General features: G+C 40.6%; 1 protein-coding gene across 4 annotated transcripts; it reads left to right on the top strand.

Annotated features, from left to right (window-relative positions):
• Positions 1-47,213: 47,213 nt before the first annotated feature.
• PTPDC1 (protein tyrosine phosphatase domain containing 1) lies at positions 47,214-117,891 on the top strand. Of its 4 annotated transcripts, XM_005901845.3 has the most exons (10): positions 47,214-47,571; positions 73,915-74,002; positions 102,112-102,283; positions 104,334-104,414; positions 104,643-104,761; positions 105,935-106,072; positions 107,784-109,039; positions 111,860-112,045; positions 114,156-114,266; positions 116,568-117,891. In XM_005901845.3, the coding sequence occupies exons 2-10, from the start codon at positions 73,921-73,923 to the stop codon at positions 116,682-116,684; spliced, it is 2,262 nt and encodes a 753-aa protein (XP_005901907.2). In that variant the 5' UTR covers positions 47,214-47,571; positions 73,915-73,920; the 3' UTR covers positions 116,685-117,891. The 4 variants fall into 4 exon arrangements, with proteins under 4 accessions (XP_005901907.2, XP_070231349.1, XP_070231350.1 ...); XM_070375248.1 differs by lacking the exon at positions 105,935-106,072; XM_070375249.1 differs by lacking the exon at positions 111,860-112,045.
• Positions 117,892-144,179: the final 26,288 nt, after the last annotated feature.

Below are 144,179 nucleotides of genomic sequence, written 5' to 3'. Positions count from 1 at the left end.
CAAGGCACACCTGCCAAGGGACTATCATGTGCCCCTAGTCCCCACATGCATACTGACACCCAAGGAAGCCTCTTTGGCAGGCAGCTGGCCACAGTGTGGGCAGGATCTACATTGTGCTTCCTCACCTAGGGTGGAGAACAAGAGAGGTGATTCTGATCACCAACGTCCTGGTATCCTGGAACCACCCACTCACTATGATTAAGAGTGAATCCAAGGAAGACTCCACGCAGAGAGGGAAAGCTGTTCTAAGCCTCTCTGAGGCTGCAGAGCTGGCCAGTGTTGCATGCAGACCCAGGGAAAACCAGGAGTGAGGTGGGGGAAGATGTGTATCCAGTTCCTCTTTCTCTCATCCTCTGGGATCTGGGAGCCAGGATGAAGTAGCACATGGTCTTTGACTCCATTCTCAGACATTTGGCCTGGTGCAACTGGGCCAGTCTGCTCAGTCCCCATCCACCTATTTAAAGTTTGTTCTGTGGCTATGTCTCAATCCCCCTCGTCCAGCCCTACTCTCACAGCAAATGTATGGCCCACAGGACGCCTCCCCACCCTCCTGGTGACAGTCACCAGGTCCTACCCTCTGCCTGCTGCACCTGGACTTGAGCTCCTGGTAGGAGCCAGTTGTGGCCCATGAGACCAGAACTTTCTGTTGGCCAGACCCTGGTCAACGTGGTTTTGATGCACCGCAGAATCCTGCTCTAGTTCTCGGTGTCCTCTTCTCACGCCCCCTCAGTTCAGTTCAGTTCAGTCGCTCAGTCGTGTCTGACTCTTTGCAACCCCATGAACGATAGCACACCAGGCCTCCCTGTCCATCACCAACTCCCAGAGTTCATCCAAACTCATGTCCATTGAGTCAGTGATGCCATCCAACCATCTCATCCTGTCGTCCTCTTCTCCTCTCGCCCTCAATCTTTCCCAGCATCAAGGTCTTTTCAAATGAGTCAGCTCTTCACATCAGGTGACCAAAGTATTGGAGTTTCAGCTTCAACATCAGTCCTATCAATGAACACCCAGGACTGATTTCCTTTAGGATGGACTGGCTGGATCTCCTTGCTGTCCAAGGGACTCTCAAGAGTCTTCTCCAACACCACAGTTCAAAAGCATCAATTCTTTGGTGCTTAGCTTTCTTTATAGTCCAACTCTCGCATCCATACACGACCACTGGAAAAACCATAGCCTTGACTAGACAGACCTTTTGACAAAGTAATGTCTCTGCTTTCAATATGCTGTCTAAGTTGGTCATAACTTTCCTTCCAAGGAATAAGTGTCTTTTAATTTCATGGCTGCAATCACCATCTGCAGTGATTTTGGAGCCCAGAAAAATAAAGTCAGCCACTGTTTCCACTCTTTCCCCATCTATTTCCCATGAAGTGATGGGACCGGATGCCATGATCTTAGTTTTCTGAATGTTGAGCTATAAGCCAGCTTTTTCACTCTCCTCTTTCACTTTCATCAAGGCTCTTTAGTTCCTCTTCACTTTCTGCCATAAGGGTGGTGTCATCTGCATATCTGAGGTTATTGATATTTCTCCTAGCAATCTTGATTCCAGCTTGTGCTTCCTCCAGCCCAGCATTTCTCATGGTGTACTCTGCATAGAAGTTAAACAAGCAGGGTGACAATATACAGCCTTGACGTACTCCTTTTCCTATTTGGAACCAGTCTGTTGTTCCATGTCCAGTTCTAACTGTTGTTTCCTGACGTGCATACAGGTTTTTCAAGAGGCAGGTCAGGTGGTCTGGTATTCCCATCTCTTTCAGAATTTTCCACAGTTTATTAAGTTAGAGGATATCAGGGCTGTATGTGAGAGAGTGGAGAGCTGGCTAATCTCTAGTAGGGAACTTACACAGACTGTGTGCTGATTACACTGTATCACATACTGGGGAAGTTCCTCCCTTTTCAGTTTTTTCTTCATCTTCCTGATTTTGTTAAGTCCTACACCTCACCTTGCTGCTGGTATGGGTGCACTGTGCTCGCAGACTGGCCACTCTTCTTTCAGCAGACGAGTCCAGCTTTAGCTGTACAGCACCAGGCAGGTAGCAGCGCTGGGGCATGCAGGGACAGAAGGGTGTTGAAATTGGATTTATCATTATAGTTAACTGCTTTTGATTTTTCCTAAGTGATGCTGACTGGTTGTTTTTGTTTAGGATCTGTGAAAGTGTCGCTTAGTCGTATCCGACTCTTTGCAACCCTATGGACTGTAGCCCACCAGGCTCCTCTGTCCATAGGATTTTCCAAGCAAGAATACTGGAGTAGGTTGCCATTTCCTACTCCAGGAGATCTTCCCAACCCAGGGATCGAACTGGTGTCTCCTGCATTGCAGGCATATATTTTACCATCTGAGCCACATCTGGGTAAATTTTAAATACATTGAGTTAGTTAGAGCAAAGCCATTTAAAGGGGGAAAAAATCAGATAAACAGTAGCACGGGTGATTCATGTGGAAATGACATGATCGTGGAGGTGGTATGAGCAGGGCAGCATAGATTTGGATTCGAATTTCACTCAGTAACCTGGGGCACCAGCCTTCTTTGTGCTTCAGTTTCTTTCACCAAGAAAGGACAATAACACTGTGAAGACCCACTATGTGTACATTCACAAAGCTCTCAACCATGCAGCATGTGCTAGGTGAGTGTTTGTTAAGTAGAACTGACAAATGGGGTTAAGGAAGCCTGCATAGTGAGCCCTCTTAGACACTGCTGATGGCCATTCCTGTAGGGACTTTCTGACCCCAGTCTGAGAGGTGCTGCCCCCACACTGACACCTGTAGCTCCAGATTTTCTCTGCCACTTGCTTCTCTTGTCCCCTAGACGGGGCCCTTACCAGTCCTGGCAGGAGGAAGTGACGGTCAACTGCAGTACCCAGCAGGGGGCCTTGCCCATTCAGTGAATGTGAATGAATGAACGAAGTATCAGGAAGGTTCTGACTGCTCCACAGCCGTGCAGTTGTCTGGATGCTGGGTGAGCTTGCTGCAGAAAGAGCCCTGAGCCTTCGAGCAGGAAGCACCAGCCTCCCGCAGAGGTTCACCCACATCTATTCTGGCTGAGCATGACCCCTTGGCATGTGCATAGCAACAAGTGGAGACAGTGGTTCCTGAGCTATGTGTCAAACAGACGAGTCTTACAGTCAGGGCTCAACTCAACATCTGCATGTTCCCCTACATGCAACAAAGTGAACTGCAGCTAGATGGGCAGTGGCCACAGAAGCCCTGAGGCTGGTGCTGGTCATGGTGGGGTGGTGGTGGTGGTGAGGGATGTGCGGCTGGGCTGGGGTGAAAAGTGGGTGAGGCTGGGCTGCGGTGAAGAGTGGTTGTTCTTGGAAGTTTACTGTGCTGGTAGCCAAGTGAGCCATCTCCAGGGCTTGGAGACAATAAGCCTAATCTGATTTCCAGGCCCTTCTGCCCTCTCAGCAAGACCCTGGAGCTCCTGATGCCAGAACCCCCTTGAGTTGGGCAGAGGCTTTGTTCCAGTTAGACATTCCATCAAATCAGAGTCATGCTGGACTGTCCTTCCTAAGGCCTTTGTCATTGGGGTAGACCTCCAACATCCGGTAAAGTGGGAGAGTTGGGAGGGCCTCCAACCCCAAGGACTGCTCACCCCCATCCCAGTGTCCATTGCCCTCCTTGAAGTCCTTGCCCAGCCCTGGGTCTGTCTCAGGGAGTCTGTTCACTCACCCCATCTGGGGAAGGATACGGCGACAGGGCCAGAACCTCTCCAGGCTGCTGCTTGTCCCCAGCCCGGCCACTCCATTTCCTCTGGGGCCCCTTTAATCTCACAGGCCAGAATCCCTTATAAATGTTGTGCAGATCAGTGAACTGTGCCCTGTGTCACCGGTGAGGAGGCTTGCATGCTAAGTTGTTTCAGTCGTGTCCGACTCTTTGCAACCCTGTGGACTCGCCAGGGTCCTCTGTCCTTGGGCTTCTCCAGGCAAGAATACTGGAGTGGGTTGCCATGCCCTCCTCCAGGGGATCTTCCTGATCCAGGAATCGAACCCACATCTCTTCTGTCCCCTGCATTGGCAGGCATGTTCTTTACCACTAGCGCCACCTGGGAAGCCCAGTGAGAAGGCTATGTCAATACATCACTTCACCCCTGAGAGATTCAGTTTCCCATCATAAAATAAAAATCAGACCAACTTCCTCATCACAGGATTTCTCAGCACCTGGTCCATGGCAGGTGCTTAATGAACAGAAGCTCCCACTTGCTGCATGCAAAGCTGAGGAGAGGAAGGGCTCACTTCAAGCCACATGGCTGGTGGCGGGATTGGAAGGACATGTATGGTTGCAACAGGCTGTAATGAAAGCCTCCTCTCCTGGGAGGCTGGCAAGGCCAAGGTCTGTGTCCGCTCCTGCTGTGAGTCCATCACTCATCCGTCCACAGAGTGGCTCTGTCTGGGGACTGCTTGTGAGGAGCAGAGGGGAAGAGGGAATTCTGGAGAGTCTCAAATTGGTGATTAAGTGGTCCAGCTTGGAGGTGATTCTAGTCGCTTTCCTTGACAACCCGACCAGAGCTAGGACAATCCTACCACACACACAGCAGGGCTGAGATGATCACGCCAGGCAGCTAAAGCTCAGAGTGGGGGTCCTGCCTCCAGGCTGCCCCCCTGCTCTGTGGCATCCCCAGTCTGTCTCTCCCTTAGTGAGGTAGGGTCACAGGGGTGAAAGAGGTCTCCAAGCACCCTCCTGCCCAACGCTGTGACAACCAATTCATGTGTGTCTCGACCAGTCATGTCTCCCTGACCATTCTGGCTGCACCGTTCACCAGTTTGGGAGACAAACATTAAAACCTCTCTGAGCTTTATCTTTCTCATCTCTCCATGGGGGGTGGTAGCAATCCCATGTTCCGGGATTAGTGTGAGAGTGAAATGAGATAATACTTTCAAGGTGCTTAGCAGAAGGCCAGGAACAGAATAAATGCTCAAAAATTGGAACAATAAGATACTTCTAAGTGCTCAGAAAATCCTTACTAGTGATTACCGTTTGAATGAGTATCTTCTACCATACACCTAAGCCCTTTGGCATAAGGCAGTGTTGTCCCCATCTTTCTGACCAGAAAACTGAGTCTAGAGGCATTACAGAAAATGCCCAAGGAAGCTAGTAAAAGCACAGTCAAATTTGAATCCTATGCTAGGGAGTCTACGGTTGCCCAGTCCTGGGTGCAGGAAACTAGTGGCCAGGTGGTAGGGATGAAACTCATATGTATCAATACCCAGAATAAGAGATGGAGAGTGAAGCACTGAGAGGAACAGTGCAGAGGTTACGACAGAAGGTGCTGGCACTGCATGTGTGCATTTCAGGGAAGTCTTGGAGGCCTGAGTGCAAAGACGCAGCTGGGTGGTTCTAGGTAAAGATGCTGGCTGCAATGGGAATTTGCCGTATGACTCAGGGAACTCAAACCAGCATTTGGTAACAACCTAGAGGGGCAGGATAGGGAGGGAGGTGGGAGGGATGTTCAAGTGGGAGGGGACATGGGTAAACCTATGACTAATTCATGTTAATGTTTGGTAGAAACCAATGCAATTATATAAAGCAACTGTCCTTCCATTAAAAATAAATAAATTTTAAAAAAGAAAAAAAAAGAATTTCCCAGATTAATAAAGAATAAAATAAAAATAAACTGTAAATTCTTGAAAAAAAAAAGTGCTGGCATGATGTTCTCCCATCCCCAACACTCCGGTCCTCCTAGGCATCTTCTTGCAGAAGCTCAAGTCGGGGTCCAGAGCTGAGAGCAGGGACGGAAGCCCAGGCTGCGGGACTCCTCTTTTGCTTCCTGGAGTCCCTGGCTGCCAAGGGACTGTCAAGTGCTGGTCAAGTGCCTGTCAAGTGTCCCCCAGCCCCCGACTCCCTTGCACAGGTCCAGCCTTAGGTTTTGGAACTTGGTATGAAGCCGGGCACCTTCTCAGGACGGGTGAGGAGAGAGAAGATGTAGATACCCCAACAGGACTGATGACTCAGGTGAGTCTTCGCTCCTTCCCTCCAGTCTCAGTTTTCTCTGCTGGGGACTTTGGACAGTTCCCCATCCCTGAGACAGTGAGGGTGAGTGGATTCCCAGAGGGTGTGAGAGACCAGGGGTGGCCCCAGGAGAGCCAAGTTGGCATGTGGAAGTTCCGAGGAAAAGAAGAGAGAGCTGTAGAAGGTGCTCCAGGGCTTCGCTCTGTGAGGCGCCAGGCCCCTGCTGAGCGCAGGTGTGATCAACCTGCCTGCGTGCAGTCCGCACGCCCTCTGCTGGCTTCTCCAGAAGCAACAACTTAGCTCCGATCTGTCTCTCCCACCTGCCCTTCTGGTGGCAGGAGAAAACAGGTGTTCCCCCCCCTCACCCCCGCCCAAAGAAACAAGTATTTGTTTATTTATGTATCATGTGTTTTGTTGTTGTTTTTAATCTCTGCCAAAGGCCTTTAATGTCCTTGACAACAACATTCACCAACCCCACCTTCACCACGGTGGGGAGAACTTTGTTTTCTAGGGAGAAGGGGATAAGTTCTGATACTTTAAAATAGTTAAAAGAGGATTCTAGAACAAAGCCATCACTGCATGTATGAGTTTCCTTTGGCTGTCATAAGAAAGCATCACAAACTTGCTGACTTAAACAGCAGAAATCTGTTTTTTGAGTGCTGGAGGTTGGAAGTCTGAAATCAAAATGTCAGCAGGGCCCTACTTCCTCTGAAGGCTCCAGGGAGGGTCCTTCCTCTTCTCTTCCAACTTCTTGTGGCTGCCGATGACCCCTGACTTCTGGCTGCATCACTCCAGTCTCAGCCTCTGTAGTTGAATAGCCTTTTCCTCTGTACATCTGTGTCTTCATCTCCTTCCTTAGAAGCCTTCCTGTCATTGCTTTAGGGTTACCTTCATTCATCATAACTGACTACATCTACAGAGACCCTATTTCCAAATAAAGTGACATTCACAGGTCCTGGGAGTTAGGACTACAGCATATCTCTTTGGGGAGCAGAGTTCACCCCACAACACTGTCCATATAGCACCTTTGTACAAATTCCTTAGGGAAGGCATGGCTGCAGCAGTCAAGCACAGGCTGGGTTTGAACTTCTCGCTTACCCTTGAGTTGGGTACCTGTGTGCAGAGAACAAGCTGCACAGCTGTAAGCAACAGCCCTCTTCTGGAACCTCTCATTTAAATGCTTAACATCCATCCCAAGTAAAAGGTCCAGACTGAAATTTCAACTTCAGCTTGGGTCAAAGGTGCTACAAAACCCAAAGAAAGAGCCTGAATGGCTGCATCCCAAGGGTGGGGCCAAAGCAGGGTCTGCAGCAGACAAGGCCGTAAGTGATACATTATCTACAGAGAATTTAAGAGCAATAACAAAGCTGTCTAAAAGTTAGTCTCCTTTTTTTTTTATTATCACCATGTTATCTGCTATTTTAAACAATGTCAATCATGAAACTCTCCTCCCTTACCCACATCTTATGCTGGTTTAAGTTCTAAACAACTGCTGCTGTTATCATTGTTTTTATAATATATGCTAGCTTTAGGCTAGCACACACTATTATTTACCTTTTCATGAAAACTGTGGTCTGAATGGAAGTTATTTAGATAACTGGAAGTTAAGCAGTAGAGCCTGACATACATCTTGAGTTTGTGAGGTTTGGGGACCATTGGTGAGCCCCAGTAGGACCACACACTCCTGAGACCAATGGTAAAGTCCGTGTCCATCCTGAAAGCAGGGCGACTGCGAAGACAAAGACAGACCTCAGGCTCCAAATCTACTGTTCTGCCAGAGCACTGGCGGTTTATTTTTCACTAGTGTTTAAACCTTACAACAGGGACTTCCCTGGTGGTTCAGTGGCTAAGACTCTGAGCTCACAACGCAGGGGTTCTGGCTTCGATCCCTGGTCAGGGAGTTTAGATCCCACATGCCACGGCTAAGAGTTTGCTTGCTGCGACTAAGACCTGGCCCAGCCTAATAAATAAATAATAATAATAATTTTTTAAAAACTTACAACAATGAAACAGAGAGCCAAGGGTAAAGTGTGACAGTTCCGTATCCTGAATGGGGTGATGATTACTAGACAGGTGGTAAAATGACAAAGAACAGCACACATGTACCAATACCAATGCTTTTAATTTTAATTAACTACAGTTAGTTAACCTAAGGTGTCACTGAGGAGAACAAGCTGGAGGGTACGCCAGACCTTTCTCTGTTACCTGTGCAACTTACTTTGAATCTAAAATATAGTTTAAAATAAAAAGTTAAAAAGGTAACTGTGGGCAAGAATAATCTCAAAAGCCAAACAGAACAATGAAATAGTGCAAAATGCAAAGTGTACTAGTTTTGTGAATGCAGATTTATTTTGCACATGAAATATTTAACTTAAATTTATTATCCTTTTAAAATTACGCTATGTATTTTAATTTGTTATTAAACCATAGCAGATCAATGTTTTTGTTGAATGTGATCCCCTAAAATATGTTAGTGTAAAACTTTTTAATCCATGTTAATTTGTCTTCCTATTTTATACCATAATAATTTTTTTGGAATGAAGTTAAATTAAAAATTTGCTGAGGGACTTTCCTGGCAGTCCAGTGGTTAAGAATCTGCATGCCAATATAGGGGACATTGATTCAATCCCTGGCTGGGGAATATCCCCCAAATCGCACAACTCAGGTATTATGGCAAGCACCCCTTTGTGGGTAACTCTTGGTCACCTGGGACCACAAGCATGTGGAGACCTGGAGAGAAGCTGCAGCAGGTCCAGAAACACCTCCTGGCCTGGGTCTTCCTGGGTCAGGCTGGTGAATGGGGTCTCAGGAGCAGCCCTGGACCTAGCTGGCTGGTGCCTGACATGTGGTGTTCCCTTCATGGCCCTCATGTGTAAAGGGATCCATGGACACCTGCCCCTGTGCTGCTGTAAACAGCTGGCACCTCATGCATAGGCATGCCTGCATCCATGCATCCTTACCACACACATTTCTTCTTTCTGCTGCCTTCTACACAACTTTATGGCACTAGCCTCACAGACATGATCCATTTCATTTTTGGACCTCCATCTCCCTGTCTATGAGAGGAAGGATGGATTGGATCGTTCTCAAGGCTCCTACCACTTCTGACATCATCTTTGTCCTGGCTCTCTTTGTTTAGGATCTATTTCTTCACGTGTTTACTCAAGCCATGAGCCACTTAGCCACAACAATCCTAGGGTTTTGACACAATTATCTCTCTTTATGGATGAGGGAACTGAGGTTCAGCAAGGGTGGTATCTTGCCTGGTTTACCCTATAATAAGTGGCAGGGCTGAAACTGGAATCTGAGCACACTCTCAAAGCCCTCTAATCACTAGGCTACTCCGCTGGAGGCAGGAGGGAGCCTCTGGGCCAACTGCCCACTGGTAAAAGTGAATGCCTGGTGTGGAGTGAATTACTGGAGGTAATTCAAGCAGAGGCAGGTTGATTGGTCAGGAAAGGTGTAGAAGGTCAGTAGAGGATTGGGTAAGACCTGCATGCTTCAGCGGCAGCATCACATTAATATAATGTTTCCAGTTTTGAGAGGCGTCCCAAATAGTTTGTTCTTATTGATTTGTGAATAATTTACATTTATATAAACTTAAAATGCATCTTTTAATATGAAAATTCAAGGTTACACCTGTAACAACACCAACCTCAATCTCTTGCCTTTCAATATGCTTTCCTGAGCAGGAACAGGAATGAATGGAGTCACAGCCCTTGGGTCCACAGAGGAGTAGGTCCACCTTGAATCTTATCTGCGCCATGTACACAACAATCACTACTCTAAGGTGCGATTCATGGGGTCGCAAAGAGTCGGACACGACTGAGTGACTGAACTGAACTGAACTGAAGGTGCCTTAGGTATCCCTCCAATCTAGAGATACCAGCGCCAATGATTCCACCCTGAACTTTTCAACAGCACCACAGCCTGGGGTAGCAGTTTCCAGGAGCACCAGCCATGTGCCCAGTAAATTCTGAGCCCTGGAAAGTGCCCAGCAGAGGGTCCCTCAGTCTCTTTTGACTGGGATGTTTCATCATCCTGGCACTGATGTTCTCTGGCAAAGATCTTAACCCGGTCCACCACACCCTCCTTTCCTCAGTCCGTTCTCATATTTCTTGGCCAGTGTCTTTTCCCTCCTAGTTCTGATCCTACACCCCATGTTTTAGCCATAGTTCTGAATATACATTCTATTTCTAGTAGTTACCATATCACTATTTGCTTTGAAAAGTAAACCTCAAGAGCTCTGTGGCTTAACCCACTTAAAATTTCTTTTTCATTCACATGTTTGTCTACTGTGGACGTTCCTGGTCTATGGATGGTGTTCCTTTCTCCATACAATGACTTAGGGATCCAGGCTCCTTCCGGGAACAAGTTATGGGTTAGTTGTGTACCTTGTGATATTTGATTTTTCTGCCCGGCATTTAGCCCATGTTGATGAATGTTGTATATGCACTTGAACACAGTGTGTGTGATACTGTTGTTGGCTGGGTATCCGATAAGTGTCAATGAAGTCAAGCTGGTCCATATCCTTACTGATTTGGGGCATCAAGTTTTAAGAGACAAATGTTTAAATCTCCCACCATGAGTAAGGATTTGTCTATTTCCCCTTTTCGTTCTATCGGTTTTGCTTCATGTATTTTGAAGTTCTGTTGTTAGATGCACGATCTTAAAGATTAAGTCCTTTTGAAGAAATCAACTCCCTTATCATTATGACTTGCTCTTCATTATCTGTGTCAATATTCCTTGTTCTGAAACATACTTTGTCTAATATCAATATAGCCACACTAGGTTTCATTTGGTTTGATAGTTTGCATTGTACACCTTTTTCAATTTTTAAATATGCACCCTGTAGGCATTTCAAAATTTGAGATATAATTGATGTATTAATTTCAGGTATGCAATACAACGATTTTATATTGGTATATATTATGAAGTGATTACCACAAAAAGTCTAGTGAACATTCATCACCACACATAGTTATAAAAAGCTTTTTCCTGAGGGTTTTTAAGACCTACTCTCTTACAAAATTTCAAATATATAATAGTGTATTAACTACAGTCACCATTCTGTACATTATATCCCCAGGACTTATTAATTTTATAATGGACGTTTGTACCATTTGACAGCCATTGCCCATTTTTCCCACTCAGTACTCCCTACTTTTGGCACCTGCCAATCTGTTCTCTGTATCCATGAGTTGGATTTTGTTTCTTGGTTTTTTAGATTCCACATATAAGTGAGATCCTAAAGTATTTGTTTTTCTTTTTGGTGCCAAATGCAAAAAATCATCACCAAGACCAATATCAAGGAACATACCATCTGTTTTCTTCAAACGGTTATATGATCTCAGATCTTATATTCAAGTATTTAATCCATTGAGTTAATTTTGTGTATAGTGTGAGATTTAGTGGTCCAGTTTCATCATTTTGCATGTGGTTGTACAGTTATCCCAACACCATTGAAGAGACTGTCCTTTCCCCATAGTATATTCTTGGATATTTTGTCATAAGTTGATTGACCGTATTTATAGCATAAGTTGACTCCTGTAATCACTTTTCTTTTCTGTGTATCTATGTGTGTTTTTATGCTGATACCATACTATTTTAATTACTGTAGCTTTGTAATTCAGTTTGAAATCAGGAAGCATTATGACATCAGCTTTATCTTCTTGGTCTTTTGTAGTTCCTTATAAATTTTAGGATTGATAGTTCTATTTCTCTGAAAATTGCCATTGAAATTTTGTTAGGGATTGCATTGAATCTGTAGGTTACCTTGGGTAGCATAGCCATGTAAGAACTGTTAATTCTTTCAATCCTGGAGCACATCATATCTTTCCATTTATCTGTGTCTTCTTCAATTTTTTTCATTAATGCGTTTTGGTTTTTAGTATACAGGTTTTTCACCTCTTTGGTTATGACCAACCTAGACAGCATATTAAAAAGCAGAGACATTACTTTGTCAACAAAGGTCCGTCTAGTCAAGGCTATGGTTTTTCCTGTGGTCATGTATGGATGTGAGAGTTGGACTATAAAGAAAGCTGAGCGCTGAAAAATTAATGCTTTTGAACTGTGGTGTTGGAGAAGACTCTTGAGAGTCCCTTGGACTGCAAGGAGATCCAACCAGTCCATCCTAAAGGAAATCAGTCCTGGGTGTTCATTGGAAGGACTGATGTTGAAGCTGAAACTCCAATATTTGGCCACCTGATGCGAAGAGCTGACTCATTGGAAAAGACCCTGATGCTGGGAAAGATTGAGGGCAGGAGGAGTAGGGGACAACAGAGGATGAGATGGTTGGATGGCATCACTGACTCAATGGACATTGGTTTGGGTGGACCCCGGAAGTTGGTGATGGACAGAGAGGCCTGGCGTGCTGCAGTTCATGGGGTTGCAAAGAGTCGGACACGAGTGAGTGACTGAACTGAACTGATCTGATTCCTATGTATTTTATAATTTTTCATGCAAATTATAAATGGTTTTTTTCCCTTCATTTCTCTTTCTGTTAGTTCATTATTAGTGTATAAAAAGCAACAGATTTCTGCATGTTGATTTTGTATCCTGAAATCTTACTGCATTTATTAGTTCTAATCATTTTGGGGTGGAGTCTTTGGGGTTTACTGTATATGTTATTTGCAAATGGTGACAGTTTTATTTCTTCATTTCCAAGTAGATGTCATCAATTTTCTTACCTAGTTACTGTGGCTAGGAGCCTATCTATGTTTTTATATTTAAGTGAATTGATTATATACAATGCATAATTGAGTCTTGTTTTTATATATATCTCTGCCTTTTGGCATGAGTGTTTAAACCATTCACATTTAATGTAATTATCCATATGGCTGCATTTGCATCTACCATACTGATTTTTTAATTTGCTCTTTGTTGCTTTTTTGCTTCTTTCCATACCTTCATTTAGGACGAATAATTTTTATGATTTCGTCTCCATACTTGTCTTATTAGATAAATCACATTTATTTATTGATTTACTCTAGGGTTTACACTGATCACAGTCTATATTCAAATAACAATATTTTTCATATATAATATATAAACCTTACAATAGTAAACTTGTATTTCTTTCCTCCCACCCAATATTCTGTGCTATTGTTATCAGACATTTTAATTCTACATGTTATAAACTCCAAAATACATTGTCGCTTTTTGCTTTAAATAGCACTCGTTTTAAAAACTTTTTAAATTGGAAAATTAGTTCCAAATTTATTCACATATTTGCCATTTTGGATACTCTTCATTTCTCTTGTGGAGAAACACAGTTTTGGCCTGGCATCTGTTTCTTTATTCTTGAAACAATTCCTTTAACTTTTCTTGTAGTAAAAATCTGCTAGCAATAAATTATCTCAACTTTTGTTTCTTTTTTGAAAGATATTTTCACTGAGTATGGAATTCTGGGTTAACGTTTTCTTTCAGTACTTAAAAATACTGTTTTATTATCTTCTGAACTACACAGTTTCTGAATAAAAATTTATTGTCATTCTTACTTTGCTCTTGTAATAAGCCTTTTTTCTCTAGCCACTTTATAAGATTCTCTCTTTATCACTAGTTTTCAACAATTTGATAATGTGTGACTTTCTTTATGTTTCTTCTGTTTGGAGTTTGTTAAGCTTTATGGATATTTGGGTTTCCTGTTTTTCTCAAATTTGAAAGTGTTCAAGTATCATTTCTCTAAATATTTTTCTTCCTTTTCTCTCCTTTAAGTACTCCAATTACAAATCTGTTAGACTACTCAGTATTGCAACACAACTCAGTAAAGTTCTGTTCTTTTCCTTCAGTCTTGTTTTTTCTCTATGTACTTTATTTTGAATGGTTTCTATTGCTAAGGCTACAAGTTCACTGATTTATTCTTCTGCAGAATCTAGTTTGCTTTTAATTCCATCTAGTTTATTTTTCTTTTCAGTATCGTATTTTTAATCTCTGTAACTTTCACTTGAATCTTTTTTTCCTCTTCTAGTTTTACTGATATACATTTAAGGTATACAGAATAATGAGTTGGCTTACATACATCTTGAAATGTACTTGGGGCTGTTTTATATCTTTTATTTTTTCCTCATTATGTTCACATTTTTCTTTATTGCCTTGAACATAGTTATAAGATTTATAGTTGTTTTCCTATCTTTATCTATTAACTCCATTATCTCTGTCATTTCTCAGTCTGTTTCTTTTTCTTTTTTTGAGTTTTATTTTTTATGGGAATATAATTGCTTTTTAGTGTTGTGTTAGTTTCTGCTGTACCGTGAAGTAAATCAGCCATATGCATACATATAGCCTCTCCCTTTTGGACCTCTCTTCCACCTCCCCCATCCCAACCATCTAGGTCATCACAGAACACCAAGCTGAGCTTCCTGTGCTTTATAGTGGGTTCCCATTAGCTATTTATTTTACACATGATAGTGTATATATGTCAGTTTTAACCTCCCAATCTGTCCCACCCTCCCCTTTCCCTGCTGTGTCCACATGCCCATTGTCTATGGCTGCATCTCTATTCTTGCCTTGGAGACAGGTTCATCGGTACCATTTTTCTACATCCGACATTTATTTGTTGATGTACAATGTTTGTTTTTCTCTTTCTGACTTCCTTCAGTCTGTATGACAGATTCTAGGTCCCTTCACGTCTCTACAAATGACTCTATTTCATTCCTGTAGTGGCTGAGTAGTATTCCACTGTATGTATGCACCGCATCTTCTATATCCATTCATCTGTCATTGGACATTTAGGTTGTTTCCATGTCCTGGCTACTGCAAAAGTGCTGCAACGAACACTGGGGTACATGTGTCCTTTTGAGGTATATGTCCAGTAGTGGGATTGCTGGGTCATATGGTAGTTACATGTTTAGTTATTTAAGGAACTTCCATACTGCTTTCTATAGTGGCTGTATCAGTTCACATTCCCACCAACAGTGTCTTTATCACATTGAGGTAGTTTACCTCTATGCCTACTTTCTGGATCATTTTTATCATAAATGAAGTGTTGAATTTTGTCAAAAACTTTTTCTGCATCTATTGAGATGATCATACAGTTTTCATTCTTTAATTTGTTAATATGGTGTATGACATTGATTGATTTGCGTATACTAAAGAATCCTTGCATTCCTGTGATAAATCCCACTTGATCATGGTGTATGATCCTTTTAATGTGTTGTTGAGTTCTGTTTGCTAGTATTTTGTTGAGGATTTTTACCTCTGTATTCATCATGATACTGGTGTGTCCTTTTCTTTTTTGTGTGATGTATTTGTCTAGTTTTGGTATTAGGGTGATTATGGCCTCGTAGAACAAATTTGGGAGTATTCCTCCTTCTTCCATTTTTGGGAAGAGTTTAAGAGGGAAAGGTGTTAGCTAAAGACCATATACAATAAACTCAGAGCAAACATCATTCTCAGTGGTGAAAAACTGAAAGCATTTCACCTAAGATCAGGAACAAGACTAGGATGTCTAATCTGGCCACTCTTATTCAACATAGTTTTAGAAGTCCTGCTGCTGCTGCTAAGTCACTTCAGTCGTGTCCGACTCTTAGCGACCCCATGGACTGCAGCCTACCAGGCTCCTCCGTCCATGGGATTTTCCAGGCAAAAGTACTGGAGTGGGTTGCCATTTCCTTCTCCTGTGCATGAAAGTGAAAAGTCAAAGTGAAGTTGCTCAGTCGTGTCTGACCCTCAGCAACCCCATGGACTGCAGCCTTCCAGGCTCCTCCATCCATGGGATTTTCCAGGCAAGAGTACTGGAGTGGGGTGCCATTGCCTTCTCCTTTAGAAATCCTAGCCACAGCAATCAGAGAAGAAAAAGAAATAAAAGAATATAAATTGGAAAAGAAGAAATAAAACTCATTATTTGCAGACGACATGATACTATATATAGAAAATGCTAGAGATACCACAAGAAAACTACTGTAGCTAATCAATGAATTCAGCAAAGTTGCAAGATACAAAATTAATGCACAGAAATTTCTTGCATTCCTATACACTAACAATGAAAGAGCAGAAAGAAAAATTAAGGAAACAATTCCATTCACCATCACAACAAAAAGAATAAAATACTTAGGAATAAACTATCTAAGGAGCCAAAAACCCTTGTACTCAGTATGTTTCTGTGGAGTAATTTTTCTCCTGGCCATGGGTCATGTTTTCTTGCTTCTCTGCCTGCCTGGTAACTTGTGATTGAATATTCCATATTGTAAATTTTACAGTGTTCTTTCATGGTGGATACTGTTTGTTGTGGTTGTTGTCATCTAGTTGCTAAGTCGTGTCTGACTCTTTGCCACCCCATGGACTGTAGCCTGCCAGGCTCCTCTGTCCATGATATTTCCCAGACAAGAATACTGGGGTGGGTTGTCATTTCCTTCTCCAGGGAATCTTCCTGATCCAGGGATTGAATCTGTGTTTCCTGCATTGGCAGGTGGATTCTTTGCCACTGAGCCATGTGGGAAGCCCTGCTGGGAGTGTTGTTCTGGTAGCAGTTACTTTCAGATCAATTTGATAATTTTGAGGTTTAATTTTAAAACTTATAGGGGTTTCAGAGTAGCTCTTATTCTGGGGGAAACTCAGTGCTACTACTAGGCCTGGCCCTTGTGCATATGCTACTCAATCCCCCAGGTATTATTAGGAGGCCTGTGGGAAGACTATTCTCACCCTTACCTAAACACCAGGAATTGTTCTGTCTCTTGCTTTGGGGGATTCCTTTCCTGGTGCAAACATGCACAAGTACTCTAATAAAGCTTCAACAGGATCCTTCTGCAGATGTCTGGAACTCTATAACACAATCCTTTTCTAAATTCTGTCTGCAAATCTCTAACCTTTCAACTTTCCTAGAACCCAATATCTGTTTCTTGAACTCGGCAATACTTCCGAATGTTGTTGGGTTTTCCTGTCCTCTCTTGCATTGCTCTTTGGAAGCTGACTCCAGGCAGCAAGCTGGGACAATTATAGGGCTCGTGTCATTCGCTTCCTCTCAGTTTCTCAGTCCTATGCTACCCGATTTCCAATGTCTGAAACTATTGTTTCAGATATTTTATCTGGTTTTCTAATTCTTATGGCCAGAGGGCAATTACCATAGCATTTAATCTTTCATGGACAGAAGTACAAGTCATCCATTGAGTTCTTAATTTCAGTTATCATAGTTTTCAATTCTAGAATTTCCATTTGATTGTTTTTAATAGCTTCCAGTTCTCTGAAAAAAAAAAAAACCCTCTATATTCTCATTGGATGTATTGAAGACATGAAATATGAAACAATTATTTTAAAGTCCATGATTGATAATCCTAGTATCTGGGACATCTGTGGGACCGTCTTCAGTCTTATTTTGCTTCTTTTAATTTTTAGTTAATTATTGTCCTTTTAAACGCGTGCCTATATTTGGTTGATTGCCAGTTATCTGTGGTTTAAAAATAACAGAGATAATTCGAGACTTTGGATTCCTTCTCATGCAGAGAGGATTTACTCTTACTTTGGCAGGCAGTTCGTAAGGGACGGGGTGTAAGCCTTCAGGAAACAAGCTGAGATTCTGGATGCTAGATAGGTCCCCTCTCCTTGACCAACTTTGAATGACAGTTGTTGCTCCCCAGGCCTGTGGAACCACCAACAGTCTCATTGAGCTTCTCAGCCTCTGCAGCAGCAGCATTTATTTCTGGCAAATATCTTGGGGAGACAATGTACCAAATGTTGGGTTCCCTTAACTGCACTTCCTTTCTCTCTACAATGATATCAAAAGATGTGACTTTGGATTTTGTCCAGATTTTCTAGTTGTTCTTGATTGTGAGGGTTGGTTTGAAACAAACTGGTTCACCATTACAGAAAATTAAACTCAGCCTTGATTTCTTTTTAATAACATTTTTGAGGCTAAGAGGGCAGAAATTATGCCCAATGATGACATCTACTCAACTAAAATCTTTCTGGTAGTCAGAGCTAACTCTAATTCCCTGAACAGTGAGATCATAAAGATGACTCTACCCAAATAGCTAGGGTGGATAGCCCCGTTGATGAAGCCAGACAGTAGCATTCTTAAACCAAAACATTTCAAGCAGAAGAGATTTACCACCATGACATGTGCAAGTAAGTTACTGAAAAAGGAAATGTTCACCCATGGTACCATGGGTGCTTGGGGAAAAAGTGCTTATAATATTAATATCCAGGAAAAATCATTATAGTGGTAGTTTCTAGCATATCCAGAAAATGAATTTTCTAAGGCTGTATTATAAGTCTTTTCTGTCCATACCTGTCGATTAAACTCTGGACCCCTTTTCTCCATTGCCTCCAGTATCCTCTCCCTGGATGTCCAACAGCACCTCAGACTCAAGAGTCCAGGCTAACCTTCCTCTCTTCTCTGCCCCTCCAAATCTTTGTTTTTCAGAGAAAAATTTCTGAGGTGAAACTATTTTAATAGAAGCTACATCTGGAAAGTTTAACTGTGGAACATGAGAGAGACGGAAGGCAAGGACTTTAGCTTTTTGTCTTTTACTCCTCTATAACCTTGAACAAAAATTAACTAGGAATATCATCCTTAAAATAAAAAGAACATGTTCTCTAGCATTCACTGTCATGACCATTAAGGCAAGAACATTAGCATCCTTCCAGATGACTGTTCCCACCCCTCCCTGTCCACTTGACACCAGGCTCTCTTTCCAACCCCACCATCACACGTGTATGCAGAATGTAGCCACCGCCAGGGCCTTCCAGCCTTCCCATCCCACTCCAGTCTACTCCATTCTGATTTGAATTCTCTTTTTATTTGTCTCAGATGCATAGCTGAGAATCTCATGAGGGTGTCTGGAGGATGAAAGAGAAGGGGGCATAAGGCCCCAAGCATAGCTCCTGACATAGCATTCTACAACAAATACTTTGAGGAGGACCCTGGACAGGTCCTCCAGGGTCCCTGTTCTTACAATGCCCTCTTAAAGCAGTCCTTACTCAGCCTTCAGGCTTCTCAGGTGCCTTAAGGGTAAAGAATCTGCCTGCCTCTGCAGGAGATGCGGGTTCGATCCCTGGGTCATGAAGATCCCCTGGAGAAGGACATGGCAACCCACTCCAGTATTCTTGCCTGGAGAATTCCATGGAAAGAAGAGCCTGGCAGGCTACAGTCCATGGGGTCACAAAGGAGTTGGACACGATTTAGTGACTAAAACAACAACTCAGCCTTCAGCAGTCAGCTAGGGGCTGCTTGCTCTGTGGTCTGGCAGCACAACTGGGGCAGCATTCTTCCAATGCATGGTATGCATAATAATTGCCTCCAAAAATACCCTTGTCCTAATCTCCAGAACCTGTGATTATGTTAGCTTACGTGGCAAAAGAGACTTTCCAGATATGGTGGAATTGAGGCTCTTGAGGTGAAATTTTCCTGGATTATCCAAGTGGGCTCAGTGTAATTCCAAAGGCCCTTACAATATGGAGGCAAGAGAGTCAAAGAAGCAACATGATGACAGAGGCAGAGATTGGAGTGATTCTTTCCTCTAGAAGCTGGAAAAGGCAAGGAAATAGATTTCCCCCCAGAATGAACCAGTCCTGCTGACCCCTTGATGTTTAGCCCTGAGAAAGTAATTTCACACTTTTGAACTTCAGAGCCATAAGACAGTAAATGTGAGTCATTTAAGTCACTGAAAAAAAGTGAAAGTGTTAGTCGCTCAGTTGTGTCTGACTCTCGGCAACCCCACGGATGGTAATCCGACAGTCCCCTCTGTCCGTGGAATTCTCCAGGCAAGAATACTGTGGGATTGAGCCCACATCTGCAATGGCAGGTGGATTCTTCACTGCTGAGCTACCAGGGAAGTCCCATTAAGTCAGTAAGTTTGTGTTGTTAGGTTGGTGTAAACGTAACTGCAGTTTCAGACTGTGAATTTTTAATCATTATAACTAGTCTCAAACACTCATTAAATAGGAACCATTACAATCAACACATGTTTTGCCAATGAAAAATAAGTTTGTTTATTCCTGCAGCATAAAAATCTGTGCTTCACGATTCAACGAACTTTTGGAAAGCATTTTCTGCCTCCTGCTGGTTGTGGAAGCCTTTTCCTTGCAAAAAGTTGTCGAAATGTTTGAAGAAGTAGTAGTCGGTTGGCAGGAGGTCAGGTGAATATGGTAAAAATGCGTAGCCCGATTCACTCCACTTTTGAAGTGCTGGTTGTGCAATGTGTGGTGAGTGTTGTGATGCAGAAGCATTGGGTCCCTTGTGTTGACCAATACTGGCTGCAGGCATTATAGTTTTCAGTGTGACTCATTGATTTGCTGAGCATACTTCTCAGATGTAATGGTTTCACTGGGATTCAGAAAGCTTTAGTGGATCAGATGGGCAGCAGACCACCAAACAGTGACCATGACCTTTTTTTGGTGCAAATTTGGCTTTGGGAAGTGCTTTGGAGCTTCTTTTCAGTCCAGTCATTGAGAGGGTCATCATCAGTTGTTGTATAAAGTGCACTTTTCGTTGTACATCACAATCCAATCAAGAAATGGTTCTTTGTTGTTGCATAGAATAAGAGAAGTCACTTCAAAATGACAATGTTTTTGATTTTCAGTCAGCTCATGAGGCACCCACTTACTGAGATTTTTTTCACCTTTCCAGTTTGCTTCAGATGCTGAATGACCATAAGATGGTTGACATTGAGTTCTTTGGCAACTTCTTTGTAAGAGGATCAGCTTTGATGATGTCAACTTCCCATGGCCAGCCACTGTGCTCCTCATTGTCAAGGCTCTTGTTTCCTTTGCAAAGCTTCTTGAACCACCTCTGCGCTATACATTCATTAGCGGTCCCTGGGCCAGAGGCACTGTTGATGTTGTGTTATCTCCACTCCTTTACAATCCATTTTGAACTCAAAGAAGAAAATTGCTCAAACTTGCTTTTTGTCTGACATCATTTCCCTAATTTAAAATAAATACAAAAGAGACAGCAAGTAATGTCATTAGCAAAAATATATAAAGCCAGAAATGGGCATTAAAAATGATGTATAACACAACCACATTTATTTAAGAATGCATTCTAATATCAAATGGCAATGTTCAACAGTGCAAAGCCACAATTACTTTTGCACGAACCTATTAATTTCGTTACCAGCAACAGGAGACAGTACAGGGTCACAGCTAGAGCTGAACTGTGCACCACACCATCTTCCCAGTGGTTCGCTGAAGGGACAGTGGCCCATTTTTCTTAGGTCATAGCTCCATATTTGATTTATTTGAAAAGATCAATGCAAAGCCTGCTGAATTCAGTCAACAGCTAATATCTAAAAGGTCAAAATCTGTCCCACTCCACAGTTTCATGATTGTCATGATATCATTTTTAATCCAGAAATACCTTTGAAAGTTGCTTTCATACCTATGATTGATCATGAGTCAGGCCTGGGACCTGAGACCCTTTGATGCATGCTACAATGCTTGCACCTGGACACACCTATCCTTGAGCTAGAAAATACAAAGAAATTATATGAGAGTAAAAATGACAGTGCATGTGCAGTTGGGGCAAATCCTGGACCAAAAGACAAAAATCCCAACTGCCATTTCTGAAGATCCGGGAGCAAAAACTGGGTGTCGGGAGCAAAACAGGGTGCTGGGCATGCCCCCAGCACTCAACACCACAGAGGGGTGAGTAAATCACCTAAGCCACCTTTCCAGCCTGACCCCTGGACACATCCCTACCCTCACCCCATATAAGGAATGAGCTTGCCCACCCTGCCCTGCCCCTGTTCTAGGGAGCAAGTGAGAGAACCTGTTTCTTGTTTTTGCTCCCTCCTGTAGCTGGCACAGGAACCCCAGTAAAGCCTTGCCTGAATTTCTTGCCACTTCTCTAAGAAGGCATAATTTCCCTGATCCAGGGTGCGAGGAAGCTCTACTACAAGTTACCCCACAGGAACTAGTGACTCTTCCTTGGGGTAAAGAGTATTGAGGGACATAGGGAAGTAGAGGTTGGGATTGGTCCGAGAGACGGGGAACAGTACGTGACTGCAGAGAAGTGAGTGGCTCTGGAGAAGTAGAAATACTGTCAGGAGTTGGGGAAGCCTGATGATCCCCTCTGAGAGATGGGAGATCATAGAAGGGAATCATATGAAATGTCAGGAAAGCTTCTGGTTCCCCACGTTTTGGATTACAAGAGCTATATAGGGCAGGGTTTTGGTAAAGAACCTTGAAAGCCTGAATATAGGAAACTTCAGTCCACTTTCTCATCCTGCAGCAATAAAGATCCAATTGCAGAATGGTATTATAATTTAGAGACCTTTTTTCAGGCCATTTTTCTCCATTTCCCAACATACAACTTAAGTTTTTCCTTTCTAAGCCCTTCTATTAAAAAAAATTTCCAGTTCTTAAAGATACATTTCAGAGGTGTTTCTTCCGGCTTGGAGAAGGATCCTCCCATGTCGGGTAACTTGCAACTGAGAACAAGAAAGTTCTACAAATGGAATCTGGTGTCCCAGAAACATTTACCAGGAGGTTTTAACCTGAAGGGGTTCAGGGTGTCCCCCAAGTTCCTTTCAAACCTGATGGGGTTTCAAGCATCCTCTACTCTGCTATCAAGATGCCTCTGGTCTTCCTTAGTGCCTTGACCAAGGTGTCCCCCAATGTGGCCGGCTGTGGGGCAGGGGAGACATTTGAATCATTGCAGACTGGATGCCAGGATTTTCCTTTGGAGGGATCCATTGTCTACACAGCTTGTGTCCTACGATAAGCCTTCCTACACTGGGGTGTATTGCTCATGACTGAGCATCTACAAAGTTTATAATTTGGGCTTCTGGGTAGTGGCCAGCCAGATAGGCTATTCATAACAATACATAGGCTGTCAAAGCCTGGAGTGAAGGAGTCCAATAGATACAAAGAGGGACCTTTGGAGAAACTGAAGTTGGATGTTATGGAAGATGGCACAGGGTTCAAGGGTGGAGGCTGGGACACAAAGAAATTCTCATAGTAAATTCTGGGCATTGAGTAAAGTAAGAAACTAAACAGCAGAAGAACCCAAAATGTGTTGCCCTGTATGTCTGGCAGCTAAGACAGAATTGGAAATTGTCTGACAATTTTGTCTGATATAGACAGCACTGAGTTTGGCAAGCAGGGACACAGTTTAGGAATGATGTCCAAGAAATCCTCCCCTAAAAGGGCATGGAGATATAAAGTGAGAAAGATACCTTGTTGTGAAAGCAAAGTGCGGAAGAAAAGTATAGTGGAGGGTTCCACACTGGACAGTGAGAGAGTGAGAGAAACCTCATGGGCTCCTTCACGATGGGAAATCACATTTTCACCAGGTCCCAAAGAACAGCATCAGCTGTCACTCAAGTGATTATTATTTGAATCTTTGTGACCTGGGGAATACCCTTGCCACGCCTAACTTTGGGGGGAAGACTTAGCGCAGTGGGAGAACAGAATTTATGCCCTGTGGGTATTGAAAATAGAGCAAAGCAGAGAGTGAGAGAAAGAGGGCAAGAGCGACAGTCAGGGATCTCAAGCTGCAGTTGGGCAAGGCCTGCAGTTTACCTTGACTTCCTGAGTTTCGGCACCAAATATGATCTTGGGGTTTCCCTGGTAGCTCAGACAGTAAAGAATCTGTTTGCAATGTGGGAGACCTGAGTTCAATCCCTGTGTTGGGAAGATTCCCTGGAGGAGAGCATGGCAACCCACTCCAGTATTCTTGCCTGGAGAATCCCCATGGACAAAAGAGCCTGGCGGGCTACAGTGCATGGAATCACAAAAACTCAAACACGTCTGACCAACTCAGCACAGCACTGTGTGATCTTGGGTGGCCTCAGCTGTAATGGCTTGAAGCATGGTTTCGGTTCCCCACCAGAGACTGAGGTTGGGCTGCAGCAGTGAGAGTGCGGAATCCTAACTCCTAGACGAGCGGCAGTGACAAGGCTCTGGCCCTTAAGCTTTGCAGAAATGAATTCCCACAAAGACAGAAAATAGTGAAACAAGTAAAGTGTTTATTAAGAGGGAAAAGAGTACATGTAGATGACACACAGGCAGCCTCAGAGAGAGTTGAACCCTCATGGTGGTTTGAATTACTTTTATGGGGGCATTTCTTCTGAGTTTCCTTTGATGAATCATCTTGCTTTGCCTGGTTCTGAGTCTGTATTTGGTATATCTCAGGATCCTCCCATGAGTGCATGCACATCTCTTAGCAAAGATGGATTCCAGCAAAGAGGACTATGGGTATGTTGATATCACCTGCTACGGGGTGGTGCCCACTCCCTTTTTGACTTTCAAGGAGCTGTATAGTCAGAAAGGTCTCCTTGCGTTCAAGAATGAGAAATACATAGTCCCTTATCTTTTATTCTGGGCAGGGCTCGCCTCTCCTACCTTCATCTTAGAGTGCAAATTCTAGCTGCTCAGCCTGGGTCCCATCTATTTCCTGCCTCAATATCATGTTACAGATGAGGAAACTGAGGCACAGAGAAGGGCCATGTGCTGTCCTGTGCTTAGTTGCTCAGGCATGTCCAACTCTTTGTGACTCCCATGGACTGCAGCACACCAGGCTTCCCTGTCCTTCACCATCTCCTGGAGCTTATTCAGACTCATGTCCATTGAGTCGGTGATGCCATCCAACCATCTCATCCTCTGTCGTCCCCTCCTCCTTCTGCCTTCAATCTTTCCCAGCATTGGGGTTTTTTCTAATGAGTCGGCTTTTTGCAATAGGTGGACAAAGTATTGGAGCTTCAGCTTCAGCTTCAGTCCTTCCAAAGAATATTCAGGACTGATATCCTTTAGGATTGACTAGTTTGATCTCCTTGCTGTTCAAGGGATTCTCAAGAGTCTTCTCCAACACCACAGTTCAAACGCATCAATTCTTTGGCGCTCAGCCTTCTTTATGGTCCAACTCTCACATCCGTACATGACTACTGGGAAAACTATAGCTTTGACTATACGGACCTTTGTTGGCAAAGTGATGCCTCTGCTTTTTAATACATTGTCTAGGTTTGTCATGGAGAAGGAAATGGCAACCCACTCCCGTATTCTTGCCTGGAGAGCCCCAGGGACAGAGGAGCCCAGGGGGCTGCCGTCTATGGGGTCGCACAGAGTTGGACACGCCTGAAGCCACGCAGCAGCAGCAGCAGGTTTGTCATACCTTTTCTTCCCAGGAGAAGTGTCATGCTTGCAGTCACCATCTGCAGTGATTTTTGAGCCCAAGAAAATAAAGTCTGTCATTGTTTCCATTGTTTTCCCAACTATATGCCATGAAGTAATGGGCCCAGATGCCACGATCTTAGTTTTTTAAACGTTGAGTTTCAAGCCAGCTTTTTCATTCTCCTCTTTCACCTTCATCAAAAGGCTCTTTAATTCCTCTTTGTTTTCTATCATAAAAGTGGTGTCATCTGCATAGCTGAGGTTATGGATATAAAGAATCAAGAAGCTGGCAACTTGCAAATGCCAATGAGTACAGACAACAGAAGCCCCACACACCCGTACCCAGAGCCAATTCTGTCTAGCCAAAAGAATTGAAAAAGGACAACCTAGCAAGACAGAAAACTTTTAAACCATAACTTTAAGACCTTAAAGAACCAAATAGAAATCTTAAAACTAGAAAATGCAAATTAAAAACTCTAATCAAATATCACATAAAATACTGCAGCTCTATTGCCATCCGCATCCTCAGAGTTACTGGGGAAACTAGATGCCCACCCTCACCCACCTGACTGTAACGAAACAGCCCCTCCCACTCACCAGCATGGTGTTAGAGAAGGCTGAATGAGGAGCTAGGGCTTTTATCCCTATCTGATATTAATGAATCCCTCCTCCACTATGTCAGTGGAAACTAAGTAGGGAATCTGAATTTCCACCCCAACTGGGCAGTACCAAGGTGGTATCCTCCTTTTCTTACCAGTGCAGTGACAGAGAAGCCTGTTAAACAAAGAATTTAACTATGAAACAGTCTCATAGCATAATAATTATTATGTCCAGAATATAATAGAAAATCATCAGATAAACCAAGAAGCAGGAAAGTTTCAACTTGATTGAGAAAAGACAGCAGAAGCCAACATCAATAGGATACATGTTGGAATTATACAGCAAGGGTTTTAAAACACCCATAATGAAAATGCTTCAATGAGCAAATATGAGCATGTTTGAAACAAATGGGAAAAAAAAAGAAAGTCTCAGAAAAGAAATAGAAAATATAAAGAAAGTTCAGCCCTGGGATTTCTTTGGAAGGTATGATGCTAAAGCTGAAACTCCAGTACTTTGGCCACCTCATGCAAAGAGTTGACTCATTGGAAAAGACTCTGATGCTGGGAGGGATTGGGGGCAGGAGGAGAAGGGGACAACAGAGGATGAGATGGCTGGATGGCATCACTGACTCGATGGATGTGAGTCTGAGTGAACTCCGGGAGTTGGTGATGGACAGGGAGGCCTCGCGTGCTGCGATTCATGGGGTCACAAAGAGTCAGACACGACTGAGCGACTGAACTGAACTGAACTGAAAATTAATATTTTAGAACTAAAAAATACAAATGAAAAACTCAATGAATGGGCACAACGGAAAACAGAGAGGAAAGTACAGAGTGAAGAATCAATAAAGTTGAAGGTAGAATGATGGAAATTATCCAACTGAACAAGAGAAAGAAAACAGATTTTCTAAAAGTGAGCCCCCAGTTCCTGTGTGTTAAGATTGTCCTGTAATACAAATCTTACATGTGTTATCTGAGCCTCAGAAAGAGAGGAGAAAGAAGGTGGGACTGAAAAGTTTTCAAAGAAATAATGGCTGAGCATATCCACACTTAGCAGATGATATAAACCTATAGATTCTAGAAGCTGAACAAACTCCAAATAGGATAAACCCAATGAAATCCATGCAAAACGTCACAAAGTTCTGAAAATGAAATACCAAGAAACTTTTTTAATTTAAGAAAAAATTTTAAGCTTTTTATTTTGTATTGAGGTATTACTGATTCACAATGTTGTGATAGTTCAGATAGTGAACAGCAAAGGGACTCAGCCATACATATACATGTATACTTTCTCCCCCAGACTCCCTTCCCATCTGGGGTGCCACATAACATTGAGCAGAGCTCCATGTGCTATACAGTTGGCTATCCATTTTAAATATAGCAGTGTGTGCAAATCCATCCCAAACTCCCTAACTATCCCTTCCCCCCATTCTTCCCCTGGCAACCATAGGTTCTTTCTCAAAGTCTGTGAGTCTCTTTCTATTTTGTAAGCAAGTTCATTTGTATCATTTCTTTTTGGATTCCACATATAAGGGATGTCATACAATATTTCTCCTTCTCTATTTGACTTACTTCACTCAGTATGACAATTTCTAGGTTTATCCCTATTGCTGCAAATGGCATTGTGTCATTCCTTTAAATGACTAAGTGATATTCCATTGTAGATGTGTATCACATCATCTTTATCCATTCCTCTGTCGATGGACATTTAGGTTGCTTCCATGTCTTTGCTATTGTAAACAGTGCTACAATGAACATTGGGGTGCATGTAGCTTTTTGGATCATGTTTTTCTCTGGATATATGCCCAGGAGTGGGATTATAGGGTTATATGGTAGCTCTATTTTTAGTTTCTTAAGAAACTTCCATACTGTTCTCTATAGTGGCTGTACCAATTTACATTCCCAACAACAGTGTAGGAGGGTTTCCCTCTCTCCACACTCTCGCCAGCACTTATTGTTCATGTGTTTTTTGATGATAGTCATTCTGGCTGTAGTTTTGATTTCCACTTCTCTAATAATTAGTGATGTTAAACACATTTTAATGTGCCTCTTGGCCACTGTATGTTTTCTTAGGAGAAATGTCTATTTCGGTCTTCTGATCATTTGTTGATTGGATTGTTTGTTTTGATGCTGTTAAGCAACATGAGCTGTTTGTAAATTCTGAAAACTAATCCCTTGTTGGTCACATCATTTGCAAATATCTTATTCCAATTTATGGGTTGTCTTATCACTTTGTTTATTGTTTCCTTTGCTGTACAAGTTTTTGAGTTTAAGTAAGTCCCATGTGTTCAATTTTTTTAAATTTTCATTATTCTAGGAGATGGATTGAAATGTTAGTGTTTTGCCTATATTTTCTTCTAGGTATTTTAAAGCATCTGGTCTCATATTTAGGAAGAACCAAGAAATAACATTTTACCTATGGAGAAAGCCATTCAATGCCCATAATTCTCATTAGAAATCATCCAGCCAGAAATAAGTGGCACAACATACTTCAAATACAGAAACAAAAGAACTATGAATGCAGAATTCTATATCTAGTAAAAAATATCCCTCAGGAATAAGGGGGAAATCAAGACACTCTTAGAGGAAGAAAAACTAAAATTTGTCATCAGCAGACATACTGCAAAAGATGTTCTTGAGACCAAAATGATAAAAGAAGGAATTCTGGAATGTCAGTGAGGAAGACAGAAAAACCATAGGGGTAAAAGTATGAATAAACCCAATAGACTTTTCTTCTCTTCTTGAATACTGTAAATCACATTGACAGGGTTGGGGGTGGGTGGCAAGCAAGAAGGAAGATTTCTCTTATGGCCCTCACTTTCTTGATGGCAGTCTGTCACAGTTCGGATGGCACACCCTCTGCTTTCTCCTCTGATTTTATTCCACAGGGTACAGGAGAAAGAGCCCTGCACTATATGACCTGGTTATAGTCCCATTTCTGTTACTGACTAGCTGTGTGATCTTGAACAAGCTAATTCCCCGAGTCTTGTCTATAAAATGGGTATAAATCGAACTGTGGTGTTGGAGAAGACTCTTGAGAGTCCCTTGGACTGCAAGGAGATCCAACCAGTCCATTCTAAAGAAGATCAGCCCTGGGATTTCTTTAGAAGGAATTATGCTAAAGCTGAAACTCCAGTACTTTGGGCACCTCATGCAAAGAGTTGACTCATTGGAAAAGACTCTGATGCTGGGAGGGATTGGGGGCAAGAGAAGGGGACGACAGAGGATGAGATGGCTGGATGGCATCACTGACTCGATGGATGTGAGTCCGAGTGAAGTCCGGGAGTTGGTGATGGACAGGGAGGCCTGGCGTGCTGCGATTCATGGGGTCGCAAAGAGTCAGAAATGACTGAGCGACTGATCTGATCTGATCTGATCTAGTTTTTGAAAAGAATTAAATAATTTTGTATTTAAAAGTACTTTGTAAACTGAAATGTACTGCATTAATACATTCCTTTTCAGAGGATAGGCCCTTAACTTGGTCTAGGGTGTAGAGAGAAGAAATAATAACTGAGATGAATCATGAAGGAGGAGAAAAGAAGAGAGGTGATAGGACAAGAGAGGAGCATGAACAAGGAAAGGAGGGCTAGACAGACCTGGAAAAAACCAATCATCGTATGCACAGTCAGATTAAAGAATTGCGGGGAAATGGGTGGAGAAGACATGATGCTAACAGTCTAGGCAGGCAAGATCGTAAAGCATTTTGCATATCACCCTAAGGAGTGTGGACTTTTTAACGATGTGGTAAGTGAAGTGTTTAAAGAGGGAGTGGAATGATCAGATTTGTGGCATGGAAATCTCCTTGGTGGGGGGAGTGTAGAAGGAGGTGTAGAAGCAGTCAGGCTAGCCTGAGAGATCACTCAGGAAGCAGGAGCAGTAACCCAGGCAGGAATGTAAAGAACCCAGGTTAGGGTAGCCATACCACAGGTGGAGAAGAGCATCAGTTCAGTTCAGTTGCTCAGTCATGTCCGACTCTTTGCGATCCCATGGACCATAGCACGCCAGGCCTCCCTGTCCATCACCAACTCCCGGAGTTCAACCAAACTCATGTCCGTTGAGTCAGTGATGCCATCTAACCATCTCATCCTCTGTCATCCCCTTCTCCTCCTGCCTTCAATCTTTCCCAGCATCAGGGTCTTTTCCAATGAGTCAGTTCTTCGCATCAGGTGGCCAAAGTATTGGAGTTTCAGCTTCAACATCAGTCCTACCAATGAACACCCAGGACTGATCTCCTCTAGGATGGACTGGTTGGATCTCCTTGCAGTCCAAGGGACTCTCAAGAGTCTTCTCCAACACCACAGTTCAAAAGCATCAATTCCTCGGCGCTCAGCCTTCTTCACAGTCCAACTCTCACATCCATATATGACCACTAGAAAAACCATAGCCTTGACTAGATGGACCTTTGTGGACAAAGTAATGTCTCTGCTTTTTAATATGCTGTCTAGGTTGGTCATAACTTTCCTTCCAAGGAGTAAGCATCTTTTAATTTCATGGCTGCAGTCACCATCTGCAGTGATTTTGGAGCCCCCCAAAATAAAGTCTGACACTGTTTCCACTGTTTCCCCATCTATTTCCCATAAAGTGGTGGGACCGGATGCCATGATCTTCGTTTTCTGAATGTTGAGCTTTAAGCCAACTTTTTCACTCTCCACTTTCACTTTCATCAAGAGGCTCTTTAGTTCTTCACTTTCTGCCATAAGGGTGGTGTCATCTGCATATCTGAGGTTATTGATATTTCTCCTGGCCATCTTGATTCCAGCTTGTGGTTCCTGCAGCCCAGCGTTTCTCATGATGTACTCTGCATATAAGTTAAATAAGCAGGATGACAATATACAGCCTTGAGGTACTCCTTTTCCTATTTGGAAAGTCTGTTGTTTCATGTCCAGTTCTAACTGTTGCTTCCTGACTTGCATACAGGTTTCTCAGGAGGCAGGTCAGGTGGTCTGGTATTCTCATCTTTTTCAGAATTTTCCACAGTTTATTGTGATCCACACAGTCAAAGGCTTTGGCATAGTCAATAAAGCAGAAGTAGATGTTTTTCTGGAACTCTCTTGCTTTTTCGATGATCCAGTGAATGTCAGCAATTTGATCTCTGGTTCCTTTGCCTTTTCTAAAACCAGCTTGAACATCTGGAATTTCGTGGTTCACGTACTGCTGAAGCCTGGCTTGGAGAATTTTGAGCATTACTTTACTAGCATGTGAGATGAGCGCAATTGTGCAGTAGCTTGACCATTCTTTGGCATTGCCTTTCTTTGGGATTGGAATGAAAACTGACCTTTTCCAGTCCTGTGGCCACTGCTGAGTTTTCCAAATTTGGTGGCATATTGAGTGCAGCACTTTCACAGCATTATCCTTTAGGATTTGAAATAGATCAGCTGGAATTCCATCACCTCCAGTAGTAATCCAAGTAGTTCTAAGGAGGTGGAGTCCATAGGACAGAACGCCAGTGAGCAGGGAGGTAAAGGAAGGATGGAGGATGACTCCTGGCTTCTGATTTGAACTGACAGATCAAAAGAGATTCTTTCACTCAGTTAGGAGGAAAAGCAATTTGAGGGAAAGAGAAAATCCAGTTTTAGAATGTTGAGTTAGAGGTACCTGTGGGACAAGAAAGTAGAAGGGGCTAATAAACTGTTGGAACATAGGAGGGAGATGTGGGATGTATGTAAACAGAAGACACTCTTAGAGTGTTATTAAGATCACAGTCTCATAGCTTGTATGTGGATGTGATATATCCAGAGGCTTTCAAACTCTCCACCTTCATTCCTCAGAATTTGTTAAAAGGAAACCAAACAGGGAACCCCTTTAAAAACACACATCTTAAAGGCTCTTTACATAGATTAAATCTTTATCGTTCATGGTTAAGCTTGGAAACACTCAGATTCATAATGGTCTTTTCTAAGAATATTGCTGCCTGGGTTCTTTTCCAGGATGGAAGATCTGTAGCACATGTAGTGTTGCAGTCAAGAATTTCCATCCACATTCAACCTACATCTCTTTTGTCTGGTTAAGTCCATTGCTTTCGGTTCTTATTCTCACTGGAAATAATTTCTTACTGTCAGCTTACACAGTAAAGTTTATAACTTTAAACCTGTGATTGAACATTTCCAAACATATGGATGAAATTTTTTAAACGCATCTGTCAATATGTTTCCAAATCTCAACTACAATTAACATTCTACGTTAATTTCTCATGCCCCTCCTTCCCATTGCCCACTCCTTGCCTGCCATAATGGACTTGTTTGCATTTCTGGAAGGCCCAAGGCCTTATTTTTACTAACTGTTTCTTTATAATGACTGGAAGTAAATTGACATGCGATTTAACATCAAGAGCAGAAATAGATCACTTCCTTTCTCTTGTGTCATAGTTTATTCATCTGTAAAACAAGAAGGTTGAATTTGATTGGAATTAGATGACAAGAATGGAACCCCTGGATTCCCAGGGGGCTCTCAGTGATGTAAACAAGAATAAGTAAGCTAATAAAATGGAACTTTTGCCCACAAAAAGGCTACAGAAGGATAAACATTCACTAAGTACACATGTACTTCGGTTTATGTTTCCTTGAAGTTGCATAATGAAGTAGGTATTTCCATTTTCAAATGAAGAACTAGCACACAGAGAGGGAGATAACTTTCCTAAGGCGGAACTGGCATTTTACAAAACTAAATGAAACAAAAACTCAGGTTCCTTTGCTTTTAAATGGAATTATATCAACTTAATAATTTAGCCAGGATTATCCAGTTAACTGGAGAAGGAAATGGCAACCCAATCCAGTATTCCCAGGGCTGGAAATCCTATGGACAGAAGAGCCTGGCAGACTCCTGGCATTCCGTGGGGTGGCAAAGAGTCGGACACGACTCAGTGACCAAACAACAACAACCAGTTACAGAGGGAAAAAAGGAAAAAGAAGTGGACTTTTGTTTTATAGATACCGTTCAAAATATGACTCATAGGGAGAGGCATACAATTATGTGTATCCTTCTCAATAAGGTTAGAAATCTATGGAATAGTTGTTTTCTCTTTTTTAAATTTAAATTTATTTATTTTAATTTGAGGTTAATTACTTTACAATATTGTATTGGTTTTGCCATACATCAACATGAATCCACCACGAGTGTACACATGTTCCCCATCCTGAACCCCCCTCCCACCTCCCTCCCCGTACCATCCCTCTGGGTCATCCCAGTGCACCAGCCCCAAGCATCCTGTATCCTGCATCAAACCTGGACTGGCGATTAGTTTCTTATATGATATTATACATGTTTCAATGCCATTCTCCCAGATCATCCCATCCTCTCCCTCTCCCTCTCCCACAGAGTCCAAAAGACTGTTTTATACATCTGTGTCTCTTTTGCTGTCTCGCATACAGGGTTATCGTTACCATCTTTCTAAATTCCATATATATGCTTTAGTATACTGTATTGGTGTTTTTCTTTCTGGCTTACTTCACTCTGTATAATAAATAAGTTGTTTTCTAAAGCAAGGACCTTCCTTCTCAAAAAAAATCCTAGGATTCCAAGAAAACCTTTTGATACACAGTATGTGCATTGATAACTAGCTGCCACAAGGTGGCACAATTTCTCAGTAAATGCAATGAGGTTGCGCGCATGCGTGCAAAGTCGGTTCAGTTGTGTCCAACTCTGCGAACTCGTGGACTGTATAGCCCGTCAGGCTCCTCTGTCCACGGCATTCTCCAGGCAAGAATAGTGTAGTGGGCCGCCTTTTCCTACTCCAGCAATGAGGTTGGTCTAAGTCTAAAATCTCAAATTTTTCTTCTCCACTCAGAGCATCCTTTCTCTTTTAGAAATTCAGTCTGATTTTTCTATTTAATAAGGGCAAGCTTACATAAATTTGGTTATTCCTTTAATCTGGAATCCCTCCCACTGTCTCTTATCTCCCTCATTTCACTAACTCACATTCATCTTTAGCTTACACCTAAAATATCATTTCCTTAGAGACTCTCACCTCCCTGAACAAGGTTAGTTTCCTGAGAACATGCTCCTGGAGCATCTTTGCCCTTGGTCATACTTCACACTCTTGAAATTTCTAACTTCTAGGTTTGAAGCTTCATATAAGGACAAACAACCACACTGATCTCATTCGCAGCTCAAATCTAGAGGCCAGCCCAGTGTCTGAGTCATAGTAGGCATTCAGTAATTAGCATTGCTCAATGAATAAAGTAGTGGTAGACTAAACATTAGAGAAATAAATAACCTCTAAGATTTCTTCCTCCAGATTTCAGGGGAAACATTTTTTCCCACCAAAAAGAAATAAAAGATTGACCAAGCTTCCATCATTTCTGGTCTTTAACTCCATATAGTGGTGGGAGACGATTAGCAACACTTAGGAACTACGTTATATTTCCTCAGTTAATGTCACACTATTATCCATAATTGTGTAATTTAACTATCCACTTCTGAAGCTGTCATCTAGAGTAGTAATAAATGAGTCTCCTGTGACTGAGGAGAAAAACTTGGATCTAGTGTGGAGAGGGGATTTCTTCCAAGCTTGCCTCTGGCAGCTGAACAACTTTCTCCCAGGAACAGGGTCTGAAATATATTTTCCAAGAGATATGTGCTCTAACCAATTGGCTCTGTGCTTTGAGGCTGCTCTGGTTGGTATGTGCAAAAAGCTTGAGCACTATCCATTGGGGAGATTTTTATATGATCTTTGCTCCTTTTTTCTTTGCAGGCTAATAAAACTTAACTCAAATTAAATTTAATTCAACAGTGAACATTTGCTGTGTGTAAGAAACTGTGCTGAGTCCTATAGAGATGTGAAAAGCAAGACTCCTGTCCTCGAGAAGTTTACAGTCCAGTATTTCTTACTGCTGTTGTTGTTCATTCGCTAAGTCACACCTGACTGTGACCACACGAACTGCATCACTTCAGGCTTCCCTGTCCTTCACTGTCTCCCGGGATTTGCTCAAATTCACGTCCATTGAGTTGGCGATGCTATCTAACCATCTCACCCTTTGCTGCTCCCTTCTTCTTTTGCCTTCAATCTTACCTAGCATCAGGGTCTTTTCCAATGAGTCAGTTCTTTGCATCAGGTGGCCAAAATGTTAGATTCCCGGCATTTCTTATTTCAGCACTGTTAGTCATAGTTCACATTAAGTTCATATTTTGGACAAATGATTCCTACTCTTTAGGAGAGCCTAATGGAATCTTGAATTGGGTAACAGGAAGGGGTGATGGTGAGGTCATTGGAAAGGATAGATTCAATATGTGCATATTAATTTGATTATTCTAACTACAGAAAGTTTGTGTGTGCTAAGTTGCTTCAGTCATGTCTGATTCTGTGCAACCCTGTGAACTGCAACCCACCAGGCTCCTCTGTCCATGGGATTTTCTAGGCAAGAATACTGAAGTGGGTTGCCGTGCCCTCTTCCACGGGACCTTCCCGACCCAGGGATCAAACCCACGTCTTTTACATCTACCTGCATTAAGTGGGTTATTTTACCACTAGCACCACCTGGAAAGCCCAACTACAGAAAGTAAAGCACAACAAAACTATCCTTCTGAGGGTATATGCATGAGATTGAAGGATCAATAAGTATCAATTATGTGGAGTTAATATTAGAGAGGTGATAACAGACTCAAATATTAGCACAGAGGTACTCTAATCTCCCTCCGGCATGTTCACTCCAAGGCTCCAGCAATAATCAACTAACAGTTCCCACTGACTGAATACCCACCTGGGCTTTAGGATCAGCAGCTATTATCCACATCTTCACATGTGCTGTTGCCTCTGTTTGTGCTGCTCCAACCTAGTGTGGCTGGGAAACCCCTTCCCTTCAAAACCCAATCCGAGCTCACGGATGCCTCTGACAAAGCCTCTCTTCCTCCTCTGGAGCTTCCGATCACTTTGTTGTCTCGGCTTATTCATATGGACACCATCCTCTCACATTGCAAGGCTGGAGCTGTGCCTCATTCCTACCATACCTCCAACCCTATAGCTTGGGTTCTTCAAGATACTAGAGGGTGTCCTTCCCTCTATGTGCTCCCTGAAGTCTGCCACAGTGGAGAGGAGTCCCTGGGGAGTCAGAAAGTCTCTTTTCCCTATATGACCACAGCTGTAGCCCTAAAATTACTTTTAGGGCTTTTCATGAGATTACTTTTCATGGGAAACTGTCCTAGAAAATCTCAAGAGGGCATCAGATGACTAGAAACATCATTAGATTGATTACTATTCTCAATTCACATGTTTCCTCAAGATTAAAGTGCTTTCATATGTACTATTTTCTTTCCATCTTTATAAAAACACAGTTTTAAGAACCTTAGAATCATCTGAGTTGTAAATACCTTGAAGAACATACCAATTCTCTTTCAAATGAAAATGAAGACCAGAAAAATTTAAAAACTTGCTCTGAGTCCTAAGATTTAGCAAGAAAATCAAGCTGCAAAACAAATTACCACAAATTTAATGGCTTAAGACAACACCCATTTACTAACTCACAGTCTATGGGTCAGAGGCCCTGCCTGGCTCAGCATGACTGGCTCCTTGCTCAGGGTCTCATGAAGCTGTAATTAAGGCATCGGTGGGCTGAGTTCCCATCTGGAGGCTCTGGGGAAGAACCTACTCCCAAGTTCATCCTTACTGGCAGGACTCAGTTGCAGGATTGAAGGCCCAGTTTCCTTGTTGGCCATTGGCTCTCAAATCCTTTCTACCTGGCCCCTCCATCATCAAGCCAACAACAGGGCATCAAATCCTTCTAATACTTCCAATCTCTGATTTGTGCCATGGCTACCAGCTACAGAAAATCCTGTGATTTCAAAGGCCCCATGTGGTTAGGTTAGGCCCACCAGGATCCTCTCTCTTTTTCTTATGATCAACTGTGCCAGATAACATAACCTAATCACAGCGGGAAAACCCATCAGATTCAATCCCAAGGATGATTCAGGATGTATATGTGGAAGGTAGGCAGGAACTCTTGGAAAACAAGTTAGAATCCTGCCTACACACAGGGAATGGAAATCAAAGACATGGTTTTGATATGAGCTTCACTACTCACCATCTCTGCGGTTGGACACATCATTACATTTGATTGAGCTCATGTTTCTTCATTGGTAGACTGAAATTAATAAATACCCCACAAAGTTTTTGTAAGTGTTAATGAGAAGATGGATATGAGAATGGCTTTAAGGTATAAGGCATAACCTGGCAAGGTCTACCTCAAGTTAATATGTACAAGTATGTAGCATCAGTAGACTCAAAATTGCTAAAAGTTAGAGGAAAGTTCGGAGAAGGCAATGGCACCCCACTCTAGTACTCTTGCCTGGAAAATCCCATGGATGGAGGAGCCTGGTAGGCTGCAGTCCATGGGGTCGCTAAGAGTCAGGCACGACTGAGCGACTTCACTTTCACTTTTCACTTTCATACATTGGAGAAGGAAGTGGCAACCCACTCCAGTGTTCTTGCCTGGAGAATCCCAGGGACAGGGGAGCCTGGTGGGCTGCCGTCTACGGGACTGCACAGAGTCGGACACGACTGAAGCGACTTAGCAGCAGCAGCAGCAGAGGAAAGTTTGTCTCTTCAGACCTGCCAAAAGTAGGGGCTTTCTCCTCTGCAGTGTCAGCCTTGCAGTCATAATGACACGGAAGTTGAGGGCACCAAGAAAAGAAGAGGAGCTACAGGATTTCAAAAGGCAGTGTCTTCCTACCCAGGACTAAACTGTATTTAGATGTATCTGGACTGCTCTAGCCCTTGGCTAAAGCTGGGGTTTTTTCAAGTGACCAAACAGTCCTGGACCCCCAAGCTGACATGTTCATCTGATAAGTTGATGAACTGATAAAGTTGGGGTCTAACTCAGAAGGGGAAGGCACAGCAGAGATGACTGGGCACATGTTTCAGCAAGGAATACAGCTTGTCTATCCCTCCCCACTCTCCAGTGTTCTTTAGGGCAAAAATTGTGAGTTATGGTAACATCTAATCATAGCTCTCTTTATTTAGAACACCACCAAAGGGGCAAGGTTCTAAAGGCACAAGTAAGGGGGCACACACATGTGTAGGAGACTCATTTTCTCTTCCTTCAGAGTAGCTTACTTACTGAGAAAGGAGCACATAAACCTGTATGTAAATTGCTTAACAATGATGGCTTACATATACTAACTGTGTTTGCCCCTTCAGCAGAAGAAACCATTATGTGATGGTTTCCCTCAACCCTTTTTTGCTAAATACATAGAATAGAGCAGAGTCTGGCATAAAACAGATATTTCAAAAAGCATTTGCCAAATGAACAAATTTATAATAAAAGTAATGATAATAAAACAGTGAGCTGGACCCATATTTCCTATTTCCCACCCATCACTCTTTCTAGTAAACCGTTTCCCACTGTATTGGGCTAGTGGCTGCCTTTTGAACAGATTTAATAAGTAGGTATTAAAGCTCAGGCTAAACTTGAATGTGTCAGCTCCTATAGCCGCTAGAAATTCCAACCAGTCTGTCAAGTTAAATGTCTCTATAAATAGTCATGCAGCTGAGGAAGTGAATAGCATGTTGACCATCTGTTGTCTTTCTTCCCTGGGGAGCTGAGCTGAAGGAATTTGAAAGGTTAATGAGCTCTCTCTGGCTCCTGTGATCTTGCATAATCTTTGGATGTGGGTCTTGTCCATTTTGGAAGATCAACACCCATGAAATACCTTGGAAGTGTACATGCCCATGCAATGATTAGAGGTGTCTCTCCAGTGATCTGTGATGTTTTTAGAGGCTCTAAAGGAATGCTGGGAAATTACTTGGGCTTTGTAGTCAGCTCAGTGTTTTAAACCTTGATTCCTCCACTTAGTCGGATAAATTTGGTTCTTCTCTGATCTTCTGTTTCTTCACATGCAAAATTGGAACCATAGTATTAATAATATTTATATCATGGGGTTATTATGAAGGTTAAATGATCTAAGTACACAAAGCACGTAGTACAGAAATAGGCTCTTCATAAATTGGCTATGATTGTTTGTATGTAACTAAATTTCCTCTTGAATACACATACATTTATTTCTTCAAACCATGCAAACATTTATTCCATAAGCATTCACTAAGTGCTTAATAATATTCCAGTCCCTGTGCTAAGTGATAGATGTTGAGTTAAGTGAGAGGATGGCTCAGGGGAAAGGGAGAGAAAGTTAACATTGAGAACCCACACTGAGCCAGACTCTGTGCTAAGTGTCGGGAATCGCAGGCGAACAAGTCACAGAATTTGAATTTCCTATCTGCTTTTGTTTCTTAATTTCACACATTAATTCATTTAAGAGACATCAAAGCTCAACAAGTCACTTTGGCGTACTGGTCACCAAAATTTCTTTTTGACTCAGTCTTCTTTGAATTCCACTGGGGCAGGAGAGCATACCTAAGAGACTTGCTTTTCATTCCAGCCAAGCCTGAGCTCAGTCTTGGCCTCCCACTGCTCCCCAACTATCTTTGATTTCCCACTTGTAGTGAAGAATAACTCCACTTTCTCAACAGAAGCGTCAGTGCCCTAGGCCTCAATGTGATTGCTTTAGAGAGTAATTGTGTTTTGGCAAGAACATCCTGCTCTCTTAATTAAGGGCTTCTGTGGTTTGGTCCTTGTCCTAGATCCTTCTAATTTATTCCCTGTTGTCAAGTTCATCACTAAGTATGTCCTCTTATATAATGTTATTATAGCACAAGTGACATAGTTCCATAACATTTCAGGAAAAAGTGGATTTTACTGGAAATAAAAGTACTCAGAGAACCGCATTATGACGAAACATTCCACAGTGCTGATTTGTTCTCTATTTCCCACAAATCTACAGCAACAAGTGACTCATTTTAAAACTAGCTCTAGAGTTGCCCATCTAAAATAACTCAAGTAAAACACACACACACACTTGTCATGTTTGTCACAATTAATCAATCTGACAACACAATTCCAGAACAATTAAAAGTTAAATAAGATATAAAACTATAAGAATTTTAGAACAACAAATGTGTGGAAATGTTTATACTTCTCCAGTGGGAAAGGTATTACTAAGCATTGTATCAAAGGCAGAAAGCATTAAGAAAATGACCAATAGAATTGATTTCTGAAAAAAATTTAAAACTTTTACAAGGCCAAGAATTCTGCCAAATATTGAAAAGCATAAATTAGGGAAAATATTTGCAATCTATAAAGAGCAGTTAACATATAGTTTTTCACAGTTGCATGCTAGGCAAAAGTCATGAGAAGACAATTCACAAAACAAATGTCCAGTAAGCATATAAACATGTTTGACTTTACCAATAAAGCAATACAGATTAAAACTATGAAACATAGTTTTTCACCATTAGAATGGTAAAGCTTAAATTTAGGGATAAGGCAAGTATGTGCATGAACCAGCACTCTCATACATTCTTACTGGATGGGATCAATTTTTTGGATGCCCATTTTGTAATACGCAAATTGTTTTTAAAAGCATATACCATTCGACTCAGCAACTTTACTATTAGGCATTATCCTAAGGAAAGAATTGGAGAAGTCGCAAAAACGTATTGTAGCACTGTTTATAATAAAGAAGAATTTGAAACAACCTTCTATCTACAGAGGGTAGTTAAATTATAGGACATTCGTACAGTGGAATATTAGGCTACTGTTATGGGCTTCCCAGGTGGCTCAGTGGCAAAGACTCTGCCTGCCATGCAGGAGACCTGGGTTTGATCCCTGGGTTGGGAAGATCCCCTGGAGAAGGGCATGGCAACCCATTCCTGTTCCATGAATTTCATGAACAGAGAAGCCTGGTGGGCTACAGTCCATGGGGTCACAATTCTCACTCCTTTATTGGCTTCAAAGAAGCTGCCAGGTTGTAAAAGGGTCAATGGAGAGAACCACGTGGCAAGGAATTGAGGACAGCTTCTAGAATCTGAGAGCAGCCCACTGCTGACAGTCAGCAAAAAAAATGGAACCACAGTCTAGAGCTGTAGGGAGATCAATCTTGCCAATAACAGCTTGGAAGCAGATATTTCCATGGTCAAACCTCTGATGGGACTGCTGTCCTGGCCAACAGCTGATGCAGCCTGGCAACAAAAACTGTGAGATAATAAATAAGTATTGTTTTAAGTCACTAAGTTTGTGGTAATTTGTTATTCAAAGCTGTCTAGGTTATGTTAAGTAAAAAATAAATTATGAAATAGTATGTCATATGATCTTATTTAAATTAAGCTTATGTTTGAATAAATTTGTAGAAAAATGTCTTGGACAGTATAAGCCACTTTTATATTTTAAATTTATGTATTTTTATACATAAAATTTATATATTTTAAAGGTAGTCCTCATATTTTTCTACTTTCTTGCAATTTATTTTTTTCAATGAGTATTTTTTATAATTAAAGATAGATATATTCTCATTTTCAAAATTATATTCAAAACCTTGGGAGGAGGTTTATCATTTTTGTGTCATAATGATGCAGCATTTGGGGGGGAACCTTGGAACATATTGAAATTCATTGATTTAAAGATAATGAAACATATTTCTGTTCACTAAGGTAATCTGTGAATATGACTAAACATGAATGCCCATCTTTTATTAATACTAAGGATAAAAAGAAAATATGCAATCAGAGCTTTTGCACCGCTAAAAACAGCTCACATTAACTTGAGACAATTACATATGGCTTATTTCAAACACAATTGCAAATAATTATCAGTTCTGTTCAGTCGCTCAGTCATGTCCAACTCTTCGCGACTCCATGGACCGCAGCATGCCAGGCCTCCCTGTCCAGCACTAACTCCTGGAGTTTACCCAAACTCATGTCCATTGAGTCGATGATGCCATTCATCTCATCCTCTGTTGTCCCCTTCTCCTTTTGCCTTCAATTTTTCCCAGCGTCAGGGTCTTTTCAAATGAGTCAGCTCTTCGCATCAGGTGGCCAAAGTACTGGAATTTCACCTTCAACATCAGTCCTTCCAATGAACAGTCAGGGCTAATCTCCTTTAGATGGACTGGTTGGATCTCCTTGCAGTCCAAGGATTCTTAAGAGTCTTCTCCAACACCACAGTTCAAATCATCAATTCTTCAGTGCTCAGCTTTCTTTATAGTTCAACTCTCACATCGATATATAACTACTGGAAAAACTATAGCCTTGGCTAGACAGACCTTTGTTGGCAAAGTAATGTCTCTGCTTTTCAATATGCTGTCTAGGTTGGTCATAACTTTCCTTCCAAGGAGTAAGCATCTTTTAATTTCATGGCTGCAATCACCATCTGCAGTGATTTTGGAGCCCCCAAAAATAAAGTCTGACACTGTTTCCACTGTTTCCCCATCTGTTTGACATGAAGTGATGGGACCAGATGCCATGATCTTTGTTTGCTGAATGTTGAGCTTTAAGCCGACTTTTTCACTCTCCTCTTTCACTTTCATCAAGAGGCTTTTTAGTTCCTCTTCACTTTCTGCCATAAGGGTGGTGTCATCTGCATATCTGAGGTTATTGATATTTCTCCCGGCAATCTTGATTCCAGCTTGTGCTTCTTCCAACCCAGCATTTCTCATGATGTACTCTGCATATAAGTTAAATAAGCAGGGTGACCATATACAGCCTTGACGTACTCCTTTTCCTATTTGGAACCAGTCTGTTGTTCCATGTCCAGTTCTAACTGTTGCTTCCTGACCTGCATATAGGTTTCTCAAGAGGCAGGTCAGGTGGTCTGGTATTCCCATCTCTTTCAGAATTTTCCATAGTTTATTGTGATCCATATAGTCAAAGTCTTTGGCATAGTCAATAAAGCAGAAGTAGATGTTTTTCTGGAACACTCTTGCTTTTTTGATGATCCATCAGATGTTGGCAATTTGATCTCTGGTTCCTTTGCCTTTTCTAAAACCAGCTTGAACATCTGGACGTTCATGGTTCACATATTGCTGAAGTCTGGCTTGGAGAATTTTAGGCATTACTTTACTAGCATGTGAGATGAGTGCAATTGTGCGGTAGTTTGAGCATTCTTTGGCATTGCCTTTCTTTGGAATTGGAATAACAACTGACCTTTTCCAGTCCTGTGGCTACTGCTGAGTTTTCCAAATTTGCTGGCATATTGAGTGCAGCACTTTCACAGCATCATCTTTCAGGATTTGGAATAGCTCAACTGGAATTCCATCACCTCTACTAGCTTTGTTTGTAGTGATGCTTTCTAAGGCCCACTTGACTTCACATTCCAGGATGTCTGGCTCTAGGTCAGTGATCACACCATCGTGATTATCTGGGTCACGGAGATCTTTTTTGTATAGTTCTTCTGTGTATTCTTGCCACCTCTTCTTAATATCTTCTGCTTCTGTTAGGTCCCTACCATTTCTGTCCTTTATTGAGCCCATTTTTGCATGAAATGTTCCCTTGGTATCTCTAATTTTCTTGAAGAGATCTCTAGTCTTTCACATTCTACTGTTTTCCTCTATTTCTTAGTATTGATCACTTAGGAAGGCTTTCTTATCTCTCCTTGCTATTCTCTGGAACTCTGCATTCAAATGGGTATATCTTTTCTTTTCTTCTTTACTTTTCCCCTTCCTTCTTTTCACAGCTATCATAAGGCCTCCTCACACAGCCATTTTTCTTTTTTGCATTTCTCTTTCTTGGGGCCCCCAAAAATAAAGTGCCACTCTTTCCCCATCTATTTGCCATGAAGGGATGGGACTGGATGCCATGATCTTAGTTTTCTGAATGTTGAGCTTTAAGCCAACTTTTTCACTCTCCTCTTTCACTTTCATCAAGAGGCTCTTTAGCTCTTCTTCACTTTCTTCCACAGGCTGGTGTCATCTGCATATCTGAGGTTACCGATATTTCTCCCGGCAATCTTGATTCCAGCTTGTGCTTCATAAGGAAACAAAATTACAACTTGAAAAACTGCCAAGCCAGAACATTCATTCAACTCAATAATGGAATATTTGAGATAAACTAACAGGGCAAGTCTTCAATAAGTGCAACAACTTACCATTCAAGAATGACTGTCCACTTATCTCCCTTACTAACAGGAGAAAGATTCAGAGCAGTGGCACAGGAGATAGATTCAGAGCAGTGGCTAAGGTGTATTACTGAGGATATCATAATTGGAGATGGTGCCTGGAATAAACTGTTTTAATGTTAACTAAAAAATGATTTCTATATAGTACAGATTTTCTGTAACAGGGATGATTAAATACAATTTAATTTTTGGCTAGATAGTACAATCAAAATAACTATAGAGTACATCTTTTCAGCAGCTAAAATACAGTATTTATAGCTAGTCGTGAGATGTGAAAATGAAGTAACTAAACTCTAGGTTATTGGGTTTGCTAAGGAAAATATTGTCAGTTGTGAGTACCATCCAACCTTGGAATCTTTTCATGGATCCAAGAGCCTCACCAGCTCTATAGTGCAGATGTTTAAACACTCAACTCCCTATCCCGCATCTTTTCCTCTCATCTGATTGGCTTTGCTTGTGTCAAGTGCCCATCCATTGGCTGGGGAAGCAGAAGATGTCTAAAGTAAGAATGCCACCAAGAAAACTGTATACAAGGTAAAGTAACTCCACCCACCCCCACCCACCGCCCAAAGCAAGGAGACAATTGATGCTACTGGCCATAGCAATCAAACTCCTTAGCATGAATATGCGACCCATCATGATAAGGCACTGCCTAACTGTTCCACGTTCTCTCCTATCCCCTATCTCTTCATACCCAGTAGTCAATATGCCTCACCCTCTTTGCCATCTATATACTTTTGTACTACCATTCCTTACACTTAGCTGGTGGTCTCCAGTTCCATTTTCAAGACCCCATTAGTCATCAGCTCTTTAAAAAAAATATTAGTTAGAGCCATCAGTTCTTTAGAAATTCTTCTGTGACAACTCCCTTCCTTCCCTTCCAGGTTTGATGCCTTCTCACCTCTTCCATATCCCCCATAGTATCATGATGTGTTCAAATTGTCTGTACTCTTGTCTTTCTTCCCCTTGACTGTGGACTCCCTAAAGGCAGGGATTATCTGACTAATGCTTAATGGAGCAGCACGTATTCAATAAGCATTAAAGTTTATTGAATGCAAAAAATCAGTCTCATTCCTTACTGCTGCTGCCGCTGCCAAATTGCTTCAGTCGTGTCCAACTCTGTGCAACCCCATAGATGGCAGCCCATCAGGCTCCCTCATCCCTGGGATTTTCCAGGCAAGAACACTGGAGTGGGTTGCTATTTCCTTCTCCAAGGCATGAAAGTGAAAAGTGAAAAGTGAAAGTGAAGTCGCTCAGTCATGTCCAACTCTTAGCGACCCCATGGACTGCAGCCTACCAGGCTCCTCCGTCCATGGGATTTTCCAGGCAAGAGTACTGGAGTGGGTTGCTAATAAACTCTAATATGGGCACTCTTCTCCTCTGGACAGTGTTGAGAAGTACCAAGTTGAACTTTTTCAGTTCTCTTTTAGCTTCGTCTGTTTATCAAAAGCATTTGTTTTTACAACATTACTATATTGGTGTTTTGACAAACTATAGTTTTACACTGGGTATATTACCTGAGGCCTGCTTCCTGCGCTTATAGGGGAGTGGCCTTATTCTCATTTTGTTTGATTCTAGTCAGTTTTAGACAGAGTGGTCCTTCTTGACTTAGTACATGAAATTATATTCCTTAGGCCCATGTGCTTGTAAAATACTGTGTAGCAGCTCAGTAGTATATCTATATCATTTGGTATATCTATGGTTTCTCACTATTATCTTTCAGTGTTCATGCACATGAGAGGGCTAGTAATGCCCGCCCACCTTGCAGGATTGTTGAGCATTTAAGAGGAAAATATATGTAAAGCATTTAGCACAGAGTCAGCCATAGAGTTTATATTTGCCTAGTAAGTTGTTCAGCACACCCAGGGGAAGGAATTATTTCTACTGAGTTGTGTGGTACAGGACCACTTGCAAGTGTTTATAAAAAGAGGTTGTAGTTGTTCATCCAAAGGCATTCTTCCTTCCTTTTTTGGAAGGGAATTTTATTGAGGACAGAAATGTGCTTAGAGTACCAGGCAAGGCTATGTTACTAAGTTCAAATCTGTAAGATGTAGATAGAAGTTCTTGGGTGGGGCTTCTGGAAAGATCCTTTCTAAAAGAGATTTTCTAAAAATCTAACAAATACTCTTCTGAATACTAGTTTCTTAGTGAGAAAGTCATTTCCTAGGCAGGTTGATAGGGAGCCTAGGGGTCCCCAAGGAGAGAGGGGTCTGGAATTCTCAAGGAGGAAGAAAGGACAAATTTTTTTTCTTTCTCCACATTCCTTAGGATTATATAACAATAATGTATCCTAAAAAAAAAAAAAAAGAAAGAAAAAAAAAATAATGTATCCTGCCTAAGGACAGTCTTTGGATTCAACCTTCTGTTATCTTAAAATGTTAATTATGGGAGTAGATCTGGTCTTTACAAGGATGTATCTTGCCTGAGGACAGTGTTATCTTAAAATGTAAATTATGGGAGTAGGTCTGATGAGGTCTTTATAACCTCCAGACATTCTTTGGATTATATAACCTCATTGTTAACACTAGCAAGCGGGTACTCTTTCTGCCCCCTTCTGATGCCTATGTCAGAAGCTTTCTCTATCTCCTTTATACTTCAATAAAACTTTATTACACAAAAGCTCTAAGCGATCAAGCCTCGTCTCTGGCCCTGATTTGAATTCTTCTCCTCCCGGGGCCAAGAATCCCGGTGTATTCGCGTGATTCAACAACAACCTTTCATCTGTCAAGTAAAATTGGTGTTTCATTTTGCAAAACAGTGACCAGTTAAGCTCACAACTCAAACTGTATTTGTTTAGAACAAATGGCAATGCTGTATCATATCATTCAGCCTAATAGTCCAACTGCCTTTCCAGACAACAAAATTCCAGATAGAATTTTAAAGATACGTATATCTCAAGGGTCAACTTTTGATAGAGTTAATAATTGTTACTGTGAAACTGTTTTTTGTTTTTTTTTTTCTTTTTCTGCAAAGAGTAGTGGTGAAGAATACAATGACTACTAGATCAAACTAAAATAAACTAAGGTGATGTCTGAAGCTACAACAACCATTTTGGCCCAAACTTGAGGATAGAAGCCAACAGTAAGGATAGAGCGGAGTTTGCATTCCTGGGGTACCAACCTAACAACACCTTCTGAGAGAGGGAAAAGAGCGTAAGGGCTTAGGATGTTGAAAGTTAGGCATGCAGGCGAACCCATCCTTCGATCTGTTAAAGGAGCTAATGTGAGGCTGACTGCTGGGCCTTGATCTAATCCCAGTATTCCCGTCCTTGGGAACTTCTGGGACTAGCTGAAGGCTAGGTAGCAAGACTGGGGCTGGACTAGGACGACAACGGAGGAAGAAAAGGTGGAAAACAGGCTCTCTGTGCAGGACTGAGAGGCTGGCCAAACCCCATACTGTGTCAGCCCTCGCCCCAAGTACTCCTTTCCCTTTTTTCTCCTACTGGTGTAGTCCGGGGAGAGCAGCGGGAGTCAAAACTGGACTTCGGCCACCCGCAGTCCCGCAGAACTGACCCCGAATCCACCCAACAGCGTCAGCTGAGCAGGTAGTTAGCACCCCGCAACCCCTCAGCCCACTTTGAAAGCTCCCAGAGCCACCAGCCGCGACACGTCTCAAGCTGCCGTTGGCCAGCGCGCGTCACGTGCAGCAGCGCGCGGCGGCGATTGGTGCAGTGCGAGACGGCGGCGACGCGCCGGGGACCGCAGAGGGAGCGTTACCTCAGCCCCTAGTGCCCAGCGGCGGTGAATGGACCGCTAGGCGGGCGGCCTGGTCAGGCAGGCAGGACTGTGAGTGGCGGTAGTATTGCTTGCCCTGGTGGGCAGCGGCGGGGCCTCTGGGACACCTCGGTGAAGCACGGCCTGTGGGGTTCAGTTGGGGCTGGGCGGAGGTCAGCCGGCGGACGCGGGGCAAGTAGGGTGGGGAAGGCGGGGAAGCGACCCGCCTGCCGCTACGAGGACTACGGATGAGAAGCCGCGGGAGAGGCGCGCGATCTGCTGTTAACTTAGCTGCCCCGGCGATTCCAGCTGCGTGTTAAACGTCTGAATCCTCACGTGGTGAGTGCTGGCGGGCACCTCAGTGAGGGGGATTGGCCTGAGTTTCGGGGCTGCAGGACCCGGTTGCGAGGGGCCTCTCTCAACCCCGCCCAGGACCCGACATCTTTTTGTAGGAGCTCCTGATTTTTAAATATCAGTAACTAATTAAAAGTAAATGAGTAAACTGAGGGGGAGGGCGGATGGGCCGGTTCCAGACCATCGGTTTGTGGCCAATGTAGACTAGATCCTGCTCCTAATTTGTTGTGTGTCCTTGACCAAGTCACCTCTCTCGGGGATGGACATTCTCAACGTGGATGATAGTGCTCATATTTTTGAGGGGAAAAAGATCTCAGACAATACAATGGCTTGTGGCTTACCAAAGGGCCACAAAACTTAAGTACTGTCTGTCTCGGACTGGGAGATTAGAAGAGAAAATGCTTAGCAAGGCTCCTGGGAGGAGAGGGGGTAAATGAGAAAAAGATGAGAAACCCTGCTTTAAGGGAAGAGATAAAGAGACGTTCTTGTGATAGTTACATACATTAGAGGATTAAAGCAAATGAGTTGGAAGAACTTGAAAGGTCGTCTATTAGAAAAGTTTTGTGACGCCTCACACGTACACACACATAATTTTACTTAGTCTCCAAAACAGACTGTCATTCCACCTTCTGTAATGAGAAAATTGAGGATCCAAGGGTTTGGGTGACATGCTGCAGTCAGAGCTATTTAATGAGGAACTGGGATTTAAACCCAAGCCTCTGTGGCTCCAAAACCCATTCATCATGTTGCCTCTCAGCCTCTGTTCCAGTTATGTCCCAACCAAGAATTCTACTTTGTGACTTAAAATATGAATATTCCCAGCCCCCCACACCTAAGAAATGTGAATTCAGTATTTGGGACCTAGCCTGGTAATCTGCATTTTAACTGTTATTAGGTGATTCCATTTTGGTGATCTAGGAACCATTTGGAGAACAACTACTCCATAAATTTCCCACCCAGCCCCCACGTCCTCATGGCGTGTACCCTAGGGATTCGAAAGAGCAGAGATTACATCTTCTCTTCCAAAGAGGTGGCCAACCAAGCTTTGAGAGAAGCCAAGGTTTATGAGCTAGCACCTTGCACACCTCTCAGTTTGAGAAAGTGCTGGCAATTTTGGTTTTCTTTCTTCCTCCCCCCCTCTTCCTTCCTTCCTTTCTCCTCCCCCCTTTTCTCCCCTCTTTTTTTATACAGCTTCCGTTGTTGCTACTCTGTTACTCCTGAGAAAATGGCTCAAGGCATTTATTTTAAAGTCCATATTAAAATTTAAAACACCATGAAAAAAGTTTAAAAACCACAATTCATTCATAATGCTTCCAGTCTGTAAGTTTTCATGTTCTGTTGTATTGTTCTACTATTAATTAATAATCTCCCTCTTGTTAATCATATAGATTATTCAAGTTCACACAATTTAGAAAATTCTTCTAGGAGATGAGCTTGAACCTCACAATTCCAATTGGAAATCAGAAAATTATGCTGAAGATAAACCTTAAATCACAGTTCTCTTTAGAACATATCTCATTCTTCCAAATGCCTCAAAATCTGAAGATTTTTCCTTAGTTCTAAAAATAAATGGTATCATTGGTATGCATATGTATACACTGAAATGTTTCTTTTCCAGTGACTTCATCTGTTCTTTCCCATATCACTTCATTCTCACCAAAAGATATATTTAATTATTAATACTTAATTTGCTTATATATTTCATGTTCTAAAAAATGTAAGTTGAATAATCAAAACATTTCTTTGCAATTATTAACTGTCATTTAATGCACTTTGCTGCTAAAAAGGTTTTATTTGTCTAGTTCTTATGGAGGCAATATGGGATAGAGGAAATAAAGTGAGTTTTAGTTTGAGGAAGACCTGGTGCTCCAACCCCAATTCCAACACTTTCAAACAGTGATCAATCTGATCACAGTAAATTGAGCAAATTAGATTTTTAAAGAAGCTGTGAATTTTGTATTGTAACTAGTTACAGTGATGAAAAATTGAAACTCTCTACTTACGCTTGCATAAGAAACTATTAATAGGGATTCTGCTTTAACATTTTCTCAGTTTGTTAATGATCATGTTTTCTTCTTCTTTTTTTTTTTGGTCTTATTTAAAACCTAACATTTGTTCTGTTGGGTAGTAAACCTTTATGATTTTAATCCATAACTTTTTGAGTGGCAGATTCTACTGCAAAACCACTAACTAGCCTTATTCTAGCTGCTATGAAAGAATACTTCCTTTCTTTGTTCTTTCTCTTGGATGTGAAGATATTAGTCTTTGGCTCATACTTTGCTGTCTGGATGCTGTGTAGTGCTGCTGGATGTGTTTATAGTGCAAGGAGTTGGCCATTGCAGGTAGAGAATGGTTTAGAGAAGGCCTACAAATTGTACTTGAGGGAAACAAAGGCATGTGTTTTTTGATCTTGGAGTTTTTATTCACTACAGTTCAAGCAGCACCATTTCTTTTGCACACTCGATCTAATAATTTGTGGCACTCTTCCCTTCAAAAGGAAGGTTGTCTGGCCCTATAAATGAACTCAGGACTTGATTTCATCAAAAATGTTTGAATACTTGTGCTAGACATTATAATAGTTTAAATGGATCAATTATTATAGATTCTTAGATTCCTGTATGTTTAAGAAGGGCCATATGGTCTTAGCTACTCATGGAAACATTTTCTCATTTAGAATCATACTGTTTTCAAAGTCAATCCTAATATGTTACTTTTATAGCTTTATAAAGACTAATTTAATTTAGCTCTAGGTGGAAAATGTTCTAGAGGATTTATATTTTCTCCATTTAAAAAAACCTTCTGATTTAGGGTTTAAATTGCCCAGTAGTTTAATTAGTGTTGTTTCTATGTTTTTATTTTATTCTAGACACAATACTGTTTCCCAGGAAGTTTGCATATAATATGTATTGACTTTTAAAAATAATGTTTTCTAGAAATAAATAAAGGTAGGTAAATATATAGTCAATATCAAACTTAGAAAATACTGATAATCAGAAAATAAAATACACTCTGTTAATATTTTGACATGTTCTTCTGGTCTTTGTTTATGTACCTGTTCTATTTATGTATTTCTTAATAAAAATGAGATCATACTCTGCATTCTATTTTATACCTTATATTTTTTAATCTAGTAGCATATGACGGAGGAGCCTGGTAGGCTACAGTCCATGGGGTCGTGAAGAGTCAGACACGACTGAGCGACTTCACTTTCACTTTTCACTTTCATGCATTGGAGAAGGAAATGGCAACCCACTCCAGTGTTCTTGCCTAGAGAATCCCAGGGACGGGGGAGGCTGATAGGCTGCCGTCTATGGGGTTGCACAGAGTCGGACACGACTGAAGCGACTTAGCAGCAGCAGCAGCATATGACAAATAAATGTGCTTTTTACGTGCATAATTTAAGTTCTTTGTGAGCAGATGTTTTGTTGCTAAAATAGGGACCACACGAATCTATTTATTAAATTAGTCTACAGAAACCCAGTCTACCAACCCAGGAACAGAATTACTTCTCTGCTCCTTTTTGACCCCAATTCTGTACCTGTTACTCCCCACTGCCCATTTCCCCACCCCCAGGAGGGTTCTGTTGGGGGAGTCTCTGAAGGAAGTTTTATCTAGTCAGTTATACATTGTTAACACTTAAGTTCTCTTCTTTTCCAGTCTTTTCAGTAAATCCTTCAGAATTTTTATATTTTATTTTATTTGCTGGAGACAAACATCACGAGTGGAGTTGGGAGGATTTAGAGTAATACAGGAAAATAAAATCATATGCTGGAATTCTTTCTCAGACTTATAGGGAAAGGAGAGATAACTGAATAAAAATACTCCCTGGGTATATGCTTTCATTCTTTCTCCCAGACAATGATGTTTTTAAAGGTCAGGGACTATTTATTCTTATATTCCTCATGCCCCTCATAGTTCTTGGCACCTAGTAGCAACTCAGGTATTTATTATATTGACTCATGAGTCCCTAACTATCCTGGCTTCTTCCCTGCTTAACATATACTAGTTTATATGTCTCTTTTCAGTATGTTCCTGTATACTCTGTCTTCATACTTTGAAAAATATATATATTTGCACAAAGACACAATTCTATATGATTGAAAATTGGAAAAATATCAAAGATCTAATTTTATTATTATTGAGGATGTCAAAGTTTTCTATCATCATACAGTTATAACTAAAAACTGCATTATTTATTTTGTTATTCAGATTGTTCCAGCATTTGCCATTGTGAGCTGTTTTAGTTGGCTTCTGAATCGCTTTGACATAGCCCTAGCAGTTTGTGTTTTGAGCACTTTCCTACTTTCTGGGCAGGATCATCTTGTATATTCTCTACTCTGCTTCTAAAATCAGCCATTTCTCTTTTTGTTTATCTTTGTTGTTTTTTACTTTTTTATTTTCCATATGGCTTTTTACAAGATATTGAATATAATTCCCTGTGCTGTACAGTAAGACCTTGATGTTTATCTGTTCTATTAACATATATAATAGTTTGCATCTGTTAATCCCCAACTCCCAATCCATTCCTCCGCATCCCGCTTCCCCTTGGCAACCACGAGTCTATTCTCTATGTCTGTGACTCTTTTGTAAATAAGTTCATTTGTGTCATATTTTAGATTCCGCATATATCATATGGTATCTGTCTTTTTCTTTCTGACTTAACTTCACGTAATATGACAATCTCCAGGTTCATCTGTGCTGCTGCTTCTTTTTTATGTAAAATCACCTATTTCCCTGGATTCTTTCATTGGAAAATGGTATTAGAAACCAAGACTTGCTCTAATCTGCTCATCATTGAAGCACACTTATTCACCCAGGCCAAGGAGGGGTAACTGTGACCACAGCTGGGCTGTGCTCGAAGTGCCTGTGGCAGTGGAGACTGACAGGCTGTTATACTGGGGCAGGATCACTCTGGTGGGAGTCCCTCCCAGTGCCTGCAGAGGCTGAAGAAGATGGTTGAGGAAGGGGGTTGCAATGGTGGCCCTACCCCTTCTATGCCACTCAACAATGATGCCTTGCTTCTATGATGTCCCAGGTTTTTTGTGTAAACTTTCCTGGTTGTGGGGCCCTTAGTCCTGTTACTTCAGGCTGTCTTTTCACAGCCAATCCTCCCTGAGTCAGTTCTCTGAACCCCACTTTCCAGCACTCAACTCCCTCTACACCAGGAGACACACAACTCATAATGGAGTGCTCAGGGCTAAGGCACAGATCATGCATGCATTTCTTACTTTGTTCTGCCTTCCCCTGATCCCCCAAAGTTCCCTTTCTGCCCCAGCTGATCTCTCCACATTTTCTGAATGTGGGAACCTGTCCTCACCTTCAGCCTCCCGCCAGGATTGCTGGCCTGTTTTTTTTATTCCTTTTCTTTTTTTCTTTCTTTGGTCCTACCCGGTTGTTAGCGCATTTTTCTTATCCTTTAAGGTGTCCAGAGTCTTCCACTAATGTTCAGAAGATGCTCTGTGAGAATTGTTCCATTTGTAGATGTATTCTTGATGTAATTGTGAGGAGAGACAAGTTCTGGGTCCTCCTATTCTGCCATCTTGACTTCCCCTTAAAATTTTTTTCTTTAATGAATTTTGCTTTTAGTATTGTACTTAAAAACTCATCACCAAACTCAAAGTCATGCTGATTTTTTCCCCTAAGTTTTCTTATAGAAATTTTTTAGTTTCTACATTTTACATTTAGGTCTATGATCTACTTCAAGTTAATTTTTGTGTAAGATGTGAAGTTCAGTTTGTTGTATATGGACTTCCAGTGTAGCATGATTTATTGAAAAGACTTCTTTCTCCATTGAATTGCCTTTGCACTTTTGTCAAAAATTTACAGTATTTGTGTAGGTCTGTTTCCATACTCTCTATTCTGTTTCATTGACTGATGTGTCTGTTCTCCACCCCCCTCCGCCCCCATGTTCATTACTGTAATGGTGAATCTTGAATAATATAAATTCTTAAGCTTTTGCTTTTCTTTCCCAGAATTGGATTGGTTATTCTAGTACCTCTACTTTTTCACAGATTTTTGAAATAAGTTTATATATTTCTATTAAAAAAAAACCTGGCTAGAATTTCAATAGGGATTACATTAGGTCACAGAAAATTGACATCTTTACTGACTAGTTGATTTTTATGTGTTGGCTGTGTGCCTTTTGACTTTGCTAAACTCTTCATAAGAGTTATTTGGTAGATTCTTTGGGGTCTTCTGCATACAGTTATGTTGTCTATGGTTAAGGATGATGCTGTGAAAGTGCTGCACTGAATATGTCAGCAAATTTGGAAAACTCAGCAGTGGCCACAGGACTGGAAAAGGTCAGTTTTTATTCCAATCCCAAAGAAAGGCAATGCCAAAGAATGCTCAAACTACCGCACAATTGCACTCATCTCACATGCTAGTAAAGTAATGCTCAAAATTCTCCAAGCCAGGCTTTAGCAATACGTGAACCGTGAACTTCCAATTGTTCAAGCTGGTTTTAGAAAAGGCAAAGGAACCACAGACCAAATTGCCAACATCCGCTGGATCGTTGAAAAAGCAAGAGAGTTCCAGAAAAACATCTATTTCTGTTTTATTGACTATGCCAAAGCCTTTGTGTGGATCACAATAAACTGTGGAAAATTCTGAAAGAGATGGGAATACCAGACCACGTGACCTGCCTCTTGAGAAACCTATATGCAGGTCAGGAAGCAACAGTTAGAACTGGACATGGAACAACAGAATGGTTCCAAATAGGAAAAGGAGTATGTCAAAGCTGTATATTGTCACCCTGCTTATTTAACTTATATGCAGAGTACATCATGAGAAATGCTAGGCTGGAAGAAGCACAAGCTGGAATCAAGATTGCCAGAAGAAATATCAATAACCTCAGATATGCAGATGACACCACCCTTATGGCAGAAAGTGAAGAGGAACTAAAAAGCCTCTTGATGAAGGTGAAAGAAGAGAATGAAAAAGTTGGCTTAAAACTCAACATTCAGAAAACGAAGATCATGGCATCTGGTCCTGTCACTTCATGGGAAATAGATGGGGAAACAGTGGAAACAGTGTCAGACTTTCTTTTTGGGGGCTCCAAAATCACTACAGATGGTGACTGCAGCCATGAAATTAAAAGATGCTTACTCCTTGGAAGGAAAGTTATGACCAACCTAGATAGCATATTAAAAAGCAGAGCCATTACTTTGCCAACAAAGGTCTGTCTAGTCAAGGCTATGGTTTTTCCAGTGGTCATGTATGGATGTGAGAGTTGGACTGTGAAGAAAGCTGAGTGCTGAAGAATTGATGCCTTTGAACTGTGGTGTTGGAGAAGACTCTTGAGAGTCTTGGACTCTCTTGGACTCTTGGACTGCAAGGAGATCCAACCAGTCCATTCTGAAGGAGATCAGCCCTGGGATTTCTTTGGAAGGAATGATGCTAAAGCTGAAACTCCAGTACTTTGGCCACCTCATGCGAAGAGTTGACTCATTGGAAAAGACTCTGATGCTAGGAGGGATTAGGGGCAAGAGGAGAAGGGGACGACAGAGGATGAGATGGCTAGATGGCATCACTGACTCGATGGACCTGAGTCTGAGTGAACTCGGGGAGTTGGTGATGGACAGGGAGGCCTGGCGTGCTGCGATTCATGGGGTTGCAAAGAGTCGGACACGACTGAGCAACTGAACTGAACTGAACTGAACTGAACTGAAAGCAGTCTTACATATTTCTTCCTTTCTAGCCTGAATACCCTTCATTTTTTTTTTTTTTTTATTTAAATACACTAGCTAGGACTTTCAGTATAAGGTTGAATTAGAAGTGATGAGAGAGGACATCCTTGCCCTGTTACTGATCTTAGGGGAAATACTTAACATCTTATGCTCAAAATTATTCAAGCTAGGCATCAGTAGTATGTGAACCGAGAACTTCCAGATGTACAAGCTGGGTTTCAAAGAGGTAGAGGAACCAGAGATCAAATTGCCAACATTCATTGGATCATGGAGAAAACAAGAGAATTCCAGAAAAACATCCACTTATGCTTCATTGATTATGCTAAAGCCTTTGTGGACCACAACAAACTGGAAAATTCTTAAGAGATGGGAATACCACACCACCTTACCTGTCTCCTGAGAAACTTGTATGCAGATAAAGAAGTAAGTTAGAACCGAACATGAAACTACTGACTGGTTCAAAACTGGGAAAGGAGTATGACAAGGCTGTTATTGTCACTCTGCCTATTTAATTTACATGCACAATACATCATACAGAAGGCGGGCTGGCTGAATCACAAGCTGGAATCAAGATTGCCAAGAGAAATATCAACATCCTCAGATATGCAGATGATACCACTCTAATGGCAGAAAATGAAGAGGAACTAAAGAACTGCTTGATGAGGGTGAAAGAGGAGAGTGAAAAAACTGGCTTAAAACTGAAAATCCAAAAACTTAGATTTTTTGAATCACTTCATGGCAAATAGAAGGGAAAAAAGTGGCAACTTTGACAGATTTTATTTTCTCGGGCTCCAAAATCATTGCAGACAGTGACTGCAACCACAAAATTAAAGCTTCCTCCTTGGAAGAAAAGTTCTGACAAACCCAGACACCATATTCCAAAGCAGAGGAATACTTTGCTGACACAGCTCTGTATAGTCAAAGCTATGGTTTTTCCAGTGCTCACGTACAGTTGTGAAAGTTGGACCATGAAAAATGCTGAGCGCTGAAGAATTGATGCTTTTGAATTGTAGTGCTGGAGAACTCTTGAGAGTCCCTTCGACTGCAAGGGGATCAAACCAGTCAATCCTAAAGGAAATCAGCACTGAATATTCATTGGAAGGACTGATGTTGAAGCCGAAGCTCCAACACTTTGGCCACCTGATTCGAAGAGCCGACTCACTGGAAAAGAGCCCAAGACTGAGAATGATTGAAGGTAAAAGGCGAAGGGAGGGGCAGAGGATGAGATGATTAAGTAGCTTCACTGACTCAGTGGACATGAATTTGAACAAACTCTGGGAGATAAATGGAGGACAGTGGAATCTGGAGTGCTGAAGTCCTGGCGTGCTAAAGTCACAAAGAGTTGGACACAACTTACGGACTGAACAACAACAACAAACAGAGGATATCCTTGCCTTGTTCCTGATCTTAGGGGGAAAGCCTAGCATCTTGCTGTTGAGAATGATGTTCAGTCCAGTTCAGTTCAGTTGCTCAGTCGTGTCCGACTCTTTGAGACTCCATGAATCGCAGCACGCCAGGCCTCCCTGTCCATCAGCAACTCCTGGAGTTCACTCAAACTCATGTCCATTGAGTCGGTGATGCCATCCAACCATCTCATCCTCTGTTGTCCCCTTCTCCTCCTGCCCCCAATCCCTCCCAGCATCAGGGTCTTTTCCAGTGAGTCAACTCTTTGCATGAGGTGGCCAAAGTACTGGAGTTTCAGCTTTAGCATCATTCCTTCCAAAGAAATCCCAGGGCTGATCTCCTTCAGAATGGACTGGTTGGATCTCCTTGCAGTCCAAGGGACTCTCAAGAGTCTTCTCCAACACCACAGTTCAAAAGCATCAATTCTTCAGTACTCAGCTTTCTTCACAGTCCAACTCTCACATCCATACATGACTACTGGAAAAACCATAGCCTTGACTAGACAGACCTTTGTTGGCAAAGTAATGGCTCTGCTTTTTAATATGCTATCTAGGTTGGTCATAACTTTCCTTCCAAGGAGTAAGCATCTTTTAATTTCATGTCTGCAGTCACCATCTGTAGTGATTTTGGAGCCCAAAAAAAGAAAGTCTGACACTGTTTCCACTGTTTCCCCATCTATCTGCCATGAAGTGATGGGACCAGATGCCATGATCTTAGTTTTCTGAATGTTGAAGTTTAAGCCAACTTTTTCACTCTCCTCTTTCACTTTCATCATTTAGTTCCTCTTCACTTTCTGCCATAAGGGTGGTGTCATCTGCATATCTGAGGTTATTGATATTTCTCCCAGCAATCTTGATTCCAGCTTGTGCTTCTTCCAGCCCAGCGTTTCTCATGATGTACTCTGCATATAAGTTAAATAAGCAGGGTGACAATATATAGCCTTGACATACTCCTTTTCCTATTTGGAAACAGTCTGTTGTTCCATGTCTCGTTCTAACTGGTGCATCCTGACCTGCATATAGATTTCTCAAGAGGCAAGTCAGGTGGTCTGGTACTCCCATCTCTTTCAGAATTTCCCATTTCTTTCAGAGTTTATTGTGATCCACACAGTCAAAGGCTTTGGCATAGTCAAGAGAATGATGTTAGCTGTGATTTTTAAAAAGTAATCTGTATTAGTTTAGTGAAGTTCTCTTCTAATTTTTGAGAGTTTTTATCATGAATTGATGTTGAACTGTTTCTGCTCATGTATTATATGATCACATGATTTTTCTTGTTCTCTGTGTTAATACGATGTCCTATGGACAGAGGAGCCTAGTGGGCTATAGTCCTTGGAGTCACAAAAGTGTTGGAGATGACTTAGCAACTAAACAACAACCATTTTAAGTGTACAGTTCATTAAGTATATTCATGTTGTGTAAATTAAGTTGTACTTTTCATTTTTATTTAGTTCAAAACATTTTCAAGTTTATCTTGAGACTTCTTAACCCATGTATAATTTAAAGTACATTGTTTAATTTCCAAATATTTTGAATTGTCTAGCTGTCATCTATTATTGATTTCTAGTTTTATTTTGGTATGCTCTGAGAACATATTTTATAAGGTTTGTATTCTTTTATCTTTATTAAATTGTGCTTTATGTACCAGAATGTTGGTGAATGTTCCGTGTGAGCTTCTGTTGTTGGATGGAATGTTCTATAAATATCGGTTGGATCAAGTTGGTTGATGGTACTGTTCAGGTCATGTATATTGTTACTGATTTTCTGCCTACCTGATTTATCAATTCCTTGGAAACAGGTGTTGAAACTTCCAGTTGTAAATACAGTCATCCTGCTTATTCACAGTGAAGTGGTTCCAGGATCCCCCACCCCACCTTGGATTCCAAAATCCATGGATGCTCAAGTCCCTTATATAAATTGATGTAATGTCTGCATATAACCTATGCATATCCTCTCGTATACTTTAAAGCATCTCTAGATTACTTATAAACCCTATAAAATTACTTATAGATATGATGTAAATGCTATGTATGTGCGTGCCTGCGTGCTGAGTTACTTCAGTCATTTCTGACTCTGTGACCCTGTGGACTGCAGCTTGCCAGACTTCTCTGTCTATGGGATTCTCCAGGCAAGAATACTGGAGTGGGTTGCCTCCAGAGAATCTTCTCAATCCAGGGATTGAACTTGTGTCTCTTAATGTCTACATGCATTGGCAGGCGGGTTCTTTACCATTAGTGCCACCTGGGAAGCCCAAATGCTATGTAAATGGTTGTAAATACAAGCTAAAGATTATGTAAATAGTTGCAGGTATGTAGCAGATTCTTAAGTTCTGCTTCTTGGAGCTTTCTGGGGTTCTTCTCCCAAATATTTTCCATCCGTGGTTGGTTGAATCCCCGAATAGGATTAAGATTCATTTGTGTGTGTATGCATACTCAATCATGTCTCTTCAGATTTTCTGTTTTTTAATTACCTTTTTGTTGAGGTAACATTGGCTACAACATTACATAAGCTTCATGTGTACAATAATATATTTTTACTATGTACGTTACAGCTCACCACCAAAAATTCAGTTTCCATCTGTCACCATATAGTTGATCCCCTTTACCTATTTCACTCTCCCCCGATCACCCCTTCCTCTTTGGTGACCACTATGTTCTCTATATCTATCTATTTGGTTTTATTTATTCAAGTTTTTTATTTTTTTATATTTCACATGAGTGAAATTACATGGTATTTATCTTTCTTCATCTGACTTATTTCATTTAGTTTAATACCCTTAAGGTACATCCATGTTGAAAGATGATACTGAGCAGTATCATCTTTATACTGAGCAATATTCTATAATTTTTGTGATTAAGTAGTGTGTATTCTTGTATATACATATCTATCTCAGTCGTGTCTGACTCTTTGCCACCCCACGGACTGTAGCCTACCAGGTTCCTCTGTCCATGGGATTTTCCAGGCAAGAATACTGGAGTGGGTTGCCATTTCCTTCTCCAGGAGATCTTCCCAACCCAGGGATTGAACCCAGGTCTTCCACACTGTAGGCAGACGCTTTACCATCTGAGCCACTGGGGAAGTCAATTCTTGTATATACATATCTATCTATGTGATGTATCACAGTGATTGGTTTGAGGATGTTGAATCAACTTGCTTTGATAGATCATGGTTTGGTTTGAGGATGTTGAACCATCCTTGCTTCTGTAGATCATGGTTGTGTGATCTTTGAATGTATTGTATTCAGCTTGCTAATATTTTGTTGAGAATTTTTGCATCTTTGCTTATCAGAGATATTGGCTATAATTTTCTTTTTTTGTTTGTGTTGTCTTCATTTGGTTTTGGTATCAGAGTGATGTTGGCTTTATGAAATTACTTAGCATTCCCTAGTTTTCAGTTTTTTTGAAGAGTTTGATAAGGATAGATATTAAATCATCTTTGAATGTTAGAATTTACATGTGAAGCCTCTGGTCCTGGGCTTTTGTTTTGGGGGAGGTTTTTATGTTTCCATTTCACTGTCTGTCTTCATGATTCAGTTTTGGGAGGTTATAATGATTCTAAAAATTTGTCTATGTTTCCAGTTAGTTGTTACATAGCTGTTCGTGATATTCTTTTATAATTCTTTGTATTTTTGTGGTATCTGGTCTGCTCTATTTCCAGTGCTTTCTAATACCTTCTTTATGTCATATATTGAGTTCTTCAGCTCCAGAATTGTCTTGTTCTTTTTTAGGGTTTCAACCTCTTTGGTAAACTATTATTTCATTTCAGTAATTTTTATCTTGAGCTAACTGAACTTGAGCCTTTCTGAGTTTTCTTGTAGCTTGTTGAGTTTCTTCATGAGAGCTCTTTTGAATTCTCTATTAGATCATAATACTCCATAGTTTTAATTTTGCTTTGGATGAAATTGTCATTTTCTTTTTGTGATAGTGTTTCTGTGGTTCTTCATGATGCTTCATGAGTTGTTCCTCTGGCGGTGTATTTGAAATAGAGAATTCATTTCAACTGATTCTGATAACTCAAAAATAATTAAAGGATTTTCTTTTCTCTTCCAATAGGTGGCGCTATAGCACAAGTTTTTGTTTTCTCTTAGCTGAGCTGCCTCTGGTTATATTTAGGAAGTAGCACTTTTCACCCTCCACCTGATGGGCAGAAAGCAAAGATGAACTAAAGAAGAACCTCTTGATGAAGGTGAAAGAGAAGAATGAAAAAGCTGGCTTAAAACTCAACATTCAAAAAACTAAGGTTATGGCATCCGGTGCCTTCACTTCATGGCAAACAGATGGGGAAAAAATGGAAACAGTGGGAGATTTTATTTTGTTGGCCTCCAAAATCACTGCAGATGGTGGGGCTTAATTGCTCTGTGACATGTGGGATCTTCCCAGACCAGGGATTGAACCTGTGTCACCTGTACTAACTAGCAGGTAGACTCCTTACCACTTGAGCCATCAGGGAAGCCCTGTCCTTTACTTTTCAGCCTGTTTGTGTCATTGAATCTAACATGTCTTTTGTAGATTGTATATATTAGTAGTTTAGTTTTTTAGCGGGAGGATGAAATCTAATTTATGCTTTTTTGTTTTATGGTTTTGGGTCCATATTTTTAAGACTAGTTTTTTAAGATCAGTTTTAAGTTCACAACAAAATCGAGAGGAAGTTACAGGGATTTCCCAAATATTCCCTGCTCCAACAGATACATCACCCATTACCAACATTGCTTACCAGAATAATACATTTGTTATAATCTATGAACCTATATTAATATATCATAGTCAACCAAAGTATCATTTACCTTAGGGTTCATTCTTTTTTTAAAATTTATTTATTTTTAAATTGAAGGGTAATTGCTTTACAGAATTGTGTTGGTTTCTGCCAAACATCAACATGAATCTGCCATAGGTATACATCTGTCCCCTCCCTCTTAAACCTCCCTCCATCTCTTTCCCCATCCTACCTCTCTCAGTTTTTACAGAGCCCCAGTTTGAGTTCCTTGAGTCATACAGCAAATTCCCATTGGCTATCTATTTTACATATGGTAATGTAAGTTTCCATGTTACTTTCTGTTGACATGTTGATGTTGGCAATTTTATCGCTGGTTCCTCTGCCTTTTCTAAATCCAGCTTGTACATCTGGACGTTCTTGATTCACATACTGTTGAAGCCTAGCTTGAAATATTTTGAGCATTACTTTGCTAGCATGTGAAATGAATGCAATCGTGTGCTAGTTTGAACATTATTTGGCATTGCCCTTCTTTGGGACTGAAATGAAAACTGACCTTTTCCAGTCCTGTAGCCACTGCTGAGTTTTCCAAATTTGCTGGCATATTGAGTGTAGCACTTTAACAGCATCATCATTTAGGATTTGAAATCTTTATAGATGCCCTATGATGTCAGTCATTTCAGCCTGAAGGATTCTTTTAGTATTTCTCATAGGGCAGATTTACTAGCAACAAATTCTCTCATATCTGTTTTTTTGGTCTTTGTTTTTAAATCTGGAGATGCCTTAATTTCTCCTTTATTTTTAAAGGAGAATTTAGCTGGATATATAATTCTTGGTTGACCATGTATTTCTTTTAGCACTTTGAAGATGGTCATCTCACTGTCTTTCATCTTTTCTGATAAGACATAACTATCTGTTAACTCTCTTCATGGTCATATTTTAGGCTACAACTTCCTCCACTCAGTTTTAGTTGCCTCTACTTGTGTCTGCTTTCTTTCTTCCCAAATCCATTGAAACCTCTTGCTTCTTGCTCCGTGAGCTTATCCTTTTAAAAATTTTTTCTCACCAGGATCTTAGGAGGAAGGGGAAACTAGTGTATAAATTCAATCCACTACTTAAACCAGATGTTCTCTGTATCTTGCTATAGAAGGTCTGATCTAAGCCTGTGATTTCCCAGGAGCTACACAGCTGCCCTTGTTTTAAGTTATCCAAGCTTGTCACTCAAGTGTTTCAAATATGTTTCACAGAATAGTATTTTCTTTGAGAAGTAGTTCAGGAATGTAAAAGATGTAAAATCTTGTTATCCTTCTCAGTCTGTAAATAAATGGAGATAGTAAGGTGAATAGTAAACCCTGCTTCATCTACTATTTTAAGTTTTTCATGTTGAACTAGCTGCAATTTATTTTAAAAATTCTAAACAGTGTCACAGTATTTAAAGGTGGATGTAATTATATGACCACAGTGTTTATATACTTACTAAAAAGAATATTCAGATACTAAACATCTTTTGGTTAGGAATCCAAATTATGGTCTGCAAAATGATGTGGTATGCTGTTTTTTACTAAAATAACTGATAAGGAGAATCTTGCTGATACCACCTGCATAGCAATGCCCTGATTCCAGGTAATGTGTTTGGTTTAAAATAGAATTTTGATAGGAACATTAATGCCCAAGTCTCACCCAGGAACATGAGTCTTTTTCTAGATCTGGTTGATGATGTAGAACTTCTTAACATATTTCAGGAGGTTGTGAAGATTGGGTTAGAAAAAAAAGAAAGTTTTATTTTTCTGGCAGCTAAATAGAACCCAGGAGACACACTTTCACAATAATCTATAGAATATGTGCTGCTAGGTGAATGCAGATTGCCTACCTAATGCATTGGTTCTCAAAGCATCAGGGTCATTGAAAACTAGTTAACAAGGCAGATTCTCAGCCCCACCCAGACCTACTGAGTGGAAATTCTCGAGGTGGGGCTGACTAGTCTGGATTTTTAGGAAAGCCCTCCAATTGATTCTGATGAGTGTTGAATTAGGATTTGTTGACTTTTTTTTTAATGAATTTAGAAGTATCTGTGGTAGTGGCACTCATGTGAAGATGGTTGAAACCTGTAGGAATAACCAGTCAGATGTGGCTGTTTGTGGGAAAAGAGTATGGAAACCTTGCTTATGAAAACGAGTTTCACCTATTGTTAACATCTTACCTGTTTTATCATAGTATGTTTTGTGAACAGTCTGAACCAAACAGCATATTTCTTCAAATGATGAAATACTGAGAATGATACTGTACTGTTGTTTTTCTCTGATCTGTGATTAGTCTCCTGAGAGCTGGGGACCTTCCCTAAGGTGTATTTAAGGTGTGAAATCACAGAAGCCAGTGTGGTTCATAGCAAACTGCCAGACATAACGTATATTCAAAGCAGTCGTAAGTTATTTCCCTGAGGACTTATCTAGTTAGAAAGGCTGGAGGGATTTGAAAAAAAGAAAAGGTGTGTCTTAAATGTTGCCAGCCTGTTCTCCAGAGGTGATTTGAGGAGAAAGGGGATTTTATATAGTTCTAGGGTTTTTTGTTGTTGTTTTGTTGAGGATACAGACTCAGAGGTGGGATTCATAGTTGAGGACTTAGAGTTTAAAAGAAACATGGTTTTATTTTGTTTTACTACATAAGGAGTCATAAGGAGTGCATTAATTCTTTTAAGGACAAAATACTACATACTGTGGTATTAAGAATCTATTTTTTATAGCATCTGAGCCACTAGATAAATCTTGTCAGCCCTTCATGATGAGGGGATGTGAATAGAATGTGTAATTAGCATTAGGGAAAGCATCCTAAAGGGGAGAAAATTTGGGCTGAGGGTTGAATTTATTGTCATCGTGCATATTTGGCAAAAAAAAAAAAATAGCTACACTCCTTAGGGAATTAGGAGGAACACAAATTTTTCAAGTTGCAAATTGAAAAGATGTTGGAAATGTCACTGTGATCAGGGAAGTTAAGATAGAGAGAATGCCATTTCTTGCATTTGTGTAGTGGTGCTATCGTTTATTTGATAGGCTCTTAGCAACAATCTTGAGATAAGTAAAGCATGATTACTCTTCCTCCTTTACAGATGAAAAAGCTGGGGTTCAGAGAGATTAAATGATGGTGGTGTGGTATATATTGGGTTGACCATAAAGTTCATTTGGGCTTTTCTATAAGATATTGTGAACAATATAGTTTGATATAGAAAGAATGATATAGAAGGTCCATATAATCAAAGCTATGGTTTTTCTAGTAGTCATGTACAGATGTGAGAGTTGGACCATAAAGAAGACTGAGTGTCAAACAATTGATGTTTTTGAACTGTAGTGTTGGAGAAGACTCTTGAGAGTCAGTTGGACTGCAAGGAGATCAAACCAGTCAATCCTAAAGGAAATCAGTCCTGAATATTCATTGAAAGGATTGATGTTGAAGCTGAAGCTCCAATACTTTGACCACCTGCTGTAAAGAACTGACTCACTGGAAAAGACCCTGATGGAAAGGTGGAAGGCAAGAGGAGAGGGCAACGGCAGAGGACGAGATGGTTAGATTGTATCACCGACTCAGTGAACATGAATTTGAGCAAGCTGTGGGAGATAGTAAAGGACAGGGTGCTACATTCCATGGGGTCTCAAAAAGTCGGACATGACTTAGCAACTGAATAGCAAACAACACTGCAAATGATTGAACTCTTTGGCCAACCCAATATTTATTCAACAAATTTTTGAGCATCTACTACATAACAGGCCCTTTTCTGGGCTTTTAAGACATAGTAGTTGACAAAGCAGACAAAAATCTATGACTTGATTGGGTAGAGAAAGGCAGATGGTAAATGGGATAAATAAGTAAATTATGTAATGTGCTTAGATATATTTTCTTCACAAGTCCTGAGGAGAAAAACGGAACAGGGAAAGAGAGCTGGTTTAAAATGTGAATAGGGTGACTAGAAGGGTTTTGAAGAGGACGGTGACACGATCCATCTGAAGTTAAGATCATTCTGGCTTCTGTGTTGAAAACAGACTGTATTATCAATCAGGTATGGAATTAGATCTGTGTACTGGCTCTCAGGTAATCTTTATAACTTCTAGAGAGCAGATAGTCTCAGAGCTGTTAGTAAGTGTGCTTAAGATCACAAAGCCAGTAAGTGCCAACAACTCTATTGAAAATATGTTTAGATTTTGTAACATTATGTTTAGCTCTTTTCTGTTTCTGTTGGAAGGGGGGAACATAAAATATGTAAAAGGGCTGTGTTGTTGATACTTGTCTTTGGTATAGCAGTGAATGAAGATTTGGAAGGAAGAATTGACAGATTGTCTGCACAGAGCAAGACAAATTTGAAAATACTACTGTGGAAAGGAGCTCTGAAGAGTTTCTTGAAAGGGAAGCAATTATAAATGGTGCAGAATCCAGTGTAGTTAAGTTCCAATGCATAGTGTAGCAGACTAAGGTCTGTCTTTATTGTTGAAAAGCTGTATGTATAGTGGTTAAGAGCACAAACTCTGGAGCTGAACTATGTAAATTCAAATCCCAGCTCAAATCCCAGTTCAGATAATAGCTATGACTTCAGACAAATTGTTTGACTTGACTTTGCCTTAGTTTCCTATCTGTAAAATAGAAATAATGTACAGACTAAACATGTTCTTGCCGTATAATCCAGCAGTCATGCTCCTTGATGTTTACCCAAAGGAGCTGAAAAACCTTTGTCCACACAAAAACCTGTACACAGATGTTTATAGCCACTATATTCATAAGTACCAAAACTCAGAAACAACCAAGTTGTTCTTCAGTAGGTGAGTGAATAAACTATGGTACATATAGAGAATGGAATATTATTCAGTACTAAAAAGAAATGCACTTTCAAGCCATGAAGACATGGAAGATGTTAATTGTATATTAGTAAGTGAAAGCCAATCTGAAAAGGCTACATAATGTATGATTTCAACTATATTGCATTCTGGAAAAGCCAAAGTATGGAGACAGTGAACAGATTAATTATTACTGGGATGGGGTGTAGAGCGTAACTAAGTGGAGCATAGAGGATTTTTAGGGCAGACACAGTACTGTGTATGATACTATAATGGATACATATCATGATTCTTTGCAACCCCATAGACTGTAGCCCACACAGTCCTCTGTCCATGGAATTCTCCAGGCAAGAATACTGGAATGGTTGCCTTTTCCTACTCCAGGGGCTCTGTCCAGCCTAGGGATCAAATCCAGGTTCCTGGTGTCTCTTGCATTGGCAGGTGGCTTCTTTACCACTAGCACCACCTGGGAAACCTATGCATGTCATACATCTGTCCAGTTCCATAGAGTATCCAATGCCAAGAGTGAATCCTAAGGTAAACTATTGACTCTGGGTGATTATGACGTATCAGTGTAGGTTCTTCTATTATAACACATGTACCACTTTGGTGGGAGGGTGTTGATAATGAGAGGCTGGGCATGTGGGAAATAGGGCAGGGGTTTAGGGGAAAATCTCTGTACCTTCTACTCAGTTTTGCTATGTATCTAAAACTGCTCTAAAAATAAAATAATTTTTTAAAATGGAAATAATGGTGATACTCATCTAATAATATTGTCATGGATATTATGAGTTGAGATATATAAAGCATTTGGAACAGGGCTTGGCATTAAGTAAGTGTATGTGTTATTATTCATGAACATAAAAATATATAGGTTACATAGGTTCACTCATAGACTTAGGCTTGCATCTGTTTTTCCCCATACAAACTTAAATTTTTTAGCCACAGAAGCTTTTATCATGATTGCTGTATAGAATCTAATCATTTTGATTGAATTTCTTTAAGTGTGGCAGAAAGCCTCTTACCAGAATGAGCTGCAGTGTAAGTTGATGATAGAAATTGTTAGACCAAATTTAATAAATCATTTTGAGGATGGGCCAAAGAATCTGCATTTTCCATAAGCACTCAAGGTGATTCTGATGCACGTTGGAGTGCTAGTGCTTTGAGAGTCTAGGAAGAATATACCATACTTCTAATATCTCAGGCACTTATTAATACAATCCCTGCAAATTCTCTCCCCAAAATACATGTATAAATTTTGGCAGATCACTATGTATCTGGAAGATGGAAGAGAAAGTAGTGATGGGAATACCAGACCACCTGACCTGCCTCTTGAGAAACCTATATGCAAGTCAGGAAGCAACAGTTAGAACTGGACATGAACAACAGGCTGGTTCCAAATGGGAAAAGGAGTACGTCAAGGCTGTATATTGTCACCTTGCTTATTTAACTTATATGCAGTGTACATCATGAGAAACGCTGGGCTGGAAGAAGCACAAGCTGGAATCAAGATTGCCCAGAGAAATATCAATAACCTCAGATATGCAGATGACACCATCCTTATGGCAGAAAGTGAAGAGGAACTCAAAAGCCTCTTGATGAAAGAGGAGAGTGAAAAAGTTGGCTTAAAGCTCAACATTCAGAAAACGAAGATCATGGCATCTGGTCCCATCACTTCATGGGAAATAGATGGGGAAACAGTGTCAGACTTTATTTTTGGGGGCTCCAAAATAACTGCAGGTGGTGATTGCAGCCATGAAATTAAAAGACGCTTACTCCTTGGAAGCAAAGTTATGACCAACCTAGATAGCATATTCAAAAGCAGAGACATTACTTTGTCAACAAAGGTCCGTCTAGTCAAGGCTATGGTTTTTCCAGTGGTCATGTATGGATGTGAGAGTTGGACTGTGAAGAAAGCTGAGCGCCGAAGAATTGATGCTTTTGAACTGTGGTGTTGGAGAAGACTCTTGAGAGTCCCTTGGACTGCAAGGAGATCCAACCAGTCCATCCTAAAGGAGACCATTCCTGGGTATTCATTGGAAGGACTGATGCTGAGGCTGAAACTCCAATACTTTGGCCACCTTATGCGAAGAGTTGACTCATTGGAAAAGACCCTGCTGTTGAGAGGGATTGGGGACAGGAGGAGAAGGGGATGACAGAGGATGAGATGGCTGGATGGCATCACTGACTCGATGGACATGAGTTTGGGTAAACTCCGGGAGTTGGTGATGGACAGGGAGGCCTGGTGTGCTGCGATTCATGGGTCGCAAAGAGTTGGACATGACTGAGCAACTGAACTGAACTGAACTGAACTGATGGAGGGTCAGTGCACAAATGAGCACTTTTGCAGAGTTCTCCTGGATTTGAGTTATTTGAAGAGAGCCAAGGGGGATTTCTGCTTCCAACCAAGATGAAATAACAAGAGACCAGAATCACCACCCTGCCTGAAATAACTATAAAACTAGACAAAATATGTAAAAATGGTTTTGGACATTGAAAAACAGGCAGCTTGGAATCATGATCTTTGAGAGAGGACAAGCAAACATGGTGAGCTTCAGGTTGCACCAGCTGCCTCCCTGGAAGCAGTTTGCATGCTGCAGTATGGGGAGTACCTAAACAGAGTCTTCTTGGAGATGTGTAGAGAGCCAGGATGGCTAGAAGTTGCAGTGTAGTATGTTGGAGAGAAGGGAGTAGCATGAAGAGAGGCTATAGAAACATGTGGAGGACCCTCAAGTTTTTGCTGGCCTAGAGTATTTGGCTGAGTACTGATCTGCACAGACTACCCAAGACTAGGGAGAGATACAGGAAGAAGTAGACAGAACAGTTCCAGGGCATTCACGGGGCTGGAAATAGTTCATGTTCCCACCAGTCAGAGAAGAAAAGCCTCATGATACCCAGAGCATCAGGTGGAAGCCTTACAAAGTTGTGGCCTTAAGCAATGGGCTAAATTAGCCTAAAATGAAGGCAGTTGTGGAGCTGCCATACTAATTTCAGATAACTAGTCTAATGAGGCAGGAAAAAGTGAGTAATTGAGACCTATTGAATAAGTAATGAGGATTTCCTTGTGGAGAAAGAAGGATTAAGTAAAACAGGATAAAAGTATGACTCGTTGTTCAAGCAAACAGGAAAGCTGTTTAATTTGTAAACCAGTGGAGCTGAGTTTAAACAGTACTAGAGCTACTAGTACTTGAGCTACTAGAGTTTAGATGAAGGCACGTGATCAACAACTGCACAAAGAATGAAAGGGAATCTGCACTGAATACTTTTGATAGCCCTACAGATACAAATGGGCTTCCTAGGTGGCGCTAGTGGTAAAGAACCCGCCTGCCCATACAGGAGACATAAGAGATGCAGGTTCAATCCCTGGGTGGGATCAAGCCTCTGGAGAATGAAATGGCAAGCCACTCCAGTGTTCTTGTCTGGAGAATAGGGTTGCAAAGACTTGCAACTAAAGTGACTTACCATGAATGCATGCACACACAATACATGTATATAATATCTAACACACAAAATAATTATTTTGTATTTTGTCTTGCATATTAGAATAAGCCTATAGACAAGGCATGGAAGACAAGGCATGGAAAACTTGATTACAGGTATTTTTTGTTGTTCAATTGCTAAATCATGTCTGACTCTCTTGCAATCCCATGGACTGTAGCCTGCTAGGCTCCTCTGACCATGGAATTTTACATGCAAGAATACTGGAATGAGTTGTCATTTCCTTCTCCAGGGGTTCTTCCTGACTCAGGAATCAAAGCTGCATCTCCTGCATTGGCAGGTGAATTCTTTACTGCTGACCCCAGGAATGCCCAATTGCAGATATAGCTAAAGTATAAAAATTAAAAATCATTTAAAAAATGATATAGGTCCCCTCCACTTCCAAGTTCTTCTACCTATATCATTTTTTCAATTACTTTTACTTTTTAAGCTTTAGCTAGATCTTAACTAGCTAAAGCTTAAAATTAAAAATTGTTTTTTTTAAAAGGAAATGAAATAGCAGAACTTGGAAGTGGAGAGCAAAGGTGAAATGGAATAGTACAGATAAAATTACTTTTCTTATTTTACAAGGTAAGAATCAAGATACTGTTTAAAGTTGATAGAATAAAATATGGTTAAACGATGTTACTTAAAATTACAAAGATAATCAGAAGAATTAAAAATGTTTTGGTATGTTTGGTGGAGAAAGATTTGGCATGGTGGGAGGTAGGTAGAGTAAATGAGCCAGTTTTCTTGTTTTGGTGAATCATTTTAAAGATGATAAAATAATAACCAGAAGTATACATGTAGTCATTTCCCCTGGAAGAACTAAACCCAGTGTTTACATTTTTAACCTCTGGGGAGTAAAAGTTGGGATGGGAGATAAGAATGGAGACTTTTCATTCTGTACCATTTATTTCTTTGTAAACTTTTATATATGCTTAATTATCTGTGTTTGAAGGTCCACTTTTTAACCTCAAAATGTATTGCAAATCATTTTTAGCCTTTTTTAAAAAAAGTGTCTTGATGTGTCTTGGGACTTCTGAAAATACTAATGTGATAGTAAACCACATACACTGTGCAGACAGGGGAGCTGATTGTTTTTGTTTTAATTTTTGATGATTACAGCCCATCTGAGGGTTAGATCTCAGCTCTGGGTACTAGGATATGAATAACTATAGAATTTAAATAGAAAGGGCATCCATGTCTATGAGGTCTAGAACCATTACATATGAAAAATGTGGAGGAGAAGATCTGCGGGTGGATAGTCTGGGAAGATGTAATGCGAGAGTACATGATCGCTAGCCAGCTTTAGATATGTGGAACAAAGGGTTTATTATTCTGTGTGGTCTCAGAGCAGATATTTACAGAGTAGCCACATAAAAAGAGTTTTTTACTAGAATTATGTGATGATGTCACTGTTAATTTTCAAAGACATTGTGGAGAGAATGCTCATATGGGTTAGGATTCTAATAGAGGACTTCTGAGGTTCCTCACAAATTTGAGTTTCTGAGGGCCAAGTTGAGAAGAAAGTTTTAATATAGTCCACAATCTTATTTGTACTTTTTACTACCCAAAGGGATAAGATTAATTCAACACTATTTAAAGCCATTTTGGGGGTTGTTTCTTTGGCCACTCTGTGCAGCATGCTGCTGCTAAGTCACTTCAGTCGTGTCCGACTCTGTGCGACCCCATAGATGGCAGCCCACCAGGCTCCCCCGTCCCTGGGATTCTCCAGGCAAGAACACTGGAGTGGGTTGCCATTTCCTTCTCCAATGCATGAAAGTGAAGTTGCTCAGTCGTATCCAACTCTTAGTGACATGGGATCTTAATTTCCAGACCAGGGATCAAACCCCTTCCCCTACATTGAAAGTGTGGAGTCTTAACCACTGGACCACCAGGGAAGTTCCTAAAGTGATGTTTTCAATGGGTTTTAGGTGTTAGATCCATGAAAGTCGTCTAATATGCCATTTCACCTCAAGAGATATGTATGCAGTGAATGTGTCCCTTACATCAGAGAAGAGCAAGTCATGGCTTCTCCTTTTGAGACCCCATGGTGTGCAGGGGAGCCAGTCCAGTAGTCACATTTTATTACATCACAGCTGAAGAGCTTAGGGTGGCTTCAGGAAAGACTTAACAGAAAAAGTGACAGGGAGGTCTGTCTTGTCACCACATGCTGGATCACCTGGGACATGCTTCATAACTCCTCATCTACCGAACAACAATTCTGACTGCTATAAAAATCCCATGGTTCTAAAATGGTGATAATTGTTTTTTGGGGGTCAAAATATGTTTTAAAGGTCCAGAATTTTGAAAAGTAACATGGTAAAAATATTGTAAATCTGATCTTAGTGGGTATTCTTTCAAATTAAATTTTTGCTAATGAGTTTCCTGGAACAACTTGTTCCATTAGTCCATTGACTTCTTGTCTTTGTCTAATATTTGTTTGAAATATTATGTACATTATAAATTTCATATTAGTATGATACCAGATTTGTGATATGAATATTGCAGGAATTTCTTTTATCTTTCATGGTAGAGTACATCTACGATTTTAATTTCTGTATTTCTTTTGAAGGGAGACCGTTTCATCAAGTAGGACTTGAAAATTTTATACCTATTGAACATATAAAACTTGATTTTAGAAATAAAATTTTAGTGAATTTGAAATTGTCAGAGGGTCACTGAAATTTGTGAAGTGTTTTTTTTTTTTTCCACAAAAATAAATGCTCCAAGGAAAATATTAAGACTGTATTTAATTACCACCTGGGGCTTCCCTGGTGGCTCAGACGGTAAAGCGTCTGCCTACAATGCGGGAGACCTGGGTTCAATCCCTGGGTCAGGAAGATCCCCTGGAGAAGGAAACGGTAACCCACTCCAGTATTCATGCCTGGAAAATCCCATGGACTGAGGAGCCTGGTGGGCTATAATCCATGGGGTCGCAAAGAGTTGGACACGACTGAGTGACTTGTGTGTGTGTGTGTGTTAATTACCACTTAGTTTATTGGTGCCAAAATTTTCAACAGATTTTTAAAGCATTTTTAAAAAATTAACAATCACATAAAAATTAGTCTTTGATCCCCTAGTCATTGATGCTCAAACAATAAACATGGCTTTTCAAAGAAAAATATTAAGATCGTTATTTAGGAAAAAAATTTAATACTGTATGTGACTTTCTGCTGTATCGCCATTAACTCTCCCCTTCTAGAAAATTCCAAGTTTCTAATCATGGCTTTCTGGTGACCAGCCCCCATCCAGGAGCCATCCAGTAGCCCACCTAGAGTTAAGAGTTACCCCATTAGAACTAGAACAAAGAGTCTCCTAGAGTCCTTATCACTTAGGAATTTACAGGTGTCTAGTTGCTCTGTGTCAGGAACCAGGGAGCAGAAATCAATATGTGTTTTGTTTATTTCACAATCTGACACATAATAGGGGCTTCAGAAAAGTGACGATTTTTGCTTTTTGACACGTTAAAAGATTTACTTAACTTTCCTCAGTGGAAACCATAGCAACACAATGGTTACTTAGCCATATAATTTACCATGAGATAGATGAATACTGTTAACTGTAAAGTCATAAATTCAGTAACTCTCACTGAATTGAATTAGTAAAGAAGGAGGGATTCTGTTTAATTGCGTAGTGTACCATCGTGTCCACAATAAATGTTACCCCTTGAGCCTAGTTCAAGTACAAATTCCTTTTTTAAGCATTACACCTGCCCTCAAATTGGGCAGCCCTCTTGCTTGTCCCAGACTGCCTTGTGACACTTAGCACATGTTAGCATTATTTGTGTCTACATCTTATCTTCCCAACAGTCTATAAATGTACAGGAAGAGTAGGTCTTATTTTTTTCTGTCATTTCCTTACAGTCTAGCACAGCACTGTCCAGTAGAATATTATATGAGCTACATATTCAAATTTGGATTCTCCAGTAACAACAAAAAGAATCAGAAAAATAATTTTAATAATTTATTTAACCTAATATATTTTAAAATATTTAAATGTAAAATCAGTATAAAAAATTAAATATTTTACATTTTTTGTGCCATTCTCCAAAATCTTATAGTTTATATCTATAGCATATCTCAGATCTATACTAGCCACATTTTAAATGCTCAGTAACCACTTAGCTAATGACTGCTGTATTAGACAGTAGAAGACTAGCACATTTTAGGTGATTAGCAAAAAAATATTTCATAGGCAAAACTTCAAAAAGTAATCTTTTCTCTCCAACAGACTACCATGGCTGCAGGAGCCTTGCCTCAAAATGAACAACCATATTCTACATTGGTGAATAACAGTGGATATGCTGCAAACATGAAAGGTAATAGTTCTTTTTTTTTCCTTATTAATTTATACTTTATTTTATTTTTTCTTAAATTTATTTTTTAATTGGAGGAAAATTGCTTTATAATCTTGTGTTGGTTTCTGCCATACAACAACTTGAATAAGCCATAATTATACATAAATCGGAGAAGGCAGTGGCACCCCACTCCAGTACTCTTGCCTGGAAAATCCCATGGATGGAGGAGCCTGGTAGGCTGCAGACCATGGGGTCTCGAAGAGTCGGACACGACTGAGCGACTGCACTTTCATTTTTCCCTTTCATGCATTGGAGAAGGAAATGGCAACCCACTCCAGTGTTCTTGCCTGGAGAATCTCAGGGACAGGGGAGCCTGGTGGGCTGCCGTCTATGGGGTCGCATAGAGTCGGACACGACTGATGCGACTTAGCAGCAGCAGCAGCAGCAGCATACATATATCACCTCCCTCTTGAGCCTCCCTCCCCTCCCCCATCCCACCCTACCAGGTCATCACAGAGCACTGGGCTGGGCTCTCTGTGTTCTATAGCAACTTCCACCAGCTATGTGTTTTACCCATGATACTGTATATATGTCAATGCTACTGTCTCCATTCGTCCCACCCTCTTCTTCCCCACTATCTCCACAAGTCCATTCTCTACATCTGTGTCTCCATTACTCCCATGCAGATAGGTTCATCAGTATCATTTTTCTAAATTCTGTATATATACATTTACTATATGATATGTACTGACTGACTTCACTCTGTATAACAAGCTCTAAGTTCATCTACCTCACTACCACTAACTCAAATTCATGACACTATGGACTATATATATAGTCCATGGAATTCTCCAGGCCAGAATACTGGAGTGGGTAGCCGTTCCCATCTCCAGGGGATCTTCCCAACCCAGGGATTGAACCCAGGTCTCATACATTGCAGGCAGATTCTTTACCAGCTGAGCTGCCAGGGAAGCTCATTTATTTTTATGGCTTAATAATCCATTGTATATATGTACATCTTCTTTATCCATTCATCTGTTGATGGACATCTAGGTTCCTTCTGTGTCCTGGCTATTGTAAGTAGTGTTGCAATGAACACTGGGTTACGTGTGTCTTTTTGAATTGTGGTTTTATCAGGGTATATCCCCAGTAGTGGGAGTGCTGCGTTTTATGGTAGATTTATTCCTAGCTTCTTAAGAAATCTCCATAATGGCTGTATCAGTTTACTTTTCCACCAGCTTTGCAGGAGGGTTCCCTTTTCTGCATATCCTCTCTAACATTTAAGGTTTGTAGACTTTTTGATAATGACCATTCTGATTGGTTTTTGCCAAGAGAATGCACTGGTCATAGCAAACACCCTCTTCCAACAACGCAAGAGAAGACTACACATGGACATCACCAGATGGACAATACTGAAATCAGATTGATTATATTATTTTCAGCCAAAGTTTCAGAAGCTCTATACAGTCAGCAAAAACAAGACCTGGAGCTGAGTGTGGCTCAGATCTTGAACTTCTTATGCCAGATTCAGACCTAAATTGAAGAAAGAAGGTAAAACCACTAGACCATTCACATATGACCTAAATCAAATTCCTTACGATTATACAGTGGAAGTGACAAATAGATTCAAGGGATTAGATCTTTTAGGCAGAGTGCCTGAAGAACTATCGACGGAGGTTCGTGACATTGTACAGGAGGCAGTGATCAAGACCATCCCCAGGAAAAAGAAATGGGCAGTGGTTGTCTGAGGAGGCATTATAAATAGCTGAGAAAAGAAGAGAAGCAAAAGGCAAAGGAGAAAAGGAAAGATATACCCATTTGCATTACTTTGTCAAGAAAGGTCTATGTAGTCAAGGCTGTGTTTTTACAGTGGTCATGTATGGATGTGAGAGTTGGACTATAAAGAAAGCTGAGTGCTGAAGAATTGATGCTTTGAACTGTGGTGTTGGAGAAGACTCTTGAGAGTCCCTTGGACTGCAAGGAGATCCAACCAGTCCATCCTAAAGGAGATCAGTCCTGGGTGTCCATTGGAAGGACTGATGTTGAAGCTGAAACTCCAATACTCTGGCCACCTGATGTCATGAGCTGACTCATTTGAAAAGACCCTGATGCTGGGAAAGATTGAGGGCAGGAGGAGAAGGGGATGACAGAGGATGAGATGGTTGGATGGCGTCACCGACTCAATGGACATGGGTTTGGGTGGCCTCTGGGAGTTGGTGATGGACAGGGAGGCCTGGTGTGCTGCACTTCATGGGGTTGCAAAGAGTCAGACACAACGGAGCAACTGAACTGAACTGAACTGAATGCAGAGTTCCAAAGAATAGCAAGGAGAGATAGAAAGATTTCTTCAGTGATCAATGCAAAGAAATAGAGGAAAGCAATAGAATGGGAAAGACTAGAGATCTCTTCAAGAAATTAGAGATACCAAGGGAACATTTCATGCAAAGATGGGCTCAATAAAGGACAGAAATGGTATGGACCTAACAGAAGCAGAAGATATGAAGAAGAGGTGGCAGGAATACACAGAGAAAGTATACAAAAAAGGTCTTCCTGACCCAGATAGTCACGATAGTGTGATCATTCACCTAGAGCCAGACATGCTGGGATGTGAAGTCAAATGGGCCTTAGGAAGCATCACTACAAACAAAGCTAGTGGAGGTAATTGAATTCCAGTTGAAGTATTTCAAATCCTAAAAGATGATTCTGTGAAAGTACTGCATTCAATATGCCAGCAAATTTGGAAAACTCAGCAGTGGCCACAGGACTGGAAAAGGTCAGTTTTCATTCCAATCCCTAAGACGGACAATGCCAAAGAATGCTCAAACTACCACACAGTTGCACTCATCTCACATGCTAGTAAAGTAATGTTCAAAATTCTCTAAGCCAGGTTTCAACAATGTGTGAACTGCAAACTTCCATATGTTCAAGCTGGATTTAGAAAAGGCAGAGGAACCAGAGATTAAATTGCCAACATCCGTTGGATCATCAAAGAAGCAAGAGAGTTCCAGAAAAACATCTATTTCTGCTTTATTGACTATGCCAAAGCCTTTGACTGTGTGGATCACAACAAACTCTGGAAAATCCTGAAAGAGATGGGAATACCAGACCACCTGACCTGCCTCTTGAGAAACCTATATGTAGGCCAGGAAGCAACAGTTAGGACTGGACATGGAACAACAGCCCAGTTCCAAATAGGGAAAGGAGTACGTCAAGGCTGTATATTGTCACCCTGCTTATTTAACTTATATGCAGAGTATATCATGAGAAATGCTGGGCTGGATGAAGCACAATCTGGAATCAAGATTGCCGGGAGAACTATCAATAACCTCAGATATGCAGATGACACCACCCTTATGGCAGAAAGTGAAGAAGAACTAAAAAGCCTCTTGATGAAAGTGAAAGGAGAGTGAAAAAGTTGGCTTATAGCTCAACATTCAGAAAACTAAGATCATGGCATCCAGCCCCATCACTTCATGGCAAATAGATGGGGACACAATGGAAACCGTGAGAGACTTTATTTTTTTGGGCTCCAAAATTACTGCAGATGGTGATTGCAGCCCTGAAATTAAAAGATGCTTGCTCCTTGGAAGAAAAGTTATAAGCAACCTAGACAACATATTAAAAAGTAGAGACATTACTTTGCCAAACAAGGTCCATCTAATCAAGGCTATGGTTTTTCCAGTAGTCATGTGTGGATGTGAGAGTTGGCTTTAAAGAAAGCTGAGCAACAAAGAATTGATGCTTTTGAACTGTGGTGTTGGAGAAGACTCTTGAGAGTCCCTTGGACTGCAAGGAGATCCAACCAGTCCATCCTAACAGAAATCAGTCCTGAATATTCATTGGAAGGATTGATGTTGAAGCTGAAACTCCAATACTTTGGCCACCTGATGTGAAGAACTGACTCATTTGAAAAGACCCTGATGCTGGGAAAGATTGAGGGCAGGAGGAGAAGGGGACGACAGAGAATGAGATGGTTGGATGGCATCACTGACTCATTGGACATGAGTTTGAGTAAGCTCTGGGAGTTGGTGATGGACAGGGAGGCCTGGTGTGCAGCAGTCCATGGGGTCGCAAAGAGTCGGACGTGACTGAGCGACTGAACTGAAGTGATTCTGACTGGTATTAGATGATACCTCACTGTAGTTTTGCTTTACATTTCTCTAATAATAAGCCATTTTGAGCATCTTTCATGTGTTTATCGGAGAAGGCAACGGCACCCCACTCCAATACTTTTACCTAGAAAATCCCATGGACGGAGGAGCCTGGTAGGCTGCAGTCCATGGGGTTGCGAAGAGTCGGACACAACTGAGCAACTTCACTTTCACTTTTCACTTTCATGCATTGGAGGAGGAAATGGCAACCCACTCCAGTGTTCTTGCCTGGAGAATCCCAGGGACGGGGAAGCCTGGTGGGCTGCCGTCTATGGGGTTGCACAGAATCGGACACGACTGAAGTGACTTAGCAGCAGCAGCAGCAGCATGTGTTTATAGGCCATCTGTATGTCTTCTTTGGAGAAATACCTGTTTAGGTCTTCTGCCCATTGTTTGTTTAGGTTGTTTATTTTTCTGATATTGAGCTGTCATGAGCTGCTTATATGTCTTAGAAATTAATCCTTTATCAGTTGCTTCATTTGCAGTTATTTTCCCATTCTACATGTTGTCTTTTCATCATTTTTGTAGTTTCGCTTGCTGAGTGAGTGCTTGATTATTTAGAAGTGTTTTGTTTAGCCTCTATTTGTTTGTGTTTTTTACACCTTTTTTTTCCTTGTAATTGATATCTAATCTTATACCCTTATGTAAGTGTTGTTACCATTGATGTGGGGATTTAAAGTCCCTTAGTATTTCTGTGATACTGTAAATTTCTTCCTTTATGTATATTCATATTTGCTTTATGTATTTAGGTGCTCCTATGTTGAGTACATATATTTACAATTTGTAAATCTTCTTCTTCGTTTGTTCCCTGGATCATTGTGTGCTTTGTTGTAACAGTATAAGTATTGCTACTCCAGCTTTCTTTTGATTTCCATTTTCCTGAAATAACTTTTCCTGTCCCATTTTAGTCTGTATGTGTCTCTAGATCTCAAGTGAGTCTCTTGTAGGCATCATATTTATGGAACTTGTTTTTGTTTCCACTCAGGGACTCTGTGTCTTTTGCTTGGAGCATTCAGTCAGTTTACATTTAATTTTTAAATTAAAAGTTAGCTTTTAGCTTTTGCTTGTCTGTAAAACTCTTGATTTCTACATCAAATCTGAACAAGAGCCTTGCTGAGCATTCTTGGTTGTAGGTTTTTCCCTTTCATCACATTAAGTACTTCCTAACACTCCTTTTTGGCCTGCAGAATTTCTGCTAAAAAATCAGCTGATAAACTTATGAGAGTTCCTTTGTATATAACTTGTTGCTTTTTCCTTGCTACTTTTAATATTCTCTCTTTAACTTGTGTCATTTTGATTGCAAGATGTCTTGCTTGGTGTTTTCCTCTGGAATAATCCTGGTGGGACTCTGCACTTCTTAGACTTGAGTGAATGTTTTCCTTTCCCAGGTTAGGAAAGTTTTCAGCTATTATATCTTCAGGTATCGTCTCAGGCCTTTTCTCTCTCTGTCTTCTTCTGGGACCTCTATAATGCAAATATCATTGCACTTGATGTTGTCTCAGAGATCTCTTTAATTGCCCTCTTTTCTTTTTATTCTTTTTTCTGTTCAGAGTCAGTGATTTCCACCATTTGTCTTCTAGCTTGCTGATCCATTCCTCTGTATCATTTAGTCTGCTATTAAATTCTTTTAGTGTACATTTCAACTACTACATTCTTTAACTGTGTTTGGTCACTCTTTATATTTTTTAAGAATTTGTTTAAAAACTTCTGACTTATCACTCTGTGCATACATTCTTCTCCCAAGTTCTTCCATCATCTTTAGGATTGTTCCTCTGAACTATTTCTTGAGTAGATTGACTGTCTCCACTATACTTAGTTTTTCTTCTGGAGTTTTATCTTGTTCCTTCATCTGGAACATTTTCCTTTGCCATCTCACTTTGTGTAAGTTGTTATTTGTATTTTCATGTATGTGGTAAGTTAGTTATGTTTCTTGACCTGTGAGAAGTGGCCTGTGGGAGATGTCCTATGTGTCTCAGCAGTACATTTGTCTCTTGTCATCTAAGCTAGATGCTCTAGGGTTTCTCCCTGAGATGGGTGTGTGGGTTCTTCTGTTATGGGGGCTATATGTACAGTCTTGTAGGCTTTATTGGCCCCTAGCCCATTTGGCTTTCAGACCCCGCATTGTCCAAATGCTACTGGTTGCTGTTTAGCAAGACAGCACAAGGTCTGGTCACAAGGCAGCTGGCTACAGAACCCTAGGGAGCCTCATGGCTAGTGCTGGCTCACTGGTGGCAGAAACCAGGTCCCGAAGACTCCAGGGCTGTTGCTTGGCCACTGGTTGTTAAAGCCAGATCCTGTGGTTAGTGCTGGTCTACTGGTAGGCAGAGCCAGTTCCTGGAGTCCGATTATAGGACCAGGGATCCCAGAACTTGCTTCAGGTAGTTGGTGGTAGGGGTGGGCGGGTTGGTTCCTGGACTTGGTTATGGAGTCTGAGATGTCCTGAAGCTTGTGTTGGCCTGGTAGTGGACACAGCCAGAGCCCAGCTGCTCCCAAGGTATGATCTGGCCTTCTGTGAGTGTCCTGGATCTGCAAGCTGCAGGATTATTGTTTCCTTTGATCTGGTGTCTGCTCCTTGTGGTAAGTGAAGCTATTCTAGAGACTAGTGCAGGCTTCCTGGGGGGAAGGCCTGGTGCCTGCCTACTGGTGGGTGAAGCTGGGTCCTGGCCCAATGGTGGGTAGGGCCATGTCAGGGGCATATTTTAGAGGTGGCTGTGGGCTCAGGAAGTCTTTGGAAAGCCTCTCTGCTTAGGAGTGTTCTGTGTCCCTCCACAGTTAGTTGTTTGGCCTGAAGTAGCCCAGCTCTAGTCCGTACAGGCTGTTGGATGAAGCCCGTTTTACCACTAGTCAGCCAATATGGCAGCTACCAACAGTAGTATTCACCTGGAAGAATGTTGCCAAGTGTGACTGCCAAAGAGGGTCAACTACAGCTGCCCTGACCTCTGCAGGAGATTCACCATGACCAGCAGGTGGATCTGGCTCAGGCTCTTGTCAAATGACTAGTTTTGCCCTGGATCTTGGTGTGTGTGATTTTATGTGTTTCCCTTAAGAGTAAAGTCTCTTTTCCCACAGTTCTTTGGGGCTCCTGAAATGCCCCACTGGTGTTCGAAACCAAATGCTCTGGAGGGTTATCATACAAGGCTGTGGAGCCCCATGTAGGATTTAGAACACTTACTCACTCTGCAGTATAGTTACTCTCCAGTTGGTGGGTCATCCACCTGTGCTCAGTTGGCTTCAGTCATGTCCAACTCCTTGCAACCCCATGGACCATAGCATTCCAGGCTCCTCTGTCCATGGGATTTCCCCTGCAAGAATGCTGGAGTGGGTTGCCATGTCCTCCTCCAGGATCATCCACCTGTGGTATGCAATTTGATTATATTTTGAGTCTACCCATCCCACCCATCTCTTGGTTCTGTCTCTGTTTTTAGTTGTAGAAGATCATTTCTGGTAGGTTCCAGTCTTTTTCATCCATGCTTTTTCTGCATATAGTTATGATTTTGGTGTGTTCATGAGAGGAGGTAGGCTCAGGGTCTTTCTACTCTGCCATCTTGGCCACTCTCTCCTTAGTCTTTTAAGGAGCAATGTTGAAAACAATGTTTATCTCCTTCATTTTCCTCTTAAATTATCTGGCTGTTCCTCTCATCAAGCACCTGCTTGCAGTTCGATCTTTCATTTCATTCTTCTGTTACTCATCAGTGTCACTTATAAAGCCCATTCAGAGGCATGCTAGCCCTTCTTCTCTGTCTTTTTCTCTCTGTCATGGCCTTACAGTTCTGATTCTTACAAAGCTTCCCAGGAAAGGAAAGGTGATGTTACTCAAACTCTTACTGCCACACTCACCCTCTCTCTTTCCTACTGTTGAAAGCTCTGAGCTGGAAGTACAACCCGATTTCCTGCCACTTTGGCATCACTGGTCTTGCTGCTACCACTAGCAGTTAACCAAGAAACATGTTGAATAATTTTTCTTGGCAGTACCCCTTGTATGATTTTCTTACTGCCTACTTTGGATTTTGCTCAAGTTCATTTTAGTGCTCCTGTTTAGGGATCTTGGAAGGATTTTCCCCTTCTGAGTATGGATTTGATAATATAAAAAGAAGTTAAGAAATAAAGGTCTAAAGGTATTGGAGTTAAATGCTTGCTGGGAATAATTGGTTCGTGAAGTTGGTTATGCTTCTTATTAGAATCTATCCACTCCACCAGAGAGAGCTGTCTTTCATCAAGAAAACCAATGTTTTGCACTTCTGACCTTGTCTACCTGAAACTGTCACAACATTGTTAATTGGCTATACTCCAATATAAAATAAAAAGCTTTAAAAGTAAATTCCAGATCTTTATAGATCCTCCATCTGTCTGTGCTGTGTCTGACTCTAAAGGGACTAATACTTCTGATAACTACCATCTGTGGACAACTTCTATGTGCCAGACTTAACTACATATTCATCTCCCTGATTTTAGAAAGAAGAGGTATCTAAAACAAATGCTTTCATAATGGTGTCAGTTTGTTGCTTCTCTGGTAGAGGGGTTTTCTCCTATGTACTTTACAGTTAATGAATGTAAGAATTCGATTAGCCTTTTTCCCTTTCTTCAGTTGGAACGCTATGTCTTAGTTGGTGTTTCTCACTTGGGATTCTCTTGGCTTTTGAGGCAAAGCAACTCTTGATTGTACAGGAGAGCCCTTAGCATTGAAGACATTTAGTATCTTTGCCCTCATCTAGTACTGTCCCTAGGCCACATGACTATCAAAAAATCATATACATTTCCAAATGTCCCCAGGAAGGTTGTAACCCCTATTGTCATCCACTCACTAAGCTGATTTTTACCTTTCCAAAAGCATTTTTTTTTAAAAATAAAATCTTCCTTATTGTGTAAGTGTACCTAATTTTTAATTAGGAAAAATTAGAAAAATTTTTAAAAACTTTATATGTAACTTTCCTAAAGTGCATCTCATTTATGAAGATAGTCAGTTATACATTATTAAGTTAACATTGGGATAAGGCTAGTATATTTCTTAAATGTTGACTAATAGGTGATGAGAAATTCTAACTAAGGGGTATATAAATAAAATACTTAAATGATTTTTAAAGGAAAATTAGAAATTCAGTAAATATTGAATTAGCTTTGGAATTAAACAATCTTGGTTCTACTACTTTTGGAGGGGAAAACTTATTTTGGGGAAATTTCAAATATTCCCAGAAGTATACAGAGTACAATAAAGATTTCCAGGTGGGTACCACCCACCTGCCATGGAGGTACCATCCCCTAAGGAGGTACCATCCCCTAAGGAGGTATCATCACCCAACTTTAACCTATCAGGTCACTAGCTTCCTCCACTCATTTCCCCTACCTCCATATTACTTCATTTGATTCATTAACTGTATATCATCATTGCAATAACTAAAAAAGTTAACAATAGTTTCTTAGATATCTAAACATTGCTAAGATTTCTACTTGTCTCATAGATGTATCTTTAAATTGAGATCCAGCAGTATATATAATTTCATACATCATACATGATTGAGATATGTCTTACATCTCTTTTAAATTTGGATTTCCCACAATCTCTTTTTCCTTACACTTTATTTATTGAGGAAATCAGATTTTTTACTCTGTAGATTTTGCCATAAACTATATTTTGCTGATTATATCCTAATACTATTTACTATAAATTGAATTGATAGAAAGATGTAGAGTCTATAGTCAGGTTTTTTTATTGGCATGATATTTCACAGAAGGTGCTATATTCTTTCATCAGGATTCTCATGTTGTCAGATTGTCCCTCTTCTTATAATGTCATTTCTTTTATTTTGAAATCATTTCCAACATACAGAAAAGCACAAAAAATTTTCTATGTATTTTTCAACCGGAGACCCTCATTCAGATTTTATCAACTGTCTGTAATATCTTTTAGTACCAAAAGGTTACTTGTCATGTTTTTTCAACTTCTTTTAGTGACCATAATTAGTCCTTTCTTGACCTTTATGAAGATTACAGGCTAGTTATTTTGCAGTGTGTTTCTCAGTTTGAGTTTGTCTACTGTTTCATCATAAGATTGAAATTTTGGGCAGAAATATCACAGAAGTGATTCTGTGCTTTTTGTATTCTCCATCCTGTCAAGCAATTCAAGATACCATTTTGTCATAAAACTGGAAATGTTAAGTTTGATCACATCAGTAAAGTTGTATCTGCCAAAGATTTACCTATTATACATTATTCTTTTTCCCAACATTTTATGGAGAGATCCACTGAGACCTTGTATATATCCTGGTCCTCATCCAGCTTTTACTCAGTAGTTTCAGCTTTTAATTACTACTATCACAGATAACTGAATGGAGATTTTCTAATTCCTTCTTTCCTTTGGCATTTCTTAGTTAGCATTCTGCTGTGAGGAAGAACTTTCCCTTAGCTTTTATTTGTTTAGTTATTTCAGTGTAGATTACTACTTTGTTCAGTGGAATATCATCCTTTACTATCATTTGTTTGGTGCTCAAATATGATACTATAATCTTTGGCAACTTATGTTAGTGTATGTATATATGTATGTATGTGTATACACTTGTAGTTACTTTTGTTTTTATCTATGCATATTGAAAACCATGGATTCATATTGGTACTTAATATTCTAATCCAACACTATACCATAATTCTAGTTTTGCCTGTTTTTATGTTTACAATTTTCTTCTCCAAGAGTGAGAAACCTGGCTCTTATTATCCCCAATATGTTTGCTTATTTATTCAGCCCTCGTTTTCATAACCAGTCTCCCAGACCTGCTCAGCCATCATCTAGTTTAGCTCTTTTTTTTTCACATGGGGCCTACATCCTGCCAGATCATGTATCATATGCTATTAGATATCTTCCTGTGTTAGCTCTGACCTCTGCTAAATCACCCTCACTTAGCCTGCCTTGTCACTTTTTTCTTTGATTGTATATACATTTTTAATTAAAATATTGAGATAATTAAGTACTAGCATGCAGTTGTAAGAAATAGTACAAAAATATCTCATTTACCCTTTACTCGTTTCTACCAACAGTAACCATCTTACAAAATATAGTACTACTTCACAGACAGTATACTGACATTGTTATAGTCAAGATACAGGACAGTTCCATCAATACAAGGATTCCTTCTGGTGCCCATTTATAGCCAAACCCACTTCCACCCATGACTTTTGGCATAGGTCTCTTTGGGTGTGTCCTCTTTAAGCTTCATTTGACCAAGGCCAGTCTTTGAGGTTTGTTCTTATCCTTTTTTGAGGGCTTACCTTTCTCAGCATGGAACCTCTGGAACAAAGGAGATGGGCTTAGGGCAGTCAGGGGTCCAGTATTTTCAGTGTACTTTGTTGAAAACTATAGAATATTGCTGAAAAAAAATTAAAGATTTAAATAAATGAAAAGACATGCTGTGTTCATGATTTGGAAGAATTGCTAAGATGTCAGTACAACCCAACAGAATCTACAGATTCAATGCAGTCACTATCAGAAATCCCAATGATTTCTTTGCAGAAATAGAAAAATTCACCCCAAAATCTGCATGGACTATTGAAAGACCCCCAAATTACCAAATAATCTTGAAAAACAAGAACAAAGTTTAAGAACTTGCATCTTGACTTCAAAACTTACTACAAAGATACAGTAGTTAAAATGGTGTGGTATTGGCATACAGAAAGACATACAAACAAATGGAATGGAAAAGCTATCCCAGGAGAAAAAACCTTGCAAATGTGGTCAGTGATTTTTGACAAGGGTGCCAAGGCTATTCAGTGGGAAAAAAAATAATCCTTTTATCAGTTAGTAGTGAGAAAACTGTGTGCACATGCAAAAAAAAAAATGATGTTGGACTCTTACCTTCTACCATGTATGAAAATTAACTCAAAAAATCTGAGAGAAAACAAGATGGCAGAGTAGAAGGACATGGAGCTTACCTCTTCCCACAAATACCTCAAAAATACATCTACATTTAGAGTAATTCTCACTGAATACCTACTGAATGCAGGCAGAAGATCTCATAGAACCCCAACTGCAAGAAAGATCAACATATAAAATGAGAGAAAAAAAATGGTAATTGAGATGAGACCTGTGCCCCTTGGAGGGAACTATGAAAAAGGAATGGTTCCCAGGATGAGGGAACCTTCATCATCTGAAAAGTCAGCTGGGACAGATAGGGAGCTTCAGAAGCTCAGAAGAGAGTGTGCCAGCAGGCTTGTGGCAGACAGGGCAGAGAAAGACCAGCACAGATGGTCCTTGCCAACTTGCTACACTTCCGAGCCCAAATCATGGCCCTGCTGATGAGTGCAGTGGTGAGTGCTGCAACTTGAGCTTCAACAGACAGACCCAGGGACAGGACTTGGTTTGGCTATGTGGAGATAGCCTAAAAGGCCTGAAATATGATCTGGGGATGTGTGTTCAAGATGGAACCCAGGTCTGCCATAGGAGCACCATTGTCAATGAGCTTGTAAAGGGAGGGGCATGGCCCGCCAGTAGTAGCTTTGGTCTCAGTGTGCTAACAGCAGGAGTGATTTTGCTGCTACAAGATTTAGGAGCATGCAGGTGCCAGCAGGTTGCCCACATGTGGAAGCTGCTGAAATCTGAGCCAGTTACCAGTGTAAGTGGATGCAAGGCATAGCTTTGGCGGGTTTTGAAGCCTGCAACTTTGTGGGGGCAATGACTGAGGGACATCCATGCTGACCACTGGCAGTCCTACTGCTGAGGTGAGTCAAATATGAGCAGCAGCAGACTTCGTGGCTGCACACACATGGAAGTAGCACCAAAATCTGAGCCAATTACCAGCTTTCCCACCATGGAAGTGGGGCCAAAGACAGTGCCTCCAATAGTGTACTTTGTGGGTGCATACACTGGGTGGCAGTTTACATCACTAAGCACAGTGGACAAGTCCTGGAGAGGAATATGCAGCAGCTTCTTTCCTACAAGGAGTAGTCTAATCCCGACTACCTCACACTGCATTCTAGAACTGGATCTGGAGGCTTCTATTCCTACAACTGAGGAGCAAATCCTGCCCCCAACAGAGCTGTGACTATCAAAGAACAAGGACTTTGACTTTGACAAGCCCCAACATTGACTGCAGGCTCTGGTCACCATAACACCAAACACACACACACACACACACACACACACACACACACACCCTCCTCTCCCAAGAGGATAATGGCTGGGACACCCTGAGGAAAGACATGGCAGGCATCCATACCAAATATAGCCCATGCACCAAAATACTGAATACATGCATGCTGAACAGGAGCACTCCCACATAAAAACAGATAAAGGCCCAATATCACTGATGAACATAGATGCAAAAATCCCCAACAAAATTCTAGCAAACAGAATCCAACAACATATTAAAAAGATCATACATCATGACAAAGTGGGCTTTATTCCAGGGATGCAAGGATTCAATATTTGCAAATTAGTCAATGTGATACACCATATTAACAAACTGAAAGATTAAAACTAATGATTATCTCAATAGATGCAGAGAAAGCCTTTGCCAAATTCAATACCCATTTATGATAAAAACTTCCCAGAAAGCAGGTATAGAAGGAACATGCCTCAACAGAATAAAAGCCATAAACGACAAACCCACAGAAAACATTATCCTCGATGGTGAAAAATTGAAAGAATTTCTTCTAAAATCAGGAACAAGACAAGGGTGCTCACTCTCACCACTATAATTCAACATAGTTTTGGAAGTCCTAGCTACAGCAATCAGAGAAGAAAAAGAAAGAAAAGGAATCCAGATTGGAAAGGAAGTAAAACTCTCACTGTTCGCAGATGACATGATCGTCTACTTAGAAAACCCTAAAGACACCACCAGAAAATTACTAGAGCTAATCAATGAATATACTAAAGTTGCAGGATATAAAATTAATACACAGAAATCCCTTGCATTCCTATACACTAAGAAAATAGAAAAATTAAGGAAACAATCCCATTTACCATTGCAACAGAAAGAATAAAATACTTAGGAATAAATTTACCTAAAGAAACAAAAGACCTATATATAGAAACTATAAAAGAAATAAAAAATGATACAAATATATGGAGAAATATACCATGTTTGTGGATTTGAAGAATCAATATAGTGAAAATGAGTATAGTACCCAAAGCCATCTATAGATTCAATGCAATCCCTATCAAGTTACCAACAGTATTTTTCACAAAACTAGAACAAATAATTTCACAACTTGTATGGAAACACAGAAAACCTTGAGCAGCCAAAGCAATCTTGAGAAAGAAGAATAGAACTGGAGGAATCAACCTGCCTGACTTCAGACTATACTACAAAGCTACAGTCATCAAGACAGTATAGTACTGACACAAAGACAGAAATATAGATCAGTGGAACAAAATAGAAAGCCCAGAGATAAATCCACGCACTTATGGACACCTTAGGTGCTGGAGTGGCGAGCAGCGGCTGTGCGGTGCTGGAGCGGCGAGTGGCGGCTGCGCGGCGCTGGAGCAGCTGTGAGGAGATACCCCACATCCCAGATCAGGAGCAGCGGCTGTGAGAAGATACCCTATGTCCAAGTCAGAGAAACCCCAGTAAGACGATAGGTGCTGGAGCAGCTGTGAGGAGATACCCCAAGTCCAAGGGCAAAAGAGAGAAGCCCCAGCAAGATGTGGCGAATTATGTTTAGAATCAAACCCCATTCCCGCCAGAGATGCTAAGAGGGCTCAAACAAATCTTGTTTGCACCAGGATCCAGGGACCCCACAGAGACTGAGACAGAACTGTGCTTGAGCATCTTCTGTGGGGGTAAGGGTCAGCAGTGGACTGCTACAGGGACAGGGGCTCTGGGTGCAGCAGACTTGGGTATGGCATAAACCCTCTTGCAGGAGGTCACCATTAACCCCACCACAGAGCTGCCAGAACTTACACAGGACTGGGAAATAGGTACTTGGAGGGCACAAACAGAACATTGTGCACCAGGACCCAGGAGAAAGGAGCAATGACCCCACAAAAGTCTGACCCAGACTTGCCTGTGAGTTTCCAGGAGTCTCCAGTGGAGGTGTGTGGCCTGCTGCAAGGTTTGGCACACTGAGTTTAGCAGTCCATGCATGGGATCTTTTGAAGGAAGTCACCATTATCTTCATTACCTCCACCATGGTTTGGCCCCAGGTAAATAGCAAGAGAGTTCCAGAAAAACATCTATTTCTGCTTTATTGACTATGCCAAAGCCTTTGACTATGTAGATCCCAATAAACTGTGGAAAATTCTGAAAGAGATGGGAATACCCGACACCTGACCTGCCTCTTGAGAAACCTGTATGCAGGTCAGGAAGCAACAGTTAGAACTGGACATGGAACAACAGGCTGGTTCCAAATAGGAAAAGGAGTACGTCAAGGCTGTATATTGTCACCCTGCTTATTTAACTTATATGTAGAGTACATCATGAGAAACACTGGGCTGGAAGAAGCACAAGCTGGAATCAAGATTGCCGGGAGAACTATCAATAACCTCAGATATGCAGATGACACCACCCTTATGGCAGAAAGTGAAGAGGAACTCAAAAGTCCCTTGAGGAAAGTGAAAGTGGAGAGTGAAAAAGTTGGCTTAAAGCTCAACATTCAGAAAACGAAAATCATGGCATCTGGTCCCATCACTTCATGGGAAATAGATGGGGAAACAGTGTCAGACTTTCTTTTTGGGGCTCCAAAATCACTGCAGATGGTGATTGCAGCCATGAAATTAAAAGACGCTTACTCCTTGGAAGGAAAGTTATGACCACCCTAGATAGCATATTCAAAAGCAGAGACATTACTTTGCCAACAAAGATCCCTCTAGTCAAGGCTATGTTTTTTCTAGTGGTCATGTATGGATGTGAGAGATGGACTGTGAAGAAAGCTGAGCACCGAGGAATTGATGCTTTTGAACTGTGGTGTTGGAGAAGACTCTTGAGAGTCCCTTGAGTGCAAGGAGGTCCAACCAGTCCATCCTGAAGGAGAGCAGTCCTGGGTGTTCATTGGAAGGACTGATGCTAAAGCTGAAACTCCAATACTTTGGCCACCTCATGCAAAGAGTTGACTCATTGGGAAAGACCCTGATGCTGGGAGGGATTGGGGACAGGAGGAGAAGGGAACGACAGAGTATGAGATGGCTGGATGGCATCACTGACTCGATGGACATGAGTTTGAATGAACTCCGGGAGTTGGTGATGGACAGGGAGGCCTGGCGTACTGCAATTCATGGGGTCGCAAAGAGTTGGACAGGACTGAGTGACTGAACTGAACTGAACTGAACTAAATAGCAGGGAGGGAACACAGTTCCACCCATCAACAGAAAATTGGATTAAAGATTTACTGAGCATGGCCCCGCCCTTCAGAACCAGACCCAGTTTCCCCCTCAGTCACTCTTTCCCATCATCCCAAGCTTCCATAAGCCTCTTATCCTTCTCCATCAGAGGGCAGACAGACTGAAAACCACAATCACAGAAAACTAACCAATCTAATCACATGAACCACAGCCATATCTAACTCAATGAAACTATGAACCATGCCCTGTAAGGCCACCCAAAACAGACGGGTCATGGTGGAAAGTTCTGACAAAATGTGGTCCACTGGAGAAGGGAATGACAAACACTTCAGTATTCTTGCCTTGAGAACCCCATGAACAGTATGAAAAGGCAAAAATATATGACACTGAAAGATGAACTCCCCAGGTGGGTAAGTGCCCAATATGCTACTGGAGATCAGTGGAGAAGTAACTCCAGAAAGAATGAAGAGAGAGAGCCAAAGAAAAAACAGCACCCAGTTGTGGGATGTGACTGGTGATGGAAGCAAGTTCCAATGCTGTAAAGAACAGTATTGCATAGGAACCTGGAATATTAGGTCCATGAATCAAGGCAAATTGGAAGTGGTCAGACAGGAGATGGCAAGAATGAACGTCAACATTTTAGGAATCAGTGAACTAATATGGACTAGAACAGGTGAATTTAACTCAGATGACCATTATATCTACTACTGTGGGAAAGAATCCCTTAGAAGAAATGGAGTAGCCATCGTAGTCAACAAAAGATCTGATATGCAGTACTTGGATGCAATCTTAAAAACAATAGAATGATCTCCGTTTGTTTCTAAGGCAGATCGTTCAATATCACGATAATCCAAGTCTATGCCCTGACCAGTAATGCTGAAGAAGCTGAAGTTGAATGGCTCTATGAAGACCTACAAGACATTTTAGAACTAACACCCCAAAACTTTGTCCTTTTCATTATAGGGGACTAGAATGCAAGTAGGAAGTCAAGAAACACCTGGAGTAACAGGCAAATTTGGCCTTGGCGTACAGAATGAAGCAGGGCAAAGGCTAATAGAGTTTTGCCAAGAGAATGCACTGGTCATAGCAAACACCCTCTTCCAACAACACAAGAGAAGACTCTGCACATGGACGTTACCAGATGTTCAACATCAAAATCAGATTGAAAATATTCTTTGCATTCAAAGATGGAGAAGCTCTATACAGTCAGCAAAAACAAGACCAGGAGCTGACTGTGGCTCAGATCATGAACTTCTTATTGCCAAATTCAGACATCAACTGAAGAAAGTAGGGAAAACCACTAGACCATTCAGGTATGACCTAAATCAAAACCCTTAATGATTATACAGTGAAAGTGAGAAATAGATTTAAGGGACTAGATCTGATAGAGTGCCTGATGCACTGTGGACAGAGGTTCATGACATTGTACAGGAGACAAGGATCAACACCATCCCCAAGAAAAAGAAATGCAAAAAAGCAAAATGGCTGTCTGAGGAGGGCTTATAAATAGCTGTGAAAAGAAGAGAAGCAAAAAACAAAGGAGAAAAGGAAAGATATACCATTTGAATGCAGAGTTCCAAAGAATAGCAAGGAGAGATAAGAAAGCCTTCTTCAGTGATCAGTGCAAAGAAATAAAGGAAAACAGTAGAATGTGAAAGACTAGAGGTCTCTTCAAGACAATGAGAGATACCAAGGGAACATTTCATGCAAAGATGGGCACAATAAAGGACAGAAATGGGATGGACCTAACAGAAGCAGAAGATATTAAGAGGTGGCAAAAATACATAGAAGAACTGTACAAAAAAGGTCTTCATGACCCAGATAATCACAATGGTATGATCACTCCTCTAGAACCAGACATCCCGAAATATGAAATCAAGTGGGCCTTAGGAAGCATCACTATGAACAAAGCTAGTGGAGGAGGTGGAATTCCAGTTGAGCTATTTCAAGTCCTAAAAGATGATGCTGTGAAAGTGCTGCACTCCATATGCCAGCAAATTTGGAAAACTCAGCAGTGGCCACAGGACTGGAAAAGGTCAGTTTTCATTCCAATCCCTAAGACGGACAATGCCAAAGAATGCTCACACGATTGCACTCATCTCACATGCTAGCAAAGTAATGCTCAAAATTCTCCAAGCCAGGCTTCAACAATACATGAACCGTGAACTTCCAGATGTTCAAGCTGGATTTAGAAAAGGCAGAGGAACCAGAGATCACATTGCCAACATCCACTGGATCATCGAAAAAGCAAGAGAGTTCCAGAAGAACATCTATTTCTACCTTATTGACTATGCCAAAGCCTTTGACTGTGTGGATCACAACAAACTCTGGAAAATCCTGAAAGAGATGGGAATACCAGACCACCTGATCTGCCTCCTGAGAAATCTGTATGCAAGGCAGGAAGCAGCAGTTAGAACTGGACATGGAACAACAGACTGGTTCCAGATTGGGAAAAGAGTATGTCAAGTCTGTATACTGTCACCCTGCTTGTTTAACTTATATGCACCGTACATCATGTGAAACACTGGCCTGGATGAAGCACACACTGCAATCAAGATTGCTGGGAGAAATATCAATAACCTCAGATATGCAGATGACACCACCCTTGTGGCAGAGAGTGGAGAAGAACTAAAGAGCCTCTTGATGAAAGTGAAAGAGGAGAGTGAAAATGTTGGCTTAAGGCTCAACATTCAGAAAACTAAGATCATGACATCCAGTCCCATCACTTCACGGCAAATAGATAGGAAACAGTGGAAACAGTGTCAGACTTTATTTTTTGAGGGGCTCCAAAATCACTGCAGATGGTGATTGCAGTCATGAAATTAAAAGACACTCCTTGGCAGGAAAGTAATGACCAACCTAGACAGCATATTAAAAAGCAGAGATGTTCCTTTGCCAACAAAGGTCTGTCTAGTCAAGGCTATGGTTTTTCCAGTAGTCATGTATGGATGTGAAGAGTTGGACTATACAGAAAGCTGAGAACTGAAGAATTGATGCTTTTGAGCTGTGGTGTTGGAGAAGACTCTTGAGAGTCCCTTGGAGTACAAGGAGATCCAACCAGTCCATCCTAAAGGAGATCAGTCCTGAGTGTTCATTGGAAGGACTGATGCTGAAGCTGAAACTCCAATACTTTGGCCACCTCATGCAAAGAGTTGACTCATTGAAAAAGACCCTGATGCTGGGAAAGATTGAAGACAGGAGAAAAAAGGGATGACAGAGGATGAGGTGGTTCGATGGCATCACCAACTCAATGGACATGAGTTTGAGGAAACTCTGGGAGTTGATGGTGGACAGGGAGGCCAGGAGTACAGCAGTCCATGGGGTCGCAAACAGTCGGATATGACTGAGCAATTGAACAGAAATGATGGACACCTTATCTTTGACAAAGAAGGCAAAAATATACAATGGAGAAAAGACAATCTCTTTAACAAGTGCTGGCACAATGGTCCACTAACTGTAAAAGAATGAAGTTAGAACACTTTCTAACACCATTCTCAAAAATAAACTCAAAATGGATTAAAGATCTACAAGTAAGACCAGAAACTATAAAACACTTAGAGGAAAACATGCAGAACACTCTCTGAGATAAATCATAGCAAGATCCTCTATGACCCACCTCCCAGAGTAATGGAAATAAAACAAAAATAAAAAAATGGGACCTAATTAAACTTAAAAGCTTTTGCACAATGAAGGAAACTATAAGCAAGGTGAAAAGGCAGCCTTCAGAATGGGAGAAATAGTAGCAAATGAAACAGCTGACAAAGAATTAATCTCCAAAGTATATAAGCAGCTCATACAGCTCAATGCAACCCAATCAAAAAATGGGCCAAAGAACTAAACAGATATTTCTCTAAAGAAGACATACAAATGGCTAACAAACACATCACTCACTATCAGAGAAATGCAAATCAACACCACAATGAGGTAGCATCTCATGCTGGACAGAATGGACAGAACTACAAAAGTGCTGGATAGGGTTTGGAGAAAAGGGAACCCTCTTATACTATTGGTGAGAACGCAAACTAGTACAGCCACCATGGAGAACAGTGTTGAGATTCCTTAAAAAACTAGAAATAGAACTGCCATGTGACCCAGCAATCCCACTGCTGGGCATACACACCAAGGAAACAAGAATTGAAAGAGAGACATGTACCTCAGTGTTCATTGCAGCACTGTTTACAATAGCTGGGACATGAAGCAACCTAGATGTACATCAGCAGATGATGGATAAGGATGTGTGGTACGTATACACAATGAAATATTACTCAACTGTAAGAAAGAACGCATTTGAGTCAGTTCTAATGAGGTGGATGAAACTGGAGTCTATTACAGAAAGTGAAGTAAGAAGGAGAAACAGAAAGAGAAACACCAATACAGTATATTAACGCATATATATGGAATTTAGAAAGACAGTAATGATGACTCTATATGCAAGACAGCAAGAGAGACAGATGCAAAGAACAGACTTTTCGACGTGGGAGAAGGCAAGGGTGAGACAATTTGAGACAGTATGTATATTGAAACATGTATATTACCATATGTAAAACAGGTGACCAGTGCAAGTTCAATGCATGAAGCAGGGCACTCAAAGCTGGTGTTTTGGGACAACCCAGAGGGATGGGGTGGGGAGGGAAGTGGGTTGGGGGTTCAGGATGGGGAGACACATGTACACCTGTGGCTGATTCATGTTGATGTATGGCAAAATGCACCACAATATTGTAAAGTAATTAGCCTCCAAAGAAAATAAATAAAATTTTTTTAAAACAGCAAATTAATTCTGAAGAATGAATTAGTGAGCTGGAAGATAGAATAATGGAAATCACCCAATCACAGTTAGCAGACAAAAGGACAAATGAAAAGAAAAAATAAAACCAACATATTTGACCTATGGGATGCCAATTTAGGAGAAGGCAAAATGGCAACCCACTCCAGTGTTCTTGCCTGGAAAATCCCATGGACGGAGGAGCCTGGTAGGCTGCAGTACATGGGGTTGCTAGGAGTCGGGCACGACTGAGCAACTTCACTTTCACTTTTCACTTTCATGCATTGGAGGAGGAAATGGCAACCCACTCCAGTGTTCTTGCCTGGAGAATCCCAGAGACGGGGAGCTTGGTGGGCTACCACCTATGGGGTCACACAGAGTCGGACACGACTGAAGCAACTTAGCAGCAGCAGCAGCAGATGCCAATTTACACATAATAGGGATTCCTGAGGGAGAAGAAAGAGATAAGGGGATTGAAAATTCATTTGAAAAAATTATTGCTGAAAACTTGCTAAATCGAAAGGGGGAAAATATCTAGGTACAGGAAGTAAGTTCAGTTCAGTCGCTCAGTTGTGTCCGACCTTTGCGACCCTATGAATTACAGCACACCAGGCCTCCCTGTCCATCTCCAACTCCAAGAGTTCACTCAAACTCAACGTTCGTCGAGTCAGTGATGCCATCCAGTCATCTCATCCTCTGTTGTCCCCTTCTCCTCCTGCCCCCAATCCCTCCCAGCATCAGGGTCTTTTCCAGTGAGCCAACTCTTTGCATGAGGTGGCCAAAGTACTGGAGTTTCAGCTTTAGCATCATTCCTTCCAAAGAAATCCCAGGGCTGATCTCCTTCAGAATGGACTGGTTGGATCTCCTTGCAGTCCAAGGGACTCTCAAGAGTCTTCTCCAACACCACAGTTCAAAAGCATCAATTCTTCGGCGCTCAGCCTTCTTCACAGTCCAACTCTCACATCCATACATGACCACTGGAAAAACCATAGCCTTGACTAGATGGACATTTGTTGGCAAAGTAATGTCTCTGCTTTTGAATATGGTATCTAGGGTGGTCATAACTTTCCTTCCAAGGAGTAAGCGTCTTTTAATTTCATGGCTGCAGTCACCATCTGCAGTGATTTTGGAGCCCCCCAAAATAAAGTCTGACACTGTTTCCACATCTATTTCCCATGAAGTGATGGGACCAGATGCTATGATGTTCGTTTTCTAAATGTTGAGCTTTAAGCCAACTTTTTCACTCTCCACTTTCACTTTCATCAAGAGGCTTTTGAGTTCCTCTTCACTTTCTGCCATAAGGGTGGTGTCATCTGCATATCTGAGGTTATTGATATTTCTCCTGGCAATCTTGATTCCAGCTTGTTTCTTCAAGTCCAGCGTTTCTCATGATGTACTGTGCATATAAGTTAAATAAGCAAGGTGACAATATACAGCCTTGACGAACTCCTTTTCCTATTTGGAACAAGTCTGTTGTTCATGTCCAGTTCTAACTGTTGCTTCCTGACCTGCATACAAATTTCTCTAGAGGCAGATCAGGTGGTCTGGTATTCCCATCTCTTTCATAATTTTCCACAGTTTATTGTGATCCACACAGTCAAAGGCTTTGGCATAGTGGGCAACTAATAATATATCAATTATAATTTTTGATTTGGGGGAATTTTGGAGAATTTTTTATGGGAAATGTACACTAACTTATTTAGAATAATGGAGCAGCTTATCTGAAGCTTATTCTCAAATGGTTCAATAAAAAAAATTCTTTGTATTATACTTAAAACTTTTCTATAAGTTTGAGATGCATCAAAAAGTAAAATCCTTTCCAAATATTTTTAAAATTAAAATTAAATTGTTCAACTCTGTTGGATGTGTGCTAAGCAGTAAAAATAAGACAAAAACTATAAAAAGGACCATCAGAGACCTTAGCAAGAATGAAACAGGTCACAAATGAAAATAGCAAATTAAGTCAAATTTTCTTTTTAGAAGTTTATCTGTAAAGGGAAGGCAGGGGCTAGGGGGCTCTCTGAAGAAAGTGAATTATAGTGAAGGATCTGGAAACAATGACTATTAATGTTTGTAAAAATTAAGATTTGACTGCAATTGGGGGAGTCTTGGAGAAGTTCTGTCTTCAGATATTTGAAAACCTTGCAAGTCAGAGAGATGCTTTATTTTTCATTTTTAACTTGCCTGATAGCTCAGTTGGTAAAGAATCCACCTGCAATTCAGGAGACACTGGTTCAATTCCTGGGTCGGGAAGATCCCCTGGAGAAGGAATAGGCTACCCCCTCCAGTATTCTGGCCTGGAGAATTCCATGGACTGTATAGTCTGTGAGGTTGCAAAAAGTCGGACACAACTGAGCGACTTTCATTTTCAAAGGGGGGAACCAAGACCAGTGTTTACAGAGAATGGATTATGACTCAACAGTAGAAAATATCTTGAGCTGTCGAACAGTTGAATAGTTAACTGCCTTGTGAGAAATGAGCCTCCTGTCACAAAAAGTGGAATAAAAAAGAAGCTGAAAAGTCGGCGTTCTAGTCTAGTTCCTGGAAATGACTCCTTTATTGACTTAGGACTGAGACTACATAGACACGTGACTAAATGGACATGAGACTCTATGGACATGTGTTTGAGCAAGCTCCAGGAGATGGTGAAGGACGTAGAAGCTTGGCGTGCTGCAGTCTGTGGGGTTGGAAAGAGTCGGACATGACTGAGCAGCTGAACAAGAACAACAACAGCCTATCTCTGTGGCTGTCAGAAAAAAGTTTCTTTAGCTTTTAGGTGTCTATTGAAAATATGGCCCTTCATAAAATTGCTCTTGCTCTAAAACACTTCCATTTTATATAAAACATGAAAAATATTAGAAATTAAGTAGTCTTGTTGCTCCTTTGATTTAAAGAAAAGGCTTCACTTTTTCCTATTGATAATTTAAATATTAAAATGTTAGTCTGAACAATTCATCATTAGCAATCTATATGATTCATCCCAATTTAAAATTTTTAATTGGTTTTTGGATGTAATACAAAGTCTTACAGAGGTGTGAAACAAAAAATGTGAGTATTAGTAACTAAATTGATCCACAAAATGAATAAAATAACTTTTTAAAAATAATACACAAAATAAAGACCAACTTGTACTAATTTGGTACAAGTTCTAATATGTTTTATTCCATGAATTAAAAGATAATCCCTTTAAAGTCATGGCATGATTGTTTTTTGGCAACATTCTGTGAACGAAAACATGGTTATGTGGAGGTATGGATTTCTGAGGTCACGGAGGTTGGCAAAATAGCTTATTAGAGACAGCATCTCTTGATCTTTATTTTAATGCTGTGTTCCTCTCTGACCTCAGGAAAAACCTGTGATTTGCTAAAAAATATTACTCCTTTCTGCTTCTATAAAGTTAGTTGTTCAAACATGTAAAGACTCAAGTAAATAAAAATATGAGCCTTGCATACCAGTCATATCATCTCTAGTTTAATGAAGGAAAAAATAGAAATAAAAATTTTAATCCTGAAAATATATAATACCTTATTTTTAAACAATGTAATTGATAATAGCCTAAATATTCAACAACTAAAGAATGACTGGGTAAATTATAATGCATCAAATTCTTGTGCATCCACTAAATGAAAATGAGAAGACTAAAGCAAAATGGGAAGGTGTTGGCTATGCTCCTTAGAAAAAGCAGGGGAAATTATTTGCAATTATGACTACAAATATGTAGAAAATCCATGTGTCTGTGGACAGATACTGAAAGGAAGATGAGTTTAGGGGTGGAATGAAAGGTACTCTTCCCTATTGTAATGTCATTTGGCATAAATAACTGATTTTTAAAGGTGGATTTGGCTATGAATTGGGCATTTTTTCAAGGAATAGTTTGGAGCATGCAATAGTGAGGTTGACAGTTCTGACATGTCTTGGGGAAGTGGAGGCCTCTGCCCTGTCTGTCGTGCCCACAGGTGAGGAGCACTCCAGTTCACCACCAGAGAGTGCCAGTGTATCCCAGCACCCCTGGGTGCCCCAGGTGAGTGAGCAAGGCAAGAATATGCTGAGAGGGAGGGCTGCAGTCACCTTTTGGATTCCTGTTTGCCTTCAACTCCACTTTACTGAAAGCCCAAACTCAGTGTCCCTGTCTGGTAACTGAGTCCACTAAGTGGTTGCATATTTATTTGAGGCCAGCCCAGTTCTTAACATTTCACAGCAATTATTCCTGAGATGATACAAAAATCTTCCCTTCCTTGGCTTGGTCCAGACAAGTCCTATCCTCATCAATTTCATTCTCATTTTCAGAACTGTTGAGAGCAGAGTCACTTGGACTCTCATGTCCTTAGAGCTGCACAGATCAGGCATTTCCTGCTCACTGGTTGAGGCCTCCTAGTTGCTGCCTCACATGCATTTCATCTCAGATGGAGATTGCCTGCTGGGTTTTCTCTGGCACCTTCTCCTTATGGACTCCGTATTTACTGACTTAAGTGTCTTGCTGCTGCTCGCTTAGACTTGAAGTCTTGGCATGCAGTGCAGTGTCCACGCCTGTACTATCTTGCTCCCACACTTACTGTTACTGTCCCAGCAGGCCCTCAGTCCTTGACTTCAATCCCTGTCTTTGCAGGGAGTGTTAACCCTGAGAAACTTGAGTCAGACTCCTGTTCCCCAATAGCAGACTCAGACTCCTTATTTTGAGCATTTAGGGCTTCTTGACATCAGGTTCCAACATGCCTTCGTCACCACATCCTCTGTACTTTCCTTTCCTTTCAAACTGTGGAAGCTGTGCCTTCTGAATAGACTACATTAGAAGAAATTATTTTTCATTGCTGTTTACAAAATGATAGGGGCAGGGTGCTACACTTGAATTTAGACACCAAATTGAGCTGCTGTATCTTATTTGACAAAACATATCCATTTGGAGAAATGGGGGTGTGTTTTAAAAAGAGCAAGTTTTAAAGCATTATTAATTATTAAAATAGAACATAACAAAGCAAAGAGCCCTATCTCTGATAATGGTTTGTTTCCATCTGCACATGGCCAGAATACCATTTGGAGAAACAGAAAGAGAAAAAGACAAGGGGGTGGGGTGAGGGTGTTGCAGTTTGACATTAACAAGAGAGGAGGCGGACAATGGGTGGTTGTTACAGTTTCTGTGTTCTTTATATCCTTTATCCTCAAGTTGCAACCTCCCCCTCATCCAGTTCCTTTAAAAAATGTGATACTTAGTGGATTTTCTTCCTATGTCTCTGCCAAGACATTATAGAAGCTTCTCTTTTCCCCTTAGTCAGCAACAAAAGACACAAAAGCATGTCTTTTGAGTTTTTGAGGGCTGTAGTTATGACTGCTTTAACTATCCAATAACCAAGAATTGGATTTTCACATTCTGAAAATAGAAATATGAAAATAAATGTCTTTTGGTTAGTATACCAGCCCTCAAGATGTCTTTATTTCTTCTATCCAAGCATTTCTTAAGTTGTTCTATAAAATAATAGAGGGTTTTGTCTTCCAAGGTGGCCCACTGATAAAGGGTCTACCTTCAGTGCAGGAGATGTGAGTTCAGTCCCTGGGTCAGGAAGATTCCCTGGAGAAGGAAATGGCAGTGCACTCCAGTATTCTTGCCTGGGAAATCCCATGCACAGAGGAGCCTGGCAGGGTATAGTTCATGAGACTGTGAAAGAGTCAGATATGATATAGCAACTAAACAAAAAATAGAGGGATTTTTGGTTTTGAAAAATTATGTTTTAATAATGTTAGAGATATCTAATATGTCCCACTTTATTATAATTAACTTTTTATCTGCCCTTTTCCAGAGAGGAGTAGAAAGAGAATATTTTTCAAAATGTTCAGAGAATAGATATGAACGGAAGAACAAAATTTAGGTATTTTAATAATGTGTGTGTTTGCATCATAAAGACATTTTTCTAAATTCATTACAATATTTTAGATACAATTCTCTGAGCAGTCAGATCTTTTTGAAGGTATTTGAGAAACAGTAGAAAAGTCACATTTTAGGTATAATCTATTTAAAATACATGTTATTCTTCCCTATATTTGAACAATCTGTTCAAAACACAATCCATTCATAAGGGATTTTGCTTGTACAGATCTGAGTGGGAATCAGTACTTTCTTTGTTTGTCACTATGGAAACAAGTCAGCCTATCCTGAACAGCGGTTAGATCACGCAGAGTGATGCTCACATCTCAGTGTAACTTCATCATGGAGCAGGCTGGCGCTGACATCTCGCCTCCAGCTCTTCCCTCCTGGAAGCCCAGCACCATGCAGGATCCACCCCGGAGGCTCTCCGCTGTGCCATTCCTCAGCTCCTTTTTTGAGGGTCGTCGCCACTCTGCCTCCGACCCTATCCTGCGGCTGCAGCAGGGGCGGCGCAGCTCTGCTGCCAAGGTGCTGTCCTCGTCCTCTCTCCAGGTGATGGTGGCCATGTCCTCTGTCAGCTGTGCTGAGAGAAACCCAACTTGCCCCGAGAGAAAAAGTAAAGCTCCTTTTCTTCTTAAAGATTGACACACCTTTGAGTTTAAATATAATGATTGTGAAGAAGCTATGCTGTGTTTATACCTTTAAAAATTTTGAGAATTCTACATTATACTTATTGTCTGTTATGCTAAGAGATTCAGTAGACATGTAATAGATAAAAATGCTTGAATGTTTTATGTTTTTTTCATTAAAAATGTAGTTCTTGTGTAAAACTCATTTCTTTGTAGAAGATCTGCTGTAACAGTTTCTTCCTTTTCATTACCAGTACCCCATATGGAGATTCTTGTGTGCAAAGGCCTTTTCTGAAGTAAAGGATAGTGTACTTATATGAAAGGGAAACAGTTTTATTCCTGACAAAATGAAGGGGATTTAGCACCAACTTGTCATATGCAATCCTGAGAGAAATTGGAAGCTCTTTCCCTTGTTACTGTTCCATTTGGAGAGTAGGATTTTAAATCTTCCCTTCTTCGTATGTTCTAGGAAATTCAGGACGTCCAACGCCAAAATATACAAAAGTTGGAGAGCGTTTGCGGCATGTCATTCCTGGACACGTGGCCTGTTCTATGGCATGTGGTGGCAAAGCTTGCAAGTATGAAAATGCAGCCCGCTGGAGTGAACAGGAACAAGCTGTTAAAGGGATCTACTCGTCCTGGTAAGTGATTCTGTCAGTCTTTGATAGCTCCCACCTACTGCTAAGTAGGAAAAGGAAATGGAGGTATAGGTGATGGCCAGAGGCAGTAGCCAGTAGAAGAAGAAATGTGGGATTTTTAAGTTAAAGGACCTCTGACTTACCTTCCATCCCTGGCTTCCCCTCTTGACAATCTGGCCTACTCACAGGCACTCTGAACCACAGTTTCCTCATCTGTAAAATGGAAATAATAAAACCAACCCTTTAGGATTTTTTTTTTTAATAAAGTAGAATGTTGTAGGTAAAGTATCTTAAAGAATTGGTAACTAGATAGATTTTAAATTTCAGAGATTTCTATAAACAATTAAAATATTCAGCTATAAATGTGAGAAATTACGAGGTATACAGGTAGTTTTTCACTTTCATGCAGGTGAACTTCAGCCTCATTTTTATTTTGTTCCTGTATTCTGTATAAAAGGGTACATTTTCATACAAATACATACACTTCCAGTCTGCCTCAGTAGAGGGTGGTATAAGTTGTCAGTTTAGTAAATGATGTAAAATGCTTTCATTGTTTATGGTATGTAAGTGTAATTCATTCATTATTGAATCATGCTATTTTTATTATTACTAGCAAATTGTCAAGTATACCTTTTTTGATATAGTGATACCTCTGAAAAATTCTGATATTTAAAACCATATTTGGAATGCACTAAGAGGAATTCACTATTTAAAGAACTCTGCTGGTGAATCATTTTATAAAGTAAGAATCCATTTACAAATTAGGTATTTGTCAGCCAGTTTACTAAGCTCCAGCCCTGTATTTTTCATATTGGATGTGTTGGGTACATGTGTAGTGTTATAGTCTGGGATCCACTGTCACTACCTTCATCACTACTTTTTTAGAGTGTCATGAAAAAAGCAAACACTACTCCTGAGATGTGGTCAGACACATATATTTATAATAATGCAGCTTAAGGTCACATTAATATTTCTGGTTTATTGTTGACTAAACTATCTTGTTTTCACTTCTGCTGCTTTCACATTACATCTCTCCTAATCTTACACTAAGTGCTATTAAATTTGGGGGATCCCAAACCTTCGTGGTTCCCTGTTTTTAGATATTGCCCCAGGCACGAGAGATGGTATCTTTCTGAATCCTGACCTGCTCATCTGATGTCTCTGTTACTCCTCTCAGGTTCTTGTAACCCACAACTTGTGACAGTCTGTCTTAGGTATCTTTCACCAGACCACTGGCGGGAAATCTGATCAGAACAGAGGGAAGTTAGAGCCCTAGTGAGAATGACAGCCATTTACTGGGCCTCTATCCATTTGTACACTCGGTAAACATCCATTTGGTTACAGGCCAGTCACAGTGCTAGACATTTTCAAATTATTATGCTCATAAAACCCCTTTAAGTAGGCATTGTTAGTGTCATGTTATTGATAAGGAATTGAAGTCCAGAGAGACTAAGTAATTTGCTGCACAGCTGGAAAATAGAAAAGCCAGCATTTGAAACCAGGCCTGAGTGACTCCAAAGTGATATTTTTTTTCTAAATTACAATAACTCAGCATTTATTCATAACCACATGCCAGAATTTATGCTAAAAGACTTTATACTCATCATATTGAATTCTCACACCAACCCTATGAGGCAGGCATTATTACCCTCACTCAACACATTAGATAATTGAGGTACAGATAACTATGTAACTAAAAATACCTCCCAGCTGGCCCTCCTCATTTAGTCAGTAACCTCTGGATAACTAATCCAGGATGTTATTTTGCTGCCAGTTGAGGTTTCTCCATCATTCTGTTATGTCCTCTAGAATCTCATCAAAGTCCTTGAAGATACTTTGCTGGAGCCCATAAATACATTATGTTCTGGAATTGTTTCCAGGGGTTTAAGAAGTGAGGGTTTCTTAGAGTCCTAATCATAATACAGAATTGAAGCCAGATTTGTATAAGGAGATTCTTATCTTACAGTATTGCTGAAATCATAGAAAAAGTAAGGGCTTGAAATCTTGCTTTCTCAGTTCTGTGCATTTCATCAGTCCCTCCTCCCATCTGTAGGGTCACTGATAATATCCTGGCCATGGCACGCCCATCCACTGAGGTCCTGGAGAAGTTCTGTATCATTGAGCAGTTCCGAAGGTAAATGTTGCATGTTTACACACTGTAATAAGCCAGCTTATGTCTTCTTTTCCACTGCTTTTGACTTAAAATAGAAAAGCGCTTTCATTTTACCAACAGAAATGTGAGGAACTTATTTCAAGTAAGACAAAGTTGTAAGAGTAGTTAATGTTCATTAATACCAAAAATGGTTATTTTTTGTTAACACTGCCTCCCCAATATGACTAATTTTTTTCTTTTCCCTTTAAGCCACGGCATAAAAAGTATCATTAACCTGCAGCGTCCTGGTGAGCATGCCAGCTGTGGGAACCCTCTGGAACAAGAAAGTGGCTTCACATACCTTCCTGAAGCTTTCATGGAGGCAGGCAGTAAGTCCTTCCAACCTCCTCTCCATACATTACCAAGGACAGAACTCAGAGACTTTTGTCTGCTCAGTTCTTAGGTTAAAAAGGTGATGGAAACAAAGTTCATGCATAGTAGTAAGGCTTCTGAAAAGTGAAGATGAGATAACTTTGTCTTTAAATATCTTATTTAGTATTGGTGTTGAAAGTAAAGAAAGTACAGAATTTCTTTTTTCCTGTGAGAGAGATCTTGAGAGGAGACCTTGTAGAAATAATACCTGCATAATTAACATAAACAGTATGTCAGACCTGTCATCTCATTTAATCCTTAAAGCATTCATGTAATATAGTTGTTCTGAGACTTCCCTGATGGTCCAGTGGCTAAGACTGTGCTCCCAATGCAGGGGGCCTGGGTTCCACCCCTGGTCAGGGAAGTAGATCCCACATGCTGCAACCAAGACCCAGCAAAGCCAAATAAATAAATGAACTTTTAACTATATATATATATATATATAGTTGTTGTGCTTCACATATGAGGTCACACAGACTGAGGAAGTTCTGACTTGCCCAGGATTACACAACTTAAACATAGCAACAGGATTAGAACCCAGGACTTATTTGTGTTTTTACCTACCGCATAGCTCTAACCTGTGGGTAGGATGTGGGGATTCTGTATGTGACAAGTCCAGAAGCTCTGAGTCACAGGAGCTTCAGCATAGAATCCACTGAACATGTGTCATTGACACCAAGCTGGAAAGGATCAACCTGTGCCACTTCTACAACTTGAAGTTCATGCTAGCTTTTTATCCCACTAGTTAGAAAAATCTATATGTACCACCTCATGTCATTTATCAGTCAGTCAGACAGGTTTCAGTGCTTAAACAAGGTTGCATGCTTTCCCTCCATGGTAGAGTAATTTTGGCATAGGTTATCAACTTTAATTTATAATCCTGCTTTTCATTAATTATTTCTGAGTTTCAGCAGGAAATGAGTTAAATAACACAGAATATGCTTTTTAAGAAATGCTAACAGTAAATTTACTGGAAATGGGAAAAGCCTGTTATTTTAGTTCTACATATCTAGTGAGATCTGCATGTTTTACAGCTGTATACTTTTCATGACTTCAGTCAGTTTTTTCAAATGTCTTTGCAAGTATTTCTCCTACATGTTGATTTCTTCTTGTTCTTTCTCATTGTCCAGTTTATTTCTACAACTTTGGATGGAAGGATTATGGTGTAGCATCCCTTACCACCATCTTAGATATGGTGAAGGTGATGACATTTGCCTTACAAGAAGGAAAAGTAGCTATCCATTGTCATGCAGGGCTTGGTCGAACAGGTAAATTCTAGTGGGTGGTTTTATTGCCTTTCTGTGTATTTAAACATATAAGGAAAAATATTTCCTAGTTCTTAAGGATAGTTTTCATATTCCTATCAAAGGTTTGGAGTCAAATGGAACAAGTCAATAAAAGATACTTGAAATATCTTAAATAGATAGTTTCAGTGACCATATATCCATGAGAGTATTTTTTGAATGATTTAGAGTTAAAACTGCATCGTATTGAGAAATAGGTGGGTTTCCATAGCTAGCTGAATGACCTTTCTGATTTTCTTCTTTCAAGGAAAAAAGTCAATACTTTTGTTTTTAATACATAAGTCTTTTTAAAATTTTATCTTCCTAAACCAAAATAATAATGGAAATAGCAAGCATTGTTTCATCCAATAATCTTTTTAAGTTGTTAGCAACACTGTAAGTTTTGAAGGAGGTTAATTTGCTGTATCTAGTAAGTGATAGGACCATGATTTAAAGCCACAGCTACAAGGATTTTGTTTATAGAGTCTTAACTGTGCCTAAATTATGTATAAAAATAAATGATTTTACTTTAAAATGCAGCAGAATATCAGTGCAATGCCGAAACTAGGGCACAAAAAGGATGGAATCTTCCTTAGTCATCTAATCCAACCAGACACCAGAGTTTGACTCTGTTTACAATGTACCCATGCACTTACCACTGGCCTTCCCACTTACTGGGGAGCATCTTCAGATGGGGACATAGTTCTGCTCCAGATGGTCAGCTCTCATGGTTGAGCCAAGATCTCATTGTTCTAGGGATTCCATGTGATAGTTCTGCAGATATATCATGCTTACCCTAAAGAACTGCCTTATCCTAGTGAGAAAGATATGTTGGACCTTACCTCATACTAGGAAAACAGGCATTTTTCAGAGGTTCTGATTTTCACATGTAATGAGATTCAGAAACTTCATGAATCACACAGATATCTTTTGATTTGCCTTTTGATGTTAATTAACTATTATATTTAAATTAATTTATCACCTTTTTATTATTCATTTCAGTTTAGTATTAATGATAGTACATAGTTTTTACACGGTTAATGTGGTCTTCCTTAATATTAAGTACTTATAGAAAAGTATCTGTGGTCTGGAGGAAAATATATATTAGTTTAGGCATTAGTTTAGTCTTAAAGAAGAAACTTCAAGAGACAAAATAGATTGTGAAAATGAATAGTCACCAAAGATAAAAATACCCAAGTGGGAAAAATGCAGGTCTGGAATGTGCCACCAATTGATGTCAAAGCTGAAAGGGGTGGGAAGTTCTAAACAGAATGTACAGAGTGATTGAATAGAAATTTTTAAGAACTGTTCAGAGTGGAAAGCAGTATTGGCTTCCTTCCATGTTGGAGTTAGGCATAATGAGGGTAAATGAACCAGGTCATCAGTTCATTCAGTCATTGCCCTCCACACTCAGCCATCCTCCCTTACTCCACACCTACTCAGGTTCACTGTGACAGTGCTTGTGCTTGCCCTGGGGTACAGAGGTAACCAAGGGTTCTAAGTCAAGGGGAGGGTTACCACAGAGACAAGTAAATAGGTGAACCCCTGTACCAAAAGTTTAAAAGTTATCATTGTTCTTAAAATGTTCCTCTATATATATGGTTTCCTAATACATATTCAAATTTTAAAATCATCAAAGAGTATAAATAAAAATATAAATTTTTCTCATACCAATCTTCATTTCTTCACTGTTTAGGTGTTTTAATAGCATGTTACTTAGTTTTTGCAACAAGAATGACTGCTGACCAAGCAATTATATTTGTTCGGGCAAAGCGACCTAATTCCATACAAACTCGAGGACAGCTACTCTGTGTAAGGGAATTTACTCAGTTTCTGATTCCTCTTCGCAATATATTCTCTTGCTGTGACCCCAAGGCACATGCTGTTACCTTAGCACAGTATCTCATTCGTCAGCGGCATCTGCTTCATGGATATGAGGCACGACTTCTGAAACATATACCAAAAATTATCCACCTTGTTTGCAAATTGCTGCTGGACTTAGCTGAGAACAGGCCAGTGGTGACAGAAGAAGTGGCAGACATACCTGGCCTCTCAGCTGAAATTGAAAAAACTGTTTCTGAGATGATCACAAGGCAGCTGGATAAGGAGTTACTGAGACATGATAGTGATGCATCAGACTCTTTCACCCCTAATGCAGTAGTGATGGATTTTGAGAATCAGGACGTGGTTCTTTCCAGTGAGCAGGAGTTGGACCCTCTTTGGAAGAGGCGGAATGTCGAGTGTCTTCAGCCCCTGGCTCATCTGAAAAGGCAGCTCAGCTACAGTGATTCAGATTTAAAAAGGGCCGAGTCGCTTCTGGAGCAAGGGAGGACTCCGTGGACGGTGCCTGCCCAAGCCTTGCTTTGCCATAATCCCAGGCAGCAGAAGCACATAAGCCGTTGTTACTCCCCACAGTCTCCACAGCTAGATTTAAATAAGGAAACGCTGGTCCGCAATACATTTTCTTTCTGGAATCACACTAAATTTGGAGTCCCAGAGGGACTCAAAGATGATGGGTCATCAATTTTCCATAGGACGAGCATTCCAAAGGAAGTACAGCGAAGTAGAACCTTCTCTTCAGGAATTTCAGATTCATACAACCCTGGGGAACCAGTCACACCAAACTTTGCAAATATTCCTAAGGGACCAAACTCTTCTCAACAGAAAGTGTACCACTGTGAGTGTGAAAGTCATGGTGGTTGTGGCCCAAGCTCTGTTGCAGAGGATGGTGAGACTTGCCGCCGCCCTGTGGACTGTGGGTCCAGTCCCAAAGCACAGTTCTTGGGGAATGAAACTCAGAACAGCAAATACCTGTCTGAAGTTGCTGCACATATGCCTTTACAGTCTGAGTTGAGTGTTGAAGCAAGGAGAATACTGGCAGCCAAAGCCCTGGCAAATTTAAATGAGATTGCAGAAAAGGAGGAAGTGAAAAAGAAAGTAGAAATGTGGCAGGTATTTGAATTTCATTCAATTATTTATGAGTAGGAAATATTTTTGTCAGAGCAAAAGTAATACACTTTCCCAAGTTCATTTGTTTTCAGGAATTTGAAGACATGTTGGTATAATACATAACCTTTGAACGTCGTTACTCAACTGTAATACCAAATTGCTGTCATTGAAATAACAGACACAGGTCTCTTGTATAGGTTCATTTCAGTCTCTGTGAAAGAAAGCACTTACTGTTTAGCACTCGTCAGGGTGCTTGACTGAACATGGCAGTGGTAGTGATTGATGACCATAGTTTCCTTCTTCCTTGCTGGGCCTGTGGGACTGATGGCCAGATGGATAGACAACTGTAGGAACTGACCTGAAGCATCTCTAACCTGAGCCCTAGCAGGAAACCACACTTTGAGAACCCCGAGCTGAGAGATAAAATGAAATAGAGACAATTCTTTCCCAAAGCTCATTAACCCAAGTATCAAGTAAGGACAGAAGGATGAGTGATGAATGCTGACTGCTCAGCAATCCCTCCCCAGTCCACCCAAACAAGGCAGGTGTTAGATTCCAGAGAGCAAATGGGAGTGGCCACAGAGCCCCTTTGTCCACTGGTTTTATCTGAGATTGAGTCCCTGAGTTCTATTTCTTGGCTTTTACTTAAATTAGAATATGACATTTTAAACTTTAACATTGTTTTGTGTTGTACTTTCATGAGGGAGCAGTCTTAAATCATGCTCTCTGCCTAGAATGAGCAGCTGATTAGAGAGAAGACAGGCCTTATAAACCTAGTTATGGTAAACTGCCCAAATGTGGGGCTGACCTGGGGAGGCCTGGCTCAGTGATATTGGCTTGTTAGCCCAAAATGTACCATGAATTATTTGTAGCTGCTTTTCCATCTCCTACCACTAATCAAGCAAGGTGTGTACACTTTCCAGGAGGTCAGGCCTTCCAGACGCAGAGGAAGAGGAGGCATGGAGCCTGCCTTCACTCACAACTATTTGACAGGAGGAGAGCACTTCCACGCATGATTTTTTCATCAGAATTGTAGTGTTTTGCTTAATCAGTAGTTAAATGTATTGCTGTCTTCCAACATGAAATATTTTCTTTATTTTGTACTCCAAGCTGAACAGGCATTCCACTCAGTGGGCAGGTCTCCTCCGTCTAACTGAGCCACAGTAGCTAGCGGCAGGACCTCCGGTTTCAGGCTTGACAGCTCACCACCCCATCGTGGGTCTGCCCCACATGACCAAACTATTTGAACACATAATATATACAAAAGCATTTTCTAGATGTAGATACAACTCTATCCTTTGGATAGGTTTGCCTTTTTTCCTTTCTGGATTTTATTGTGGGTCTTTCAGTAATAAAGAAAATCAGTTGAATTCTGTGCACCCCTAAGGCCCTTTCACATTGTTTCATGTGATTTTCACAGTAATCCTGTGAGACAGATGATACTATTTACAAATTCTTTGTTAATCTTTCAGTACTTACAAAGTAAGTATCACAGGTGGGAAAACTCAGAGGTCAAGGGATGTGCTTGAGGTCATGTGGTCTGAATATAGCAGAGCCAGGATACAGTTCATGTGTTTAATACTTTACATCATCCCTGATGTTTTTCCTAGCCCCATTGGAAATTTTCAGAAAACAGCAATGATGTAATGGTCATTTTACTAAGAGGGTCTGTAAGTCATGTCGTTTGTGCAATAACATAAAATTGAATAAAAGCTACTCTGCTATGTACATGATCTATGAGATATGAAGGACTATGCGTAACTAAAAGTTTGGGCTTATTTATGAGAAAATAAAGAGAAACCAGTGCTGGAGGATCCTGATAGCATGAGAAAAACATCACAGACTGGGGTAGAGCAGATCTGGGTCGGGAATGTGCTCTCTTAGTTTGGGCTCCTGGGAAAGTCACTTCTTCTTTTATGAGCCTCCCAGTACATTCATCAGTAAAGGGAACCTCCATGCTGGGTTGCTATAAGAAGCAGAGAAAAGTCTTGTGTCATCATTCCTGTCATACTACAAGTTTTCTATGAATATTAGATTGGGTGAATGAATGAATGGTGGTAATTATTCTGCTTATTACTATTGCAAACATGTATTTTATTTATTAAAACATAAATCTGAACCCTCTCAAAATTAAAAATAGTTACCTTACTTTCCCCCCTACTCTCTGTGAGGTAAAGTTTTAAAATCTCCTTAAATTATCTCCAGGCATTTGGAGTATTGGCAAAATTTCCTAGTTGTTTTACCCTATCAAATTCAGAATGCAGAACTTGTTAAATTTTACATGGGATTCTAAAAAGGAATTTGAAAGAAATAGGTTATATATACCACATTTATTAACTTTTTGGCACTTTTATACTTTTTCATTTACCATTCAACTTCCTTGCAGTAAATATTTGTTTTGTTCTAAGGAGCCTGAAAAGAAAGGTTCCTTCTTGAATTGTTTCTGTGGTTTCTGAATGAAATGGAGAACTCGGGTTAACTAAGCCTTCTCAGTATCAGGAGCTTTAACAGCCCTCTCAGTTTATTCAGCGCACCAGTGGGGTGGGGATGAATTTCACAAAGGGAAACTGAGGCTTAGAGAAATCAAATGTCTTAGCCCAGGGTACTGAGTGAAAGTGGGACCACTGGGAGGGGTTCCAGTCCCCACCTCAGAGCCTGAGGCTTCACTCTCCTGGAGAGCCTAGGGCTCATCAGATATCACAGCATGCCTCCCTGCCCTCCTCTCCCTCGCTTTGTCTCTCTCTCTCTCTCTGTACCTTTCCCTCCTCTCTTGTCCTGTCCACTCTCCTTTCTCTTTCTTTTTCTTTCTCCTTCCCTTTTTAGAAAGAACTAAATTCCCGAGACGGAGCTTGGGAAAGAATATGTGGCGAAAAGGATCCTTTCATCCTGTGCAGTTTGATGTGGTCTTGGGTGGAGCAGCTAAAGGAGCCTGTGATAACCAAAGAGGACATGGACATGTTGGTTGACAGATGTGCAGATGCCTCGGAAGCACTGTTCTTATTAGAAAAGGTAAAATAGCTGTTGAACACTTGATGAAGTTAACTGAGGCCCTCAGTACAAGTTTTAAACACTAAAAATAACCATTAAAAAAGAGGACTCACACAGAACTCCATATTGAGGTCTAATTTAAAATTTTCCAAGGTAAGGGAAGAAATGCATCCCCAATATAAACATTCAGAAGATACTAAAGTAAAATGGGAAAATACCCATAACCCCAGGTTCAGTTCAGTTCAGTCACTCAGTCGTGTCAGACTCTTTGTGACCCCATGAACTGGAGCATGCCAGGCCTCCCTGTCCATTACCAACTCCCGGAGTTCACCCAAACTCATGTCCATTGAGTCGGTGATGCCATCCAGCCATCTCATCCTCTGTCGTCCCCTTCTTCTCCTGCCTTCAATCTTTCCCAACATCAAATGAGTCAGGAGAGCTACTTTAAACATTTTCATTGAAACATTTTCAAGTTTTTTTCTTTCAGTCTTATCAACACATATGTTAACTTGGTAAAAATTATTTCACGTAAAATGTTATACTTCATTTTGCTCAAAATTATAATATGGATGTTTTTCCATGTGTTTTTCATAAATGTAAACCTAAATGGGTAGATAATGCTCTAACATGAGATATGCTATAACTAATCACTTTCTCATTTTCAGGTGTTTATTTCTACTTATTTACTATGAGCATATAATGTGACTAACTGAAGTGCGTTGGAATATACATTCATTTGTATGTCTTTAAAAAGGGTGTGTGTCACATATACATTTATGTGTATAATTTTGTATATATAAAATATAGAAGGAAAAATAAGGAACTGATAATGGTTGCCTTTAGAGAATAGTAATAGGAGTCAGTGGATCTAGAAAGCAAGAGAGACTTTTCATTGTAGATTCTTTTATACAATTTAATATTTTTAACCGTGTAGAGATAGTAAATTTTCATCTATAAATAGGATTTGTTTTGTTTTAGGAAACAATGTTACCTCATAATCAGCCTTGAGTAATCTGCTATGCTGTGGTATAAACATTTCATTGCTTCCAAACTTCTGCTATGAACTATTGCTTAATATAGACACACAGAGATACACACCGGCATTTGTGCACAGTTGTGTGATGCCCATGAGCACTTGAATGACAGAGATGAATCCAGAGCAGGGATAAGGAAGGCAGTTAACTTTCACTGACTGGGTGGCAGTGGGCCAGGCCCTTGCTGGGTCATAATTTCTGTTTTCACCTTTGTTCATCTCCATCACTCAGAGAGGTAGGGGCCCGACTTTTCAGAAGAGGGAATGCGAAGCAGTCTGCCCACAGCACGCAGCCTGTGTCAGAGCAAGATACAAACTCTGGCACCAAGGTCCTGTACTTTTCTGTCTCGTGCTATTTCCACAGTATTCACTCCAGTCCTCACATGCAGGGTGTTTACATTATTTAGAGTTTTGATACAGATCACTGTAATGATAATTTGTGATCGCATGTTTTTCTGCATTTCAGATTATGTCCTTGGAGTAGATTTTCAGAAGTAAAATTAGTGACTCAGTGGACAGGGTGTGTTGGATGCAAATTGCTCCAGTGATAGGGTTTTTCCTTTGCTTCTCCAAAGGAAACAACCCTTAGGAGTTTAAGCTGGGGACACATTCTTCAGGAACCTTTCCCCTTATGCTTTAGCATGTTCCTGGAGGGCTGTGGTGGTCTTTCTTCTTCTGTCCTTCCCCATTCAGTATTGTCTGCCACTGGCAAGACATGATGAAGGCACTGAGTGCTGAGTACTCAGCTGTCTAGTACACATACTGCTTGAGGTGCCAGACACTGAGTGACTGTGTCTAGAAACAGCAAGAATGAGTCATCTTCAGTACACTGCATGGAAGGCCTTTGATTAAAAATTGCACTTATCTACAGATTCAAGTATATTTTGTGTAATAAATAACCAGCTTTGATATTATCTCCTGAAAGCTGTTCAGATTAACGTGTAACAGTAAACACTGGTAGAGCCCTTGGTAGATAGTTTAGTATTTGAGGTAGTGAATACTTGATTGCAAACCAGTTCTTGGCTCAGCAGTTGTTTTGAGTTTATTTCTTGAGGCATTTTTCAGACAACTTGTTTGATTTCAATTTCTGCAAAACAGGGCCAGCAACAAACTATTCTTTGCGTGTTGCATTGCATAGTGAGCCTGCAGACGATTCCTGCAGACGTGGAGGAAGCTGTTCTTGCCCGCGCCATTAAAGCTTTCACTAAGGTGGGTTGCACTCCTCCTTCCCACTTCAGACCACAGTATAATCTTAGTAAATCAGAATCCAGAGGTTGTCATCCTTCTCTAAAATAAAACTTTTGGCCACGTTTCCCTTTAGTGGAAATATGTTTGACATTTCATGAAAGTTACAGACTTTTGGCTAAAAAATACCAGTTTCCTAACAAAGATATAAGAAAAGGCTGAACCGTGGGTTTTTTGAAGGAAAACTTTGAAACAAAGAACTTTTATGCAGAGAGACACAATTAAGTGTTGACGAAATATTTTAAAATCACGTGCCTAGTAGAATTCTAACCCTGGGAGAGAATCTTTTCTTCTTGAGCCAGTTCTACTTTGGGTCTGAACAAGAAACCGCCTATTGAGAATTTAACATGCAGCTTTGGCAGTTCAGTACCGTGTCTGGTTGGCAGATCCTAAGCAAAGTTTCCTTTACATGCACATCCTTTTGTCCTGCAGCAGTCTTTCCTGACTGAAGAAAGATGCCAGATTTCGTGCCAAGAGAAAAGGTTCCCCTCAGCTAATTTTTTTTGTGTTTCTTGTATGTGATACCAAAATATCATTAAACAAAGAACCCTGTTTTTTGATGACAGCATCTTTGGCAAACATTTATATTAATAGCAATTGTTATTTGTACTCATTTACCAATCTCTTTCCCCATCCACTTTTTCCAAAGTGATGTCCTTCTTACAGATTTCTTTGTTCCTCATCCAGAGCTTTTTTCTTCATCTAGAGCTTTACAGCACTAACCACTTTGCATCCTCTCAGTCAGTCTCTTTGTGACTATTTCCAGAGTTAGCACATCAAAACCAAATTATGTGATCTTTTACAACTGTGTTTATGTTTTCATAGACCCAGAGATTACCTGCTGTGTGGGGAGGGTTGTGGTTTGCTGTGTAACAAAAGTACGCAGTTCAGGCCATTACTAATATTATTAAGTTTTGCAGATAGGATAGACAAAACAATGATTAAGATAAAGTTAAATTTCTGAATTTAATTAAAAATAAGTCCTTAATACTGGTCTCCCTGAAAGCAGTAGAAATTCTTTACAACTTCTATTGACCTTTTACAGTAATACTAATGAAAAGTTAAATATATTGGTTGTTCCAAACCTGTCTATAAAAATGTTAGAAGACTGTTCTTGGGTCTCTCCCCTTGTGTACAGTCTTAGGAATAGAGGCCCTGATAGCTTTTATTCCAGACTAGCTCGTGAAGGAAATCTGTGTAGCATCTGCTTCCAGTGTAATAGATGAGATTTCCTTCAGGCCACAGCTTAGCAGCCTTGGCACAGCTCCCTCATCAGACACTGGGGAATTCCTCAGCAGTGAGGCAGACTCCTTGCTTGTGTGGCCTCCACTTGTGTCCCCCTGCATCATCCCCAGGGGGCTTGGAAGGCAAGGGAACCCATGTGATTATGGAGCATGTGCTGCCTTGAGTCATAAAGTTGTTTGACCCAACACTGTCATGTCTTCTGCCAGTGTCCACAAGTTGTGTGAGACCCTTCCCAGCCCCCCTGGAGGGAACGGCCTTCCTGTCTCCCTCCAGAAGGGAAGGGATCACTGGTCAAGGAGTCCTGATCTTGGGAGTTGCACGTTTGGCAATGGGAGTAGGGTGGAGGTGTGGTGATTGCCCTGGTTCTCTGTCCTAATGTCATTGCAACCCTGCAATACAGTGAACTTGGATAAGCAATCCAAATATGTGTCCATGGTGCCTTCCCACCAATGGGAAAGGAAATTAACTTTTACAGAGAGGTTTTTACATGTGTCATGCCCATGTTAGATTTTCCTATTTTGTACTCACGGAAATCCTAAGGAGATGGATGTTGTGATCTCCATTTTACAGAAAGGTTAGATATGACCCGAGGCTACAGTTGCTTACAGAGAGCTAGGCTTCCTATTCAGGTCACCTCAGTGCAACACTTAACCTGGTGTGCACTGTTTTAATAAGGAGACTTTTCCCTTAGGCCAGCCATGATTAGTCTCTAGATTCAAAACCCCCATCACACTCACTGTTGGCTTGCTTCAGGAGTACAGTATCTATCCAGGCACTAGATTTAATTGTTTTAGTTTTCATTCGTAAGTTTAGTATTGACATAATTGGCAGTTCTAATATACTACTTTAATTTAAACTAATATGTGAACTGTATTGTGTGTCCTTATAAAATTGTATGTAATTTTGTTTGTAAGTCTTTGTTTTTCTCCACCCCCTTTCTTTTCTCCCAGAATAAAGACTGGTTATAGTATCCTGAATTCTTGTTATAGTATACTGAATATAAATTTTCTTTATCACTAGGTTAATTTTGATTCTGAAAATGGACCAATAGTCTACAACACCCTGAAGAAAATATTTAAGCACACACTGGAAGAAAAAAGAAAAATGACAAAAGATAACCCTGAGCCTGGCATTTAGTGACGCTGACTTTCCCTTCATGACTATTTCAGACTTGAAGATCTGGGTGGCATTTCTACTCATAGCTGAACAAATTGAAGTGTGGAACTGCTTCGTTTCATAGCACTTTATTTCAGATGCTCTCGGTTTGTGCTCAGAAATGCTTGTTCCTGTTTGGAGCAATTATTTATTTTAAAATATCCTTCAGTTACATTTTTATGTTAAAAAATTGCCATAAAGTCAGTGCCACTTCTTTTATTTATGTATTTATTTAACTGAATTAATATTGTTGTATTAATATTTTAAGAATGTGGTGTTTACATCCTTGTTCTTTTTTGACATTTTGGAAAAAGTTGACTCTTCTTTCCAAAACAATTATTTTATTGATGGAGCTCTTCTCTTTATTGATGGAATTATCTGTTTACCAAATAGATAATTTTAATAGTAAAACTTTACTGTGTATGCCCTGATACGTGACCTTCAGGAAGTCACCAAGTGTCTTAAACTGTAAGATATTTGTTATAAGAAGGCTATTGTTACAACATTTTAAAGGATTTTTTTTACATTTTTTGATTTTTTTGTTTTTCCTTTTTACAAATGTGGCAAAGAGTCTCAAATGTATTATTTTTGTGAGTGTTTTAGTTTTACGTTAAAGGATTGACAGTACAGTGTTTGGGACTTTTTACTGTGGGAAATAGGCTTGCTCTTTGTCAGGCTTCCTGACAACCTCACTGACCTCTGCTGTCACAGGCGGAAGGAACAGTTCTTAACACATCAAGCCTTATTCCCACTCTTCTGGGCTGTTGCTGAGCTGAGCAGCATCTTTACAGAGAAAGTAGGATCGGTGACAAGCAGTGCAGGAAGCTGCAAGACTCCAGCAGAACTGTCTTACAGGGGCGGCCTCCATAGCCACAGCCACTCCCCAGAGGCAGTTCTGTTCATGCTGACATTGTGATAGCATGAGCCCCAGCCCACACGTCCTAAGTCTACTGTTTCATAGATCCAGTTGCCTCAGGGCTTTATCTTTGGTTGCTTTTCTGTGAGAATTTAGATGTTTAAATTGAATTTGACTCATTGTAGATTGCATTCACCCTACAGGTTTTAGATAAGAGGAAGTAATTGCCTAAATTATTTAGTTCCTTATAAACCAAACTATCAGTAATCAAAGCCATTAAATAATATTTAAGTGAATATGTGGGGCACAAGAGGCCAAGCCTCTCTTTTTTTCCCAATAAAAGTGATATTAAACCAGTTTCAAACTAAAGCTACTACTTAATCTTAAAGACAGAATTTCAGAGACAGTAACTAATTTACAAGAAATGAAATTTCTCCAACTTGTACATTTCTGAATCAACTCTAGCACATCAAAAATGTCTGTCATTATTGGTCTTACTAACTCTAGTGGCAAATGCCATACTGTTTGAATTTTTAGGAAATCAAATCCAGTGAATTTTAGTGAACTGGTTTGCCCATTCCTGAAATTTTTCATTTTCAAGTGCCTGATCTGGGAAAGACAGGGAGAAAACAATTACATTTATCCAAAGGTACATTATAAAGATATGTATTTTATACCTAAAAAGATATTTATCCTTATGTTTGTCGATCTCAAATGGACAGGTGCCACCATGGCTCATTTGACAAGTGGCTCTTGGCCTGTGCATCTGAAATGATCATTTCAGATTAGAGAATAAATCCTGCACAGCCATGCTGTGACCACAGCAGTGCCTGTCTAAAATCTAAGTGCACCAGTCCGAGAAAGAGAGATGGTGTGATTAATCAAGTTGTATACAGGTTTTGTATTTATTTGAATAAAAGTGGGGGAAAAAAGCACATGATCTTTGTCTTGTACTTCTTTAGCTTAGTGCTCTTGAGATCCTGATGATAAAGATTTGGCTTTGTGATTAGGATTTCCTAGTGAGCAGTCTGAGTTGCAGACTGAGTAGTCAGCTGGCCAGGCTCTAGTCAGCCCCGACTCTGTTGGTTCAGAATGACCAAGGGATGGAGACAGGCAGATAGGAGGATTCTAAGAGAAATATGGGAGGAAAATCTCAAGGTCAGCAGGATTCCTGCCTTCCAGTATTTGAACTGGTGAAGAGTTCTCTGTAGCCCACAGGATAGAAGTCTACCTACTAGAAGAAGTTACAGGCCTACAAAAATTAAGCTCAGCAGAGTGGAAAGAGCCAAAACTGCACACATTCAGAACTTAACTACCATGGCTGAGCACATGCATTTTCTTGATTACTTCTCTTACCAGGCCAGGAGTGAAGTACTTTTCATACTTGGCTGATGAATGGATTCCCCTCTGACTGACTTTGAAGTATGTTCTCCCTCTTGAGACTCTTTCAGCACTAGATTCCATGATGGCATTACAGAGCACCGCATTCTGTAACTTCAGTGGAAATATCCTACAATTTTTGTCCTCTGAAAAAGACTGAGCTGACTCTATTGCTATTATATATATGTGTGTGATACACACACGCAAACATACATACATATATAGAAAGTGCATGATTTCTTGCCACTTCGTGTTCTTTTTCCTGTTTCAGTGAACTTGCTGATGCTCTTTGAGATGAAGTGCTGCTATTTTAAAGTTGCCTCATCTGTTTGTATAACTCAGAAACACTATGCTGATCTACTTTCTCATAGCTTCAACCAACTTCCCAGTTCTATCTGAGAAAGAAAGAGTATGTGCTTTCATCACTCTGGATTCCATGAAAATTAAACATATATCATACTTCAATAGAGAGGAAGTTTCTGTATTTCTCTCTTAAATGGAGGACAGTTGCTTACATATGCTTGGGTGCTATTTCTGGCTGTTCTCTAGAGGTCTGAAAAAGTTTCCAGAGATAGTATATTGTAGACAGAGTGTGTGCCCCAAGTTCTTGATATCTGAAGGCCCCCAAATAATTTGAGGATAATTTGAGGAATTGTTTAAAAGTGACAGCTTACTCATAGGATCTTTGTTGTTCAAAATTATTAAGCATTGATACATTTTCAGTAAATTAAGAACCACATTTCCTTTGGTGCTTTTTATGAATGTGACCCAAGAGTAACACCTTACCCAAGGAGCCCTTTTCAGTGTTGAAGTGAAAGTTGCTCAGTCATGTCTGACTCTTTGCAACCCCATGGACTATACAGTCCATGGAATTCTCCAGGCCAGAATACTGGAGGGGGTAGCCTATCCCTTCTCCAACGGATCTTCCCAACCCAGGAATTGAACCGGGGTCTTCTGCATTGCAGGCGGATTCTTTACCATCTGAGCTATCAGGGAAGCCCTAATATCTGGGCTTCCCTTGTGGCTCAGCTGGTAAAGAATCCTCCTGCAATGTGGGAGACTTGGGTCAATCCCTGGGTTGGGAAGATCCCCTGGAGAAGGGAAAGGCTACCCACTCCAGTATTCTGGCCTAGAGAATTCCATGGACTGAATAGTCCATGGGGTCACAAAGTCAGATACGATTGAGCGACTTTCACTTTTCAGTGTTAGGTAGTTGAAAATTATTTACAGATAAAATGGCAGGAGAAAGATTCAACAAATCCTGTTACACAGCAGTGGATTATTTTTTAGTTATGCTTTTAAGCATGAGCTGATCTCTGATTAGCCCAGCTCTGGCTGACAATAAAACTGATTTACAAGTAATCACAATGGAGCCATTCAACAGTAGAGCTGTAGTGAACCTTCATTCTAAATCGTCAATTAAAATAGCTAGTCACTAAAAATAATGTCCCAATAAGATGTTAATATCATAAAATCTTTTGCCCTGAAAAAATAAAAGTTTCATACATCCACTGCAATTTACATCACAACAGAAGGCTATTATGCTCTTGCCTCCTGCCTTTCTTGATTAAAATTAAAAGATGTTTTACTCTTCAGATTGCCTCTTTGGGAGAAAAGTTATTTTTAGAATACATTCCTACTTACCTAACCATTTGATTACAGTCTGCAAATATTACTTGGTTTTGATTTAGTGAATTGCCTTTTCATTTCTTTCTCCTCTTAAAAATAAAACAGACTACTCAGACATTGAATTATGTTGAACTATACTGAATGGCCATTTCTGCAGGTCAAAAATTATCAAATATGGGCCATTTTATACAGTTTTAACTGAATACTAAATTTAATTTTCCTGGGACCAGTAGGTGACATTTTCTAAATTATTTTAGCAAAGTTTAGATGATTAGTTACTTTCTAAGGATATCCTTTATGCTCAGAGTTCCAAAACAAATGAAAGAGATTAATATAAAACTATTCTTTCAACAACTGATTTGTGCTCCTCGGAGCTTCCACTCTGCTGATGCTGGGGACACCCAGGAATCATTCAGTCATTCATCCCTCCACCAGGAGCCAAGTCTAGTGCATGTCTGTATGCCACTTGTTCATGCCATCTCCTTCCATCAGCACCCAAAATGAGTTCTGCGTTGTCTGCCACCTAGCTGCCCACTTCAGTCCACACCTTCATTCTTTCTATACAATGGTGGAAGAATAATTCTCAATACTTTATTATTGTTAATTCTGAGTGTCCTTCAAAGCTCAGCTCTGATCCCTTCAAACTATGTATTAATTAACATTTTGTTAAATGTAATTAAATTTAACTACCCGATGACCACAGAGGTAGGGAGGTGTCATGAGCTGAATTAAGTCCTAAAATTCATATGTTGAAATCCTAACCTCTAGTACCTCAGAATGTGACTGTGTTTGGAGACAGGCCTTTTAAGAAGTGATAAAGTTTAAAAACAAAGTCCGTATGTGTGTCTCACGTGACTTAAACGTAATATGCTGGATTTGTTGGTATTTCTTTTCATCCATGAAACTGCTACTCCTGGTGTAACACTGGTGCATAGAGAGGACTCAACAAATGTAATATGCGTAAAAGGGAAGAGGGTAGAGGAAAGGAAAGTAGAGCCCTGGTGTCAGTGTATATAGAAAAAAATACCTGGGTCAGTTATGTTTAAAAATTGGGTTATTTGCAAAGCAGAGATAGAGACACAGATGTAGAGAACAAATGTTTGGACACCAAGAGGGGAAGGTGGGATGAATTGGGAGATTGGAATTAACATATGTACACTATTGATTCAATGTATGAAATAGATAACTAATGAAAAACTACTGTGTAGCTCAGGAAACTATGCAGTGCTTTGTGGTGACCTAAAAGGAAAGAAAACCCAAAAAAGAGGGGATAGGTGTATATATATAGCTTCGCTTTGCTATACAGTAGAAACTTAACATTGTAAAGCAACTATACTCCATTATATTATTATTAATTTAAATAAATAAAAACAAGGAAGTGGAGTGTATAGGGGCATAATGGAAGTAATGGTTCTCCACTTCATTCAACAGGCTTCCCTGATAGATCTGTTGGTAAAGAATCCACCTGCAATGCAGGAGACCCCAGTTCAATCCCTGGGTCGGGAAGATCTGCTGGAAAAGGGATAGGCTACACACTCCAGTATTCTTGGGTTTCCCTTGTGGCTCAGCTGGTAAAGAATCCGCCTGCATTGCGGGAGACCTGGGTTTGATCCCTGGGTTGGGGAGATCCCCTGGAGAAGGGAAAGGCGACCCACTCCAGGATGCTGGCCTGGAGAATAAAACATCCCATGCCAGTAGACTACGCCAAGTTACATATATCTAGAGTAAGCACTAGGAAAACTGTAGTAATATACTCACTATAATCAAGATGGGATTTTTTTTATGTTCAAATAACTACAACAGGAAAGAGAAAAAAAAAAAAAGGAAAGAGAAGAAGAATGAGGAATACAGAAAACAAACAAATAATAAAATGGCTGACAAATTCTAACAATTACCTAAATTCAGATGGTCTGAATGCACCAAAGACAGATTGGCTTAGTAGATAAAAATGACTAATAAATCCTACCTTCCAGAAAGATTAAAATACAATGTTATAGATAGGTTATATCATTCATTATTTATTAAAAACAGAATGGTTTATTAGATAAAGTAGACTTTAGAGCAAAGAAAATTACAGAAACATTTGTGTCTTGTTTAGTCGCTAAATTGTGTCTGACTCTTTTGCAACCCCATGAGCCATAGCCTGCCAGGCTCCTCCGTCCATGGGGATTTCCAAGCAAGAATACTGAAGTGGGTTGCCTTTGCCTTCCCCACAGAAACATTACACAGTGATAAAAGGATCAGCCCACCAGGGATACATAATTCTGAGTAAGTCCACACCAGCCATCAGAGCTTCCAAATACATGAAGCAAAACCTGGTAGAGCTGAAAGGAGAAAGAGACAAAGCCACAGTTAGGCTTATAACTTCACCATCCCACTCTCAGCAGCTGAGAGACTGTGCAACAGAAAGCAAAGCTGTAGAGTCACTGAAACAGGCACACGCATACAACAGGGGCTTCCACATACACAAACGCACACAACAAACACGGGCTCCTTTGCAGCAGTTCTGACTGGTTTATCTCAGGACAACTTTGCTCTCCTAAGCATCGGTGAGTTCCTCAAACAGCTTTTGCTTATTTCTATTATATAATATTTATTGATTTTTATATATGTATTATATAATTATTATATAAATAATACATATTACAATATATAATTATACAATACATTATATAATATATAATTATATAACAATTATATAATTATAATGTGTGGTTATATAATATAATTATAATATATAATAATTATATAACTTATAATTTTACATATTATTATATATAATTATATATATATTATATATATATATATATATATATATATATATATGGCTTCTCCAGTGGTGCTAGTGGAAAAGAACCTGCCTGCCAATGCAGGAGACAATAAGAGTTTGATCTGTGGGTTGGGAAGATCCCCTGGAGAAGGGCATGGCAACCCACTCTAGTACTCTTGCCTGAAGAATCTCATAGGTAGAAGAGCCTGGTGGACTATAGTGCATGGGGTCACAAAGGGTTGGACACAACTGAAGTGATTTAACATGATCAGACACACACACACACACACATATTAGTAATTGACACCTTTCTAAAATAATTCACTTAACATAAACCCATTCAGTACTTCTTAATATAAATATTTTTAAGTTAGTGGCATTGTTTTTAATTTTTGCAAATCTCTAAGTTCTGACAAGAGAAAACAACTGGATTCTCATATGTGCCTTGCATTCATTTTGTTATACTATCACACATGTTGTAACCACTGGAAAACTACACCATACATTCATGAGCATGAGAAATGCACATAACATCTTAATACTCTAATGAAAAAGTAAAGGTTGCAGACACCTGAATCTCAGGTCCCCTACAGGTATCCCTGACAGCATATGGCCTCTATCAAGTCAAAGCTAACAGCCCAAAGCTGTTAGCCCAAGAAAGCCTCCCACAAAGGTGATGCTGCTGGAAGTGGATTCTGTTTGACAAGGAGAGAGAAATGAGTGCAAAGGAAGAGGGAATGGAAAGTTGGGAGAGGAACGGAAAGTGTGAGGTTTTTTGTTTGGGCTATTTTTTTCATCACTTTTCAAAAACCACAGAGAACGACACCCTGAAACTATGAAGCTAGGGAAGCAGTTCTGCCCCATCTCATATAACATGAACAACAATCCCATATAAAATTATTAAAAGAAAAAAGATTAATGGGTTAAATTTGGAATAACATTCCTATAAATAATGAAAGAATGCAGAGATATATGCTTACAACATAAAGACATGTCTAATATTTAAATGAGCTTTAAAAATTAAGATTATAGACGCTATGATAGAATAGCAAAAAAATAGAATATGAAAAATTCAGAAATGAGATGATTGGTTAAAAACAAGATCTGAAAAAAAAAGCAGATGAACTCAAGAAAGAATTAGAAATAAAGAGGAAAATTTTGAGAAACTGAATATTAAACTCATGGATGTGCTATGCTGCTTCTGCTGCTGCTGCTGCTGCTGCTAAGTCGCTTCAGTTGTGTCCGACTCTGTGCAACCCCATAGACGGCAGCCCACCAGGCTTCCCCGTCCCTGGGATTCTCCAGGCAAGAACACTGGAGTGGGTTGCCGTTTCCTTCTCCAATGCATGAAGTGAAAAGTGAAAGGGAAGTCGCTCAGTCGTGTCCGACTCTTAGCGACCCCATGGACTGCAGCCTATCAGGCTCCTCCATCCGTGGGATTTTCCAGGCAAGAGTAGTGGAGTGGGGTGCCATTGTCTTCTCCAATGCTGCTTCAGTTGTATACAAATCTTTGTGATCCTCTGCGCTGTAGCCCACTAGGCTTCTCACCATGGGATTCTCCTGGAATGGGTTGCCATGCCCTCCTCCAGCAGATCTTCCTGACCCAGGGATTGAGCCTATGTCTCTTAGGTCTCCTGCGTTGGTAGGTGGGTTCTTTACCACTAGTGCCACCTGGGAAGCAAAAACCAAATGAGTCCAAGAGAAACAAAGGAGGGAAGGAGGAAAGCAAATTTACAAAGTAAAGTTTAAGAAGATTTGAGAAAAGTGATAGATACAGAGGACAAAGAAGATTCAATGTAAGTATAACAGGTATATCTGAAAAAGAAAACTGAAATAATGGGAAAAAATAAATAATAATTTAAAAAACTACGCTATCAAAAAAAATTGCTCAGTGAAAGAGCAATGTACTTACAAGTATATACTACAAATTTACTCCATTTACATGCAAAAATCAACCCAGGCTGGTCAACAGTAACACATACTCTAGTAAAATCATTGGTTTTTAAAAGAAAAAGAAAAGCCTCTTTGGACAATCAGACAAAAGACCAAGTTATTTAAGCTTCCAGTTCAAGATGGCAGAGTAGAAGGACATGCACTCATCTCCTTCTGCAAGAGCACCAAAATTGCAACTAGCTGTTGAACAACCATTGACAGGAGGATGCTGGAACCCACCACAAAAATATATCCCATGTCCAGAGACAAAAAAGCCACAGTGAAACAGTAGGAGGAGCACAACCACGATAAAATCAAATCCTATACCTGCCGGGTTGGTGACCCATAAACTGAAGAACAATAATACAAAAGGAGTTTTCCCACTGTTGTGAAGGTTCTGAACCCCATGTCAAGCTTCCCAGCCTGGGGATCCAACCAAGAGACTGGGAATTCCCAGGGAATCTGACCTTGAAGCCAGCAGGATTTGATTATAGGACTTCCACAGGACTGAGGGAAACAGTCTCTAGTCTTGGAGAGTACATATAAAATCTACGTGTACCAAGACCAGGAGAAAAGGAGCAGTGACCCCACAGGAGACTCACCAAAGCTACCTGCTGGTGTTGGAGGGTCTCCTGTGGAGGCGAGGATTGACAGGGGCTTACCACAGGGAAGGGGGCACTGGCAGCAGTAGTCCTGGAAGGCCCCCATTGGCATACACCCTCTTCAAGGTCACCATTAACCCTACCATAGAGCCCTAGACCCCAGGGATGGGTTGCCTCAGGCTAAACAACTAACAGTGAGGGAGTACAACCCCACCCATCAGCAGATAATTGGATTAAAGTTTTACTGAGCAAGGCCCTGTCCACCAAAGCAAGACCCAGTTTTTCCCACTGGCAGGCCCTCCCATCAAGAAACTTACACAAGCCACTTAGCCTCCTCCATCAGAGGGCAAACAGAAGAAGCAAGAAGAACCACAATCCCACAGCTAGAATAAAAACATTTAGTCAGTTCAGTCGCTCATCGTGTCCGACTCTTTGCAACCCCATGAACTGCAGCACGCCAGGCCTCCTGTCCATCACCAACTCCCGGAGTTCACCCAAACTCATGCCCATCGAGTCAGTGACGCCATCTAACCATCTCATCCTCTGTCGTCCCCTTCTCCTCTCACCTTCAATCTTTCCCAGAATCAGGGTCTTTTCAAATGAGTCACCTCTTCGCATCAGGTGGCCAAAGTATTGGAGTTTCAGCTTCAACATCAGTCCTTCCAATGAACATTCAGGACTGATTTCCTTTAGGATGGACTGGTTGGATCTCCTTGCAGTCCAAGGGATTTTCAAGAGTCTTCTCCAACACCACAGTTCAAAAACATCAATTCTTCGGCGCTCAGCTTTCTTTGTAGTCCAACTCTCACATCCATACATGACTACTGGAAAAACCATAGCCTTGACTAGATGAACCTTTGTTGGTAAAGTAATGTCTCTGCTTTTGAATATGCTGTCTATGTTGATCATAACTTTTCTTCCAGGGAGCAAGCATCTTTTAATTTCATGGCTGCAGTCACCATCTGCAGTGACTTGGGAGCCTAAAAAAAATAAAGTCTCTCACTGTTTCCACTCTTTCTCCATCTATTTGCCATGAAGTGATGGGACCAGATGCCATGATCTTAGTTTTCCGAATGTTGAGCTTTAAGCCAACTTTTTCACTCTCCACTTTCACTTTCATCAAGAGGCTCTTTAGTTCTTCACTTTCTGCCATAATGGTGGTGTCATCTGCATATATGAGGTTATTGATATTTCTCCCAGCAATCTTGATTCCAGCTTGTGCTTGTGCTTCATCCAGCCCAGCGTTTCTCATGATGTACTCTGCATAGCAGTTAAATAAGTTAAATACAGCCTTGATGTACTCCTTTTCCTATTTGGAACCAGTCTGTTGTTCTATGTCCAGTTCTAACTGTTGCTTCCTAACCTGCATACAGAGTTCTCAGGAGGCAGGTCAGGTGGTCTGGTATTCCCATCTCTTGAAGAATTTTCCACAGTTTATTGTGATCCACACAGTCAAAGGCTTTGGCATAGTCAATAAAGCAGAAATATGTTTTTCTGGAACTCTTGCTTTTTCGATGATCCAGTGGATGTTGGCAATTTGATCTCTGGTTCCTCTGCCTTTTCTAAATCCAGCTTGAACATCTGGGTTCACAGTTCATGTATTGTTGAAACCTGGCTTGGAGAATTCTGAGCATTACTTTGCTAGAGATGAGTACAATTGTGTGGTAGTTTGAGCATCCTTTGGCATTGCCTTTCTTTGGGATTGGAATGAAAACTGACCTTTTCCAGTCCTGTGGCCCCTGCTGAGTTTTCCAAATTTGCTACCTATTGAATGCAGCACTTTCACAGCATCATCTTCCAGAATTTGAAATAGCTCAACTGGAATTCTATCACTCCCACTAGCTTTGTTTGTAGTAATGCTTCCTAAGGCCCACTTGACTTCACATTCCAGAATGTCTGGCTCTAGGTGAGTGATCACACTATTGTGATTATCTGGGTCGTGAAGATCTTTTTTGTACAGTTCTTCTGTGTGTTCTTGCCACCTCTTCTTAATATCTTCTGCTTCTGTTAGGTCCATACCATTTCTGTCCTTTACATTTGCATGAAATGTTCCCTTGGTAGCTCTAATTTTCTTGAAGAGATCTCTAGTATTTCCCATTCTGTTGTTTTCCTCTATTTCTTTGTACTGATCACTGAGGAAGGCTTTATTATCTCTCCTTGCTATTCTTTGGAACTCTGCATTCAAATGGGTATCTCTTTCTTCTTCTCCTTTGCCTTCGGCTTCTCTTCTTTCCACAACTATTTGTAAGGCCTCCTCAGACAGACATTTTGCTTTTTTGCATTTCTTTTCCATGGGGATGGTCTTGATCCCTGTCTCCTGTACAATGTCACGAACCTCCGTCCACAGTTCATCAGGCACTCTGTCTGTCAGATCTAGTCCCTTAATCTATTTCTCACTTCCACTATATAATCATTAGGGATTTGATTTAGGTCATACCTGAATGGTCTAGTGGTTTTCTCTACTTTCTTCAACTTAAGTCTGAATTTGGCAATAAGGAGTTCATGATCTGAGCCACAGTCAGCCCCTGGTCTTGTTTTTGCTGACTGTATAGAGCTTATCCATCTTTAGCTGCAAAGAATATAATCAGTCTGATTTCAGTGTTGACCATCTGGTGATGTCCATGTGTAGAGTGTTCTCTTGTATTGAAAACTACATTACAGAAAGTTAATCAGGATGAAAAAGCATAAAGTTATGTCCCAGATGAAGGGACAAGATCAAACCCCAGAAAAGCAACTGAATAAAGTGGAGACAGGCAACATTCCAGAAAACGAATTCAGAATAATGATAGTGAAGATGATCCAAGGTCTTGTGAAAACAATGGAGAAGATGCAAGAAATGTTTACCAAAGATCTACAAGAACTAAAGAACAAACAGATGAATAATACAGTAGAAGAAATCAATAGCAGACTAACTGAGACAGAAAATCAGATAAATTATATGGAGGACAGAATGCTGGAAATCACTGCCACAGAACAAAGAATATAGAGGAAAGAATGAAAAGAAAAGAAGACAGCCTAAGTGACCCCTGGGACAACATTAAATGCACCAACATTTGCATTATAGGAATCCTAGAGGGAGAAGAAAGAGAAGTGACCAGCCTGAGAAAATATTTGAAGAGATGATAGATGAAAACTTCCATAACATGGGAAAGGAAACAGTTAATCAAGTTAGTAAGCACAGAGAGTCCCAGGAAGGATAAACTCAAGGAGGAACACACTGAGACCCATAGTGCTCAAACTCACAAAAATTAAAGACGAAGATAAAATATTAAAAGCAACAAGGAAAAAATGACAAATAATAAACAAGGGAACTCCCATCAGGCTCTCAGCTGATATCTCAACAAAAACTCTATAAGCCAGAAGGGAATGGCATGATAATATATTTAAAGTGATAAAAAGGAAGAACCAAAAATACTCTACTCAGCCAGACTCTCCTTTAGACTTGATGGAGAAATCAAAAGCTTTCCAGACAAGCAAAAGTTAAGAGAATTCAATACCACCAAACCAGCTTTACAACAAATGCTAAAGGAACTTCTCTAGGCAGGAAACATGGCAAGGAAAAGACCTACAGAAATTAAACTCAAAACAATTAAGAAAATGGTATTAGGATCATACGTATCAATAACTACCTTAATTGTAAATGGATTAAATGCACCAACCAAACGATAGACTGGCTTGGCAGATGAAAACATGTGCATGTATGTACTTATACTTACCACATCACTCTACTTGACCTCCCAAACTATATGTAATTATTTTATATTGTTAGGTTAATCATGTTTACATTATGATTTTCAACTGTAATTATCTCTTATTTTTTTGTCTGGCTATTGATTGTGAACTAAAGCGCCTCTTGAAAGTGAAAGAAGAGAAAAAGTTGGCTTAAAACTGAACATTCAGAAAACTAAGATCATGGCACCTGGTCTCATCACTTTATGGCAAATAGATGTGGAAACAGTGACAGACTTTATTTTCTTGGGTTCCAAAATCACTGCAGATGGTGACTGCAGCCATGAAATTGAAAGACACTTGCTCCTTGGAAGAAAAGTTATGATCAACCTAGACAGCTTATTTAAAAGCAGAGACATTACTCTGCCAACAAAGGTCCATCTAGTCAAAGCTATGGTTTCCACTAGTCATGTATGGATGTGAGAGTTGGAATATAAAGAAAGCTGAGCATCAAAGATTGATGTTTTTGAGCTGTGGTGTTGGAGAAGACTCTTGAGAGTCCCTTGGACTGCAAGGAGGTCCAACCAGTCCATCCTAAAGGAAATCAGTCCTGAATATTCACTGGAAGGACTGATGCTAAAGCTGAAACTCCAATATTTTTTGGCGACCTGATGTGCAAAGAATTGACTCATTTGAAAAGACCCTAATGCTGTGAAAGATTGAAGACAGGAGGAGAAGGGGATGACAGGGGATGAGATGGTTGGATGGCATCACCGACTCGATGGCCAATTTGAGAAAGCTCAGGGAGGTGGTGATGGACAGGGAAGCCTGGCATGCTGCAGTCCATGGGGTCGCAAAGAGTCGGACATGACTGAGTGACTGAACTGAACTGAACTGATTGTGAAAACTGATAAACCACTTTTACTATTGTTATTATGTAACTATAACCCACTTGACACCATTGTATCATGATCAGCCAACAGAAAAACAACAGAATACTGTATCACTAAAACTACCATTTAATAGAAAAACCTGTAATCACTTTTTAAAATCCAGATGCATATCGAATTATCTTGGAATTTTTTGAAAAATACAAATGCCCAGATATTTCTTTTTCCCTCTAGAACTCCAGATATGTTTCTAATAAGCAGCCGTGTTTAAAAACTACTGGACTGTATCATGATCTTTTATCTAGTTTGTTTCACTTTTTCTACTTTATATTCAGTGCTCCCATTTCATGTAGTTTATGTTTTCAATTTCTCCAGCTCTTGATGTTCGTTCTCAAACCTGTATCAGGTACAGTAGAAAAGCTGTTGTACACATATGTATAAATAGTATATATAATATATATATCTTAGAAAATGTATGAATTTTTGCCTAACTAAAATTTTATGACATTTTGACTCCACTTGTTTGACTTAGTATGAATAAAATGCTATATTTCTAATTTTAAAACAATAGATATGCAATAAGCAACAAAGATTTACTGTATATCACAGGGAACCATAGCCAATATTTTGTAACAACCTACAATGGAAAATCGGAGAAGGCAATGGCACCCCACTCCAGTACTTTTGCCTAGAAAATCCCATGGACGGAGGAGCCTGGTAGGCTGCAGTCCATGGGGTCGCTAGAGTCAGACACAACTGAGTGACTTCCCTTTCACTTTTCACTTTCCTGCATTGGAGAAGGAAATGGCAACCCACTCCAGTGTTCTTGCCTGGAGAATCCCAGGGACGGGAAAGCCTGGTGGGCTGCCGTCTATGGGGTCGCACAGAGTCGGACACAACTGAAGCGACTTAGCAGCAGCAGCACAATGGAAAATAATCTGAAAAATAATATGTATGTATATGTATAACTGAATCACCTTTTTTTGCACCTGAAACATTGTAAATCAACTATATTTCAATAAAATATATATATTATTAAATGAAAAAATTTTTTCAAAGACCAAGCCATTTAAAAGGGAAGTAAAATTAGATTGACTTCTGACTTTTCAAAAACAACACCATGCCAGAAGCTAACAATACTCACACAAGTATCTTGCTAAGATGTCAATATTATCTAAGCTATTTACAGATTCGATACAATTCCAACAGCCTTTTTTTAAAGAGATGGAGAAAATGATTGTATTTCCAAATCATGCAGCTTTTATATATAAAGGCCACACATGTGTAACAACATAAAATAACTCAGAGAATATTATTCACTTGAGTCCTTCCCGAGGAGTCTTCTATGACTCGGGGTCATTCTAAATCTAGCCCAATGCTTGTTTGTGTACAATGCATGAGCCATAGGAAAAGTATAAAATATCCATGAGCCCAAATTTATATAAATAAGTGAGCAATAAATAACTGGGAAGATGAGACAAATCTCCTATGAAGAATTCCAGATTAATTTAGGTAGATACTCTTCTCTTTCCCCACTAAAATGCACTTAGTAAGTTGCTTCCAGAGAGTATAAGGTGGAAGGGGATGGGGAAGGGAATCAGTTTACAGTGGCAAAAGCTGCAAACAGCTGCTGGCCAGAGAATCAGAGTCAGCATCATCAGTGTTAAGTCATGCTGATAGTATTTTCCCCTGATGTGATACGAGGAGAAAGGCACTTAACCTCCGTGGTGGTAGTTGTTTGTTTCAGTCACTAAGCCGTGTCTGACTTTTTGTGACCCCATGGACTGCAGCATGCCCTGCTTCCCTGTCCTTCACTGTCTCCTGGAGTTCACTCAAATTCATGTCCATTGAGTCGGTGATGCCATCCAACCATCTCATCCTCTGTTGCCCCCTTCTCTTCCTGCCATCAATTTTTCCCAGTATCAGGGTCTTTTCCAGTGAGTCAGTTCTTCACATCAGGTGGCCAAAGTATTGGAGCTTCAGCTTCAGCATCAGTCCTTCCAATGAATATTCAGGGTTAATTTCCTTTAGGATTGACTAGTTTGATATCCCTCTGTGGTCATCCTCCCCAAAACCCATAATTCTACTCTAACCATGAGGAAAACATCAGGCAAACCCAAACCGCTGGACATTCATCAAAAAACCTGCGAAGTCCTTCTCAAAACTATCAAGTTAATCAAGGACCAGAAAATCTAAGAAACTGTCACAACCCAGGGGAGGCTAAGGAGACATACTAACTAACTGTGATATCCAGGTTTGAATACTGGAACAGAAAAAGGACATTGGGGTTAAATTGGTGAAATCCAAGTAAAGTGCAGAGTTCAGTTAAGAGCAATGTACCAATGTTGGTTTCTTAGTTGTGACAAAGGTATTGCGGTGACATAAAATGTTAACAATAGGGAAATTGAGCCAAGAACATACAATAATTCTACTATTTTTGAAACATCTGTGTTAGGCTAAAACTATTCTTTCTTTTTTTGGTAGTATGGATATTAAAATTTTTTTTAATTGGAATATAGTTGATTTACAAGATTCTATTAGTTTCAGGTGTATAGCAAAATGAATTACTTAGCATATATTTGCTCTTTTTTAAGATTCTTTTCCCAGACAGGCCATTACAGAGTATTGAATAGAGTTTCCTGTGATATACAGTAGGTCCTTATTAGTTATCTATTTTACATAGTAGTGCATATATATCAATCCTTGTTTCCCAATTTATCCCTCAACCCACCTTACCCCTTAGTAACCATTAAATTTGTTTCTGCATCTGCAACTCTATTTCTGTGCTAAAACTATTCTTTAAAAGCTTAGTTTTTTTTTTAATTTTATTTTATTTTTAAACTTTACAAATTGTATTAGTTTTGCCAAATATCAAAATGAATCCGCCACAGGTATACATGTGTTCCCCATCCTGAACCCTTCTCCCTCCTTCCTCCCCATACCATCCCTGGACTCTGTTGCAGAGGGAGAGGGTGGGAAGATTTGGGAGAATGGCATTGAAACATGTATAATATCATGTATGAAACGAGTTGCCAGTCCAGGTTCGATGCACGATACTGGATGCTTGGGGCTAAAAGCTTATTGTTTTAAAAAGACAATCTTAAGCTGTATTATGGACTAAATCTTGGTAGTTGTCCAAAAACACCATGTATTGAAACCATAACCGCCAGTGTGTCTATTTGGACATCAGGCCTGTGAGGAGATGATAAAGGTTAACAGGCCATAACGGAGGGGCCCTAATCTGAAAGGGCTGGTGCCCTTATAAGAAGAAGAAGAGACACCAGACTCTCTGTCTCTCCCTTGTAGGGACATAAGGAGAAGACGGCTGTCCACAAGTCAGGAAGAGAGTCCGCACCAGGAACCAAACCGGCCAGACCTTAACCTCAGACTTACAACCTCTAGAAATGTGAGAAAATAAATTTCTGTTGTTTAACTCACCCATTCTGTGGTGCTTTGTTATAGCAGCCTCAGCAGGCTAATACAAGGTGTATGATTGCACATGGTAGTTGTATGCACAGGAGGCAGTAGAACACTATAGAGAGGGACAATCCGATTATGAATTTGTGATGCTACTATACAGAGCAACCTGTAAAATATTTGCCAAAACTAGAAGCTGAATCCAGAGAAGGCAGTGGCACCCCACTCCAGTACTCTTGCCTGGAAAATCCCATGGACGGAGGAGCCTGGTAGGCTGCAGTCCATCAGGTCACTAAGAGTAGGAAACAACTGAGCAACTTCACTTTCACTTTTCACTTTCATGCATTGGAGAAGGAAATGGCAACCCACTCCAGTGTTCTTGGCTGGAGAATCCCAGGGACAGGGGAGCCTGGTGGGCTGCCGTCTATGACGTCGCACAGAGTCGGACACAACTGAAGCGACTTAGCAGCAGCAGCAGCAGCAGCAGCAGAAACTGAATCACATCTAAGTTTATCAGAGAATCATGTGGAAGACAACATGAGGCTACAATCAGAATCTCCATTCTCTGAGAAACTATACAGGACAAGTGACCTGGTTTCTTAAATAAAGCAATCACAAAGGAAAAATTAGGGAGGGAATCTATAGATTATAAAATACCTATCTGCCAAATGTAACATATAGACCTGGGCAGGATCCTGATATTAACAAACTACTATAAAACAGTGATGACAACATATAGATATTTGATGATATAATGGAATTGTCATTTATGTTTTTTAAAAGTCATATTTTAGAGATATAAATCAAGGTACTTATACATAAAATGATGTAATGTTTGCAATTTATTTCAGAATTATCTAATGGGGAGAGGGTCTCTTAGGATCTGGGCAGGGTTATAGATGAAGCAAGATTGGTCATAAATTACTTATTGTTAAAGTTATTTGTTGGGTATATGGGAATTCATTTTTTCTATTTTTGTATACTTTTGAAATTTTTCATAAAGCAAACTTAAAAAAAAGAAAAGCAATATGTACAACATATTTTTTTTAACTTACATAAGTTTCTGTATGTGACCTCCCCTTCTACCCAAGATGGAAAAAAACAGGGGCCATAGATATCTCACTCCTGAAACAAATACACACACACATACATGCCCCATCACCACTACCAACAACAGCAACATTGACAATATTAGGAAACTGGACCTCAGGAAACAAAAGACAGTGATCTCTGAGATATGGGAAACAAATGCTTTGAGCCTCACTATTGACACAGCTTACTGCTCTGAGAAAGTTTCTGTGGCAGAGGAGAGGGGACTGAGAACAGCCTTGCAGCTTCCTACTGGAGGAAATGGAGCTGAGAGTCAAGAGGGACCAGGCAGCTAGAGCTTTTGGACAGAGTGCCACCAAGGAGGGAGCTTCACAGGCCAAGAGATCTGCAGAGGGACCCCTTGGGTGCTCAGCTGAGTACTGATCATCTCTAGGATGAGGTCATTACCACATAAACAAACAGAAAAGAAGAAGAAGAAAAAAATGAAACATCATTGCCAAGGGTCAAGAAAGAACATTTGACAAAATCCAACATCTATTTCTGATAAAAGTTCTCAGCAAATAATAGAAAAGAACTTCCTTGACCTGCCAAAGAGCATCTACAAAAAGCCTGTAGCTGATGCCATATATAAGGATGCCATGTGTAAGGATGCTGTCCTCATAAGATTAGGAACAAATCAAGGAGGGCTGCTCTCACCAGTCCCATTTAACATTGTACTGAAAGTTCTGGCAAGTACAGTCAGGCAAGAAAAAGAAGTCAAAGGCATCAGGAGTAAAAAATAAATGGTTTCTATTATTAGACATAACCATCTATGTAGAAAATCTGATGGAATTTGCAGAAAAACTATGAGAATAAATGATTTCATAAAAGTAAAAGGATACAATATCAATACATAAAAATCAATTCCACTTCTATGTACTAGCGATGAATAATCTGAAATTGAAAAATAAGGGCAGGGCATCAAAAAGATGAAATACTAATGGATAAATCTGACAGAAGATGTAAACAACCTGTTGTATTAGTTTTTTAGGGCTGCCAAAAGAAATTATAACAAATGGTGGCTTAACAATAACAGTAATTTGTTCTCTCCCAGTTCTGGAGGCCAGAAGTCTAAAATCAAAGTGTCAGCAGGGCTGTGCTCCTTCCAAAGGCTCTAGGGGAGGATCCTTCCTCCCTCTTGCAGCTTCTGCTGACTCAGGCGCCCTTCTGTGTCTTGGCTTGTAGCATTACCACTCATGTCATTATCAATCATTATCTGCATGTCCCCTCCTCTCTCTCTGTCCTCTACATGAGGACACTTGCCATTAAACTTAAGGCCCCTCTGGATAATCCAGGATGACCTCCTCATTTCAAGACCTTTAACTACATCTACAAAGACCTTTTTACTAAATAAAGTCACACTCTCAGGCTCTGGAGATTAGGATGTGGACATATCTTGAGGGCTGGAGGGAGGGGGGCAATTATTTAATTCACTACACTTGTTCACTGAAAACTACAAAATATTGGCAAGAGAAACTTACACCTAATTAAGACAAGTTATACCTCTCCATGAGTCAGGGGACTCAAGATTGCTAAAATGTCATTTCCGTCTAGGTTCTAGACAATCCTGCCCAAAATCCAACCAGACTTTTCTTGTAGAAATTAACAAATAGATTCTAAATTTTAGGAGAACTGCCTGGCAGGCCAGTGGTTGGGACTCAGCTTCCACTGCAGGGAGCGTGGGTTCAATTCCAGGGAACTAAGATTTTGCAGGCTGTGCAGTGCAGCAAAAAAACAAAAACAAAAACAAACTATAAAATTTATATGGAAAGGCAAAGGACCTCATACAACCAAAACAACTTTGAAAAAGAACTAAATTGGCAGACTAATACTACTTGACTTCAAGATTATTATAAAGTTACACTAATCAACTGGACATGGAACAATAGACTGGTTTCAAATTGGGAAAGGAGTATGTTAAGGCTGTATATTGTCACCCTGCTTATTTAACTTATATGCAGAGTATATCATGTGAAATGCTTGGCTGGAAGAAGCACAAGCTGGAATCAAGATTGCCAGGAGAAATATCAATAACCTCAGATATGTAGATGACACCACCCTTATGGCAGAAAGTGAAGAGGAACTAAAGAGCCTTTTGATGAAAGTGAAAAAGGAGAGTGAAAGAGCTGGCTTAAAACTCAAAAACACTTAGATCATGGCATCCGGTCCCATTACTCCATGGTAAATAGATGGAGAAACAATGGAAACAGTGACAGACTTTATTTTCTTGGGTTCCAAAATCACTGCAGATGGTGACTGCAGCCATGAAATTAAAAGATGCTTGCTCCTTGGAAGAAAAGTTATGACCAACCTAGATGGCATATTAAAAAGCAGAGACAGTACTCTGCCAACAAACGTCCATCTCGTCAGCTATGGTTTTTCCAGTAGTCATGTATGGATGTGAGAGTTGGGCCATAAAGAAAGCTGAGCACCAAAGAATTGATGCTTTTGAACTGTGGTGTTGGAGAAGACTCTTGAGAGTCCCTTGGACTGCAAGGAGACCAAACCAATCAATTCTAAAGGAAATCAGTCCTGAATGTTCATTGGAAGGACTGATGCTGAAGCTGAAGCTCCAATACTTTGGCCACCTGATGTGAAGAACTGACTCATTGGAAAAGACCCTGATGCTGGGAAAGAGTGAAGGCAGGAGGAGAAGAGGACAACAGGGGATGAGATGGTTGGATGGAATAACCAACTCGATGGATGTGAGTTTGAGCAAGCTCCAGGAGTTGGTGATGGACAGAGAAGCCTGGCGTGCTGCAGTCTGTGGGGTCACAAAGAGTTGGACACAACTGAGTGACTGAACTGAACTGACACTAATCAAAACTGTGATATTTTGTACAAATAGATCAAAGGAACAAAAAAGTCCAGAAACAGACCCACAAATACATGAACACCTGATTTTTTACAAAAGTGAAAGACAGTATAATGGAATAAGGATAGTCTGCCCACAGATGGTGCTGGGACAATTTGGATATTTACATGAAGAAAAGTACTTGGATCCATATCTTGCACTATCTGTAAAAAATCAACTTTTAAATGTAAAATCTAAGACTATAAACTTTCTAGGAGAAAGTATATGTTACATTAGGTAAGCCAGAGATTTAGATATGACACCAAGAGTGTTACTGTGAAAGGGCTGGCTGCCTGACCTGCATGGAAGCCAATACTATGGTACAGACTTTTGAGAAAAGAAAGAACTTTATTGAAAGATCACCAGGTAAGGAGATAGGAGGCAGGGCTCAAATCTGTCTCCCCATCCAGGGTTTCAGGTGAAATTTAAGGGGTGAGCTGATTGACAAGTCTTGGATCAGTCCGTATATTGTGATCAGCTGCTGGAAACTGAAATTTCCTTACTGAAGGACTGCTCACTTCATAAAGGGCTCCAGTGGCAGCATTTCTATTCTTTGAGTTTTCTAGACTGAAGATTCTTGGTTCTGGGGTCATTTGGGAGACATGTGTCTTGCAAATGCACAGTGCTGTAAAGTAGCTCCAGGTTTGATTAATCAACTTGTTTTAAGGAAGAAAACTCTGTTTAAACTGCTCAGTGTTTAAAACTTCTGCTCTTCAAAAACACTGTTAAGAAAATGAAAAGACAAGCCATAGACTAGGAGAGAATTTTGCAAGACATATAAGATAAAAGGCTTGAATCCAGACTATATAAAACCTCTCAGAATTCAACAAAAGAAAAAAACAACCTAAATTTTTTAAAGTGCAAAAGATTTGTATACAACACCAAAGATACAAAGTTGACAGAGAAGCACAAAAGGAGATGCTAAGCATTATTAGTCAGAGGAATGCAAATGAAAGCCACAATGAGATATCACTTCACATCTTTCAAAATGGTTAAAATGAAAAAGACGGACCATACCAAGTGTTGGTGAGGATGTCAAGAAACAAAATGATACACACTTTCGAAAACAGTTTAGCAATACCTTGAACAGTTAAACATGCACCTACTATGTGATCCAACCATTACGTTCCTAGGCATTTACCCAAGAGGAAAAAAATGTGTTTGTCCCTACTAAGACTCCTACATCAGTGCTCATATCAGCTGTATGTGGAATATCCCCAAACTGGAAACAACACAAATGTCCATGAGCGGGTATGCGGATAACTACATTTTGGTTTATCTGCACATGGAATGCCACCCAGCAATAAAAAGGAATCAACCACTGAAACAGCAAAAGGAATGAAAAAAAAAGAAACAGGAATGAATCTCAGCCTAATTGTGCTGAGTGGAAGTCAACCCTCCCCCCACAAAAGTACATATTGATGATTTCACTTGTATATCACTCTAGAAAATGGAAAAGTAACCTGTAGTGCCTGGAAACAAGTGTGTGGTTGTCTGGGGTAGGGGACGGCAATAAGGGAGGAGTCACAAAGGAGCACGAGGCAACTTCGGAGGAGATGGATATGGTTAACACACTGGTTGTCATATTGGTCTCATGTCAGAACCTATCAACTGTACACTTTAAATACTGTATGTCAATTGTACCTCAATAAAGTTGTTAAGATAAAATAAAAATATGTAGATGATGAAAGAAAACATTTTGGAAAGGAGAACATTAGATGTTCACAATGGTTTTCTCTGGGAGGGGATTGGAATGGGTTGTTACTGTCAAAGGGGACTGGGGCTTTAAGTGCATTATTTGAAAATTTTTTAACACAAATAGGCCCACATATTAACTATGTTATTTTTTAAAGTTAAAAAAAAATGGCTGACACACAAGTGGGCTCTGATGTTTGTTGACTCAATCTTCAGAGAACCTGTATGAGCTTTAATATTTTTACAGTGGGAATTTTGTTTTTACAATCTAAAATACCTTTAAATGAATTGAAGTGTATTTCTTATTTTAAATATTATTTTTCCTGAGAATTTCTGAAGGACTAAGTTTGGAAAAATCTGCTTTTTAACAGATGTCTTACGTTCTCTCCTCAGTATTTTTCTAGACTCTGACTAATGCATGAAATTTTTTGGCCACCACCCTCAGAACATAACCTCTGTTACCAGATGTTTTTCTTCCTGCTCTCTATATTTAAAGGATTCAGAGAAGACTTAGCCATTACAGCCGCATAAGGATTTTTTTTCAACAATTAAAAATTTTGACAACCACAGTATCCACAGACTAATTAAATTGAGGCACAGAAACCTCAGTTTAATTAAAGCTTCAGAAAAGGTTCAGCCTGTTGCCTCCTGCAATGGCACTGATGGTGTGCCCAGGAGTCATCACCCCAGGAATTCTGATAGACAGAGACTCCTGGCTGCTGCCCAGGGACTGTGAGTCATGAAGAAACTCTGTATAAAATAAACCTTCAGGCAAATGAGAAATGGTCCTTTAGAAAGTACTGTGTCTGAGCCACAGAGCAGAAAGTTGAATTAAATATGGGACCATCTAAATTCTTTCTCTCTGGCATCATCCATTCAATCCTCACTTAAGCACCTTCAGGTCTCCTATCCCCTTCTTAGGAACTGGGGATGCACAGCTGGTTCCTGTCTAGGGAGCCAGGTGGCCCTGGGAGCACATGGAGCTCTGGACCCAAATTTCCTTGGGAAGAAGGAGAGGCTCCCAGGCCAGGGAGGATACTTGAATGTGGCCCACAGAAAGTAAGGGGATGAGAATTCTGGACAAAGATACAATCATGGAAGGGCTTCTGGCCTTCCATTCTGAGACCAAATTACTCTGTGCCTGGATTGTAGGAGAGAGAAAGCTAGAGATGGTTTTGGTGCCAATTTTCAAGGGGCTCCCTCCTTTTCCACTCTTTTAAATCCATATTCCTTTACTTTGTTTAGATCAACTTGGTGTTGACTCCAAGTCCCCATTTCCCCCCAGAGCTGATGAAATATCTGATTGAGGTTGTTCTGGGCCCCAGGATTTTGCTGAGGTTCACGGATCATTTGGAGCTAAGATGTTGAATATCCCACAGGCCTGGGACCTCTTCTTCCCCTGGCCCACTGGGCTTGTAGCCTAGGTGCCTTTAGAAAGGCTGGAACACATACATATTTTCTCTTTTAAATACCGAATTGTGTCCTGGAGGCTGGCACCTCCCAAGCAGCCAGAGATTGAGCCACCTTCCAAGATGAGTGTGTAGATGGCTGTGCATGCTCTCTGGTGCCCTAGAAGTCCTGACAAACAGGGATCCAGGAGTTCAGAGACCCATCTTCTGATTTGGGATCCGCTCTTGACCCTGAGGAAATCACTTTTCTTTGACCCTTTTTCTGACACTGGCCAAGGAGATGGCTTGTGCAGAAGCTCTTGTAACACTCAGGAGAAGGTGAAAAAAGAACGGTGACCTCTCCAGGACACCCATGGGGGGCGGTCTGATCGGGAAGGGGGTCAGTCATCTCCTGAAGCTGTCTCTGGCACAGAACACTGATGGGATGACCAGGAAGAAATGGGAACCTCCAGGATCTGTTCCTCCCCCAGCTCCAAAAACCAGGCTTGTCTGGAGAAGCCCCTTCCTGAACTCTCCCCCAATGCCTGACCTCACATTTTGCTCCTTCTCAGCCCTTCACAGCATGACCAGCCACCCTGGCTCAGCCACCTCCCTCAAGAAGGCTGTCACTCCAGTAGCTGCTTATTTTAAATTCAGGTTTATTATTAATATATATGGAGCGTCCCTAGTTGCTCAGTGGTAAAGAATGCACCTGCAATGCAGGAGACGTGGGTTCAATCCCTGGGTTGGGAAGATCCCCTGGAGAAGGAAATGGCAACCTACTCCAGTATTCTTGCCTGGAGAATCCCATGGACAGAGGAGCCTGATGGGCTATACAGTCCATGGGGTCACAAAAGAATTGGATACAACTTAGTGACTGAACAACAATAAGAAATATTAGATATAATTAATATACAGTCAAAGTTTCTGCTTTTCATGTTCTTGTTCAATCGCTAAGTTGTGTCCAATTCTTTGAGACCCCATGGACTGCAGCATGCCAGGCTTCCCTGTCCTTCAACATCTCCCAGAGCTTGTTCAAACTCATGTCCATTGAGTTGGTGATGCCATTGAACCATCTCATTCTCTGTCACCCTCTGCTCCTCCTGTCCTCAATCTTCCTCAGCATCAGGGTCTTTTCCAAGGAGTGGGCTCTTTGCATAGATGGCCAGTGTATTGGAGCTTCAGCTTCAGCATCAGTCTTTCCAATGAATATTCAGTGTAGATTTCCTTTAGGATTGACTGGTTTTATCTCCTTGCAGTCCAAAGGACTCTCAAGTGTCTTCTCCAACAATACCATTCAAAAGCATCAATTCTTCGGCACTCTGCCTTCCTTATGGTCCAACTCTCAGCTCCACACTCGACCACTGGAAAAACCATAGTTTTAACCATATGGACCTTTGTCAGCAAAGTGATGTCTCTGTTTTCTAATACATTGTCTAGATTTTCATAGATTTTCTTCCAGGGAGAAAGTGTCTTTTAATTTCATGGCTGCAGTCACTACCCACAGTATTCCCATCTCTTGATTTTGGAGCTCAAGAAAATGAAGTCTGTCACTGTTTCCCTTGTTTCCCCATCTATTTGCCATGAAGTGATGGGACTAGATGCCATGATCTTCATTTTTTGAATGTTGAGTTTTAAGCCAGCTTTTTCAATTTCCTCTTTCACCTTCAAGAGGCCCTGTAGTTCCTCTTTGCTTTCTGCCTTAAAGATGGTGTCATCTGCATATCTGAGGTTATTGATATTTCTCCCGGCAATCTTGATTCCAGCTTGTGCTTCATCCAGTCCAGCATTTTGCCTGATGTACTTGGCATATAAGTTAAATAATAAGCAGGGTGACAATATACAGCCTTGACATACTCCTTTCCCAATTTTGAACCATTCTGTTGTTTCATGTCCAGTTCTAATTGATGCTTCTTGCCCTGCATACAAGCTTCTCAGGAGGCAGGTAAGGTGGTCTGGTATTCCCATCTCTTGAAGAGCTTTCCATGGTTTGTTGTGATCCACACAATCAAAGGCTTTGGCACAGTCAATAAAGCAGAAGTAGATGTTTTTCTGAAATACTATTGCTTCTTCATGTTCTGCTGCTGCTGCTGCTGCTGCTGCTGCTAAGTCGCTTCAGTCGTGTCCAACTCTGTGTGGCCCCGTAGATGGCAGCCCACTAGGCTCCACCGTCCCTGGAATTCTCCAGGCAAGAACACTGGAGTGGCTTGTCATTTCCTTCTACAATGCATGAAAGTGAAAAGTGAAAGTGAAGTTGCTCAGTCGTGTCTGACTCCCAGCGACCCCAGGGACTGTAGCCCACCAGGCCCCTCCATCCATGGGACTTTCCAGGCAAGAATCCTGGAGTGGGTTGCCATTGCCTTCTTCGTCTTCATGTTCTAAGTTTTGACAAACACACACTGTCTTGTAATCACCACCATAGTCAGGATACAGGACTGCACCATGCATATAGAAAGCCCCTTCATGTCCTTTGGCAGCCCTCACCCCCAGCCCTGCACCCAATCATCTGCTTTCTGTCCCTATGGTTTTGCATTTCCAGAATGTCAGACAATATGCAGGCTTTGCAGGTCTGGTTTTTCTCAATTTCACAAAATCCACTTGCCATTCGCCAATGCTGCCTCCATCTGTCGTTTGCTCATTTTTGAGCTGAGGGAGTTTCTGTTGTGTGGACGGACCATGGAGTGTTTATCCATTCCCCCGAGGACACTTGCTGGTTCTAGCTCTTGCCAATTGTGAATAAAGGACATGACGATACATGAGCTTGGGTAGGTTCTCCCCCCAAAACTTGGTTTTGGTTTCTTTTGGTAAAAAGCCTAGGAGAGGGATGGCTGGGCCAGGTGGTAAGCAACTTTACACGACGCTGCTCTTTTTAATTGTTTCCTCCAGAGGCTTCACTCTCTCACCTCTGCCTCCACTTCCTCCCTTCTCCTGCCCAGCCTTCACTTTGTCCACAGATTCACGGTAATTGTCTTTCAGCTCCATCCCTTCATCTCCAACCCCCCTTCAGTCTCTGGGTTTCCCTCTACACTTTCCTTGCTTTCTAAAGCTGTGTCTCCACACCCGTCCCCCTCAGCCTCACTGGGACCTTGCCTTCTAGACATCAAACTGCCACCTGCACCACTCAGGACTCAGGGGTCTCAGGACCCCCACACCCTGAGCCCTCCTGCTCTGTTTTCACCCTTCCCTCAGTGACATCCATTCTCCTGGGTCGCCCCAAGGGGAACCTTTCTCTGCATGGCTTCCTGGGGCCCATGCCAAGTGACAGCAAGAGTCTGGATGCAGACTGCTGGCTCCCTGACCCACCTG

This window comes from Bos mutus, chromosome 8 (assembly GCF_027580195.1).
Source record: "Bos mutus isolate GX-2022 chromosome 8, NWIPB_WYAK_1.1, whole genome shotgun sequence".
In the NCBI taxonomy this organism is placed as follows: domain Eukaryota; kingdom Metazoa; phylum Chordata; class Mammalia; order Artiodactyla; family Bovidae; genus Bos; species Bos mutus.
This window is presented reverse-complemented; position numbering and strand designations above follow the sequence as displayed.

Coding starts and splice junctions, on each gene's coding strand:
- PTPDC1 (XM_005901844.3), top strand. CDS start 101,329: ATGCTCACATCTCAGTGTAACTTCATCATGGAGCAGGCTGGCGCTGAC. Junction 101,630..102,111: donor AACTTGCCCCGAGAGAAAAA/GTAAAGCTCCTT, acceptor CGTATGTTCTAG/GAAATTCAGGACGTCCAACG. Junction 102,284..104,333: donor AAAGGGATCTACTCGTCCTG/GTAAGTGATTCT, acceptor TCCCATCTGTAG/GGTCACTGATAATATCCTGG.